The sequence below is a fragment of the Crinia signifera genome, chromosome 8, assembly GCF_055691185.1.
Source record: "Crinia signifera chromosome 8, ASM5569118v1, whole genome shotgun sequence".
Taxonomy (NCBI): Eukaryota; Metazoa; Chordata; class Amphibia; order Anura; family Myobatrachidae; genus Crinia; species Crinia signifera.
The window spans coordinates 56,641,456-56,785,634 of NC_139224.1; the positions used below are offsets into that span (position 1 = coordinate 56,641,456).

Below are 144,179 nucleotides of genomic sequence, written 5' to 3' on the forward strand. Positions count from 1 at the left end.
CCACAGGTAAAGAAACACATGCACCCCAATGTCAAAAGGTGTACCGTAATCAGTGGCCTTCCACCACTTTTTATGAGCGAATTCCCAGTTATTCCCACAGGGTACTTTCTCGCCTTCTCCAAATTCACTTTTCCTCTAATATTCTTCTCCCAAGTGACTCACACCGTAAACCCAATGCATAGATAATGGGAAGGAGAGAGATAGAGAAGCAGACTAGTGTAATATAGTTAACACTTTTAATAGTCACCGCAAATGACACAATAAAAACTCGTACAATAAAAAAGAATTATAAGGCTTATCTGATGCTGCTTTACACAATCATCCTCTCATGGTCTGGAACTGTGTCCCCTCAACGCGTTTCATCCCTTTAGGACTTCCTCAGGAGTGGCTTTAGGTTAGCTCCATACCCTCTATTTATAGTAAGGGGACTGATTCAATAATCAGCCTAATTTCCCGCCTTTTTTTCCAACTAACTTCCTGTTCCTGTATTTGGAACGCATATGACATCACTTGGAACGCATATTTCCTATATCCACATATCTGGCAACTTCCGTTTTTATAATGGCCTCTATAGACGTTTATAACGTCTACGGCTTCTATCTCTATGGAGCGCGTATGTACCTCCTCCTGGAGGTCCATATCATTACGCCCCCTGAAGCCCGAGCTGTTCCTTATGTCTTAGACAAATCACGCCGCACTTCATACGCGGCTTCCAGTCTTTTGGAACGCAGTTCCGCCCGCCGGTGGAACGCAGGTTCCTTCCGGATTCTCGCTTCTTACGTCCTGTCTGATGCTTGTGTTGTCATAGCGATATGACAGCACACTGGTCCCCGCATTACGCCAGGGTTTTCTAAGCCAAAATATGCCGCTTAGTATAACATAGGAGATTGCTCTCACCAGTCCCCATTATTAAGAATACACCGATCTCCGTTATTTTAGGTCCGGGATCATAGGCTCATGCGTTCCAGATTTAATGGTCACAGTGCCAATCTGAGATCGCATTCCCCCATATCCCTTTCCCTACACAGGTTTACTACCCTCATATTGCACTAGGATTTTTATAAATATGGGGCAAGGATATATAAATATTGTCACACCAGGGGGCTTAGTCGGCAAGACTGAGACCTCTGGTGGGGACCTGGACCGGTACCTGAACCGGGGAGGTTGGAGAGGACCCTTGCGCATGAACTGCGCGACAGTGCACCCAGAGCCAATAAGCAGTCAGAGGTAAAAGTACAACCAGATTTATTATGCAGAAGGTTGTAACGGTACAGGCAGTAAAGTATGGAGGAGTAATGACAGTTCATGCAGATTGCAATACTTTACAGATGTGATGGATGTGGTATCGATGGTGGAACATCGGATGGGTATCGGATATGGAAGATGACTGTGGGTCCGGAATGACGGACGGGAGATGACTGTGGGTCCGGAATGACGGACGGAAGCAGAAGATCCGGAATATCGGACTAGCGATGAAACATCGATGGTGGATGATGCTGGAGCATCGGAAGGACCAGAGTCCTGGAGCTAGGCTTGGTCGCTGGGCTGAGAGGCAGGATCACAGGCGGTGGAATAACCTGGACTTCACAGGAGATGGAACAACCTGGAACACACTGCAGCAATGGAAGACAACACCAGCAGATAAATACACTTGCACGGAGACAAGGACAGCTGACCATACACTGGAGACAACTGAAGCACTAGCAATGGTTCTGAGAGCTCTCAGCATACTTATCCCCACTGGGTGGCCAGGATTGGCCGAGGAAGTATGACAGGGAGATCAGAACCAACAGGATTGGACAGCACAGACATGTGACTGGAAAGAACATGGCAGCCCCCATGTCTGCTATGGCGGGATACTGGGAGCAATGGCGGCGGACAGGCGGATTGCCGTGCACTGGGGACTGTCACTGGGAGACAGGAGGCCGGCAGAGATGACGTCTGGACCGCAAGCTGAACCTGCGGAGGCACTTAGCCGGTAAGAAAGTCTGTCTGACAGCTCGGATCGTGACAGCACCCCCCCCTTTAAGGGTGGCCCCAGGACACCTTTTAGGCTTGCGGGGAAACTTGGAGTGGAACGCCCGGATGAGTCTGGGAGCATGGACATCGATGGCATTGGTCCATGATCGCTCTTCGGGGCCGTAGCCCTTCCAATCGATCAGATATTGCAGACGACCATATCGGATGCGAGAGTCCAAGATCTTACTGACCTCATATTCTGTTCCACGCTGGGTGCAAACCTTAGGAGCCTTGGGGAGCTTGGAATGAAAGCGATTCAGGACCAGCGGCTTGAGCAGCGAAATGTGGAATGTAGCTGGCACTTTCAAATAGGGCGGCAACTTGAGCTTGTAAGCTACTGGGTTGACGACTCGCTCAACTGGGAAAGGACCAATATATCGGGGAGCGAACTTCATCGATGGCACTCTCAATCGAAGATTCTTGGTTGACAACCAGACACGATCTCCTGGACGGAGGGCTGGCACAGCTCTGCGTTTCCTGTCGGCAAATTTTTTGTACCTGCTTGAAGCCTTCAGAAGCGAAGAACGAATGAGCTTCCAGGATCTGACGAATTGCCGGATGGTCGTGTCGACCGCTGGAACAGAGGACACAGGTTGCAGAGTGAAGTCAGGAACTCGAGGATGAAACCCATAGTTGGCAAGAAATGGAGTGACATTTGATGAAGAATGATATTGGTTATTATGGCAGAACTCTGCCCATGGAAGGAGTTGAGCCCAGTCATCTTGGGAAGAAGAGACATATGTGCGGAGAAATGCTTCAAGGTCCTGATTCACCCTCTCCGTTTGGCCATTTGTTTGAGGGTGATAGGCTGTGGAAAACTTTAACTTGATTTGAAGCAGGGAGAACAGGCTTCGCCAGAATTTGGCTACGAATTGGACTCCTCTATCGGAGATGATTTCAAGAGGCAGTCCATGAAGCTTGAATATCTCTTTGATGAAGAGCTGGGACAGTTTGGAAGCTGACGGAAGGCCGGTGAGGGGAACGAAGTGAGCCATCTTGGTGAACCGGTCAACAATCACCCAGATGGTGGTGAACTTGTCAGACTCTGGAAGATCAGTTACAAAGTCCATAGAAATATGCGTCCAAGGACGATGTGGCACTGACAGTGGCATCAATTGCCCAGTAGGAGACTGACGATTGGTCTTGTGCTGGGCACACTTAGCACAAGAGGATACAAAGTCCTGTACATCCTGTTTGAGGGACGGCCACCAGTAGGACCTGGTGATAAACTCGTAAGTTTTCTGAATGCCTGCATGGCCAGCGAATTTTGAAGAATGCGCCCAACAAAGCAACTTCTTTCTTAGAGCTGGCTTTACAAATCTTTTCCCTGGAGGGGGCGTGAGATTAGAAACTCCCGTTGCGGAGAAGGCCACTGGATCAATAATGAAGTGTTGATGTGTGGACTTAGACTCACTATCTTGCTCCCATGAGCGGGAAAGGGCATCAGCTTTTCGGTTTTGTGTCCCTGGACAGAATGACAGCTTGAAACGAAACCTGGAAAAGAAAAGTGTCCATCTGGCTTGACAGGGGTTTAAACATTGAGCAGACTTGAGATACAGAAGATTCTTGTGGTCTGTGATAATTGTGATCTCATGAACAGTGCCCTCTAGAAGATATCTCCATTCTTCTAATGCCAACTTGATGGCGAGAAGCTCTTGGTCACCGATGGCATAGTTACGCTCTGCAGGCAGGAACTTACGAGAGTAGAACCCACAGGGGTGAAGACGTCCATCGGGCGCTTTCTGCGAGAGGACTGCCCCAACACCCACGGAGGAGGCATCAACCTCGAGGATAAAGAGCAAGGTTGTATCAGGTTGTCGTAAAACAGGAGCTGAAGTGAACCTCTGCTTCAACAGATGGAAGGCTTCGATGGCTTCCGCCGGCCACTTCGCTGGATTAGACCCCTTTTTCGTTAAGGCAGTGATGGGAGCCACAATAGAAGAGAAGTTACGAATGAATTTTCTGTAATAATTGGCAAAACCCAGGAAACGTTGAATACCTTTCAGCGAAGAGGGAATTGGCCAATCTTGGATGGCCTGCAGTTTTCCTGGGTCCATTTGAAGACCAGAACCGGAGACAATGTACCCTAGGAAGGGTATAGACTTCACCTCGAAGACACACTTCTCCAGTTTACAGTAGAGATGATTTGCTCGCAGCCGGGACAGAACCTCTTTGACCCAATAACGATGTTCTGTGATGTTATTGGCGTAGATTAAAATGTCATCGAGATATACAACTACATATCGATACAGAATGTCCCGAAAAATCTCATTGACATAGTGCTGGAACACGGCTGGGGCATTGCTGAGCCCGAAGGGCATGACGAGGTACTCATAGTGGCCGTCTCTGGTATTAAACGCCGTCTTCCACTCGTCACCCTCTCGTATGCGGATGAGATTATATGCACCCCTCAGGTCGAGTTTCGTGAAGATGGTTGCACCGCTGACACGGTCAAACAGCTCGGTGATGAGGGGCAACGGATATCGGTTCTTTACTGTGATGTCATTGAGGCCGCGATAATCAATGCAGGGACGTAGGCCTCCATCCTTCTTCTTTACGAAGAAGAATCCTGCGCCAGCAGGAGAAGTTGAAGGACGGATGAATCCCTTTGCCAGATTTTCCTTGATGTAATCGGTCATGGCTTGAGTCTCTGGAAGAGAGAGAGGATAGGTTCTACCTCTGGGTGGTTCTTTGCCTGGGATAAGGTCGATAGGGCAATCCCACGGTCTGTGAGGAGGTAGGACATCAGCGCCAGACTTGCTGAATACATCTGAGTACTCTTGGTAGGGAAGAGGCGGAAGGTCTGCTGCATCGGCTGAAGAATGACGAGCTGGGAGTACCTTTTGGAGACAGGTACCGGAGCAGGAAGGATCCCAGGAAAGGATTTCAGATGTCTTCCAATCAAGGCGAGGATTGTGAAGACGGAGCCAGGGTAAACCCAGAACCAGAGCATGAGTGGCTCGGGGTAAAACCAGGAAGGACAAAAGTTCAGTGTGCAGGACTCCCACTTTCACTGTAAGTGGCAGAGTTCTGCGGGAGACTGTCGCATCAGGAATCCTACTGCCATCCACAGCAGTAAGGAAGACAGTCTTGGGAAGACTTTCAGTGGGCAACCCCCACTTGCGGACCAGTTCTGCAGTAACAAAGTTACCAGCGGCACCGGAATCAAGAAGTGCGGAGACAGTCTTGAAATGCTGACCAACTTGTAGGGAAACTGGAAGGATGCAATCGGTTGCTGATGGAGAGGACTTAATTACTCCTAGCCTACCCTCTCCTTGACGGGCTAGGAGGAGGAGTTTTCCTGACGCTTTGGGCATGCAGAAATTTGATGTGCAGGGTCGGCACAATACAGACAGAGCTGTGCCAACCGACGACGTCGACGTTCTCCGGGAGACAAACGGAAGCGGTTTATCTCCATTGGTTCTTCTTTGGAATGGACCGCAGGAGCAGTGGGTAAAGAAGGTGGAGGAGTTGGCACTTTAACTGGAGCGCTCTTGTGACGATCTACAGCCCTTTCTCGAAAGCGTAGGTCTACTTTGATACATAAAGAGATAAGGTCACTTAGACCTGAAGGTAAGTCTCTGGTAGCAAGTTCATCCTTGATACGGTCGGATAGACCATGCCAGAAGGCTGCGTATAAGGCCCCATCACACCAGGAGAGTTCAGACGCCAGAATCTGGAACTGGACCAGATATTGCCCGACGGAGCGGGATCCCTGTCTGAGACGGAGGATTTCAGTGGAGGCAGATGCTGATCGCCCAGGCTCATCGAAGATACGCCGGAATGTTGACACGAAGTCCTTGTAGTTGGACAGGATGGCATCAGATCTTTCCCATAAGGGAGACGCCCATTCTAACGCTGCTCCACACAGGAGGGAGATGATGTAGGCGATCTTGACCCTTTCAGTAGGGAAGTTGCTGGGTTGCAGCTCAAAGTGAATCTCACACTGATTGAGAAAACCTCGGCAGGTCTTGGGGTTCCCATCATACTTGGTGGGGACAGACAGATGAAGGCGAGGTGCAGCAGCCATTACAGGAGGATGAACTGGACTTGGAAGTTCTCTGACAGGCTCAGGGCCACTGAGAGTGGTCTGTAGCTTATCCAGCCGGGAAGACAGATCTTGCAGACAATGAATCACTTGGCTCTGCGCAGCCTCTTGCTGATCCAAGCGAACAGCCAGTTGCTGTACAGGGCTGGATGGTGATGCTTGGCTTGCGGCTGGATCCATTTGGCTAGTGCTTACTGTCACACCAGGGGGCTTAGTCGGCAAGACTGAGACCTCTGGTGGGGACCTGGACCGGTACCTGAACCGGGGAGGTTGGAGAGGACCCTTGCGCATGAACTGCACGACAGTGCACCCAGAGCCAATAAGCAGTCAGAGGTAAAAGTACAACCAGATTTATTATGCAGAAGGTTGTAACGGTACAGGCAGTAAAGTATGCAGGAGTAATGACAGTTCATGCAGATTGCAATACTTTACAGATGTGATGGATGTGGTATCGATGGTGGAACATCGGATGGGTATCGGATATGGAAGATGACTGTGGGTCCGGAATGACGGACGGGAGATGACTGTGGGTCCGGAATGACGGACGGAAGCAGAAGATCCGGAATATCGGACTAGCGATGAAACATCGATGGTGGATGATGCTGGAGCATCGGAAGGACCAGAGTCCTGGAGCTAGGCTTGGTCGCCTGGCTGAGAGGCAGGATCACAGGCGGTGGAATAACCTGGACTTCACAGGAGATGGAACAACCTGGAACACACTGCAGCAATGGAAGACAACACCAGCAGATAAATACACTTGCACAGAGACAAGGACAGCTGACCATACACTGGAGACAACTGAAGCACTAGCAATGGTTCTGAGAGCTCCCAGCATACTTATCCCCACTGGGTGGCCAGGATTGGCCGAGGAAGTATGACAGGGAGATCAGAACCAACAGGATTGGACAGCACAGACATGTGACTGGAAAGAACATGGCAGCCCCCATGTCTGCTATGGCGGGAAAGTGTGTTTGTGCACACCATGCTGGATACTGGGAGCAATGGCGGCGGACAGGCGGATTGCCGTGCACTGGGGACTGTCACTGGGAGACAGGAGGCCGGCAGAGATGACGTCTGGACCGCAAGCTGAACCTGCGGAGGCACTTAGCCGGTAAGAAAGTCTGTCTGACAGCTCGGATCGTGACAAATATATACCAACAATATACCATCATTAAAAATAATTTTCAAGGATCTGCCATCTTAGAATATAAAATGTAAAATATAAACATATAATTAAAAATATGATTAAAATTATCCCTAAAGGCAAACAGTTCTAAGCGAATAATTTAAAGGAGTAGTTTAAAAGAGTAATTTAAAGGAACGATTTAAAGGAAAGGGGCCAATTCATAGTTATCATTAAGTCCATACGGTGTGAGAGTGCCAAGTTCATAGATCCAGAACATTTCCCTTCTGGATAGGAGATTCTCCCTATCTCCTCCTCTGGGTCCCAGAGTCACGTGTTCTAGGACTTTAAATTTCAGGCCTTCTTCACATCCCCCATGATGTTGTCCAAAATGTCTGGGTATCATATGGCTTTCCACTCTATTTTTAATACCCCTCACATGCTCCTGAATCCTCATTTTCAGAACACGTTTGGTTTTGCCCACATACTTGAGGCCACACGGGCACTCAAGCATGGAAATCACCCATGACGTGTTACAATTTACCAGGCTTTTCAATTTAAAATCCTTAGTACCGTTAAAATTACTAAAATTACTATATTCGGAATGTGCAAATTTGCAAATATTGCACTTGTTGCACTTGAAAAAGCCTTTTGTTCTGTCCCATGGATTCTTCATCTGATTTTTCTTCTTTTGTGGGAGCATGCTCGGTGCTAGAGTGTCCTTCAGGTTCTTAGCCTTCTTGAACACTGCCCTTATTCTGGTTGGTGCGGTCAGAGCCGCACACGGGGCTCCGGCCGCACAAACCAAGGGCCGCCCACCAGACGGATCGCCACGGCCGTCCGTACACGGACGGCTGGCGATCCGCACAAAAATGGTGGAGGCGTACGCCTCCACCATGGTGGGAGCTGCCCCCTGCATTCGATGGTCGTCGACCATCGAAGGCAGGGCCGCACGCCGCGGCAGCTCCCGCAAGCTGAGACCACACGGACAATCGTCCGTGTGGTAGCTTGTATGGGGGCTGAAAGCTGACATCCGGCGACGTCAGCTTTCCGCCCCCATGTCATGGTAATGAGGGCGTCATGCCCTCATTACCATGCATACGCCCCGCGTTTGCATGGGAACGCCCATGAAACGCGGGGCGTACACATAGGGAAATGAGGGCATGAAGCCTCTCACGCCCCTATACGCCCCCTTTGCGGCGGACGAAATACGTCTGCGGCGAAGGGGGCTGCACATGCGCAGATTGACCTCTGCGCATGTGCAGAGTCCAAACATCGGCGGTACGGCCGCACGCGGGCCGTACCGACCGAATCAGAATAAGGGCCATATGTCTGGTCTCTCCGATAGAATTTTATTAAGAACAGGATCTGTGTGTAAAATACACCAGTGTTTATTTTGTGTATATATATATATATATATATATGTGTATACGGTGCGGGGGGGATGCAGCACTCGGGACTTCAGTAAACAAAATCAACACGTAGCCAGTTGCATTGGTTGACGTTTCAGTCTTTACTAAGACTTTTTTCAAAACAGCTTACATGAAGAAAACGTGTACACTCACCTCTATAAGTAGCGCTGGATCACTGTTCTGTGCGGGGACAGCGGCCATTGTGGGACGCCTACTGTGGGCGTGCTGTGATGACCTCACTGTCAGAGCTGGAGTTGCTGAGGCAACGTGTCTGTTGTTAATGGAAAAGTGGTTGTCAATAAAGTTTGACTCGTGCTTGGAAATAAAAACTATGCTAGTGTTCATTTAAAAAAACTCTCGTATTGGAATGTGCAATGCCGCTGTCACTGCAAGAATCGTGAAACAACTTACAACATGTAAAATATAAATGTGAATAAAAACATAAACTTTAGCGGATTGCTTCCTAAAAAACTTGATGGATATTGGTGATTATATGTTTTGCTATGTGGCTCTAAAAAGCATGGTTCCATTACTTTGCCTGCTTAGTCTATCCAAGTATGTGAAACTTAATTCATTACACTTACTGTTTACACTCTGTAGGGATGTCTCCCTTATATTAATATATACTAGGGATCAGTGCAAATCTCGCATCTAGCAGTTAGTTTAACACTTTAATTTAACTGTAACACTGGGGATATTGTGTCCACAATAACATAATTTTATAGGAAGCAGTGGAGTCCCAACTGCTCATTCAACCCTTTCGGGGATAATGTGTCTAATTCAAATATCCACCGTGTTTCTAGCTGTAACAGTTTCTTTCCACGATCCCCTCCTCTTGGGAGTGGGGGGACGTGGTCTATTACCATGTACTTTACCGAGGCTAGTGGATGTTTGGCTATGGCGAAATGTCGCGCTAGGGGTTGATCGCTCGTGCCCTTTTTAATTGCTGCTCGTATTGCAGAGCGATGGTTCGCCATTCACTCCTTGAATTGGGTCTCAGTCTTCCCCACGTATACCATTGAGCATGGGCAAAATATTGCATACACTACAAATTGTGATGTACATGTTAAGTAGTGTTTGATCGGGAATCTGGTTCTGGTATAGGGATGTGGTATGGTGCTTCCCACCTGCATTAAACTGCAGGTGGTACAGTTGGGGCATTTGAAGCAACCTTTTCTGGTTTTACTTAAAAAGGTTGTGACTTCAGGTCTTCCCAGCCCTGTGATGTCTCTTTTCACTAGGAAATCATTTAGATTCCTCCCCCTTTTGAAAGCTGGCATTAATGATGTCTCTTCTAGATTAAGGTCCGGATCGGACCTGACAATGGGCCACTGTTTCTTGACTTTTTTTATCCTGTCACCTGTCTCATTAGTGTATTTATTTACCCAGATTAATTTATCAGTTTGTCTACAAAAATTCACTGGAACCTGTCTAGAAAGGAAAGGCAAGCACTGAAGAACCTGGCTGCATATGAAGACATCATAATTCGTCAATCGGATAAGGGAAGGCTCAATTGTCATCCAGAACCTATCAGATTACAGAGAAGAAATTCACAGACAGCTGGCAGATACAAAAACGTATCTTAAACTGATGAGGGATCCCACAACACAATTCAAGAAACAATTGGATGAATCCCTAGCTAGGGGCGTCCAGGAGGGACTAATCTCAGAAAATTGCAGAAGATATCTCACAGTACCCTTTCCAATCAGGCCTATCCTATACACCATTCCAAAGGTGCACAAGCACCCGACAAAGCCACCAGGTAGACTGATAATATCGGCGAGAGGATCCATCTTTCAGCCGATATCGGTCTACCTGGATGGTTTCTTACAACCAATTATACAGGTGGCTCCAACCGTTCTCAAGGATACCACCACACTGATAGTAGCATTGGAGGAATTGGGACATCTTCCATCGACATGTCTACTCATCACGGTTGACGTATGCAGCCTGTACACCTGCATTCCCCACCAGGCAGGTCTACAGGCAGTAAGGAGATTGTTGACTAACCATGATAAGTACAGAGGCCCAGATCTGGACTTTTTCATGGAGCTATTGGAATTGGTGTTAAGTAACAATTATTTATTTTGTGATGGGGCTTATTACTTCCAAACGGAGGGCGTGGCGATGGGGTCGAATGTGGCCCCGTCGCTTGCCAACGCCTACATGATGGAGGTAGAGAGAGACATCTTTTTCAGTAATTTCCAGACAGAACAGAAAATTTTACGATATTTTAGATTTATCGATGATATTTTGATTTTTTGGACAGGAACGGAGCATGAATTTAGAAATCTCATTGACACACATAATAAAACAGAGAGTCCAATAAAATTCACTTATCAAATAGACCAGGAAACGATAAATTTTCTGGATGTCAAAATTACTAAACACCAAGATAGGATACAGACAGGCCTCATTAGAAAACCTACCAATCAAAATAACTTACTGACAGCCAGTAGTGCCCACCCCCCCACAGTAAATCTTCGCTACCCTACAGTCAATACCTAAGGGTACGACGAATAGTCAATGACCCTAAGGAAGAGAAAGAAGAACTGGGTCACATGACTAACAAATTTGTGGAAAGGGGATATAATAGGGCGGATCTTCAAAAACAATGCAGAAGAGCAGAATTAAAAAACAGAAAGGAACTGCTAAGCCTGAAGCAGCCCCTTAAAAAACAAACTGATAAATTAATCTGGGTATATAAATACACTAATGAGACAGGTGACAGGATAAAAAAAGTCAAGAAACAGTGGCCCATTGTCAGGTCCGATCCGGACCTTAATCTAGAAGAGACATCATTAATGCCAGCTTTCAAGAGGGGGAGGAATCTAAATGATTTCCTAGTGAAAAGAGACATCACAGGGCTGGGAAGACCTGAAGTCACAACCTTTTTAAGTAAAACCAGAAAAGGTTGCTTCAAATGCCCCAACTGTACCACCTGCGGTTTCATGCAGGTGGGAAGCACCATACCACATCCCTATACCGGAACCAGATTCCCGATCAAACACTACTTAACATGTACATCACAATTTGTAGTGTATGCAATATTTTGCCCATGCTCAATGGTATACGTGGGGAAGACTGAGACCCAATTCAAGGAGCGAATGGCGAACCATCGCTCTGCAATACGAACAGCAATTAAAAAGGGCACGAGCGATCAACCCCTAGTGCGACATTTCGCCATAGCCAAACATCCACTAGCCTCGGTAAAGTACATGGTAATAGACCACGTCCCCCCACTCCCAAGAGGAGGGGATCGTGGAAAGAAACTGTTACAGCTAGAAACACAGTGGATATTTAAATTAGACACATTATCCCCGAAAGGGTTGAATGAGCAGTTGGGAGTCCACTGCTTCCTATAAAATTATGTTATTGTGGACACAATATCCCCAGTGTTACAGTTAAATTAAAGTGTTAAACTAACTGCTAGATGCGAGATTTGCACTGATCCCTAGTATATATTAATATAAGGGAGACATCCCTACAGTGTGTAAACAATAAGTGTAATGAATTAAGTTTCACATACTTGGATAGACTAAGCAGGCAAAGTAATGGAACCATGCTTTTTAGAGCCACATAGCAAAAAATATAATCACCAATATCCATCAAGTTTTTTAGGAAGCAATCCGCTAAAGTTTATGTTTTTATTCACATTTATATTTTACATGTTGTAAGTTGTTTCACGATTCGGTACTTGTGTATTATAGCGGCGCCCATCGCATCGCATACCATAAGGCATGCGATGGTATGCGATGCGACGTGATATCGCGCGATATTGTACAATGTCATACAATTTTAAAATTGTATGACATTGTGTATGGCATACAATGCCATACAATGCGATGCGATTAAAAATTGTATAAGCACCCTAATGGGTGCTTACAATGTTAAATGCACCCCCACACCATCCCCCACTATAAACGTGAACCCGAAGCGTGGCGAGCGTAGCGAGCCCGCGAGGGGCGGCGGTACGCGTCCTCCGACCTTTTCATACCCCCACTATCCACATCGGCGTGGAGCTGAGAATAGAAAGTGTGGCGAGCGCAGCGAGCCACCGAGCCCGAAGCGTGGCGCGCGCAGCGCGCCCCGCGAGGGGACGCGGATACCTTCACAGGTATCGGCGTCCCCTCGCGGGCTTCACAGGTATCTGCGTCCCCTCGTGGGGCTCGCTGCGCTATGTATAAGTAAGTATAGGCAGGAGAAATCATTCGATGGTGAGCGACCATCGGCTGATTTCTCCTCTGTGCATCTGCACAATAGCGGATTTATAAGCGAACACATCCGCTTGCATGCGAGGGCGGTGATTCGCTTGGCGGGAGGGGTTGGTCGGAGTTTACCTGCAAATATCCACTGCTTAGCGAGCATGCATTAGGCACTAAGACCGCATCTCTTCCTCCATTTGCATTGCTAAGGATGGAATATGTGAGCAGCTTAGCATATACAATTATGATCGAACTTGAATCAAGCCCTTTGCTTGCCATGTGTGTTTTTTCATGTTGTTTAACAGACGCAGCTTTTCCTACATTAAACCAGCTGGTTTCCAATATAAGCACAGCTCCATTGCCTTCAATGCTACTGCAAAATTATAACAGTGGGGCTGACATTGCATTTTGCAGAACAAAATTGCATTATCCGTAATGTCCTTCTCCCAGGTGGGTAAACAATATTGGATGTTTAGAGCCAATGCAGAGAAGGGATCACACTGTGCAATTTAAAAACACATTTTTCAAGATTGGCCTTTTAGCTGTTAAATAATTTAGAACCATTTATAACTCATAGCATAAAAAAACAGCTGATCTGCTGCTTGTCAATATGTAGCAAACCTTGAAAGACATTGCTACTTGCTACTGCTTTGTAGTCTTTTTCTAGTCCAATTACAGCAAATAATTCCTCTGGCTTTCAAATAGATCCTCTAAGGAACAGCACAAGAATGGAGATGGAAGACATGAAAGTGCTTGAGCAAGAAGAAAATGAACGGTATTGCTTGAAGCAGACCACACATGGGGTCGTATACAGTATATTAACAATAATTTGCTACAAATCCTCCAAATGTAGCCATTTCCTAGGATTCACACAAAAAATGAAGTATCTCAAAGGGTAAACTGCAATTATCAGAGATAATTGCTGCAGTCACTCACTAACAGAAAAGCCACCCCATAAAGTTCTAGGGGGACTGCTAAATTTTGAAATGTGCTAAGCTTGGCCCGATAACTAAAACTAGCCATTGTAATCTATAGGTGCCCACAAATGGTACTTTTTGTCCTAGGATGATTGCTAGCCATATGTATGGTAATTGACAGAAGTACTGTAGGTGTCTGGCGGTGGTAACTGGCCATTCAGTTGGAGTGTTAAGAAAATCGCAGGCATGGCAGAAAAAAACGCTGGGAGTGCTTGGAGAATCGCTAGGCATGCCTCGGGAGATCTGAAGAATCTGAGAAGACAGTCCCAAAAAGATACAATGTAGGAATACAGACCTTCATAAAATAAGTATTCCTACATAATTTTCCTCTTTTTTTTCTCACAGATTACAAAAGTTTTACCAACACTATACCGCTCATTCTTCTGTAAGGAATCACTAAATAGAATCACTGAATAGATGTATAGGGAGTGATGGACATGCCCCCAAAATGACAACAACGTGGGGTCTTGGTGCAAGACCCACCGCCTTTGTCAATGCCCCACCTGCCTAACTCAAGGCCCACCCTCTTTTTTGCCTCCTGCACCTGTCCCAGGTCTCCAGTTACAAAGGTTGGGGGGTATGCATTTGGTGTTTTTTTTGTAACTGCTGATGGGTGATTTAACCATCTTTGTAACTTATTAAGGGTCATTAGTACATTCCATGACATGTTTCTTTGTTTTTTATTACATTGTCATTCCCATGTTTCATCTGATTTATTGGGAACCACTATAGCAAATTTTTTTCAATCAACAATACCAGGTTTTATTTTGTCTCCAATATCAGAAGGATTAGTGTTGGGAAGCTCTAATTGCTGGTGTGTTGAGGATACAGTTTCAATAAGAGGCTTTAAGAGCATCAGGATGATTTTTTATTTTTAATCCAACTTGGAATACTTGGTTTGTTGCAAGCATATCTGTAAAACAGTCATGTACATCTTATCTTTTCAGCATCTTTTAAATTGCTACTCTGAAGTAAGGTTGTGGTTTCGGCATTAAGTCTCTCAGCGACTGTCTGACATTATTGAGAAACATGTTACAAGTGATCGAGTCTAGTAGACCCAGTTTATGTAACTAAGTACATTAATTCAGCAGTAATTTCTCCAAAGAGCTTTTGGGTAACGAAGGCCAGGAGAGCTGTTAAAGGCATCTGTTTCACCGGATGTCCCCTTTTAAGTTATGGTTTCCTATTGTTCAAACTTTTCATTTCTTTGCACTTTGTAAAAAATAAAAAATAAATTATATTGGTACAATCATTTAGTTCTCTGCATCAGGACCTCATGCTTCAGAGTACCATCTAATACCACTTTCACACCGCACAAATAATCTGGGTACTACCAAGGTTGTGGCCGGGTTGACCCAGGTCACTGGATGTAAAAGGGCCTTTTGAACAATCCCGTGTGCAGCAACCTGGCAATTGGACTCGGGTTAAAAGAAGGGTTTTACCGGGCCAGACTACAGGGAGGAGGCAGCGGCAGCTCCAAGCACTGCCTCCTTCCCCACCTACCTGATGACGCACCACGGAACACAGTGCACTGTGTGATAAACACATACATTGAAATATATGTGTTTACCTTAAAATCCGGTCATCCTGCCATCCTGTCCAATCACAGCATGCTGCAGTAGGACCCGGTGGCTGTGAATGTGTGGGAGCCCGCATAGGAGGTTTTGTGCAGACTCGTTCCGGCCAAGCGAGTCCCAGTCTTAGTCAGTATCCGAAAACCATATTGTTCTGCTATATCCGCAAGTGACTTGATTATTGATTTCTCAGGATCTTGGCGATGAAAAGAGCTCTCTAGACTTGAGTGAAGAATTTAGAAAAAAAAAAAAAACACGAAGCTGAGTACCCCAAAGATGGATGTAGAAAAATAGATACATATTGAATGTCTCTCAGCATAGAAGAATTATTGGGTGACATTTAATAGGATGCAAGTTTAATTTCACCTTATCGCACAGTATCGCACTTTTTCTCCAAAACTCCAAAAATTATTCAATGGGATGCACTAATGTGCCCAAAATGTGCGGTGAAGTGCGAAGAGATGCAATGTGGTGAGAAATTATGACACAGTAATGTGCGATTTCTGGCGCAGGTCATGTGCGATTTTCTGACCATCCGGAATGCGAACAACAACACTGCCTCCGCATGCCAAACAACCCCCTAACCTATTGGCCCACCTAAGTCCCCTACAATATGCATCACACCCCCTATATAAAGGGGCACAGGCACCATTTTGACCTTTGAAAGATAGTAAGGTGATGAGGATGGACAGGAAAGGAGCAGTGAGAAGGAGTGCAGATGGCAGAGGCAGCAGTGGGACAGCCAGCAGCAGCGCCAGAGGAGCCAGGGGAGAGCCAGCAGAGGCACACTAAGAGCCAGCAGTGTGAGAGGGAGAGGCAGCATTTTGCCAGCCAGCATGGCCACAACAAGGCCTGAGCCAGGACGGGCCCCGGAGGAGCAGGCACAGCAGGAGGAGGTGGAGGACCCTCTTTCCTCCCCATCTCATACCCTCATACAGGAGGACCTGTTCAGCACACAGTCCAAGGAGGAACTGCAGGAGGGACACATCTCTGAGGTTGACTGGCCTGAGGTGGAGGAAGATGGAGGTGAGGAGAAGGGTGATGCTGCCCTGGAGGAGGAGGGGGACATGGCCGCAGAGGAGGTTGAGGAGCCAGAGAGTGCCCGCACCCAAAGTGGCTGTAAGGTGTGTTTCTCATATGAGTAAAATGTGGCCCATGTCCGCGCCATAGTGCCCGTATTTGAGAGGCTGCTGGGGAAGCACAACAACAGGACCACTGCGCAGTGGCAGAGTGCCATGTGGGAATCCATCACTGGGAATCCATCACATTTATCGATGATATTTTGATTTTTTGGACAGGAACGGAGCATGAATTTAGAAATCTCATTGACACACATAATAAAACAGAGAGTCCAATAAAATTCACTTATCAAATAGACCAGGAAACGATAAATTTTCTGGATGTCAAAATTACTAAACACCAAGATAGGATACAGACAGGCCTCATTAGAAAACCTACCAATCAAAATAACTTACTGACAGCCAGTAGTGCCCACCCCCCCCACAGTAAATCTTCGCTACCCTACAGTCAATACCTAAGGGTACGACGAATAGTCAATGACCCTAAGGAAGAGAAAGAAGAACTGGGTCACATGACTAACAAATTTGTGGAAAGGGGATATAATAGGGCGGATCTTCAAAAACAATGCAGAAGAGCAGAATTAAAAAACAGAAAGGAACTGCTAAGCCTGAAGCAGCCCCTTAAAAAACAAACTGATAAATTAATCTGGGGTCTTGGTGCAAGACCCACCGCCTTTGTCAATGCCCCACCTGCCTAACTCAAGGCCCACCCTCTTTTTTGCCTCCTGCACCTGTCCCAGGTCTCCAGTTACAAAGGTTGGGGGGTATGCATTTGGTGTTTTTTTTGTAACTGCTGATGGGTGATTTAACCATCTTTGTAACTTATTAAGGGTCATTAGTACATTCCATGACATGTTTCTTTGTTTTTTATTACATTGTCATTCCCATGTTTCATCTGATTTATTGGGAACCACTATAGCAAATTTTTTTCAATCAACAATACCAGGTTTTATTTTGTCTCCAATATCAGAAGGATTAGTGTTGGGAAGCTCTAATTGCTGGTGTGTTGAGGATACAGTTTCAATAAGAGGCTTTAAGAGCATCAGGATGATTTTTTATTTTTAATCCAACTTGGAATACTTGGTTTGTTGCAAGCATATCTGTAAAACAGTCATGTACATCTTATCTTTTCAGCATCTTTTAAATTGCTACTCTGAAGTAAGGTTGTGGTTTCGGCATTAAGTCTCTCAGCGACTGTCTGACATTATTGAGAAACATGTTACAAGTGATCGAGTCTAGTAGACCCAGTTTATGTAACTAAGTACATTAATTCAGCAGTAATTTCTCCAAAGAGCTTTTGGGTAACGAAGGCCAGGAGAGCTGTTAAAGGCATCTGTTTCACCGGATGTCCCCTTTTAAGTTATGGTTTCCTATTGTTCAAACTTTTCATTTCTTTGCACTTTGTAAAAAATAAAAAATAAATTATATTGGTACAATCATTTAGTTCTCTGCATCAGGACCTCATGCTTCAGAGTACCATCTAATACCACTTTCACACCGCACAAATAATCTGGGTACTACCAAGGTTGTTGCCGGGTTGACCCAGGTCACTGGATGTAAAAGGGCCTTTTGAACAATCCCGTGTGCAGCAACCTGGCAATTGGATTCGGGTTAAAAGAAGGGTTTTACCGGGCCAGACTACAGGGAGGAGGCAGCGGCAGCTCCAAGCACTGCCTCCTTCCCCACCTACCTGATGACGCACCACGGAACACAGTGCACTGTGTGATAAACACATACATTGAAATATATGTGTTTACCTTAAAATCCGGTCATCCTGCCATCCTGTCCAATCACAGCATGCTGCAGTAGGACCCGGTGGCTGTGAATGTGTGGGAGCCCGCATAGGAGGTTTTGTGCAGACTCGTTCCGGCCAAGCGAGTCCCAGTCTTAGTCAGTATCCGAAAACCATATTGTTCTGCTATATCCGCAAGTGACTTGATTATTGATTTCTCAGGATCTTGGCGATGAAAAGAGCTCTCTAGACTTGAGTGAAGAATTTAGAAAAAAAAAAAAAACACGAAGCTGAGTACCCCAAAGATGGATGTAGAAAAATAGATACATATTGAATGTCTCTCAGCATAGAAGAATTATTGGGTGACATTTAATAGGATGCAAGTTTAATTTCACCTTATCGCACAGTATCGCACTTTTTCTCCAAAACTCCAAAAATTATTCAATGGGATGCACTAATGTGCCCAAAATGTGCGGTGAAGTGCGAAGAGATGCAATGTGGTGAGAAATTATGACACAGTAATGTGCGATTTCTGGCGCAGGTCATGTGCGATTTTCTGACCATCCGGAATGCGAACAACAACACTGCCTCCGCATGCCAAACAACCCCCTAACCTATTGGCCCACCTAAGTCCCCTACAATATGCATCACACCCCCTATATAAAGGGGCACAGGCACCATTTTGACCTTTGAAAGATAGTAAGGTGATGAGGATGGACAGGAAAGGAGCAGTGAGAAGGAGTGCAGATGGCAGAGGCAGCAGTGGGACAGCCAGCAACAGTGCCAGAGGAGCCAGGGGAGAGCCAGCAGAGGCACACTAAGAGCCAGCAGTGTGAGAGGGAGAGGCAGCATTTTGCCAGCCAGCATGGCCACAACAAGGCCTGAGCCAGGACGGGCCCCGGAGGAGCAGGCACAGCAGGAGGAGGTGGAGGACCCTCTTTCCTCCCCATCTCATACCCTCATACAGGAGGACCTGTTCAGCACACAGTCCAAGGAGGAACTGCAGGAGGGACACATCTCTGAGGTTGACTGGCCTGAGGTGGAGGAAGATGGAGGTGAGGAGAAGGGTGATGCTGCCCTGGAGGAGGAGGGGGACATGGCCGCAGAGGAGGTTGAGGAGCCAGAGAGTGCCCGCACCCAAAGTGGCTGTAAGGTGTGTTTCTCATATGAGTAAAATGTGGCCCATGTCCGCGCCATAGTGCCCGTATTTGAGAGGCTGCTGGGGAAGCACAACAACAGGACCACTGCGCAGTGGCAGAGTGCCATGTGGGAATCCATCACTGGCGCAGTCAATGCCGTTAGCAGCCAAAAAAGAAGTGTCAGAAATTAAAGAGGCCAGCCGCACTGGAATCGGTCCCAGAGGGCTGAGTGACGCAGAATATAGGCATCATGGCAGTTCCCTGGGTAGCCTGCAACCACACTGAGTATTTTGAGGTGGGCATCACATACCACCTGCACGTTAAGAGAGTGACGGCCACGCTGATTGACGTAGAAGTGTCCCCTCACGTGCGGTGCCCGAAGCTCAATGTGGTTGCAATCTATGGCTCCCAGCACATTTGGGAATGCTGAGAGCAGATAGAAAGCCAACTTAAGGTCCTGCTACTCGGACTCACAACGTGGGAATCTGATAAATGTGAAAAAACGGGAGACAAGCACAAGGCAAGTCGAGCAGCACTATAAATAATTATACCAGATGATTGGAAAAATATGAAATGTTTTTACTCACATAAAAATCACAATAAAATACACAGTATTACAGTACAGTAAAACAGTATAGGGGGGCAAATAAAAGTAAATTGGAATGAAGGTATAAATGAATAACCAAGCCTCAATGGATTCGTGCAATAATCGGTGGAAAAAAACACTGTTTGTAGTAACTGGGTGTATATTACCACACATTGGACCAGGTCCCAGGTTTGTGGGGGATGAACTGAAGTCCTCACGATGTACGCGGTGTAGCTGTTTTTGCCGCTGGAGGATATGTCAGTCACTGGAGCTCACTGGTGTAGTATTACCCAAAATAGGGAAACGAGGAAGATCGTAAAAGTCACCACAGGAGCCCTTTTCGGCAAGCCACCACCTGGGGTATCACTGGTTGAGATGAAAGGAACGGCTTAGCCTGCAACCACACTGAGTATTTTGAGGTTGGCATCACATACCACCTGCACGTTAAGAGAGTGACGGCCACGCTGGTTGACGTAGAAGTGTCCCCTCACGTGCGGTGCCCGAAGCTCAATGTGGTTGCAATCTATGGCTCCCAGCACATTTGGGAATGCTGAGAGCAGATAGAAAGCCAACTTAAGGTCCTGCTACTCGGACTCACAACGTGGGAATCTGATAAATGTGTGCCACAACTTCTTGAAAGCAAGTAACACTTGAGTTAAATGCTTAGAGAAAGTGGCTTGTGAGACCTCCAACGACCATGAGGTCACAGCCTGAGTGGAGCCTGTGGCCAAGATGTAGAGGGCACACATTAATTTCTGAAGCCCAGACACTGCATAGTTGGCACCCCCATAAGGGTCCAAATCATCTCTCACCTGCTCATATAAGTTCAAGAGGTTAGTGTGGTTCAGCCGAAACATCCCCACAACCAGTTGATCAGAGAGGGAGTCCGGGCACAGCCTAGCACGACACGTACGTGAAGCACGCAGTACTCGGGGTACCTGGATCTGGTGCGTAGTAGCCTCCCTCCTCCTGTGCAGCTCCTCCAAACAAACAAAGTCACAAACAGCCAGCTCCACACCACTCTGCACAATGTCCATCTCTCAAACCCTCACAGGTGTCCTTAATGATGTTTGGGTATATGTAGGGGAGTTTATGAATACAATTCCGGACACCTGTGTGAAAATTAACCATTTCTGCATTTGTACAAAGTTGCTTTTGGGTCATATTGCTCATCAGGACCTGGTCTGCCTCAGTGGGGATTTTTAGACACTTTTGAAATGCGATTTGCGTTAGCGCAATCCATTCAATAAGCGATTTGTATACTTTTCAATGCGAAAACATCTGGATGCGAAAAAAATGCGAATTAAAACCGGCAAGTTAAAAAGTGTGATTTATCGCACAACATATGTGATTTACGTGACTTAGCGCACCCTATTAAGTAAGTGGTTTTGCCAAAATGTGCGAAAACGCCATTTTGTTGCCTAAATATCGCACAAATTCAACTAGTGCATCCTATTAAGTGTCACCCATTGTGATTTTTTTATAGAAGTTTTAGAATCTTGGGGCCTGATTCTGATCCTGTAATAGAAAAGTGTGTAAATTACTATTCCGTGATTTCCACACTTCTGCACATGCGCGAACCCTGGAACTGAAATCACAGGAGATTGCAGTTTCAGTGCTATCCTGGGGAGGTGATGACGCAATGGTGGGGGTGGTGAAGCAGCGTTTTCTAAGAGCAGTCCGAAAAATGCAGGCGTTCATCATAAACACCAGAAGAATAAGCATCATTACCCAGGAAACCTATTACAAGGTGTTTTAACAGCTCCACAAAACTGATTTCACATGTGACTCCCAACTGGTATACTAACAAACCTTTATGCCAACATTGGTAAGGGCTTCTATAAAATTGCCAATTAAAAGTCCGTGTGAATGCCCAATACATAAAAATCTATACTCTCCCGATGTTTTGTCAGACACAACTACTGTAATTTACCTTTATACTAACACAATTTATTGCATAATAGCCTTGACCGCATAACTCATCATGCAACATTTCCAGCACCTCTTCTTTCTTTTCATGTTATGTACAGTATGCTATGTATTAAAAATCACAGAAATTCAGTGATTTTTCCCAGTCCTTAATGTGTTGAACATTTTCATTTTATACTTAAATATGGCTATGTATTACAAGTAAGTTGCGGGAACAGTTGTTGCATACTGAAGGAGTTGTCATACACTGCCGTGGTGGTGCACGGCGGGCACAGTACTCACCCGTCTGTGCCCAATTTTGGTTGCCGTGTGTATCCTCCTGGCTACCAGGGCTGGCGGGCAGCAGGACTCGGTGGTCATGCGTGGCAGTGGGGGAAGAAAGAAGGCACATTACTGACTCTGTTTGATTGGCGGTGCTGGGAGGCCGGTGCCGCCATCTTGGGTAAGGGCAAGGGATTGTTTGGGCCAGGTTAGAGTCTTTCCTCCTCTTCTGCCCTGTTAACCAATGGCAGCCACTCTCTAGGTATATAGATGATCTTCCTAGGCTAATCAGGGTCAGTACAAAAAGTACTTTGAGCCGTGCAGTTCATGGGAAGACTTCTGACTGTTACTAGTGCCCGCTGCTAACCCAGTCCTTTCGTCAGTTTCTGCTCGCTGGCCTCTGACCCCGTCGCTGTAGTCTCAGTTCGGTCAGCTTCTCTCTACCAAGTTCATTGGTACCAATACCCTCCAGGTCCAGTTGTCAGACAGCGCCATAATTGTCTCATTCTTCATATTCACCTTTTTCTTTGGATACAATTATAATCCTCATCATCTCCTCCAAATTGTCCGCCTCCAGACTCTATATACCCTGCTCATTAGCTACCCACGTTTGTCCCAAGTTTCCATGCAAAGACTTGCTCTTTATGTTTTTCAGTGACTGTTTCTCAAATAAGTATTTAGGTCCTTTTTTGTTACCCCTAAATGAAATCCTTTATTAAACCTGCTCACTTTAATCCATCATCCTCTGGTCCGTCTTCAGTTCCTGAGCACCACACGACATCATCAAATCCCTCCTCCGTGACGGGAGTCTTTCACTTCTTCAATACCAGTTACCACAGCTGGCCAGAGAGCTAAAAAACAGTGTACACCATCTAATGATATTGTTTACCAGTGGGGTCAAAATACGAAAAAATGCGGTGTTTGGAGTTTGGGACTTAGGGGCCAGACCATAGTTCCCGTTGAAACAAATGTGGTCTGTTGTACACTAAACAAAATTGTCTGCATGCTGCAGATGGCTGATCCATGGGAGGCTAACCCTGAATCTCCTGCAAATTCATTGTGTATTCTGTTACCTGTAGACCTGTTGAGAGGGCTATCTTTCCCCTTTTTTTAAGGGCGGAGCCACAGTCCAACTTGCCTTCTGGCAACTGGGATGTACTTATGTCTCTGGCTTGAAAGATGTATTCCTTAGTGGTGGGTGCTCATTTCAGTACTTAATAGTAGCCTGAAATAATCATGTTTATCAGGTTTATGGAGGATTTAAAATCTTGTCATATTTAATTATTGTGCAAGTGATGAATAACATGCTGTTTATGGCCTGTAATGCTCATTGCTACCTGCTTTATAGAACTAAATTGATGATGTCTCTGAAATAGGGGCTAATAATGGATATACACAGCCACAGGCTTTTTTTTCTAGTGCTTTTTGTCTAAATTGAAATAATGCAGGAAAGTGGCACCTTCGTCAAACTCATTGGGAGGGATTATCATTACCAATATCATTATATGAAAATGCATTCATAAAAGATGTTAATAATGTATATTTATAACATGATTCTCTTCTTTTTGGCTTTAGAAACAGCTGTTTAAAGAAGTAGTACTACTTACCAGAAATATGAGTGCTTTTTGTTCTGGTTACATATCAGCTGATTACCTTATCTAATCTGGAAACCTATTTGGTACATTCAAACACTTTATTCAAGATTTCTTATGAAACACAACTGACAGCATCATAATGCCGTGTGCAATTGCTTACATGTGTGGCTTTGCCATTTCAAAAGTGATTTAATGAACACTCTATGCAAGACGATGTCTATTCAAGTGTGTCCTTGACCTCATACATTAGGATTGTGTAGCAATGTATAGATTAGAAATGACAGAATGTATAAAATGTATATTAATGGAAATTATTGGCTACATAAAGTATGAAAAAATTATAAATAAAATATGGTAATTAAATCTACGGTACTTATGTAGTAAGCAATTTGCTTAGTGGGCTATTCTGCATATGGAGATCGCATCACATCACATGACCCATTTTAGTGCCATATGATGCATGCGGTGTGATGCGATTTTATTCATTTATTCACTGCTCTTTTGCCGCAGGCTTATCGCATCGCATGCCATTGTATCTCATGTAAAATCGCATGCGATTGCATGCGATTTTTTTAGGGTTCGATGGCATTAACTGTACTACCATTTTTAGCCACCTCCCCACTATCCACGCCACCCCAAAGCGTGGCGAGCGCAGCGGAACGCGTCCTCCCGACCTTTTCATACCCCCACTATCCCTGTCGGCGTGGAGTTGATTTTATATAGTGTACCAAGCCACCAAGCCCGAAGCGTGGCGAGCGTCGCAAGGGGACGCGGATTACTTACTCGCCACACTATATAAAATCAACTACACACGGAAGTGGATAGTGGGGGTATGAAAAGGTCAGGAGGACGCGTTCCGCTGCGCTCGCCACACTTAACGTGGATAGTGGGGGGTTTTTAGGAACAGATTTACACTAGCCATACAATACATATGACACAGTAATGAGGACCTGTGTGTACGGTAAACTGTAAATTTACTTAGTAATGATTAATCAATGAAAGACAATAATTCATTACATATATAAACAATAATCAAGATGAGTAACAATAATAATTATAATGAAAGAAAAAAGAACACAAAAAATCAGTCACTGTGAAGGCAGTGAATTTGCCTTTGGCAGGAGTGTCAGAGCGTAAAGAAAACGGCCAAAGGGATTGGCAGCGCCCAAACTCTTCCTCCACATAAATTCTTGGAGCTATGATTGCAAATGTTGCCTGGAGATTCCTCTGTGGCGTTTGTTCCTCCATTTGCAGGCCCTCCACAGCCGCTCAATGCTTTGGGTGTGGACCCCTGAGTCTGGGTCAACAAAGTTGTATCGATGATTGACCCTTGCATGTTCATAATCTGCCTGCTGGAGTTGGTCTGTACGGTATGCCCTCCAGAAATCAGAGTATATGATAGATCCGGGAGCGACATGTGAGTTAATGGCAGCCATCAGCGTAGTGGCGTCTCTCCTTTCCACTGCAGTTAGAAAGCAGGCACCTGTCTCCCTGCAGATACCGCTGAAAACCCATTGCTGAGGCAGCATCCTCCCCACATGGTTATTTCTTTTGAAGTAGAGGCTTTCGTCAACCTCTACCACCATGCCAGGGCCGTCAATTTGCCTCTGTGGCTGGGACAGCAGATCCATTGCACATGCCTCCCTCATCAAACTGTTCTACTGCACAGTTGTTTTTATGGACATGTGCAGCTCCCTTTCGCAGTACAGAACACTGGTCATCTCCTCTGCCCAGGAGTATATGATTGATTCTCTAGAATGATTCTGACAGTGACCGGGAACACTTACGCAAGTTCTGACTGACTACGCTGTTTCCATAGCTTAAGCTTATTCTAAAAGCATCGCTACGGTAACTGACAAACGTCCATCCATTCTCAATCCATATAAACTACTGAGATCGCATCGCATGGATCGCACGGCACTAAAACGGGACATGCGATGCTATGCGATTTCCTTGCGCAAGTATACGTATGTAAATTGGGCGCCCGGGTACTACATAAGTACCAAATCTACATATAAAAAAACTTTAATGGAGTATTGTTATACATACATTTGTTTACCCCATACAGTAGAATTGTGTGCCAGTGTGTGGTAAGTGTAGTTTCTAGATAATCATGGCAAGAGGCATGGCCTTGCAGGAAAACTGTTTGAATCATCCTAGGGAAGCTCCAGAGGCAGCAGGACACCTGCAAAGGCAGCTCCACAGTAGTGCAGTAGTGCTACTAGCTGCAGGGTGCTGTTTTAATCACCCAAGGGGTATGGGTCATGGGATCGACATTAATAAGTTCTACAGTCAATAGGTTGACCACTAGTGATCAATAGGCCATAGGTGGACACATGGAAAATGTCGACATACCTTAGGTCAACATGGTCAAAAGGTCGACACAAGCAATAGGACAACTTGAGAAAGGTCACATTTTTAGAGTCTATGGACACCGTATAAGTGGTAGATATGGACACCATATAAGTGTACCGCGTCCTCTCGCATGGCTCGCTTCGTTCGTCATGCTTCGGCACTATTTTATTCTCCCTCTATGTCCAGTTGGATGGTAAAGTATGAAAAAACATATTTTTTAGCCATTTTCATGTCAACCTTTTCCATTTCGACATATTGCTTGTGTCAACTCTTTGACCATGTTGACATGAGTTATATTGACCTTTTTCATGTGTCAACCTATGGCCTGTCGACCAACAGTGGTCGACCTATTCTGGCCATTATTGCCGCTCAAGTGCCCTGTGGGGCAGCCACTGTGCTGCACCCAAATTCCCCCGCTCTTTCCGACAGAAATGCTAACACACACCGACTTATGATATTATGGTATTCAATTGTATTTCACCAGCATTTCAGCTCGCTATCCCTTGGGGTGGTGAGCTGAAATGCGCAAATGTGTAGCTAAACCTGACCATAATGAGCGCAATATGCACATTCAATTGTATATTGCCCTATGATTTCCATCGTTTTAAATGGGAGATCGACCACAATATAACAAATGAATACCACCCTATGAGTAAGAAAGACAGAAACATAAAAAAATGTATATTCGGTTTGAATTTATTTTATCATATTATTGGTTTACACATTGATAATTATTGTAAAATAAATAATCTAATCAACCTGCTTTTTTTTCTAATGAATGTACCATTGGCATATCTACAAGGCCAGAGGCTACTGTGCTGCCAGAGACTAGGTTGTCCACGCGGAGCCGGCACACAGACCTTCTTCTCTCCTAACCTGACCATGGAATGTTCCATACAAGAAGTTCTAAATTATTTTACTTTTCAATAGTCATGAATTGTACTTATGTTAATGATCTCTTCACAAAATCCTATTGTCATCTCTAGGATTCAGAATGGATTTGGGCTCTATTTGAGAACGCCAACCGATCATTAGTGTCCTTTGAAAACACCAATTAAACATTAACAGATAAAATGTTCTGGAAATCTGTAATATTAATGTTCTCTTCACCAAATCATTTTGTTTTTCTCTGTGAGAATGACTTTGTGTAGGTTAATTAAAAATGGAATGAAGCCATATGCTAGTATAGCACAGTTATTAGCCGTTTCTTGGAGACATTTAATCAGCAAGAGCTGCTAGGTCATCTATAACATGTACTGTATTGTGAGATATATTTATTAGATTTTAGAATGACAGGAGTGGTCATTTGAAGCAATTATTTTTTAGAGTAAAACGTTTCCTTTAATATTTTTCTGCTATTTCTAGTTGTTTGTTAACTTGTTAGTTGCCCATTATTGCATCTGAGTTTTCAATTATTTTAGCTATGGATTTTTAACTAAATGAATAATACTAAGGAGGTTTATTGACTATTTTCCCAATGTTCATTTTAGGGCAATTCAATTATTATTATTAAATTACTGTGAATTGAAGAAACCTCTCTCCACCGCCATTACATGGTGTGCCCTGCAGCTGTGCACGTGTGACCTCCAAGCTCAGGTTTGCGGAGTTGGCCAGATGGGCACCAGTAAGTATCATTACTACTTCTGTAGCAGTGTTACTGATTGCAGGGACAGCTGCGTTTAGGAACAGGTATTTCTGCTCCAAGCAATACTGATCTGCTCTGGAAATTCCGTATCCACGGTAGAGCGTTTTATACTTAATCACCGGTCAGCCCTTAGAGTTAGACAAGCAGACACATCAGAGGTGGTGAATCTGTGTGTCTGCTCCACGCGGGCCTCCTTCTTTCTGGCATCTGGCTTTGTATCAGAGTCTACTGTGAATGTGCAGGTTTCGAAAACATTGCACCTGTGCCTTGTTTACAACGGGGATATCTTTATTGTGCATACACAAAACACTGAGAAAATAGCCACTGCGCCATTTTCCTAGTGATTTCTGTCTGCAGCTCTGGTTGCTGCCGGAGTCTGGAGAGTATAATTATACTTCCCAACATTATGGATATCACAATGGGGCTCACTTACAAAAATGAGTGTTGCTTCATGAGAATGACGTCCTTGTCAGCCTCTCTTCCCATTTGGGGAAGAAGGTGTACATCTCAATTAAAAATCACAAATTTGTTGGATTGACTTTACATAATTTTATAATAATAAAATCAATAACAATTTAATAAACCATTAGGCTAGACATAATGACATATACATTAATAAAATTGGATTAAAATTAAATTACTGCGATCAGATATGGCAGGGTATTTGACTTTGTAACTCTGTCCTCACTGTCCGTTCCTATTGACACCTGGATAAATTATGGACCAACTCTATATTGTTAGAGTGGGTATAGTTACCGTCCACCTGATGGATTTATAGGGTCATGGATCCTGGATGTAATATGAAATTTCCTTTTGTGGTCCAGAGTCCCTTTTGTACATCCAAAATAGGCGTGTGAAGCACCACTGATGTTGGTGGGTGTATTGGAGATTTTGGTCCATCCAGGCTGGTTCGGGCAGATGATGATGGGTCAGAGTGCCGTTGGGACTTGTAGTCCACCTCCGCTGAGGATTGTATTCCATATAATGCATTTCGCTGTAAAGTTTTGTCAAAGGTAGACATCCAGGACACCCTTCTATTTTCTCTTACCATTTGCCAACACTGTGAGGGCATGCTCAGCACTCATTCCCTCTCTCCCTTGAATAGACTCTGGAGATACGAGGGTGAATGAATAAGTACCTGTGTTTGAAGACAAGTGGCGTTGCTGAGGAAAGTTGGTATCACTATCAATGTGGCAACAATTCATAGAGCAATTCATGCAATTTGGCTGCAACAATTCCCTAGTCAAGGGTTATATGTAACATTTTTATGCAATATATATTAAAAATACAGATTTGGAAGTAAGGGCTGGATACTGGAGAACATTCTGGCCAACAATGACTCTGCTGTACTTGAGAATATAAAATATCATTAATCTGTTCATATTCACTTACAGGACTTACATAGAAAAATAATACTGCCCATGTCTCAAAAAAAATGCTTACAGACCCCCCAGGGAGTATGAAATGGTTTTATTTCCTAATTATATTAGAGGGAAATATTGTATTGATCTCAAATATATCCAGCTGAGCAAACCTCGTCACACAAAAGTATAGTTCAATTGTTTACTATTGATTTAGGTTCTTATTACTTTGTTCATCACGTGGTCTAAGATGTAATGCTTTCCCGGGAAGTTTGTGAGATTCTCAGTATTGTAACATTGTTTTGATTTACTGTAGTGTCAAGTGTATGCAGGGCCGGTGTATGCAGGGCCGGTGTAAGGCTTTTCAGCACCCTAGGCAAAACTTCAGCCTACTGCGCCCCCCCCCCCCCCTTACTGCCACCGATACCAACTCCTAAAGGCGTACTTGCTTACATTCCAGAATGGCGGGGAGGCACCCCAAAAATGGGTGGTCCACCCAGGACCCTGGGAAAGTGGGCAAGTCCCCTGGAGGCCTCTCTTTGCCATCCACAAAAGAGTACAAGGAGGAGGGGGCAGCAAAGTAGGGACTTATGCCTCAAGGGAAAGTATGGACACCTGCATTAAGTACAACAAAGATCCTCATAGACATCCATCCAATTTGGTGGCGCCCCCCCCCCCCCCCCCCCTCCCAGACCCTGGCTGCCTTAAGCTGCCTAATGGTATAGCTGCTTTATTTAAACATCTCTAATATATTTATATATATATATATATATATATATATATATATATATGTATATAGAGGTATGCTGCAGTGGTGGCAGGAGACTAGTAAATGCATTGAACAAGCTTGTTTATTTAAATATCCGTCATCTCATACAGGCTGATGTTTCGGGGACCCACTGTACATGCCCTGTTTTCAAAGTGAGAGAACAGAGTAGCGTGTGTGAGCTTACCTTATATCCCAGTTGTCAGAAAAGACCATCACCCAACATGCTGTTCCGACCAGGGGGGTGGGGGTGGGGGTGGGGGTAGGGACGGCTTCCGGAGTGTCACTTCCGGATTCAGTCCGGCCACTCTCTCCAAGTGCATCGTCAGTTTGCCGCGGCAACCCGGCGTGCATTCGGCGCTGTCACCAGTAGAGTGCTAGAAAAAAGGAGAGCAGTACAGAGTATACTAAAAATCATACCAGTAATATATATAGTGTATAATAGACACTCTCAGCATAGCAGACTCTTGAAAGGCTCCATTGGTCCCTATGAACCCCCCCCCCCCCCCCCCCCAGCCTATCACTTGGGTAGCTATTCCACCATCAAGGCCAAGGTGACTCTGCCCTGCAAACCAGTGGGGTAACTATAGTCCCGCAGCCCCCGTGGTGGCGGGGAGGTGCTGAGAAGGTGTGGGTGCCAGGGAGGTCTGCGGGGCAATAGTTACCCACTGCCATTTGCCCCTGCCACAGGGCAGTACCTCCTGCCGCCAGCGCTTCTGTCGGGTCCCGGCTCCTGCAGCTAATAAAAAGTGACAATTATAAAATGGCTACCCCCATACAGCAGACCGTTTTTAAGGTTGCTAGAGGAGGCTGCCGCCTCCTCTAGCATCCTCAAAAACTGTCTGCATTATGGGGGCAGACATTTTTGGAGTGTCACATTTTATATGCTGCTGCAGGAGCCGGGAGACTGAGAGCCGGGACCTGACAGAAGCACCGGCGGCAGGAGGTACCGGCTGCAAGGGGAGGGGAATTTGGTAACCCTAAAGGGAGGGCGCCACCCGAATTGCGGCAGGGGGGCATAAATTGAATAGTTACGCCACTGCTGCAAACCCTTATATTAGGAAATCCAGGTGCTGCTGATTACACACCTGGGATTCTGCTATTGCTGCCAAAACCTGGTCTGGATCCTCCACATTACTTCCATATGAGGGAATGCGGCCCCACTTCTCCCCCTTAGCTTTAACCATCCTGGTGAAGCTATACCATTACTTGTGTCATCCACCTGGGTACACAGCCTTCCACCACTTTCCAGAGGTCATACACCTCGCCTTCATTTTCCTTTCCTAACTTAACCATAGGGTTGCTTTGAAGATCAGGATCTACTAGCTTCTGGAAAGGGCATCGGCATTGAGATGCTTTTTTCCCTGACGATGCCTCACCTGAAACTTAAATGGCTGCAAGGTCAAAAAGCAATGGGGGCAAGAGAATTCACCTCTATATTTGTATACATCCACTGTTAGGGTGCATGGTCTGTGACCAACAAAAACTCTCGTCCCAGTAAATAATACCTTAATGAATCAACTGCCCACTCAATGGCTAAGCACTCCTGCTAAACAGTTGAGTACTTCCACTCTCTGGACAATAATTTGTGGCTAAGGTTGGCTTCTCCTCTCCATCTCCATCTTGAGAGAGAACTGCTCCTAACCCTGTCCCAGAGGCATCTGTCTGCAACACAAATTGTTTTCTAAAGTCAGGAGCTTGCAAGGCAGGCTCGGTACACAAAGCTCGTCTTAGATCCTGGAGCTGCTCTAGACCAAGAAATGTCCTAAATTTTGACTTACATTTATGTTTAGACCAGGTGAGGACTGCTTCTAAATTACTAAACTGAGGTTCAACCTGTCCTCTGCCCACAATGCACCCCAAATATTTGGCCTCAACGGCACATTTCTCAGGGTTGGCAGTCAATACGTGTGCCCTTAGAGACTGTAAATTGGCTAAATATAACAATTTCATCTAAATATGCAGCTGCATATTCCCTGTGGGGCCATAGCAACTTATTTATAGCTCTCTGGAAAGTTGCTGGGGCACCATTTAAACCAAATGGGAGTACTTTATACTGGAATAAGCAGTCTGGGGTAGAGAAGTTTTTGCCTTAGCAGCTTCTGTTAATAGAATCTGCCAATAACTTTTTTCACGTGTAGTGAGATACTGACTATTGGCTAAATTTTCTACCAACTCATCAACCCAGGGCATAGAGTTGTCAAAGCCCTCTTCTCTTCACATTTCACTCACAGCTCTCCTATACTCTAACACTCAGTGACCATCTTTGTCCGCATACTCATCTCTATCATTGGCCTCAAGCCTCTTATAGTATGTTGATTGAGTCCTCACTACTTATATTTAAGCTGTAATGTGTATTGAACTGTGGTGCTCTTTATTTGTACTCTATTTTTGTTATTTAGTTTTGTCTCCCTGTACTGTTCCTTTGTACGGCGCTGCGAAACACTTGTGGCGCCTTATAAATAAAATTATAATAATAATAATAATAATAATAATAATAATAATAGGGTAACAATAACAATAAAACTGGGATACTTGATTTAGAACCTTAAAGCACTTGAAGGCTTAGGTACTAAGACAATTGGATTATTAAACTCACCGGAGGATTCCTCTATAACCCCTAGGCATAACATCTCTTCCACCTCTTGCTTTACTGTTGCCCGCTTTGCTTCGGGTATGCAATATGGCCTTTGTTTAATGACCACCCCAGGTGGAGTCACAACGTCATGTTGGATGATCGGTGTCTTTCACCACTTCCTGTTTCCGTCCAGGAGTAAGTGTGACTTCAATGGGTACATGGTCTTCTGGAAACTTTTTAGTTACCAAACAGGGCTGACTAGCAGTTTCCTTCCAGGGTTTTAACAGGTTTACATGGTAGATTTATAACTCCTTCCTTCTACCCTGCTGTCAGACCCTGTAATTGACCGGTCCCACCACCTCTATGATCTCATAAGGGCCCCTCCATTTTGCATACATCTTGCTTTCTGTGGTGGGTATCAGCACTAACACTTTGTCTCCCGGGTTAAAGGACCGGTTGACTGAGGTAACATCATACCTTTCTTTCTGACATTGTTAGGCCCCTTTTTATGTGTTCTTTCATGAGTGGCACGATCTGCCTTAGACAGCCGTATAACTGGGCCACAAACTGAACAATTTTAGTGTCCTGGCATGGTGGTTCTTTCAACCTTTCTTTTAAGAGATCTAGAATTCCTCTGGGCTCAAAGGGACTAATCCCAGTGTAGGATTGGGGTACCTCTCTGACTGCAAACATCAAGTAAGGTTTTCACTGTTTTTTTTTGTTATCCGAATGTCGACACAGTCGACATGGACACAGTTGGCAATGAGAATCGGACCCTCGCATCGCTCGCGATGCTTCGGGCACGGTGGCTCGCTTCGCTCGCCACAGCTTTAATAACCTCCTCCACGCCCTAGTGGAAGGTAGGGCATGAAATACCTCCTGTCGGCACATGTCGGCTCAAAAAACAGTGAAAAACCCCATGTCGACCTTATGACCAGTCGACCTTATGACCAGTCGACCTTCCTCATGTCGACCTTTATGCAAATGCGACCTTAATATGTCGATATTGGCCCATGTCGACCTTAAGTCAGGTCGACCTTCCTGCCAGTCGACCTAGTGGAGTTGACCTAATGACTGTAGACCTAAGTTCATTCTAATAGATGACCGCATCCCTATTCTGCAGGGGTATAGCCTCTGGGTACCTGTGGCATAATCAACTACTACTAATTTATATTGGTGCCTTCGAGATGATTTTTCCACTGGCCCTATCAGATCCATAGTCAAAAGTCACAGAAATACCAACTGCTCCAGTTTTCAAAGGAACTACGGGCTGATCTAACCTTTTCCTTTGTAAAGTAGCAACACAATATAGCAAATCATTTTTCAAAACAAAATATGTCACACACTATGATGGTAAAGCATCAATTACCCTGCCATAACCACTGTAAGAGTCTCAAAGCTATGAATCAAATTGCTGTCATTGCGTTGATCTCTCCCAAAGTCCTGCAGTGATATCTTCTCACCAACTGGGTTCCATTGGGCCTCAGTCTCTTGGGATGGTTCGGGAACAGCAGCATTTCTCCCGGATGCTAAACTTTGGTAGTCTCTAGTGTCTTGCCCCTGAGTTGCTTCAGTGGCTGGCAGTTTGTTGATGTCATGCCAGGTAACCAGCACGGCCCAGGATCAGCGGATAAGGTGGTCTAGAGGTCACCGCTGTTACCACCTTTAATGCCCGATCTTGAATGGTCAGAGGTAAGAAGACGCGTGAACACTCCTCCACATAACCATGGATGCACAACACCCTGACAGGAAGCTGAACCTTGCTAGCTCCTGGAGGAACCACCGACAATGGTGATCTCACTGCTGGTATCCACCAGGGCCCAGACCTCCCGGCCTTCCAACTGTATCAGCACCCGGAACAGGGAGGACTCTGCTTGGGATAAACCCGCAGCCGCCATGCTGAACAACAGCTGATCTGTTTTCCCCGCACTGCACTCAGAGACGAAGATAACATGTAAACAGTGACATGTTTATTAGCAACATTTAGGGTATGTGCCCCTTTCTCAAGTCTCACGACAAGTGACGATATGGTGCAAACAAACTGAATAAATACCTTAACAAAGAATACAGCTCCTCCTCCTTCCCCCTGCATTCATGCTCACTCCTGGCATCCTGCTCCCGGTGTTTGTACTCTTCTGCATTCGCTAACGGAAGTTCACCTCACTGAAAGCTCACACATCAGCAGCACAGCTCTGAAGGTAGCCGGGTTACCTGAGTGTTCGGTTGTCATAGAAACCCGCTCAAGGAGGCACTGCTCAAAACCATGATTATACTGAAAAAAAACTTATCACAAAGTGTTACAAACATGAAAACAACCTATTTGTGAATAATAAGACCCTGCATATCAGGGAAAACAGTAATATTAAGTGCAGTCGTCACTTGTCATGAGGCTTAAGAAAGGAGCACATACCTCGAAAGTTTGCTAATAAACACGTCACTGGTTACATGTTAACTTTGTCTCTAAGTGCCGCCATCCACTGGATCGTTAACTACAGGATCTTGGTCCCATCAAGGAAGGCACCTGAGCAAGTAATTTACTGGTTAAACCCCGTGAGTGCTGGTTAATTTTGTGTATATATATAGATTTTTTTTTACTTTATCTATGCTAAGCAACTGAAAACGAATACACCAAACAACATTTTTCACAGAGGGTAAGAGAAGAAAGTTTTGACTAGCAGGTCTTTCCCATATTAACCACATCTGATGATAAAAATGAAGAGTATCGATTGGTAAAATCATAATGAAGTCTTGAAGAGGGGAAAGGGTTGTCTAAATCCAGATATTATCTGGTTTTAGTAATTAAAGACCTCATTAAATCTAAAATTAAGGGTCTGTTGTTGGAAAATAGTCTAATACATTTCTGAGTAATTTCTAATTACAGTGGCAATTGGAGTAATCTCACTTTATAGAGGTCCACAACAATTCTAAACTTTCAATACCAGACGCTAAAGTGTTATTATGTGGTTAGGCATCAATTGATCTATAGCAGTGGTAGCCAACCCTAGCCCTCGAGAGCTACCAACAGTTCACATTTTCCAGACAACCTAGCTGCTGCACAGCTGCACTCATTAATCACTGACACATTTTAAAAGATACACAGATGGAGCTAATTAGCTCACTTGTGATTCTGTGAGGAGACCTGCAAAACATGCACTGTTGGTAGCTCTCGAGGACTAGGGTTGGCTACCACAAATCTATAGTAATACAGATTGGGAATCCCTTACCCGGATATCCCAAAACCGAAATATTCTGAAAAAAGTAGGTTGGGTCCGGGGATGCCACTGAAGAGGTATCCGATGGCCGGCATGGACACCAGGGAACACTAAAGACTTCGGGGGACCATTGAAGGACCACCAGGGAACCAGGTGAGTATGTTTTAAAAATATATATATATCCCGAAATCTGGAATAATTCCTTCTTCAAAATGCTCATGGTCCCGAGCATTTTGGATAAGGGATACTCATCCTGTATTTGTTTTTGATAAAACCGACTGTTGCTGGTGTTGGATCTGTGTTTTTGTTTTTTTTAATGACCTGGCTCAAGCTGGCAATGTCTGAACTGACTTCACATGTGACAATTTCAATAGGTTTAAGAACCTTTCACAACAGGGAAATCATTCTCCAATGTGCTTTTTCTAAGGTGCATTTCCCCTCCTTACCCTATATCATTGGTCCTTTTGTAGATTTGGATGGCCTTTTGCTTCAGCTAATGGCAGGACAGATTCAATATTACGTGCAGGTGCTGCAATCTTCTATATGAACTTGCTGAATGTCGAAAATGCCTCAAAATTTTCCAAGCCACAGAGTGCATCTCCACTGTCACTTTTGAAAATAATTTGAACCACCAGGTTAATTGTGTGAGCAACACAGGGGATGTGTTGGAATTCACCTAGCTGGAATGCTCTCACAATATTGTTGGCATTGTCAGCAATCACAATTTACCAAGGAGAGTCCAAGCGAAGTAAGCCATTTTGAAAAAATCTCCCTGAGTTTCTTTAAGAGGTTGTCAGCGGTATGCTTCTAGTGAATCCAGCGATAAACAGAGAAGCCTGTCTCTGAATGAGCTGCAATTTGTTGAGATGCTGCTGTTGCTACTGCTCAATGCAATAAACCTATCCAGTCATGTTGTCTTTAGTTTGCCCTTTACCGCTTGTCCACATATCTGTGGTTGAGTGGACAGTGGGTACAATGGCATTTCGGCGGACACTTATTAGGTTTTTCTTAACGTCCTTGTACAATGTAGGAATTGTTTTTCTAGTGAAGTGGAATCTAAATGTTATTTGGTAGCAGGGACACAGCACCTCAACTAAAACCTAGGTTCGAAGGAATCCGAACCACTCATTATATATATCCGGGATATCCGAAGGTAGCACCTCTGGTGCCTCTCAGCGTGTGCGGGCACACGGAGTATACGAGGGAGCAATTGATGGCACTCAGAGGATTTGTCACAGGATACACGGGACACACAAAGTGTAGCAACGTTTCGGTTTTAATAACCTTTTTCAAGCTCAAAGAAAACAAGTAACAATCTTACCTATATAGCCGACAACACCACAAGTGAGAGGGAGCCCGCTCACCCTCGTCGGGCCGGATCCAATGACGTCACCCTCCGGTGGCGCACACCATTCGGTGCGTCACGGCCGTCAGAGGGGTTGCTAGGCGACCCTGTGAAACAATTTTTTTTTACATATATACATGAATAATAGTGCAGGTGATATGTGTAGAGAACCAACTACTGGAGCATAAGAACCAAAAGAGATACATATGAAATACATGGCATGAAACAAACATGTTCATTACCTTGATGTGCTCATTGCAATTAACAACAATTCCATCTCCACAAGTATTTATAAAAAAGAAACTGACAGGAACACCCTGTTGCATTATTCGAGTGCACACCCCACTTCCACCAAAAAGGGACTCCCCTTTTCCCAATTCCTCAGGGTTCGACACATCTGTGATGATGAGGTGACCGCTGAGAAAGAAATTGATCTAATGATTGATCGCTTCCTGTGTAAGGGCTACAAACCTGAAGAGTTGCGCCTAGCCAAACTCAAGGCACTGCGCACACCCAGAATAGACACACTGAAACCCAAAAACACCCCGGTGACTCAGGACCAGATGGTGTTAGTGCAAACCTACAGCCCAGTGGCCCCTGCCATTACCAAAATAGCACGCCAACTATGGCCCTTGGTGACCTCAGATCCCGACCTCAAAACTGTCACGCTCCAAAATTCTGCCCAGCTATAAACGCCAGCGCAACCTTAAAGATTATCTTGTCCATAATGACATCTCCAGTTTTACCCAGAACAAGCCCAGTCTATTTACCACAAGGAAACCTGGTTGCTACAAATGCGTAAATTGCACTACTTGCAATTATTTGGAAACCGGTGACAGTTTCCTACACCCCCAATCTGGTGAACGGATCAGCATCAAACATGTGTTAACATGTAGCACCACACATATCATCTATTTTATCCGCTGTCCCTGTGGGCTCATGTATATAGGGAAGACTAAATGCCCCTTTAAAACCAGAATGGCAGGGCACAGATCTGCCATTAAAGCCTCCCTCGAAGGTAAATTTGGACAAATAGAACAGCCGGTTCCCAGACATTTCAGGGAAAATAGGCATAATCTTGCCACCCTGAGATATAAAATGATTGATCATATTCCCAAAAAAGTTAGAGGGGGTGACAGGGACAAGTTGCTGCTACAGCGTGAGACATGGTGGATCAATAAATTGAAAACGATCCATCCTGCAGGGCTTAATGAAGCCTGCAGTTTCCACTGTTTTCTATGAACGTTTTTCCTCACCCGCTGCCTATGACGCTTGTCAGCCTGTCTTTTGCTTCCATACGCAGTATATTACATTGTTTCATGTTTGTTTCATGCCATGTATTTCATATGTATCTCTTTAGGTTCTTATGCTCCAGTAGTTGGTTCTCTACACATATCACTTGCACTATTATTCATGTATATATGTAAAAAAAAATTTGTTTCACAGGGTCGCCTAGCAACCCCTCTGACGGCCGTGACGCACCGAATGGTGTGCGCCACCGGAGGGTGACGTCATTGGATCCGGCCCGGCGAGGGTGAGCGGGCTCCCTCTCACTTGTGGTGTTGTTGGCTATATAGGTAAGATTGTTACTTGTTTTCTTTGAGCTTGAAAAAGGTTATTAAAACCGAAACGTTGCTACACTTTGTGTGTCCCGTGTATCCTGTGACAAATCCTCCGAGTGCCATCAATTGCTCCCTCGTATACTCCGTGTGCCCGCACACGCTGAGAGGCACCAGAGGTGCTACCTTCGGATATCCCAAAGAGTGCCGACCCTTACACCCCGATATATATATACATATACATATACAGATGGGGCAGGCCTCTTCCTTGCTGGCAAATCGCCAGAACGTCAGCACTGGCGATCCGCCAGCAGCCTGCCTCACCATCTGACTGAGATCACGCGCACGCGCGTCTCAATCTCCGTCGGCGGGGCGATGGGAACCCAGTCCGTCTCCGCCTCAGGGAGACGGACAGGGTTAGGGGGGGGGGGGTGCGGGCAGGCGGCGGGGACCCCGGGTTACCGCCGACAAGCCGGTGGTGACCCGGGGGAGCGGCTGGAAGCGCCGTCAGAAGGAGACGGACGCGCCTCTCGTGCACGTGCGTCCCCTTCTCGCTATGCAGATGGCGGGGGATGGCGGCTGGCATCGCCATCGCCATCCCCTGCCAAGATGGGACCTGCCCCATCTGTATATAGACCAGTTCTCGGGTAGAGATATGAGCACTCGCCACTTTATCAAAGAAGAATCAATTTGATAAAATCAAAAGGTATTTATTTCCAACAATGTCATCTGAGTAAATCTACAGTAATCACATTGCTCCGATGTTTAGGTCCTTGAACAGTAGACCTTTATCAAGGAGCATGCGTGATGATAATCAGACCTTGAAAAAGCATCTTGGTGGATGTGAAACGCGTTGGACCAAGAGAGGGACATCCCGACAGCAAGGGGACACACTGCCACCCGCTCCAGCTACTACCGCAAGCCACGAACAGAAGCCGGAGAATCGGGTGACGTCACCCCAAGCCGCCCGCAGCACACGGAAGACGCTGAACAGCAAAGCGCTGCCGTCTTCTCCTGCAAAACAGGTTAGCAAGCTAGGGCAAGCTAGAGCTATTACAAACTGGACTGTTGCTCCCTCCAACATTACAAAAGAGTGTAAACAATTTATGCACGTTTTTATTTTATTTTATTATTTTTTATTTTTTTATTTTTATTTTTATATTTATTTTTATTTTATTTTATTTTTATATTTATTTTTATTTTATTTTATTTTTTTTACCTTTATTCTCCATTTACGCTCTCTTTTTCTTGATTAACCCTATCTCTCCAACCCCCACCCTCCACTGTCCCTCCCGACAAGCGCCTAATAATCCTTTTTACTTTTAGCAAAAAACACCCCTCACTGCTTAGGGAGTGGAGATGGGGTGGTCAGGTGTTGACGGGATTAAGGAGAAAGTTGCAAGTGAGATTGATGAAATCATGAAATTGACGTGCTGCAGAACATCACCCTCGGCCTTCTGAAGCTCTGTGTGGGGGCACATGTCGCACCACCCTAGTTAAAGCCATAGCTGTGCCAAACATACCTTTCATCTTTTAATCAGCAAGCCCTTTTAAAACTTTGCTATTTAGAAGATAAAAGGTGTTATAGAGAGTTCACTACTTGGGCGCTTAATCATTAAATAAAGGTTTTTCAAAGACATCAATTATCTGTGTTTTCCTGAAAAATGTACAGTACTGTACCTTATTTTACACTTCAAAGTGTTGCTATTTTAAACCCCTTGTACTCTATAACTACCTTGGCTTTTCCCTACTGCTACAAATTGTTCATCAACAAGGAAGAGTACAAGGAGCATTGAGTTCCTGAAGACCAAGGCAGGCTGGGATTTAAAAACAGCCGGTAAATTTCTTGAAGCAGCTGAAGTGGGGGGCGGGAACTCATGGGGGTGTGGTCAGCCGGGGGGGGGTCTCGTGCGCGCACTCCCCCTGGCGGAAACTGCCCGCTGGCGGGGGCTGGCGAAAGTATCTACAAAGACTCCATCTGTATGACTAGAATTAGTGAGGGTGTGTATAGTTTAGATCCAAGGTACAGTATGTATGGTTGAGATTCCGGAGGTGTGTATATTTAAAGTTAGGTTGTGGGATCTGTGTATAATTAGAATTAGGCTGTGTGGAAGACGAAATTGCACCTCTATGCTATTAATGTATTGCGAACGACCTCTACGCCATTTAATTACGTTATTTGTGTAGTTCTAGTTTAAACCAATCGATCGAGGACGGACGTAATACATTAATGTCTAATCGTAGGGGTACATTATGTATTCCCCAAAAGTTTTGGAATATGGTCGTCCATACTTTATTGTCTAATATTGTATAGACTACCGTCACAGACATAAGCTCAGTGAACCAACATCAATGCGTTTAATTACATAACCCCACACCCTGCGTGGACAGGAAGACACTCCAGGTGGAATGAAGAACCAATGAGAAGACACCTGGTCGCTTTGCCTTACCCAATGACCATCAAGTCTGACCTTCCAGCCCCTTTGCTTTAAAAGGAGCAACACTGGGATCCTGGGCACAAAATGTGATCTTACAGAGCACATTCCCGGGATCCTGGGGAGAGAGTTTATTCAATCGCACCTAAGCGTCTGTGACGGTAATTGATATATTTATATGTGTGTTTGTTGTACTGTGTCAGCTGTACTTGCGTTCCATAGTCACTGCGTTTGTTTAAACCATTTATGTAGTACCTATTTATTGTATCTTTGTATTGTAGAATTGTTCCTGTATATTGATTGTTACCCTCTTATCACCTTTGTCCATTAAGGACTACAATATACTAGGAGACAGGGTTAGATCCATGATCCAATCATAACTGATTGTTTGTGCGTATCAATTCCTTTATAAGTACATAGCGTATAAGAACCTTTAAAAGGTTTTCTTATTCTCAGTGAGGATAAGAGTAAATGTACAGTATATGAGACAACATAGAGACAATGGTTTGTGGTTGCACCAATTCATATGTAAATGTATTTTACAACCTTTCACAGTGCCTAAAGGCCCCCATACACTATGCGATTTTGGGACGATTTCATCCGATTTCGGCACTTTGTGCCGATAATCGGATGAAATCGGCCCAAAATCGTAGGTATGTGACATTTGATCCGATCCGATGCGCGGTCCCGTGCGCATCGGACCGGATCAGGGAGGTCGGACGGTCTGTACATACGATCACGTCCGACCTCCCTGTATGCATATGCCTGCCACCTGACAGGCATATGCATACAGACACCGGGGGAGTAGTGGGGGCGGCCAGCGGCAGCGGTGGTGGGGGCGGCCAGCGGCGGTAGTGGGGGCGGGCAGCGGCGGCGGGCGGCGTTTGCGGTGAGCGCAGTGTACTTACACATAGCAGCAGCGGCGGGGACGGGACGCGCAGTGGCGGCTATTATATTTTTAAAATACTTGTCAAATGACCGGCCGCTCTCTGATTGGCTGAGAGCTCTCCGGCCAATCAGAGAGCGGCCGGTCATTTGACAAGTATTTTAAAAATATAATAGCCGCCACTGCGCGTCCCGTCCCCGCCGCTGCTGCTATGTGTAAGTACACTGCGCTCACCGCAAACGCCGCCCGTCGCCGCTGCCCGCCCCCACTACCGCCGCTGGCCGCCCCCACCACCGCTGCCCGTCCCCACTACTGCCGCTGCCCGCCCCCACTACTGCTCACCGCCCTGCAGCTCCCCAGGGTTTTTTTTACATGGGATAAATCGCATGCGATTTATCCCATGTAAAAATGGCACATCAAGTGCCAAATTGTATGTGAGCCTCCCTGGGAGCTGCCGGGCGGCTCGCAGGTAAATTGGGTCCGACTTGTCCCTAGGACAAGTCGGCCTAATGTATGGGGGCCTTTAGACACAGCTCCACTGCTGTAGATGAAATGATGGCATGGTGGTTGCTAGGGGTAACGTGAAAAGGTAACAAATGAGTAAGGTTAAGGAAACAGCATAACTATTATATTGTCCACTGGTTTATTAAATAATTGACTTTCATAGCTGCAAGGCATTCTGTATGGTAGGGCGTTGGGGGGAGGGGGGTTTGGTTAAGCTGGTTAGGCATAGGCTGCAGGGGGATTACAGTTAGAGTTAGGCTGCAAACATGTGTCTTTGGCTAGGGTTATGGTGCTAGGGATTGACTGCTGGGTGTGGTTAGGATAGGCTGTGCGGGGGGATGGAAGGTAAGGGTTAGGTTAGGGTTAGGTTGCAGGGGTTGTATAGTTAGGGTTAAGCCATGACAAACCAAGGCTTATTATCATTTACCGTTCTCAGCTACAAAGCATTAGAACAATACAGTAGGGGATTAGCAGAGGATAAAGTCTGACAGCTCTGGCTCACTTAATCTTATTAAAGGGCTAGGGGCCTTATTTTGGTTCACTCTTTCTGACAAAATCCTTCTTAGATGGACAAAACCATGTGCACTGCAGGTGGGGCAGATGTTACTTGTGCAGAGAGAATTAGATTTGGGTGGGGTTTTACTTCAAAGTGAGATCTATATTGCAGTATAAAAATAAAGCAGTCTGTATTTAGCCTGCACAGAAACAAAATAACTCACCCAAATATAATTCTCTCTGCACATTTTACATATGCCCCCCTGCAGTGCACATGGTTTTGTCCATCTAAGAAGGATTTTGTCAGAAAGAGTAAACCAAAATAAGGCCCTAGATGAGGATGGCTCTATCTGTAAGGGTCCCCTGTATTTTTAAAATTAGTATTTTTAAAAGAGATAATGCCAAAGCCAGGGGCCACTTTATATTGGCCGCTGTGGCATTTTATAAATAACTAGTCAGCCCAGGCTGGAATTCCTGGTGGAGTGGGCCACCCCCCCCCCCCTCCAAAAAAAATGGTCATCCCCCCAGGGCACCCTTGGATGGTGGGTATTACGAGCTGCCTCTGGCAGGTCTGTGTGAATGCAGCCTGACTGTTCTGTGTTCAGTTTCACCTGTCAAATAATTAGGCAATTAGCACTGTGCTTTGTGTGTCAGGCAGTTCACCACCAGTGACTTTCCTCATTAAGGGGGCTGTCTATTCTAGCTGTTCTGATCGGACATTGCTCCCTTTATTACCCAGTTTGCCTTAAAGCTGTGTACACATGTGGGCGATTTCAGTACATACTGTTTGTATTCTGCTTCTGTTTGTATTCTGGGATTATTCCTGTGTCCTGTTTGAAACTAGCACTGCCCTACAGTCTGCTCTCACTGTATGTCCATCTGTGTCACTGCAAGCGTCTATTCCGCTATTACAGGTTCCCTAACTAGTCTGTTTGTCTGCCAGTGTGTTGTTTCTTATGAGCCCCATACATCAACAATCACAATTAATGGTTTTCCAGATCCAGTGATTTTTTGGCCAGATAAATGGTTTCTACAATCTATTTGACTTGCCCACACATTACAGATTTATTCCAGTGATCAGCAGATTTTTCCCATCTAAAGATTGCATCTTCATATCTGGAAAGTGCCCATACATCACCTCAATCGAATGTCATTTCAGATGTTACTTCTTATCATAATTTAAATAAAAGAAGAAGACGAGACGGGAATGTCCGCACATATAAAAAAACAACCGCAGATATTACCAGATTATTAAACATGTTTAAAAATCTGATTCAGCAATCGATTGGTGATCCCGATCAATTTTTGATCGGGATCGCCAAAAGGGGGAGCCCACACATTAAAGATTAATTGTGACAATCATCTCCTCTCCCTCTGTAAGACCTGGCAGCACCGGAGTGGGGGGCGGACCTACTTTGCCCTCACAAATGTGGCTGTTATAGCTGAGGCCTTAGCATACTAAAGGCTTTAAGGTCTGCTGGGCAAATGCAACAGGGCCACCTATACCACCTTGGTGGCATCCCTAACAGTGGGTGCCTGGATGATAGCAATTGAGGGTAATAATTTGAATATAGTGTTTTGCTGTGGAACTATAAATCTCAGCAAGCTTCAGCAGCATGCTGGTACTTGGATTACCACAAGAACCAGAATGTGTTACATTAAAGGATCTGCTGGTTGTTGTTGTTCTGCATCAAAACAAATATTCAAATAAAAACACATGCACCATGACAGTATAACTTTAATAAACATACATGCACACACATATACTTACCTATGTTGACACATGGCCCTTCGATCCACTTTAGGGGACCTGTTAAAAAAAACAAAACGGCTCACATAAATACCTGTTCGGTCCATGTAGACATCCAGGGGTTAAAATCAGGGAGAACCACGTAAGCAGAGCTTCTCTGATTGGCTGAGCTCCACTGAGCTGTCAGTCAAAGCGGAGCTCATGTACAGTTACAAGGGGAAGAAATCACCATTGTATGTATACATGAGAACTGTGGTTAGCTAAACCACAAAGTTTAATTAGGTCAAGTGTGCAGTGCCAGATTAAGGTCTAAATGGGCCTGGAGCTGAAAATTATCAATGGCCTATTATGCGCAATAATAGGGGTAGTGGCCAGCACATTATAATGTGTTGGGAGTGACCAGTGTTCTGGTTGGGTGGTCTGCTCATGGGTGTGTCTCTATTTGTGTAAATACTTTCAACTAATTATATACAGATGGAGCGGGCCTCGCTCTTGCAGGGGATGGCGGAAGATTCGCCATCTGCCATTGCCTCCATCTGTTCTGCGAATGGGGATGCGCGTGTTCCCTTCCGACGGCACCTCCCTGCTTTCCCACCTAACCCTGGAGCGGAGACGGACAAGGTTCCCGCTGCCCGGAAACTGAGACGCGCCTCTCAGTCAGATAGTCAGATGGAGCGGAGATTGACCCCTAGAGGGCAAACCAGACCCCCAGTGTGAGCTGCTGCAACAATGCAGAGATGGTACAGTACAATTTCAATAAAAGAAAAGCTGCAGGCAGAACCCCTGACTTATCTGGGATGATGCTATCACAGCAGAAGGAACTCAGGGGACTGCAGCACAGGAATAGGCAGGAAGGAGCACTGATTGGGACCAGGAACACAGACCCTGTAGCACAAGCAAGGCTGGGCACAGGACGCTGGATACAAGGGCTGGGACCGGGCACGCTCTGGAGCAGGAACCAAGACAAACAGAACTGCACTGGGAACTATAACCGGCAGCGTCTGCATGCTGAGAACCTAACTATATAGCCTTGCATGCAGCCACACTCAAGAAGCAGGATATGCATGAAACCCAGGGAGCTGGATCAGCAAAACCCTGATCCAGGGGAAAACATACAAACTGCAAACAGAATATATTAACTGCACATTTACACCGATCCACTAGAGGTAGATCGTAAAAGCTCATTGCCAGGGGTTCCATGCTCATTGCCATGTGGGTTTACATGCTCATTGCCAAGGAGGAATACATGTTCATTGCCCATTGGCAAAAAAAAAAAATGGAAGAGTCGCTGTAACAGCTGTTTGGTATTACTATAGAGGTGTCAAGGTTATTTTTTGCTAAGCAAAGTAATATTCGTAATGCATACCTCCCAACTTTTTGGATGAGGAAAATGGGGCAGCTGCGTGTGCCCAAAATTAGGAGTGTGGCTTCTCGACATGGCCATGTCTGTTTTCGCCGCTGTGGAGGCCTGACCAGCGGCGCTGTAAGCTGCTGGCCAGCCCCCAGCCTCTCTGCTGCCAGAATAGATTCACCAGATGAGAGAGGGCCTCCCAACTGCCCGCTCCCCCCCCCCCCACCGCTGGATAATGTCGACGCCGGGTGGGATGCAGGAACATCCCCAAAAACCAGTTGGGAGGTATGGTTAATGTATAAAGCCTTCAAAGATGCTTATAGCTTCCAATGAGCTTCTATCATTTTATAGAATGTACTTGATAAATGATATATAAACTCTAATGGGTAGGTATAGTCAACTTTTCCATCTGTTCGCTTAAGGCACAGGTTCTCAAAGTAGGTCCTCGGGACCCAACACAGTGCCTGTTTTGCAGGTCTCCTCACAGAATAAGTGAAATAATTAGTTCCACCTGTGGATCTTTTCAAATGTGTCAGTCAGTAAAGAGTGCACCTGGCTTAAAAATATAGTGTTGATTATTGATAGCTCCAACATTGATGCGATAAGTCAGGCATTGATGGAGAACCATGGGTGGATTTTGTTTTGCAGATGAGCAGTCAGCTAATGCTATTACACCAACTAAACTAATGATAATCAATGGCAACCGTAATCTGCTGTCACTGCTGTGACTATTTACAGCATGGGTCCTCAAACTGCGGCCCTCCAGATGTTGTGAAACTACAAATCCCAGCATGCCTTGCCACAGATTTAACACTGCCTTGTAGCAAAAGTGTGGCAAGGCATGCTGGGATTTGTATAGAGAACGAGGGGTTTGTACCTACGCACTGAATCTATCTATTTGGTAATCCTTAACTAGCAGCTGCACCTAAACGGGTGACTAGTCCCGTTTGAAGAAATGGGCAAGATATGAGAATAGTTTTGTGGTGCTGCGCTCCGTTAATGAAAATTCTACAGGCTGTTTTTTATAAAATAAATAGTTGTTCTTTATTTGTGTATAATAATAATGGGTATACGGCAATCAACCTTTTCAATACAAACGCCTGCCGCTAAGGACAAGAATATTATATTCCTTCAAGGTTATTACAATTGCTCGTGGTGGATGAACATGCGACACATGCACGATGTGTCTGGACCATGTGTGTTAGTTTACAAAACAAGTAAATGGTATATGACAAAAAATGTAGAAAAAGAACAAAACATAATGATAATGAACAAAGAGAAAAATGAAAAAAAAAATGAAAAAAATGAAAAAAATGAAAAAAATGAAAAAAATGAAAAAAATGAGAATGAAAAAAATGTAGAAAAAGTCAACACATGTGTGTCGTCAGTTATCTGTCCAATAAATTGGACGGTGTGTACACAATTGTCGCAATATTTAGCAATAATTGCAGTAAACTTGGGGTTCCTTGGTAGGAGAAAGATGTGTTTAAACTTAGTCTGTGGCTTGGCACAATGTCAAGCGGCGTCCCGCTATTTCTAATCCTCCTGTCAGTTAGTTACCGGTTATTGCTGGTACCTGTAGGTTGGTGTTCGTGTTCGGTCGCGGTTTTCTCGTTGGGAGGTGGCTTGGGATCACTGACCCGAGCTGACCCGATGTGTGCTTTGAGGTGCACGCTCCCGCGCACCTCATCGCACAGTACAAAAAGTATGTGCTTGCACATACGTTTTGTACCTAGTTCTCATCAAATCGCATCGCATTGCATGCACAACGTGTGCACATGCAATGCAATGCAATTTGATCCGTGCTACTACAGCAAGGAAAGCACGCCCATAAAGCAGCGTGTATGGGCAGCTTAAGTTTAAACACATCTTTCTCCTACCAAGGAACCCCAAGTTTACTGCAATTATTGCTAAATATTGCGACAATTGTGTACACACCGTCCAATTTATTGGACAGATAACTGACGACACACATGTGTTGACTTTTTCTACATTTTTTTCATTCTCATTTTTTTCATTTTCTCTTTGTTCATTATCATTATGTTTTGTTCTTTTTCTACATTTTTTGTCATATACCATTTACTTGTTTTGTAAACTAACACACATGGTCCAGACACATCGTGCATGTGTCGCATGTTCATCCACCACGAGCAATTGTAATAACCTTGAAGGAATATAATATTCTTGTCCTTAGCGGCAGGCGGTTGTATTGAAAAGGTTGATTGCCGTATACCCATTATTATTATACACAAATAAAGAACAACTATTTATTTTATAAAAAACAGACTGTAGAATTTTCATTAACGGAGCGCAGCACCACAAAACTATTCTCATATCATGCTGGGATTTGTAGTTTCACAACATCTGGAGGACCGCAGTTTGAGGACCCATGATTTACAGTGTTGTAGAGAGCTGGCTGTGGCCTCAATAATTTTTTCGGGGACGTGCCGGTTATCATAGGAGGTTTGGCCAAGCCCAGGCTTGCCTACCCTCCCAGAATTGCCGGGAGGCTCCCAAAAATGCAGTGAATTGCGTTGTTTGACTGCTATGTGGGTGGGACTTGATGACGCCTGCCCTGCCCCGCCCCCTGGCTTCTCCCAGGGGGCGAGGAGAAAACAGAAGTCGGCAAGTATGGCAAAGCCCCTTTAGGAAAAAAATTCGCAAAAAAAAAAATATGGCTCACCACAATGAAAAAGTCAGCATTGGGGGAGGAGCGATCAGTGTTATAGATTCCACCCTTTCACAAGTGGGCAGCAGACCCAGACTCCTCTAATACCACTTTTACACTAGGATCCCGGATCGAACCCTGTATTTTGACCACAGGAATTTTCCAGGTCAGACCCTGCTTCAGACACCATTTACACTGCACTTCAACCACGTTATTCCCAGGTCAGTGCTCTTTTATACTTAAAACGGGTCAGCCCTGCTTTTCCCTGTTGATGTACTTTAATATTGCCTTTTTGGGCTGTTTAAGATGAGGTCACAGGTCACAGCAGCAAAATATTAGGTATCCATCTGTTCTTCAGTGATCCACTCACTAACACTAACTAGTCCCTATACATGCACAGAGAGACTCCTAGGTCTCAGAAACTAGAATATATATAGTAATTGCATGGTAATAAGAAAAACATATATATAGAGAGAGAGAGAGATTGTCAAAGATACACCTTCTTAAAGATACATAGGGCCTGATTCAGGTGGGGGTCTGTGAATGCGCATGCGTGGATCTGCGCATGTACAGACTCCCTGTGCAAATGCCTTTGGTAAGTATCACACTCTCCAAGGCGTTCGCATGGGCAGAGGAGGGCGGGGGAGGCAGCAGGGGAACACCCAGTGTCCCCATGAACTGACATTCCCATGGGATGCAGGTGATGTCACATGACGTCAGTGTCTGCCCCCAATTCAGTCATCAGCAGCCATCTGACAGGTAAGTATTGACTTACTTTTGTGACTGAAAGCTGCAGAAAGTTGACGCTTGGTCTTTCCGATATATATCTTTTTCCACATTTACAGTATATAGATCAGGTGTGTAGTGAGACGTCATGCAGCTTTTAATAACCCATGATTTTTTATGTCCCAAAATCTGTGCCATAATCTTCATCTACATATTGGCACGTTTTGCACTTATTGCATGGGAAAACACCTTCGCTGTTTGTAACCAGAGCCGGCCTTAGGCATAGGCAAACTAGGCAATTGCCTAGGGCATTTGGAATGCCTAGGGGCATCAGCAGCTTCTGCTGATTAAAATGATATGCAGCATGCCTATATTCTGTGTGTGAGTGAGGCTGTATCTGCATATGAAATAGTGTATTCATGGAAATCACTGTAACATAGCATTCTGTATGCAGGTACAGCCACAGTCGCACACAGAATATAGGCATGCCGCATATCATTTTAATCATCGGAAGCTCCTTGTGTGTGCTGGTCATAACAATGCAAATAAGATGAATTTTCAGCAAAAAGGGCACCCAACGTTAGCAGAACTGGCCAGGAGCTGCATGGCCTATTGAGGCAAGATGTATGAGGAATCATCTGTATCCAAGCAGAGGCAGAAGTCACAGTGTTAGTGGCTGTGCGAGTGCTGTCTGCGGGTGGGTTGGTTGTGCAATAGTGTTCGGCATATGTGTAAGGGGCATTATGTGTGTCATGTGTTTAAGTGCATTAATAATGTGCAACACAAGTGTAATGGGCATTATGTGTGTCATGTGTATAAGGGCATTAATAATGTGCAACATATGTGTAAGGGGCATTATGTGTGTCATGTGTATGAAGGGCATTAATAAAGGTTGGCATAAGGTGTAGGGGGCATTATGGTTATAAGGACATTCATAATGTGTGTCATGTGTAAGGGGCATTACTGTGTGGTATTATCAGGGGTGCCAAGAGAAAGGGGTAGGGGTACAAATTACCCAGGCCAAAGTCTGATGGAAGGGCCCAGTGGGGTCACCAGGCCCCCTCCCCTTAAGTGACAGGGGCAGCTGCAGCTCTTCTCCTCTGCCCATCACACACTGCTTTGTGCTGGGTTGCAGTGTGGCCATGGAGGGTGCTTAAAATACAATATTTTCTCAGGATTTTTTTCTAAGGTTATAATGTGAATAATGTGAGGAGTAATGTATATAAGGTAAAGTGGTACTACTGTGTGATGTAACGTGAATAAGGGACACCATCACATGATATAATGTGAATAAAGTTGCACTACTGTGTGGCATAATTTGAATTGGGGGTACTATTGTGTGGCCAAGCCCCTTCCCAGCAAGAACACACACTTGTTTGGGCTGCGCACCGAATGTGTGCACTGTTTCTATTTAAAATATTGCGGGTAGGAGCACCAAAATGATGACTGCTATGATAAAGATTGATGGTGCTGGGAAAGGGGAGCAGGGTCAGAGGCGGAACTAGTGGCGGTGCTAGGGGCACCAGCCAAAATCTTGCCTAGGGCGTCATGTAGGCTAGGGCCGGCTCTGTTTGTAACCAATTTTTTTTAACAGTTGACTTAAGGTGATGACAGATTTCAGAATGGCAGCTCACCTAAACACTTATTGAGGCTTGGGAGGAAGAAAGGTTTGTAGCAGGGGGTGGACAGTTAGTACATCCCAATGTTTAGTTAACATTTCTCTTATATTAGAAAGTAGTAATGTAAGAGACATTTTAACTAAACATTGGGATGTACGTGGACCCCCTTCTACAATGTGGCTCTGTCCAGTATATTGCTGGCAGCAGAGGATGATGTGGGGTATACTGTACATGTGAGTGCTGCATGGCCATAACCAACTGCCACCACCAACTGCCGCCCGCATGCCACATTGCAATCCTCAGTGCACAGCAATATCACTGGCATTTCCTGAGCAGCAGCTGATGTGGACACAAGAGAAAAGGCCTCTCAGGTGAGATCAATTTGCAAGCTATTCATCGCTGACAGAGATTCTCCGAGTGAATTATCAGTGAGTGGAGCTCAGCGCACAATTACATCTGTGCTTTTTCTTTCTTTTTTCCCCCCATTTTTTTTTTTTTTAACTTGATCACCTTCTGCCTCCGGTTACAATGAGCCGTCGTGAGTTATCCCAGCTGATTGGAAATGAAGGTCAGTAAATGTTTAGTAAATTAAATCTTAGACCAATGTCTCTTCTCTAGCAGTTGTCCTTTGTAGTGGGAGGGATTATTGCAGTGGTGGCTGGCCAGTGTCCCTGTGTTACTGGCTGGCACCTCCCATGCTGTCAGTTACAGACCAGGAACCGCTAAGCATTGGGGCCTGCATCCATACACTCATACTGTTACAGCTCTGTTTTTCAGTTGTATAGTAATATAATATATAAATCATGTTACTGCTGGAAGTCTTATTGTACACCAGCAATATCTTATCTTTACATGTCACATATGGCTATTTGTTATATCTACAATATATGAAATATCATTTTAGATGGACCCAGCCAGAACACCAGAGAGCCATGGCTGAGGTCAGGACGCCGCAGACCATCCCGTGGGAGTCAGTCAGCAAGAAGATCTGGACCAACATCGGGAAGAGGAAGGTCTGGACGAAGAGGAAGAGACCATCAGGCAGTTGCAGAGAGAGTAGATCACCTCCTGCTGGACAGCATCATGCGGCTCGTCCTGTCCCGTCTCCCCACCTACAGCAGGCGCACCATTGCAGACGGAGATGAACCAGAGTACTGTTCCATCTGCATCTCGGACATTGGGGTAGGTACAGAAATAGCTGTATCGTACTGTCACCACACCTTCCATGTTCCCTGTCTGACAGAATGGCTGCAGGTAAACAACATCTGCCCTCTGTGCCGCGTGAGACTCTTGAACCCGGATCATTTCTCCCACCTTTACTGACGGCTCCCCAGCAAAGCAGAACAACCAAACATAAGATCATGGTCTAAAGCGGTAAGTTCATGTTCTAAAGTTCAAAAGTTTTTACACTTTTACAGTGTTTTTTTCAATTTACAGTTTTTGTATTTTTCTAATTATTAATAAGACTTGTCACTGATCCCTCCAGTTACAACAATTGTTGTTACACGTTTACAGTGTTTTTCTCTATTTAAATTTTCTGTTTTGAAACTGGAGGGAATTGACGTGAACAAGCTGGGGATTAGGGCTACTGGCGACACCCCAAAAACAAAAACGACATTGAGCAGCCACCTCATGGGTGTGTTGGAAGAGCTGCTAAGCTGCTAATTATTTTTGAAATGGACAATTATATCCAACTCATTGATTACTTAATACTTGAACATTTAACATTTAAACCATCGCCGGTACTTCAGCTAGAAAACCTGATCCTTTTCATTGCCAATAAGTCTCCAAGTCACTATTTAAAATGTGTTTATTATTTATTTATTACCAGATTCTTATATAGCACATACATATTCCGCAGCGCTTTACATAGAATATTTGAATATTCACATCAGTCCCTGCCTCAGTGGAGCTTACATTCTATATGATATATCTTACATCTATATTCCCTACCACATGTAAATGCACACACGGATATTGTAGGGTTAATTTTTAGCCTAAAAGAAAAAAGGGGGTATAATTGAGCACTTGGGTGGGCTCAAGAATGGAACAGGCGCCTAGTGGGGTGATGTGTCGAGCTGCTCCCACATAGGCGGCACTTGTACTTTTAAAACCAGCTCTGGATTCTAAAGGTTGTACTGTTTTTTCCTACTACAATTTATCTCCGTATCTCATCCCTGGGTTTAACTTTGGAACGTTCTCAGCAATATACCAACATATGGGACACCACCACCGGCATACTGTGGATTACAAATACTGCATACATCGTGAGGACACTCCCTTGACTCAAGGATTGCATTCACCCTCCAGCGATATTTCAAGATCCTGCATGGTTTATGGACTCCCTTAATTCGATCATGGCCAAATCACCCAGTGGGAAAATGAGTTATTAATCTATATAGGAGATACACAAGAACAAGCAGGACTCCAGTACTACTAAGTTACATAGTTACATAGTAGGTGAGGCTGAATAAAGACTTGCATCCATCTAGTTCAACCTATGTTTATAATAGTTTATCCCTTGTTGTCAGAGCCAGATTAAGGTCTAAATGGGCCTAGAGCTGAAAATGATCAAGGGCCTATTATGCGCAATAATAGGGGTTGCGGACAGCACCTAATAATGTGGGGGCGTGACCAGTGTTCTGGTTGGGTGGTCTGCTCATGGGTATGTCTCTATTTGTGTAAATACTTTCAACTAATTATATATACCTGGAAAATGCAGGGGACTGGCATAAGAAAAATGCAGGGAGATATATTGGCGGGTGCACTCCAAAGGTGCACCCGCAGGACGCCGATGTCCTAAGATACTTGCGGGGTGAGGCAGCACTGCAGTCATAAAAAAATACTGAAAACCGAAACTTGGTAGACAGTATGTCAGCACCTTTTATGTGGTAACCTAAGTTTACCACACCATATACCCCTTATACAAATCATGCAACACAATAGTAACCCCTTATACTGTACTTGCTTCTTACACATTATGCCACATTGAATGAGACAAAATTCACACAGATTGAGCAAAAATTCACACTATGGCACACAGATTGAGTCGAAATTCACGTTATGCCACACAGATTAAGGCAAAATTCACATTTTGCCGCATGGGTTTAGCCAAAATACACATTATACCAGGCATGTCAAAACAGTGGCCCTCCATTCCCTAATTGCAAAACTGTGGCAATGTATTATGGGACTTGTAGTTTCACAGCTTGAGGGCCATAGTTTGGACATGCCTGCACTATAACAAACAGATTGAGCAATAATGCACAATATGCAATATTGGGGCATTGGCGCACATAAAAAATTTACACCATAATGCCCATTACATGTTAAGCCTCACACCATAATCTCCATTACGTATTATGCCAAACACCATAATGCCTATTAAAAATGATACTACATAAGTGTTGCTTACCTACATGTTCATTGCCAGGGGTTCCATGCTCATTGCCAGGGGTTCCATGCTCGTTGCCATGTGGGATCACATGCTCATTGCCAAGAGGGAATACATGCTCGCGATAACTGGAAGACAGTCGCCACCGGGCAGAAATGACAGCCATTAACAGCCGGGCAGAGAGCAGGGGGCTGCCCGGCTGTATTCAGAGCACTGCATGTCCCGGCTATTTTAAATAATATACCTTTCATACCAGAAAATGCAGGGAATATGGTCCCAGGATCATGCAGGGACATTCTCGGACTGGCACCTTTTACACCAGCCTAGTCCCTGCATTTTCTGGTGTGAGGGGGAGAGAAAACCACCCCCGCCCCCCTTTAAACAACCAGCTATAGCCTTCGAATGATTTTGGTCCCGTGAAACTGGGCCATTTGGTTCGAGAGAAATCTGTCCTCAAACAACATGAACAGCCATGAAATTACATTTCAGAAATGAAAAAATAAAATAAAATTTACCTTCAATATCTCTAGAACCAATGAACCCATATGGACCAGGTATCAAATTGAAGGCCCAGCGATTTGGGTTTGACTAAGATCAACCTCGAGTTTCTGTGAGGGGGAACTGGCAGCCATTGGAACTGGGAGGAGGTCGGAATTAGCGTGTCCCATGTCATCCTATGGGGAAAACGTTCCGGGTTTGCCTGGCAGTATCTCCGACTCCCGGGGGGCTAGCGACGCGGGGCTGATCTCGTTGGAAAGCCCTGACCCTCAGCTACAAAATGGGCCTATTTGGAGAGTGGGCCTGGAGCTATAGCTCCATCAGGCCCATTGTTAATCCGGCTCTGCAAGTGTGTGGTCTGACTACAGGGTGAATTAGGACCTGCTGTCCATAACACCTGTGCTGTGTGCACAGTGTCTATTTACTGCACTCTGCTAAGCAGAGCAGCAAGTAACAGAGAGTCTCCCAACAGGACAGTGATTGTTCTGTGAAAATAGGGACATTTGGGTGGTATGATGTTATGCACAGCTGATTTCCTGGTCTCAGTTTATAGCATGAGTGGATGTGTTTGGTGCAGCTATCTTGCTTTGGTGATTTGTACTGTATGTAATGGAGGGTATTAGGGGCAGACATTTTGTGAGGGTCAATTTTCAATAGCAGGAGTTTGAGGAGCGCTGGGACCGCAGACAAGATGCTAAATTTACTTGGGGGGGGGGGGGGGCTTTGCCAAAATTTTCAGCCAAAGGGCGGCGCAATTTTAGAAGTTACACCACTGGGAGGAACGATTCAGCACAGAAAAACTGACTGGCACAAATTATAGTTACGGTCCAGCCTAGAACCTTTGTGTTTTCTTTCAGTTTGACAAAAAACAATATAATCTCTATTCCAAAAATCATTTTTTTTTACAGTATGTCAATCTTCTTTCACAATTCAAAGCCTGATTCATACATCCTCAGATAGGATGTTTGTGTTGTGAAGGTATTTCCCCTCTGGTGACTAAACGTAACAATGATCTGTCCCCAGCCAGGAAAATGCTTTCGAGAATTCCCAGAGTAAGCGTGGGCACATTGCTGTGTTCTGTCTTGTCATATATACTGTACCATTTAGAAAACTTCTTTCCACATATTTTTTAAATCTGTTTGACTGAAACACATACAAGATAAGAAACAACACACAAAACTAGTGCAATATTCCCAGGTGGATTATATCGAGAGGTGGGACAAATGACCTGAGAAAAGCGGCGCTAGCGGTGTTTATGTCCCAATGTGCATCTTATTTATAATGTGATTTGACAAAGCCACTTCACGAGACTGCAATGAATAATTTGATATGTGACACTTGTATATTTGGAATATTTGGCTCCAATGCAGCAATAGTGTACGAGGATACAGCTTTATTAGACTTAAACAATAAAAAAGAAAACACATGCCATATATAAAGAAGACAGATTTAGGAACACTAATGCAAGATAACAGCATAAATTGTCAGGAGAAATGGCATGCAACTGCCTCTCACATTTCTCAGATTCCTTTAGAATCAGATTCTGCAAAACAAAATGTAAAAATAACAAAAACTATCAATGCGCATAACAAAAAAGTGCAATAATGTAGAGTGACAGAAGCATACAGTGATAAAAAAACACATATACAGATGCCAAACAATCAAGACTCAGACTGTATTGAGATGTCCAAATGCACCAAGCTAGCTCTTTTAAAAATGAAGAAAGGGGGGAAAGGGACTGTAGAAAAGGGAGGGATAGAGTGAGTGTGAGAGGAGGAGGAATCAGAGGAGAGAGCTGAATAGAGAGAGGGGAGATGAAACAAGTACAGCAGCTTAGACAGGAGGTAAGGAGAAAATATCCTTTATATATGCATTGTAGACAATAAAACACTGTATAGAAACATTACCTGCACACCCCATACCTTTATATACACAAATACTTCCATACACACTGTGTTACATGTATACTGTGAGTGCAGTCATGTACGTAGCCAGAAATCTAATTAACCAGGGAGAAATCTAAGGGCACACATCTGTGCATCAAGCTGAACCTCAGTCACACTGTATCTATTGATATTCACATTTACTACTGACATTTTCTGTGGGAAACAGAAGAGCAAACTCCTGGAGATAAGACCTGCATTATTCAAAGTACAAGACCTTACCTTTCTATAGCAGTGTACCTTCATGGACACTGAATCTGCACCTGTTGTGGTTCATATGTACAGTATACAGTATACAGTACAGATATTTTGTATACATGGCATGTGTATGACTACTTTGTAAAGATTCCTGTTTGTATATAGGAATGTATATTAAGTGGAGTTTTAAATGAGTGTGTTATGGGGATAATTGTGTTACAACTGTATAGAGGTGTAAAGGTATGTGCGCACAGTTGTGTTTGCTTCTACTGCCTAGTTACAGTGGGCTCCGTCATATTGGTATTTAAAAAAATGTGGCACTTGGTATGACACAGATGGTAAATTGTACACGTGTGTTGCAATAATTACTTATGCTATATTGAAGGCAAAGATGCCTGAATGGAGCTGAATGTATTCATATATAATTTATTTATGGACGACAAACATTTTATCTATGGGTGCTTAATTGTGTGTTTTTATGACTACAGTATGTGTTAACACATGCAAGGATCAGCTGCAGTACTTTACTGCAGTAATAAATATTTAAGGGGTTTTGCGAATGTGTGCATGTAAATACAGTACAGTACATCTATATTTGTTTGTAATACAGATGAATGGTTTCCAGATTTTGTTTCTTAACTATTTTATATGACTGAAATACAATTTTCAATTCATTGACATGACAAACACATTTTGCTAATCTGTCTTATATAGTTTATGTATTATTTTATTATGTGTTTTCTCTTATATCAGTTTTTTTGTGGATGATCATGTGTAAATCATACTTGTCAGCTCTCCCTGATTGTTGGGGAGAGTCCTTGAAATAGTAGAAATCTCCCTGACTCCCGGAAGAGTCTGGCAGCCTCTGATTGCACCTTACCCCCATTACATAGGTGTTTCTATAATAGGTGCAGTGTGCAGGGTTCACACGGGCCCCTGGGTTCAGGGGGAGCCACACCACACACACTGCACCCAGGGGAGCCAATTTATGATTTATCCGGTGGGTGCTCCCACAGACTATCATCCCCAACACCCAACCCCCTCCACGGGACGCACCCGCTGCTTGCCGTCGGGGGGATCCTAGCAGCAGCGGGGTCCCAGCAGCGGATATGCCGTCAACAGCAGGGTCCCTTCGGAAGATGGGAACTAGCAGCGGTATTAATACTGCTACTAGTTCCCATCCGCCGCAGGGACGCTGCGGCGTGGCTCGTGCCGTGGGTGCTCCTCACTTTCTGTGGGTGCTCGGACCCCGGAGCACCCACGGTTTCGGCGCAGGACACAGGTCTACTGCAGCAGGAAGCGGCTGCTTGTATAGAACCACATGTAAAACACAATATATGAGGAATGCCTAAAAGTATCAGTGTTTTTCATCGATAAGCAGATCTTACTAACTGCTTTGTGGCTCATTTTCACTCTGATGTATATCTCTTTTTCAAAAGTAGTAAGGAATAATTAGTTGTTTATAATTAGTTTTGTTGTTGTTTATGAAATCAATTGAAACCATAAAGGGTTACCTTCTATGGTAGATATATATATTGATGTATGTGGTTTGGGAACTAGAAGGCAGCAGCAGGCCTTGCCATCCTAGTGTAGGATGTGTGCTAACTGCATCCAGTCTCAGTAGGAACTAATAAGTCAGTAATGTCCTGCTGCAGTCCACTGTTCAGGTCCCTGCATCATTATACTGTATGTAGTTAAGTGTCCATTAAACAGATTTTGGCTTTACTCGTGTATCACAGAATGACCTGTAGACATTATAGTCTAGGCATGTGCAAACTGTGGCCCTCCAGCTGTTGTGAAACTGCACATCCCAGACAGTGGCCATGCTAAGTTTTTGGCCCCCCCCCGCCATTAGGGGGGGGACCCCCCGCCGCCGCCCCGCCAAGCACCCCCTCCCCCCGCCGCCCATGAAACCCCCCCCAATCCCCCACAGCCTTACCTATCTCGCTGGTTACGGCGGCTCTGTTCTTCTGCTGAGGACCACCACAAAATGGCCGCCCCCATACAGCAGACAGTTTCAGAGAACAGTGTGCTATATGGGGGCGGCCATTTTGTGGTGGTCCTCAGCAGATGAACGGAGCCGCCGGGACCAGCGAGATAGGTGAGTCTGTGGGGGATTGGGGGGGGGGGGGGGTGTAACTATAGCACCGGAGCCCCCGGCGCCCCCACATGCACAGGCCCCCCCCCCCCACGGTGGTGGGGGCTGCGGTGCTATAGTTACGCCGCTGATCCCAGCATTGCCTTGCCATGGTTTTAGCATTCCCTAATAGCAAAACTGTGGCAAGGCATGATGGGACTTGTAGTATCACAACAGCTGGAGGGCCATAGTTTGGACATGCCTGGTAGGCAGTAGTGACTTTAAATGTACAGCTTACACATAAGGACATATTTATGTAACTAAAACCCCTAATATTCTGTCCCATGCTCTTCTATTCCCTGCAGGGCTGGTGAATGTGGAAGAGCAATGTCTCAGGCATGGAATGGCTCAATGTCATCAGAGCTGCCACCTGGGGGAATCATAGTGCCTGTGGTCTTCTCCTTGATATTTGCTCTTGGCACAGTTGGCAATGGTTTAGTCTTGGTTGTGCTTCTCAGGAACGGGCAAACCAAATACAACACTACCAATCTATTTATTCTGAACCTGGGGGTGGCTGACTTGTGCTTCATACTACTATGTGTCCCCTTCCAGGCAACCATATACACCCTGGATGGCTGGCTATTTGGAGCTTTCCTCTGCAAAGCCGTGCACTTCTCCATCTACCTGTCCATGTATGCCAGCAGCTTCACGCTGGCTGCAGTCTCGGTTGACAGGTAAATTGATCCTTTTCTTTTAACATTTATCCAGTTGTCCAACATTTCCCTGCAACCGCATCATCCGGAAAGTCTCATGTGGACTGTTTCTTTCTTGTCAGCATCTGTCTCATATTCTGTTCCCATGATCTTTCTAACTGCATCACTGCTTTCAGCATCTATCCAACTGCATCACTGCTTTCAGCATCTTATTTTTTCCTCCTTTAATTCCATCTTTCTGCAATATTTAATCATCTGCGGACACCTCTCCAGTCTTGTGCATGTCAGGAATATCTTGTGCATGTCAGGAATATTTTGTGCATGTCAGGACTATCTTGTAGGCTACCCGTGTCTGTTAAAGGTGGCTCAATCAATTTAGCATGCCTGTCTTCCTTGACACCTACAATAAATGAACAGAGCTCTCTCGCTCTCCCAGCCCCTCCTGCTCCACCATCCATTCTTTTGCTACTGCTTGTCTTTTCCTTAAATAGTTCATTCTCTTTTTTCTGTTCTTTATTCTCCTGTGCGTGCTCCCAGAGGTGATGTACAACCACGAATACATTAAGCAATCACGTACTATTGTGCTAGTTGAGTTTCAGCAGAATTATTTTAAATATATATTCTGTGCTGAGCTCTTTCCCCCAATCTCTCGCCTCTCCTAGCTGTCTGCTGCAATTGTATGCCTTAATACTTCTATAGAAATGCTTTTGGTGTGAGAATGTAATACTTAGGGACTCATTTATCAACGAGTGATACAAATGTTATCACTTGATAAATGATAAAACTCATTCTATATGATAAATGGTTCTCCAGACCATCAGCCCCTAACTGTCTAAAATTAAAGTTAGGTGCTAATTGGTTGGAGCACTATTTATCTTATGTGCTGAATTTTATCATACACATTGAGTTTAATAACTTATTGATAAATGGGACGCTTAATGTTTGGGATACCAGGATAGATGTATGAAGCAGTGATAAGAGGGGAGAAGTGATAAAGTGCCTGGTACTTTGGGCGAGATTTATTAAGCCCGGTGAAATGATAAAGTGGCTGGTACTTTATTACAGGCAAATAAGCTCTTACCTGTCATTTTTTAAACCCAGTCTGCAACTTCTCAGTTAGGATCTGATTGGCTGGTGATAAAGTACCCCCCACTTTATCACTTTACCGAGCTTGATAAATCCCTATAGATTGTAAGCTTGCAGCAGGGCCCTCCTACCTCCAAGTCTGTCGATTACAAATAAAGCAACACATCATTATGCCAATTACACATAAGACCACACACCATAATGCCCATAACACATTGTGCCACACATCATGATGCCCATTACATACTATATAACAAACCGAAACGCCCATTACATATTAGACACATAAGTGCTGCTTACCTACTGTACATGCTCAGTTCTAGGGGGTTCTTGCTTAATGCAAGGGGCTTCATGCTCGATGCCAAGGGGGCTTCATGCTAGTTGCCAAGGGGGAATACATTCTTGTTGCCAAGAGGGAGTTGTTAAATTCTCATTGCAAAGAGGGAGTGAAAATGCTTGTTGCCAGGGGAGGGGGAATTACTCGTTGCTAAGGGGGAATACATGTTTGTTGCTAAGAGGGAGTGAATTGTTCGTAGCCAAGGGGGAGTGAATTTGCTCGATGCGGGGGGGGGGGGGATTTGCTCATTGACAGGGGGATTGCTCGTTGCCAGAGGGGAGGGAAAATTATCGTTGCCAAGGGGGGGAGGGAATTGCTTGTTGCAAAGGGGGAGTAAAACTGGGCGCATACAATTTAAAGAGATGACAGCTGGGCAGAGAGTGCTGTGCGCTGCCCGGCTGTATAGACTAAGCAAAGCAGCAGGTCCATTGATATCTTAAATGCTCCCGGAGCCTGGAGTTTGCGGCCAGCAGCCAATCAGGAGCGGCATTGGTGGTATTGGTGGCCGCTCCTGATTGGCTGCTGGACCGCAAGCTCCTAATGGCTGGCAGTCCATTGAAGACGGAGCTGCTGCTTTGCTTAGACAGTGACTATACAGCCGGGCAGCACACAGCTCATTCTGCCCGGCTGTCATTTCTTTAAATTGGGTGTGTTGTGGCAGCCGGCGGTCTAATGGGTGGTCTGGTACACCCGCGGACCACCCCTTAGATTCGCCTATGGTCAGGAGCTGATTGGCCGGTCATAAAGTACCAGGGACTTAATCACTTCTCCCTTATGACTGCTTCATACATCTACCCCTCACTCACTACAGGCAGTGAGTAAATTACTGAAGGGCAACAGGGCTTAGGTCGACACCTGAAATAGGTTGACAGGACTAACAGGGTTGAAAGTGATACAAACATTAGGGCCACAATGGTAATGGTAATGTCGACAGTCAAAAGGTGAGCATTTTTTCAAGTTTTTTTATTTTTTTTTAAGCCGACTGGCGTGGTGGGGGAATAAAATAGTGTACCAAGCATAGCGAGGGGACCCGGTACACTTAGACAGTGTCAATGTCAACTATATCAACATTCGGTACAAAAACTTTTTGGCTGTCGACCTTGCCATTGCTGATCTAATGCTTGTGTCATCAGTCCAACCATGTCGACCTTAGCCATGTCAACCTATTTCAGGTGTCGACATAAGCCCTGTCAGCCATCACTGTCAGCCGTCAGTGTTTGACCCAATGACCCATACCTTTAATGTTTGAGGTTATGAAAAATGAAAGTACACCTGAAAAACATCAAGTTCAAATATATAACACCAACATATGCAAACAAATGACATGCAATGACACAAAGGAGGAAGGATTACTCTGGTCTAACAAGCTTACAATCTACAATGAAAATAACAACAATATACTGTCATATAATGTAACAACATACTGTACATGTCATACATATAATGTAACAACATATATGTCATTATAATGTAGCTAGTATTTGAGGGACAATCAATTATTCTATTGTTTACCTGACATTCCTGCTTTCAGATTGAGTACATGTAATAGTTTGTTTATTTCTCTCTTCTAAATTATAATAATCATATAAATTTTCTGACTGGGTACAAGCAGCTTTTACCAAATCATTTTTTCTATTTAAATTCATTTTTGTAAATGAATCTGTTCGCTTGTCACAGCAGTCCCAGAGGTGTCAGTCTCTTCACATTCTCATCACACTGAAAAGTTCATTTCCAGCAGACAAAGTTTTATCTCAATAATGTATTTAGCATTCCGATCACCAGTGACAGAATTCCTTTTTTTTTAATCAAATACAGTATAAGAATCAGCCATGACATTAAAACCACTGACGTGAAGTGAATAACAGTGATTAGACTGTTACAATTTCACTTGGCAAGGGGTTGGATATACTGTATTAAGGAGCAAGTGAAACCTCTTGATGTGTTGGAAGTAGGGAAATGGGCAAATGTTATCATCTGAGTGACTTTGACAAAGGCCAAACTATGTTCTGGCAAATAATTCCTAGTGGGCATTCATGCCAGCCATTTTCCTTGTGATTTTTGTTGTAGCTGACACAGGACTCCGAAAGGGTAAATAATTATATATGTGTGCATTACGTGAAGTGATGGCACCTTGGACTCAAGGGCCCTTGTGCAACATACACATTATAGATACAATATTGAAGTGGGTCCTTACACAATGGCTAAATCATGTACTTTAATAATCTACCCGAGTGTGAGAGGAGCAGTATGATGTGTGTGTGTGTGTGTGTGTGTGTGTGGGGGAGAACTCTGGGTTGAGGTGTGGTAGGGCAGTGTGAGTTTAAAGGCGGAACAAGCAGAGTATCAAGAAATAAGGAGTCACATCCCCGAACCACAGGTCTCATTAATCTCCTGCAGTGACACACTATTGGTCCTTCATAAATTTCAGCTCCAGGCCCTTAATATGGCACTGAACCAGGGTGCACTATGGGAAGAAGGCAAGCCAGTGGAGGCATTGTGGTGCTCTGGACAATGTTCTGTTGGGAATATCCTTGTGGATATTACTACGATATGTACCTCTTACCTAAACATTGTTGCCAACCAAGTAACCAACCAAATACACCTCTTCATGGCAACAGTATTCAATGATGGTAATAACCACACTCCACACTGCAAAAATTGGAGTGTGCATACACACTTGCTGATGCTGGTAGTGAGGGGGCCAAGAGCGAGGGGAAAAACGGTCTTGCTACAGCCAAAGCATGGCCATCGTTAACAAGGACCTCCCTCATGGGGATCATTAACGAAGCGTGGTAGCACTCATCGTAAAACTACATTGAGTTTGAGTTGAGTGACACACTAAGCAACACACTAGGCTTTTTGAGCGATATTGTGTACAATATCACATAGTGTGTATGGGGCTTTACCTAGTAGATCACAGGACTTAAAGGATCTGCAGCTAACCTCTTGGTGCGAGGATACCAAAGGACACCTTCAGAGGTCTTGTGAAGACCATTCCTAAATGGGCCAGAGCTGTTTTGGTGGCATGAGGGGGGCCGTCACAATTTTGTTGTTTTAATGTTATGTCTGATCTGTGTATTTTCTTGAAACAAATTGTAGTATTAGTAAATATAATTTACAGTTACAGTGCTGTAAATTCTAGCTAATCTGGTTTCATGCTGTTGTTGGGACATTACCATCTTCTGTACTCAAGAACTTTTTGTATTAAACTTGGAATGTGCTCAAAGCAGCTATGCCAGTGAATGATTAGAATCCAAACCAGGGCCGTAACTAGGGGGGGGGGGGGGGGGCTGGGGGGTCACGCGCACCGGGCGCTGAAGGGGGGGGGGCGCTGTCAGGTCCGGGGCGCTGTCAGGTCCGGGGCGCCGGAAACCCTAGTTTCGGCCCTGCCCAAACCTTCACCAAAAAGCACAAATACAAGAAAATAAATCCAAACCTTCACTTAGCTAGCGCTGAATATATTCATGGGTGATGGAAAATGTTTCAAGTGTTCTGTGGTAATCCAAAATACAAATAAAAGATGATGTAGTGAAGTACAGTTTAATACAACATTAAAATTACAAACACAAATCCTAAAATATCCAGCTAAAAATCATCACATCCACAAAACTGTGGTAGTAGATAGATAGCAGCAAATTACCAGGGGGCGTGTGAACTGGTAGATTCACACAGTTCAAAAGAAGCATGGGATTTAATGATTCCCCCGGTGATATTCACTTGTCCCGGCTCCTGGTGGTGAATGCCCGTGCTGTGCAAGGTTCTGTCAGTCTTTCTGTCCACAGCTCCACTGACCCCGATGTCAGTGGAGCTGTGGACAGAAAGACTGACAGCACCTTGCACAGCACGGGCATTCACCACCAGGAGCCGGGACAAGTGAATATCACCCGGGGTATCATTAATCCCATGCTCCTTTTCAACTGTGTGAATCTACCAATTCACACGCCCCCTGGTAATTTTCCATTACCATCTTCTGTCTACATACGCAGCAACTGTATATGTTTGAAATTCTAACAAATACTCTAATGCCGGGTACACACCAGCACAATGCTGTTCATGAGCGGGTCGTCACAGGAACGTACGACCCGCTCACGAGCTGAGGGAGCCGCCGACCCGTTGCCGTCAGGCACAGAAAATGCCCCTGATGTGATCGCACCCACTACACTGGTCATTTCTGAGATCCTACCTGCAGCAGGTAGGATCTCAGAAAGATCTAATGACCAGCGGGCCCCGCACATCGGATCGGGATCGCATCAAAAGTGCAGTGAAATGGCCCAAAACACGGCCGATTTACATACAAGTAATTACCCCACATAATACCGCTTTCACACTGCAGCTCTTAACCGATATATTGCCGTCCTAGTGACCTGTGCTAGCCCGCTGCCTACTGCGCTGCCCGGATCCGCAGCCAGGTACCAGGGGAGGGAGGGTGTGTTACCAGGTGCTGGCTGTGTGGGGGGCTGCTGCTTTACCGACACCTGTGGCTGGTCACCCCCTGAACCCGCTCTGTCTACTGTATGGTATATTACTGGTTAATTAACGTGTACCTTTCACAACGGGTTCAATGTGAAAGGTACAAAAACAGTAATTAACCAGTAATATACCGTTTACAACATGCAGTGTGAATGGGGTTCAACTTGCTCTGACCCGGTTAAAGAAACGTGAAAGCAGCGTAACAGTCACTGAAGAATATATATGATGACCATTTCTAAATAAAAATAATAATAATACAATTATTAATAATAATAAAACACTTCAGTCATCATTCACACAAAACATACTAATCATGGCAAGTCACATTACTGTATGTAGAATACAATAGATAACATTTTACAAAACCCTTTTCGGCTACAATAGAGGCTCTCCCAGCAATACAGAGCTATGATTTCTCAGTCCTAACATAATAGATGTGATATGATCTCAATAGTAACGTGGTCCAGCTTGATAAAGAAGGAGATACATTTAAGAACATCTTTTAGAATAAAATAAAAATATACAAATGTATGCTGAGGAAATCCTAAACAATAAAAATCATACTGTTCCAAAACAATTTTGCATTTGATTTGATCCGGTAGGATTGAAAACCAGGTACTGTAGATCTATGACTTCCACAGCTACGTGAGCCAGTCACCATCCCTGACAGCAGCAGTGTTCATCAAATTGCAATCATATTGGATTACTGCCGTATAATCAGACTCATGTAATGCACAGATTGTAGATGGCTACATTGCCATATATATTATCATATTGTAACAGTTTGAAGCCACAATAATGAAAAAACATATACTTTAGACCATTTTACCCAAACTTTTTTTAAATCACAATGCCCTGGATGACTTTTTTCAAGGCATCCCTAATACCGTGTTCTCACTGCGAATGAGAAATACGCTGCTTTTTCCCGGCATTAAAATACCAGGGAGTGCAGGGACGGACCTCCGTCCTCACTGCAAGGCAAATTCCCGGGTGAAGAAGTTCTTCCCGGAAATTTGCCTTTTAACACAGGTTTTTATGCAGTGAGAACGGGTCAACCCATGTCTGCATACCCGGATCTCAAACACGGGTAAAAAGAAGGGTTTTACCTGTGTATGAGATCCGGGTATGTGACCCGTTCACACTGCAAAAAAAAAAACATGTTAAAAGGCAAATTTCCGGGTCGACATGCTAGACCTGGGAATTTGCCTGCAGTGAGAACAGGGTACAAGCCAAAGGTTTCTTAATTGAGAAATTTAGTAAAAAAAATGTAAAAATAAGTAAACTATGTTTATACATCATAGGACAAGAAAAAGAAAAGTTGGTGGTGGAGCGCTTAGTTATGCTGTGAATCAGCAATAATAAAAGGTTATGATCAATTGGGTATCACATAAAACAATTTATTCTAAATAATGACATAAACATATAAGAGAAATAAATAACAATTGCGCATAAAACGTATAATATATAAAATGCACTCAATTGAATTGTAAAGGACAATGGAATATTAGGCTTATACTCAATCTCACTTTTTCCTATTGAACTCTCCTCTGGTTGTTTAGATGGAATCTCCCTTAGTGTCCATGTTTGAACTGGTATGGTGGGTATCCATATACCTGACTGGATTCCGTTTATCTTGTATCCACTTGTGAGAGACAGTTTTGTTATGTCTCCTAGTCGGTATAGGCTTCCAATATTAGCAGGTGGTGGTGTCCCAATATAGATTGTCCAGTTGATTCTCACATTTTTTGGACTTCCTATTTGCTATCAATTGGGAGTGGGGGAATCCAATGTCCAACAACAGAGTGCAGCATGGACTGGCGCGTTTCGTTGTACTCTGACAACTTTTTCAAAGGTATGCCAGTATGGAGTTAGTCAGGGTTTATATACTGTTAAACAGGAAGTACAACATTTGACCTTCTGTCAATTAACCAATTGATCAAACATTTAATAAACACTTATAATTATCCACCACAGTCTGTAACAGGTTGTGTAGATGTTTAAATAATATGAGGCAGTCGGAATTTCATGAAAGAATATATAAAAAAACATATACAATATCAAAAAAACCTCATATACAGTATAGAGCTTCTGTGTCTCACTTCCGGTCGTTTGGAACTCATGCCGCATCCAACTTCCGGTTTTTTGAACGCAGATTGCGTCCAACTTCCGGTTTTGGCGAGGCACAAATAGCCCATAACTATAAACCATTTGGTAAAAGACTTGTAAATATAAGGTGCTCATAGTGGTGGCATAAAAGTATATTTAACATATTAGCTGCGGGGAGAATAGTGATGTTTAGATGCAGTGCTAGTATGTTGCGCCGCCGTCATCTCCGGCTCCGTCACTTCTGGACAGTTGGAACGCAAGATCCGGAAGTGAGGAGCTTTCCGTTTTTTTTTGGTTTGCGGATTAGTGTAAAGCTGAATATTTCACACAAATATATAAGGCTAAATAAGATTAAATAAGATCATCATTATTACTATAGACAAAAAATATATAGTATTATAGGTGGTCAGATAGGAACCTTTATTATTTCATATTAACTGAGTCACTCAGATTAATATCAGTTGTCATGGTAACTTGTAGTAACGATTGTCATATTGACATAAAAACAATCTAGGGGGCATTAAACTAGACCGGTAGTATCCCATTGTAATATGTATGTAAGAATTAAATATTATAATGATAATTGGAATTTTTTTACTTAAAGAGATATTAGTTAGACACAAACATCCAAATACATCCTCAATGTAGCAAAAAAATTATTAAAAGTTAAATTCCTTGAAGGGATCTACGTTAATACAAAAATTAATAAGATGTCATTATTTTGTGTATTAAAAGGGGGGATGAGATCATATGTTTCATGTGGGGAGAATCCAATTTATAGCCAGGGAAGTGAGGTATTAGTAAAGTATGTTTAAAGACATACATCCAGTTCAACTTGGTCATTCAGACCTTCGTAGTGTATTGAATTCATCATATGCAGTAAATCTTTTGTAGTGCAAGGGTGTTTAAAAGGTCACCGCCTCTTTTTGTATTTTTTATATGTTCCAATCCTATGATTTTCAGACATTTTGGATCTCTATTGTGATGGATAGAATAATGTCTGGATACACTATGATTCGTTATTTTATTTATAACATTTCTTCTATATTCAAGGAAACAGATTTTTTTAATGTTCTGGTTGTCCGTCTGATGTAGTTAATATTACATGAACAGGTCAGCATATATATTACAAAAGATGTTTTGCAATTAATAAAGGTCTTAATCTTATTTGGTTTATTTTCAGATGTCATAATCCACTGTTTCTTGTTATCAATATGTTGACAGGTTATACATCGGTACTCTTTACTTAGAAGGGCGCCCACGATTTTGATTGTGGGCATCGTTAGTAAAAAATCTCGGGCATCTCGGGCATTGAATGCACTAAAAAATCGGGTGCGATCAACCGACGAGATGCCCGAGATTTCCCATAGGGAACAATGTTAAATGTCTCAATTTACCCAATTTTCCTGTTCAATGCCTCAATTGACCCGATTTTTCCATAGGAAACAATGTTAAATGGGCCACAGAGGCCAAATAGGCACCCTGAAGTGCAGGGGCGTAGCTAAGGGTTCATGGGCCCGGGTGCGAAAGGTCAGCTTGGGGCCCCCCATGTTAATAATATAACTAACATTTAAACATATGGGACACGTTATTTGGTGCATGTAGTTCTGTAACAAAACACAGAGAATCACAAATTACAGACTACAGTACCTACTGCATATTGTACTTCTCCATTGCCCCCTCTAGCAGTGTAAAAGTAATATACTCACATGCAATGAATCACACACAGATTGCAGCACACACCCCAGTGAGCACAGCACCGAGCAGCACTCCTCCCTGCAGCTGCTTATGTGTACTGTCCGCCCGGGTGTCCACCTAACGCTGCTCAACAGCCCATAGCAAAAACTAGCATCGATATGCGTGCGTCGCGCTGACGTCACGCGGCAAGGGGTCCCCTTCCTATTGGCTGCCTGCGGCTGGGGACGCTGCAGCCAATCACAGCTGAGATACGGCCACCGTGTCCCGTCCCCAGCCGCAGGCAGCCAATAGGAAGGGGACCCCTTGCCGCGTGACGTCAGCGCGACGCACGCGGGCCCGCAAAGCAGCACTGGGAACGGGTGCGTCCTGTTCGCATCCCTCTCCCAGGCCAGTGGCGGGGGTTGGGCCCCCTGGCTCAGGGGCCCGGTCGCATCTGCGACCGCTGCGACCCCTGAAGCTACGCCACTGCTGAAGTGTATAATGGCCACCCGAATTGTTAACGCCACCCCACGATCAACGTCAACCCGATGCGTGGCGAGTGCAGCGAGCCCGCGAGGGGCGGCGGTACGCGTCCTACGACCTTTTCATACCCCCACTATCCACGTCGGCGTGGAGTTTAGAATAGAAAGTGTGGCGAGCGCAGCGAGCCACCTAGCCCGAAGCGTGGCGAGCGCAGCGAGCCCCGCGAGGGTACGCGGACAGCTGTGAAGCCCGCGAGGGGACGCGGATACCTGTGAAGGTATCCGCGTCCCCTCGCGGGGCTCGCTGCGCTCGCCACGCTTCGGGCTCGGTGGCTCGCTGCGCTCGCCACACTTTCTATTCTCAACTCCACGCCGACGTGGATAGTGGGGGTATGAAAAGGTCGTAGGACACATACCGCCGCCCCTCGCGGGCTCGCTGCGCTCGCCACGCTTCGGGTTGACGTTGATCGTGGGGTGGCGTTAACAATTCGGGTGGCCATTATTCACTTCAGGGTGCCTATTTGGCCTCTGTGGCCCATTTAACATTGTTTCCTATGGAAAAATTGGGTCAATTGAGGCATTGAACAGGAAAATCGGGTCAATTGAGACATTTAACATTGTTCCCTATGGGAAATCTCGGGCATCTCGTCTGTCGCATCGCACCTGATTTTTTAATGCATTCAATGCCCGAGATGGCCGAGATGGGCGCCCTTCTAAGTAAAGAGTACCTATACATCTTGTTTTATTGCATTTATAGCAATCGGAAATGGAATTTGATATAGAATTTAGCCAATTTGGGTTTTCTAATTCCTTACTTTTACAAAAGCTGGGTGCTAATATATTTTTTATTATTTTATTTTCTTAAAGATGAATTTAGGTTTCTTCAATAGTCGATCTATCAATATAGGATCACATTTTAATAAATTGTAATTTTTATTAATAATATGTTTAATTTGAACAGATTCATTATTAATATAGGCGGAAATGATGGGTACTACTATGTTCTCTTCCTCCTCTTGTAGATAGTATAGTTTATTTTTATTTTTTTAGAGATCAATAATTCAGCTCTGTCAATTAGTTCTGCGTCGTGATGTGCTTTTTCAACTAAATGTTTCGGATATCCCCTCTCCAGAAAGGAAGTTGTCATATCTGCAATTTGGGTCTTAAAAGAAGCCGAATCCGAACAATTCCTGCGAAGTCGCAGGAATTGTCCTCGGGGGATGTTTTGTACCCGGGGGGGGGGGGGGGTAGTGTGCACTTCGATAATGCAAATATGAGTTGTTATTGACCTCCTTATTGTAATTTGAGGTGTGTATTTGGTTACCAATGTTGAGGGTTATGTCCAGATAATTAATCTGAGTGGGGTGGTAAGTGTGGGTAAAGTGTAAATGATATGTGTTGGTGTTCAAAAAAGTGACAAAGGAAAGTTTATCCAGTTTATATACAAACATTCCACATAATTTGGGCCTGGATGCCATATCAAATCGGCTAAATTTAGATGGAGACCTCAGTGATTCACACATCACTTTTTTACTTGACTCCACATAATTCATTTTACAACACAATTACTTTATTCAACAACACTTTGCCCTGAGTTACGCCAACCTCTACATGGGTATGGTATAGGACCAACTCGTGAGGGGGGGTGGACACAGGGCAAGCACTGGTCCTTTATGGCCGTTACATAGACGATTTGTTTCTAATTTGGGATGGGGATGCACAATCAAAACTTTCCTTTGTCACTTTTTTGAACACCAACACGTATAATTTACACTTTACCCACACTTACCACCCCACGTACCACCCCACCCCAAAATGATGTAATCTATTTATCGCCGCCATAGGATCAAATTGGCAATTTGATCCTATGGCGGAGATACATAGATGACATAATTTTCATTTGGAAAGGCACACAAAATTCATTAACTCACTTCACCCAATACCTTAACAAAAATGTCAGGAACCTCACTGTTATGACAAACACAAGCAAAGATTCAGTCCAATTCATAGACTTAGACATATACATAGACAACAACACAAGACACACAAAGACATACAGAAAGAATGTTGATGTGAATAGTTACATTCTCTACAACAGTGCACCTCACAGACCATGGCTCCAGAATGTCCCAAAAGGTCAGTTCCGCCGCATAAGACGCAACTGCTCTAAGATAGATGATTACAAACTACAAGGTACCGAACTGATGAAACAATTTCACGACAAACTTTATGACAAACATATAGTCGAAGCAGCTTACAACGACACCATAACACTAGACAGAGCTCAAATACTACAGACCAAACCCAAACAAAACAAATCAAACGACAATGAGGTCACTTTTATCACTACATATAACCAATCAGCCAAACATTTTAACAACATTCTGAAACAGCACTGGTATATTCTACAACAAGATCATGACCTGCACCAGATACTACCTGATAAACCAACCATCATATACAGAAAAGCACCAGATATCAGAAAGAAGCTTGTACACAACCACATTAAACCCAAGACACTCATACAAACCACACTGGGTTCAAACAAAGGATTCCACTACTGCGGGAGATGTACAAGTTGTCACAACATCAGTAACAGAACCACAAAAGCCACACAATCATGGACATCTACCACCATAGGAAAAACATTTAAAATCTCACAACAGACTTCTTGTGAACATCTAGGTGTAATTTACCTCTTGAGATGCCCATGTGGGCTGGAATAAATGGGTAGGACCACACGCCCCCTCAAAAAGAGAATCTACGAGCATATCAGAAACATACGCATAGGCTATGAAAACAACAGCGTCTCTCTACACTATAAAAACAAGCATAACAGCAATCCTAAGGACCTATTTTTTATAGCCATAGAAACACCCAAAAAAAATTGGGGGGGGGGGGGGGGGGGGTGATCACATAGACACACTTAACAAAAGGGAACTCTTCTGGATATAGACATTAAAAACACTGACCCCCAGAGGTCTCAACATCGATTTCCATAACAGTAATTTAGGGTGAAACATTCCGGTTAGCAATTACTGCATCATATATGCCATCCATATAATGTATCCACCCTGCTAGATGAATAGACAAGTGACATGACAGGTGTGCATAAACACCACAACCCATATCACTATACAATAACCATCTTAACCCCATCACACACACACAAACTAAATTAAACACCGAAAAATCCAGCACAGGATTATCACTGCTATTATATATACCGTAATCTTTTGCATACCCCCTCATTCCTTCTTCTACTTCCACTAACCACAGATCTTCTCTAAAACTTATATATCTCTATCATTATCATCTCCATTTATATTATATTTATTTACTTTTATTTATTGATTTATTTACAGATTTTATATTATATTTTCTTCTTCATACTCATATTCATTTTTATTTTTATACTCATCCTTATTACTACTCCCATTACTATTTCTATCATTTCCACTATTTCCTTATCATCATTCCACTATCATCCACAATTTATTTTTATTTAGATTTTTATTTATTTTCTTCTTATTTTATTTTTAATTATTTATTTGACAATGTCCATCATCACCAGATTATCACCTCATCAGGACCCCCAAGACATTCCCCCTGACTGCTTTCCAATACAGAACTAATATTTTTTCACCATGACATATAAACCTGTCCACAATACCCGTGATCTGATTGACTTGATTGACAACCCCCAACCCCAGTGACAACACGCCTCTCTGACCAATCAAACACACCATAATCAGACAGGACCCGCCTCCAGGATATATAACCAGTCTCAGCACAGACACCCTCATCCTTGATAAAGGCCCTTTGAGGCTGAAATGCGTTGGTAAAATTCTAACTACAACCCTCCACTGCATCGAATCAACACAAGTCTCCTCAGTCAAACGAGTCGATCGCACGTACACTCTGCTGACATCACTCCGGCTCCATTAAATGTCTAGCGAGACCCGCCACCTGGAAGTAACCTCCGGCACACAGTGAATGTGGAGCCGGGAAGTGGCAACACGGCAGACGGGCGAACCCCGCAGCCACGAGGTTAACACCGGCAACACCACCAGCCCTCCTAGGACACAACAGGGGCACCAGAGTCTCCCCAGACCGGTGCACCCGCATACTACACAGATCAAAGACCTAGTGGATAAAGTGAGGGAGCAAGCTCGGGCACACCGCAGAGCATCATCTGGACTCAAAGCGTAAGAGGCAAGGTAGTGGGACGCCGCTCCTTGTCCACTTACCCTACTCCTCACACTCAGTACGCCACAGGAGCTATAAGTCCCCCAGGGAGTCTATGGTAAAAAGGTGTCCGATGACACCCTCATTCCCACATTGGGCTCTCAGGGATACTGCAGGGACATAACCATTCACCACAAACCCAAAAGGGTACAACTACTACAAGAGACTCTGATTATACATGTTTTTTCACATTTGTAGTAGGTTAATAAACATCATTAATTTTCAATATACTTTTCTCACTTCCTTCTTCCTATATATTTCACTTCGCATATTCTTCTTCACCAACAATTAACCAATTAGGTAAGCACTATATATTTTTTGTCTATAGTAATAATGATGATCTTATTTAATCTTATTTAGCCTTATATATTTGTTTGAAAATATTCAGCTTTACACTGAGACACAAACCGACAGTCCCCCACTTCCGGGTCTTTCGTTCCACGGGACCAGAAGTGATGGGTCCTGCATATACATTGATTGGCCAGCCGGAAAGCTCCTGACTTCCGGATCTTGTGTTCCAACTGGCCGGAAGTGACGGAGCCGGAGATGGCAGCTCAACATACTAACGCTGCATATAAACATCGCTATCCTCCCCCGCTGCTAATATGTTAAAAATACTTTTATGCCACCATTATGAGCACCTTATATTTACAAGTCTTTTACCAAATGGTTTATAGATATGAGCTATTTTTGCCTCACCAAAACCAGAAGTTGGACGCAATCTGCATTCCAACAACTGGAAGTTGGACGCGGCGTGCATTCCAAATGACCGGAAGTGAGACACAGAAGCTCTATATATGTGTTTTTTTTATATTGTATATGTTTTTAAATATATTCTTTCATGAAATTCTGACTGCCTCCTATTATTTAAACATCCACACAACCTGTTACAGACTGTGGTGGATAATTATAAGTGTTTATTAAATATTTGATCAATTGGGTAATTGACAGAAGGTCAAATGTTGTACTTCCTGTTTAACAGTATAGAAATCCTGACTAACTCCATACTGGCATACCTTTGAAAAAGTTGTCAGAGTACAACGAAACGCGTCAGTCCAGGCTGCACTCTGTTGTTGGACATTGGACTACAATTGATCTCTCACTTGGACCAGCTCCCCCACTTGATTCTCCCATTTTTTGTACTTCCTATTTACTATCAACTGGACAATCTATATTGAGACACCACCACCTGCTAACATTGGAAGCCTATCCCGACTAGGAGACCATAACAAAACTGTCTCTCACAAGTGGATACAAGATAAACGGCATCCAGTCAGGTATATGGATACCCACCATACCAGTGCAAACATGGACACTAAGGGAGATTCCATCTAAACAACCAGAGGAGAGTGCAATAGGAACAAGTGAGATTGAGTATAAGCCTGATATTCCATTGTCCTTTACAATTCAATTGAGTGCATTTTATATATTATACGTTTTATGCGCAATTTTTATTTATTTCTCTTATATGTTTATGTCATTATTTAGAATACATTGTTTTATGTGATACCCAATTGATCATAACCTTTTATTATTGCTGATTCACAGCATAACTAAGCGCTCCACCACCAACTTTTCTTTTTCTTGTCCTATGATGTATAAACATAGTTTACTTAGTTTTATATATATGTCTATTATATATATTATGATTGTGTATTTATTCTGATATGTTTAACCTTTTCCTGACCACTTTTCTTCTTTAAATGTCTGAAACAAACAATCTATATTATAGACCATCTGTAATGTTAAATATTAATACTGCATTTCATACAGTATCCAGTTTATAAAAAGATATAGAGTTGTTACCACTCCCCCAGACTCCTACATAGGTACCAATTTATTTTTTGCTGGTGGGTGCTCAAGCCAAATATATAGGGGAGTGGCTTCATGGGGAAGGGGCGTGGCCACAAAATACCACCAATTTATATTACGCAGCACAGTTGTCTGCAATATTCAAATTACGGCAACAGAGTTTCCCTTTTTACACATAACTTGTGGATCTGCAGCTGTTACACTATGATAACCGTACATAACCCCATGTACAGGAATGCCGAGCAGAGGCTGCTGCCAGCTCATATAATAGAACCGAGCGGCATCTTATATGCGTGAATGTACATGTGGCAGCCGCCAGGTCACTAAAGAGCAGGCCTGCGTCTGCGATGTATTACTCCGCGTACAGAATACACTCTTCCCGGCATACTGTTTCCCAGGCGGCGGGTCCAGCAATGTGGGTGCTGTAGCCGCAAATTAGCAAATTAATACGGCATCCCAGCAGCGGGACTCCGGCCTGTGGGTGCTCATTAATTTCCATGGGTGCTCGGGCCCTTTAGCACCCACAGAATCAGCACCTACGGATTCCTTTACTTACTCCCATGCACTGCAGATTGGGAGATTTTGGATTACATTTGAAAACCTCCTCTAAAAATCCTGCATTTGCCACTGGTATGGGAACCTCTGATACAGGCAAAATGCATGTTACAACTATTTATGCGGCTTTAATATAGTTGAACTAATAAAATGCAACCTGCTAATGAGACTCAGCACAATCTGCATGAGCAGCTGTAAAAAAAAAATCCTGTGTTCAGTCAATAACCTCAAATCCCTTAATGAGCTTGACATTTGCATACATATATTTGCATCAGTTGAACATTAGATTAGGAAACTTTAAATAACCTCAATTCTTATTTTCTAAACATTGATAAATAAGATCATTTATTGGGGGAATAGAAATGAGGACGGCAAGGTTATTATTGCTGCCATACAGCACTGGGCTTGTAGGTTCAATTCCCACGAGGCATGTTTGTATATTCTACCTGTGCTTGCAGGAGCTTCCGCCAGCTGCTTCATTCCTTCCCAGTGCTGCAGAGAGTTGGACCGAGTCCAGGTAGCATTTAGGACATGACCTACAGTACTCATTGATTCACATCAAAGTTGAAAAATCGGTTAAAAATACTTTTTAACAGGGGGGCACCGTGTCAGTGTGATGCCTTCCCTCCCAAAACAGTAGAGGGTATGCGGTCGATAGTAATAAGGGCAACAGTCAATAGGTCGACCACTATTGGTCCACAGGCAAATTGTCGACATGGTCAAAATGTCAACACAAGCAATAGGTCGACATGATTTTTCATGGGTTTTTATCAGGGTCGGCACTTCCATTAGGCAGCTGCCTATGGGCGCCGGAACCTGAGGGGCGGTCAGCGGTCACTGCATAGTGGGAAAAGGACAGCCACTCTGCCCGCCGCCCTCAATCCATCCCCCCCGTCTGGTACCCTGCATCCATCAACTCGCCCGCTATCCTGCATCCATCCACCCGCCCACACGCTACCCTGCATCTGTCCAGCCGCTAACCCACATATGCCCGCCCGTCCACTCGCTAGGCTCCGGCCACCCACTCGGCTACCAGCGGCACCCACTTCCCGGATCCACAGAGTCAGCAGGCAGGGGGGTGAGTCTCCCAAATGTCTCCCCCACCCACTGCTGCCCGTGGTGGGACACAGGACAGTCACAAAAAATTGGGACAGTTGGAAGGTATGCAATAGTGTATCTCAATACTCACCTGGACAGCTGTGACAACTGGATATTGTCACATAGCCGCTGCATACAAATGCATATGTGTGATAGAATTAGCGTAAATCACTGTACCCGGCCCTGAGTTGTTTTCAACAATGCATCAGCCGCTTTATCTCAAATATCTAGCAATACGCTTATCTTATGCAACTGTTCATTTATACTTGTGAATGTTGTTGTAAATAATTTTTTAATGTCTTTTATATTCAATGGACCTTTTACATTCTGCATCTTGTTGGATGAATGACCTTTGTTCTGTATCTAACCCGCTTAGTCCCAGGCAGTGTCAGGTTATAGGATCAAGAGTGGATTATGCCTTCGGAAGCTGATCTGCAGCAGGTCTTATAGATTGTGGATTTATATACAATCAGCAAGTTTTGGCTTCTGTGAAAGTACTGCATGTGCCAGGATGTGGCTGACCTTACAGAACCTGCAAGGGGTTAGGAGTGCTAGAAATAGAAATTCCTTTTTAAGACAATTGGTCATTAAAAAAGTTTAAAAGAAAGAGGTAATAATAGTTTTCAACTGTACTCTAATGGTTTACTGCAAATCCTACAGTGAGGCAGATGTATTAAGCCTTAACAAGAGATAAATGCAAGGGTGATCAGGTAGATAAACGTCCAGCCAATCAGCTCCTACCTGACTTTTTTCAAACACAGCCTGTAACATGGCAGTTAGGAGGTGATTGGCTGGATGTTTATCTCTTTATCACCCTTGCATTTATCTCTTGTTAAGGCTTAATACATCTGCCCCACTGTATTAGAAAAAACTATAAACTACAAAAGGTGTTTGACCTGCAGTAAAATACCATGCGTTCAAGAGAAAGCCGTGTGTTCTGTGCCAAGTTTGATGCATCTCAAACTATTGTAGGTAAAATTCAAAAACAGTAGAATGTCGTGTAGACATACATCAAGAACACAAGTACAGTATATGTACTTATGTCCCATGGTTGTACAGAGATGTGGCTTACAACTAGTAGTAGCAGATATGGTGGAAATATGTAGTGCGTTACTGCTTTAGGGAGGTTTTAGTTCTTTACCAAGATAGCCACCATTTGGTGCCATCTTGTCACTGTGCGTCAGAGTGGGATTGCTGTAAGAAAGGCACACCGCTACACACAGACATCTCTGACTGGTGTTCTGTATGTTCAACTTAAAACCTGCTACGTTCTTACACTGAGTGTATGTAACTATGCACAACTGTGCAAACATACAAATGCTCAATAAACTAAGCTTAGTTAAGTCTTCGACTGATTGGTGGATTGGCTTGTGTATACTATTATTCTGCTTATAGCATCATCAAGTATACACATATTGACAAGGTGTGACAAGACATACAAATTCTAGATAAATAAGTTCAAAGCACACAGATGCCATAGACACATGAGTGTTTTCAGCACCGTCTATCAGTACAGAGTGGTAACCAGGGAAATAAAGCAGTGAAGCTGCATAGCTATCTCAGTATGCAGCATACATACATTAGCTAAAAAGTTCCAAAAAAGTTCCATAAACTAAAAAGTTCCAAAAATTATTTAATTAAAGCACAAAAGCTTGTGGAAAGTTAAAATCTACCCAGATGGCAAAACACAGATGATGTAGAAATAACCAATGGCACAAGTGTTGAACTTGTGTATTCACATGGGAAACTGTCAGCTAAATATGCGTAGACAGCCCTGCAGGCAGAGGATGCGGGTCCCATGAGAAGAATTAGGGCCAGATGCTTCAAAGGTGATCATTTTATCACTTTTGAAGCTTAGTGCATCTGGCACCTAATCTGGGGCATGTATTGTGTGATATCAAATAATGTGAATTTACAAGTATGAGTGACTACAATGACAAAATTATGTTCATATACCAGCAGATAACGTCTGAAGGAGTAGCCATTGAAATGCTACTGATGTTAAAGCAGAAGTTTAACTTTCTGTAGTGGTATTAGCAGGAAAACAAATCCAAGCTAACTATGGAAATTTTCAGTACAAAAATGTTACCGTGCCAAGAATGTGTGCCCATTGAGAGAGGAGGAGGCTGGTGTGCAGACTCTGGGCCCCCTTCTCTCTAGCCAGCAGTGCAGTAGACCTTGGGCACTAGGATCCCAGAGTCTACTGCGCAGGTATCTGGGAAAATGGAGGCCATTACCCAACCAATTTTCTAACTGTGAATGTGCGAAACACTTTAAAAATGACTTCCACACCATCTTCCTGTTAATTTCTGAAGTACTACTGCTGCTGCTGACGTGGGATTCCAGTTTGGAAGTATTGAAAAAAATGGGTTCCGGGTGTGCGGTGTGGGCCCCCTGGACCCTGGGTGTCCACATGCACTGCATATACTGCAACCATTATAAATATGCCAGTGCAAGTTAAGTTATATGAAAATACTACATTATACACTAAGGGGGTTATTCTGGTTGATTTGCAAGGCTGCCGAATTCGTAGCCTTGCAAGTCCGCCAAATGCCGGGCCGTCTGCCCACCCCTCGCAGCGTGTGTTCCCACGCACAGGCTGCGAATGGATGTTTAACATAAATATTGATTTGCATGCTGCGGGGAACACCTACATCTTTCTATGGTTGCCGACCATCAAAAGATGTGGAAGGTGCACACATATAAAAGTGACTTTCAAGTCTCTTACATATGCGTGCACACTGGGATGGAAACGGGCAGGCAGCTGACATCCGGTGATGTCAGACACCTGCCCCCCGCACCCGCATCATGGCCTCATTAGCATGAGAATGCCCAGCAATCTCATGGGAACGCCCGTGAAATGCTGGCCATTCCCATATGCTAATGGGGCTGCCAGACACCTCTCTCCGCCCTCCACCCGCTGTCCTGGGTGCGTGCACCCGGCAAACAGCCTGTTCGCTGTGGTTGCACGCACCTTGCGTCTGCACATGCGCAGAATCACACCATCGGTCTCCCGTGCAAACGGATGAGAATAACCCCCTAAAGCTAATTGAAGCAGCTAATTATTCAATTAGTCCAGTCCGCTTGCAAACTGCAGTTAATTGAGATTACCGGATAGAAATGCTGGTACTTATATGTTAGTTGGGCGCCCGTTACGTAGTTTGCGTAGTGGTGTATTGAGAAAACCAATACACCACTATGCTGGCTACGTAACTTATGCAAATGACATAAATTAAGCAAATGACGTAACTGGAGCCCTGCTAACACATAAAGGATCATATGCCCACTATCCACGTCATAACCCCAGTGTCCACGTGGGCATGGAGCTAATTTTATAAAGTGTGGCGAGCGCAGCGAGCCACCGTGCCTGAAGCGTGACGAGGGGATGCATGATGTGTGTCCGGTCGCCACGCTTCGGGCTCGGTGGCTCGCTGTGCTCACCACACTTTAAAAAAATGAACTCCACACCCATGTGGACACTGGAGTTATGATGTGGATAGTGGGCATATGCTTGTGTAAGTGCGTGTTGTGTGTGTGTGTGTTGTGTGTGTGTGTAGTGTGCATGATATACTTACCATCCCGGCGTCTCTGGCACTCGGCTCCCCGCAGTCCCGGGCGCCATGACAGTCCGGCATCTCCGCTAGGTATGCTATTAGCCAGGGCTATTTTTCTGCAGGCTCTAGCAGGAACTGTGGCCCTTATTCTAGTTCACTCTTTCTGACAAAATATTTCTTAGATGGACAAAACCATGTGCACTGCAGGTGAGGCAGGTGTAAAACCCCACCCAAATCTAATTATCTCTGCACAAGTAACACCTGCCTCACCTGCAGTTCACATGGTTTTGTCCATCTAAGAAATATTTTGTCAGAAAGAGTGAACTAGAATACGGGCCACAGTTCCTGCTGGAGCCTGCAGAAAAATAGCCTTGCTATTAGCGTAGTGCCGCTGGGAGAGCTGGGAAACCATGTGATGCTCCCCCAGCGGTGACTATGCTAATTCACCATAATTGTTCCCCGCCGCATAGACGCTTCGCCCCCGCCCGCCCGACCGCCGTCCGCGCCGCCGCCAGTAATATGTAAATTGACCCCCCCCCCTTGCTGCTCGGCCACCCCCGCCCACCGCACAATCCCTGCCCAAGGCCACAGATTAGCCGGCCGCCCGACAATGGCTACACTGATAACGTAGCCAAAGCTATATTGTCAGTGTAGCGTAGCCGGGCGCCCGGCTAACTTTTAAGTACCGAAATGCTTGACCCGGTAAAATGACCCAGCATAAATATATAAAACAGGGATTTACGGATAATTCTGTCTAAAAAGGGTCTTAAATAACCTGTTTGCAGGTGCCACAACTTTGTTAACCTATAGGCACGTAAACTTATACCGGATTGTATGGGTTCACTTGCGTTAACACAAAATTTTACAAAGGGTCTCTAAATAAATAACCCCAAGTGTTAAAGCACAATTTATGCAGGTGTTGTACTGTACAGTATGTCACAAAGCATTTGAATGTAAATTGAATGTAAATTGTATGCAGAGTAGGAAGTGCAAAAGCAAATATAACTCAACTTTGAGTATCACATACAGTTGCAGAAAAGATTTTTCTTACATAGTCTCAGGTGCTGCCAGACATTTCAGCCGCAATGAAGAATGGCATAATCTCAGTTGCCCGGGGGAAAGCTAGATGATGCGACAATAGAGAACATTTTCTCCGGCAGTTCTGCCACTAGTTATAGGAATATATGTCAAATACAGGAAAGAGCATGTGTTGAAGCTGTATAACAGGAAAGTAAATCTGTTAAACATCCTAGCAACTGATGTATGACCTTGTGCTTGCATGATACTTAACACTTAACTTATCATAAAATAAAGACTCGGAGACTTAGGTTTGGCAGAAAATGTTTGCTGTAATTTATTTAAACAACTCTAAACTTGAATGCTTGTTTAAAATTAATCAAATAATGGTGGCCAAGAAAAAACGACTATCATCTAACCCCACCCATAACTATGCTACCTAAACAACAGCCTATCAAAAAGCGGTATCAACTCGACCTACTAACTTGACTATCCACCCGTCCGAGTGGTGTCGCTGTCCCAGACCTGGTGATCCAGCAGAGGCCTATAGTCAACGAAGGTGAGCGCCCTTAAAAATAACCATAAACAATCAATCAACCCTTAAATATGACTGAAAACCAGTTAACCTGCCGTTCTTTCCAGCCAAACAGCTAATGCAAAGCACCACCCATCACCACTAAAAAAGGGGATGGAGGGCGGGAAGATCAGGAACAAGAGACTGACTCCTCCTATTACCAAATCCCCTATCCCAGCTAACTCTGCCAACCCTGCATCTTTATTGGATGCCGAATCACATGAACTTCTCAAGGCCCACCCCAGCCTCGGATGTTTAACCCGCTCCTCTGCTAGCTGAGTCATTCTTCTGTCCACTTAATAAATCAGCTAGCAGAGATGAGGCACAACTGGAATTGGTGCAAACAAATGTGTTGGTCCAATAGCAAGTTAAATCGATGCATGGATAAAGATCTCCAATTTCACAAGAATGACACATACTTATTTCATCAAAGAAAAGAGTGAAGTGATTGGAAAATTGCAGACTAGAAGAAATGAGTAGAAAATCAAACTGGTTACAAACAGAAATCTCTGACAATGTAGGAGAATCTCTAAACAAGGAAGAGGAAATCTTCCCGAAGAAGCATATGACTGAACAGCCTCAGGGGGAGATTAATTATTGCATATGCTGTAACATATGCGATAATTAAGGCAAAGGACAGCTCTTGCGTTAAGAGCTGTCCTTTGCGGTGAGAGTCGCCGGGTCCCAGCAGGTCCCGGCGGCTCCCCCCTCCCTCACACACCCGGCGCTGCTGCTGCTGCGCCGGGCTCTCCTCCTCCCTGCACCCGGAAGAGGATCAGTGCAGGGAGGAGGTCACAGGTCCGGGCAGCACTGCGCTGTGCTGCCCGGACACAGGTGAGGGGGCAATGCGGGGCGGCGGTGGGTCGGCGCGGGGCGGCGGAGGGTTGCGGTAGAAGCCCATTGGCTTCTATGGGGCATCGCCAGATTTTTCTGGCGATGCCCCCCGCCAAGGTAACCCGGCGGGGGGCATTACAGCATCCCAAAATGCGGTAAAAACCCCGATAACAGGGTTTTTACCGCATTTTTAGCTTAGAGAATCTCCCCCTCAGTCTCTCAAAGACACAGGCCTGTATAAGAGTTTTTGGATAGGAGCACTGCAGTTTACCTGAAGAACTGTGCAAACAAAATAAACTTTCTATTGGTAGATATGTACTGTGTGACATCATTGCATAATAATCTTATCACAAATTAACTAACAATAACTAGAAATAACCACATGGACAAATGAAATGCCGGTACTTGTTTCCTAGCACGGCGCCCATCTCGTTGATTGTATGCCTTAAGTTTAAGTGATCAATGGCAGGGGCGGATTGGACCACCGGGAAACCGGGCCATTTCCCGGTGGGCCGGCCCCTAATAGTCACTAAAAGGCCGCTCACCCCATTGGCGGGGCCGCAGACCGCCATCTCTGCGGTTAACGGGCGGCCGTGGCCGCAGCACTGTGCCCCAAACAAATATGGCTGCGGGCAGCCTCGGCTATTCCAGAAATAAAAATGGCCGCGGGAGTGCTGGTGCGCATGTGCGACCGCACGCAGCTGCTCCCGCGGTTCTGTGTGTGGCAAGCACTCACTGTGAGGATGGCTGCGCAGGGAGGCTCTCTCCCTGCTGTACATCCCCGGCCGCTTCTGTCCTCAGACTCTGTAGCTGCCGGCTGCCAGTACACTGTCACACTACATTAGAGGCAGCAGCGCCGGCAGCACAGAGCTCTCTCCCTGGCTTCCAACCCACTTTCATGTGTCATCATCAGTCATGACAGCAGGGACTGGAAAGGGGGCGGAGCAACACGGAGTTGAGGGGCGGGGCTACACGAGTGGAAGGGGGCGGAGCTACACGGGAGCACACATCTAATGAAAGGAAGAAGTAGATGAAGTGCCAGCCAGCTTGATTTTAAGGTAACTAAAGTGTGAGAGAGAGGTTCATACTGTGAGGCATATGTATAATGGACATCACGGTGTGGGGCATATGTATAATGGACATCACGGTGTGGGCATATGTATAATGGGCATCAGGGTGTGCGGCATATGTATAATGGGCATCACGGTGTGGGCATATGTATAATGGGCATCAGGGTGTGGCATATGTATAATGGGCATCACAGTGTGCGGCATATGTATAATGGGCATCACGGTGTGGGGCATATGTATAATGGACATCACGGTGTGGGCATATGTATAATGGACATCACGGTGTGGGGCATATGTATAATGGACATCACGGTGTGTGGCATATGTATAATGGACATCACGGTGTGGGGCATATGTATAATGGACATCACGGTGTGGGCATATGTATAATGGGCATCAGGGTGTGCGGCATATGTATAATGGGCATCACGTGTGGGCATATGTATAATGGGCATCAGGGTGTGCGGCATATGTATAATGGACATCACGGTGTGGGCATATGTATAATGGGCATCAGGGTGTGCGGCATATGTATAATGGGCATCACGGCGTGTGGCATATGTATAATGGAGCATCACGGTGTGGCATATGTATAATGGGCATCACAGTGTGCGGCATATGTATAATGGGCATCACGGCGTGTGGCATATGTATAATGGAGTATCACGGTGTGTGGCATATGTATAATGGACATCTCTGTGTGGGGCATATGTATAATGGACATCACGGTGTGGGGCATATGTATAATGGACATCACGGTGTGGGCATATGTATAATGGGCATCAGGGTGTGCGGCATATGTATAATGGGCATCACAGCGTGTGGCATATGTATAATGGAGCATCACGGTGTGGCATATGTATAATGGGCATCACAGTGTGCGGCATATGTATAATGGGCATCACGGCGTGTGGCATATGTATAATGGAGTATCACGGTGTGTGGCATATGTATAATGAACATCACGGTGTGAGGCATATGTATAATGGGCATCACGTGTGTGTGGCATATGTATAATGGGCATCACGGTGTGCGGCACAAGTATAATGGGCATCACGGTGTGCGGCATATGTATAATGGCATCAGGGTGTGCGGCATATGTATAATGGGCATCACGGTGTGCGACATATGTATAATGGCATCAGGGTGTGCGGCTTATGTATAATGGGCATCACGGTGTGCGACATATGTATAATGGCATCTGGGTGTGCGGCATATGTATAATGGACATCACGGTGTGGGGCATATGTATAATGGACATCACGGTGTGGGCATATGTATAATGGGCATCAGGGTGTGCGGCATATGTATAATGGGCATCACGGCGTGTGGCATATGTATAATGGAGCATCACGGTGTGGCATATGTATAATGGGCATCACGGTGTGCGGCATATGTATAATGGCATCAGGATGTGTGGCATATGTATAATGGGCATCACGGTGTATGGCATATCTATAATGGGCATCACTGTCTCCTCCACCACTTTGTGACTCCCCTCCCTGCATCCCCTGCCACTCTGCATCCCCCCTCCTACCCTGCATCCTGTGCCACCATGCCCCCTCACACTCTGCGTCCTGTGCCACCCTGTGTAAGTCCTCACTCCCTTCGTTCTCAACCACTCTGCATCTCCCCTCCCAGCATTCTACGGCACCCTCCATCCCCCCCTCCCTCCCTGCATCCTCTTCCACCCTGCCACTCTACTGTGTTGGGAGACCCCCTGTCACCCCCCCCCATCTCTATCTCCCCAGCCCCACAGGCTGTAGAATAAACGCTGTACGCATGCGCCTATTCTGCAGCCTGAGGGGCTGGGGACATAGCCAGCAGCTAAGAGAGCCACTAGCCATGCCCTCACAGCGGCAAAAATTGGGCGTGGCCTTGTTGGAATAGGCCACACCCCCATATTGATAGGCCACACCCCCTAAAAATTCGGGCGCGCCTCCGGCGCGCAACAACACTCCCCCCCCCCCCCCCCCCCCTCATAGGGCTGCTTCAAGATTTTTCCCGGGCTGGTTTTAATTCCCAATCCGCCCCTGATCAATGGTGATGGTTACAGCGCTTTAAACCTTTTGTATGTGGGGGCAGCTTAACTGAGTGGTCCGTGCTCAATAATAGTGTTAATCAAAAGTATTTGTTAAGCACTCTCCCTTGGTATATTAAGTATGCGAAATGAGTGACAAGATGCTTGCGGTGTGAAATCAAATATATGTTTATTGTCTCAAAACAGTGCATACAAATGTACATATGAAAAAACGTAAATGGTGAAAGTAGGTAAGTGAGAAAACCTTGGATGAGCCCCATGGGGGAATTAGGGTGCCAGCAGGCTCCTTTTTACCATAAGCCTAGGAGGCTTATGTCTCATGCAGGTTGGGGTGGTGTAGATGCAACCAGTGATAAGCCCTTTCGGGTATAAGGGGTCAGCAGAACCCTTTAACCATAAGCCTGATGGCTTATGTCTTATGGAGGCAGATGAGCGTGTGGGTGGGGGAAGGGGTATGCCTGTGAGGCGGGTGGGTGGTGTGCGGCAGTCCAGAAAGCACAGGGGGCTGGTGGCAAATGGATGGCTGAGTGGGCTGTGCTGGGTGGCGGCGTCCCGCTAAGACATAAGCCATCAGGCTTATGGTTAAAGGGTTCTGCTGACCCCTTATACCTGAAAGGGCTTATCACTGGCTGCATCTACACCACCCCAACCTGCATGAGACATAAGCCTCCTAGGCCAGTGGCGTAACTATAGCTCCGCAGCCCCCGCGGTGGCGGGGGGGCGCAGAGAAATTGTGGGGGGCTGCGGGGCTATAGTTACCCGTGGTCTGCATCTCGCCCGGCTCTCTGCCGGGACCTGCCTGATGTCACGGTCCCGGCCAGCTCCTTCTGCAATGAAAACTGACAATTAGAAAATGGCTGCCCCCATACTGCAGACAGTTTTCTGTCTGCAGTATGGGGCAGCCATTTTCTAAGAGTCAGTTTTCATTGTAGCAGCAGGAGCCGGCCGGGACCGTGACGGTCAGGCAGGTCCCGGCAGAGAGCCGGGTGAGACGCAGACAGCGGGTGCAGGACAGGTACGGGTAAGAAGGGGGAGGCAGGTTAGGTGTGTGCGGGGGGGGCGCCGAAAAAAACGTGCGGCGGGGGGGCGCAAAATAGTTGGTTACGCCCCTGTCCTAGGCTTATGGTAAAAAGGAGCCTGCTGGCACCCTAATTCCCCCACTAGGCTCATCCAAGGTTTTCTCACTTACCTGCTTTCACCATTTACGTTTTTTCATATGTACATTTGTATGCACTGTTTTGAGACAATAAACATATATTTGATTTCACACCGCAAGCATCTTGCCACTCATTTTGCATACTTAATACACCAAGGGAGAGCGCTTAACAAATCCTTAATTTTAAGGCACTTAAGGCATACAATCAACGCGATGGACCCGATTTTTTGTCAATCACCAGCTAATTTGCCGGTGAAAGACAAAATCGGGTTGATCGCGTCCATCGCGGCCCCTAATAAGGGGCCGCGATGCGACCGAAGCGATCAACGCGATTTTCCCATAGGGAACAATGTTACATTATTTTTAAAGTGAAAATCGGATTGATCGCATCGGTCGCGGGCCATTCTAATGGCCTGCTATGCGATCAACGCGATCAACCCGATTTTACTTAGGTGACAATGTGAAATGGGCCAATATGGCCCATTTCACATTGAATATGGTTAAAAAGTATGTAAATGTAAAAAAAAATTGGGTCGATCGCATCGCATGCGATTTGGTTGGCATGCGATGCGATTAACGTGATTTTTCCGACCCGATGGATACAATCAAAATCGGTGGCGCCGTGCTAGGAAACAAGTACCGAAATGCCTTTTAAAATTGGTCAACCAAAATGTATTAAATTCTTTAAACAAAGTATGGTGGCAACAAGAAAGAACGGCCAGACCCACAGTGACCTTATGACTTAACGCCGACACTCATTTCAACGACATGGTATTCTTTCATTTGTTGGCAACGCCAACAATTGCCGGGTCTCCAACTCTCTCCCCAGTACACCATAATAGAGCCGGCCAGACAGCCAAACCCCAATGACCCCCGTTAGGAAAGTCACTGTATACAATGTATTGGGCAAAGAGCGCACCCTTAAAACAGCAGCGCAATAGCCACTGTAACTGCCATTCTTTCCCGCCACAAATATAGGTTGACAAACCCCAACCGGCAAAGAAAAAGAAAAAAACAGGTTGGGACAAAAAGGTAACTTGGGGAGGGAGGGCGGGAAAAAATTCCAGAGAAATGTAAGGAATATTCTAGTGCATCATACAAACCCCTCCCTAACACTCCCCTTATTTAAATTACCTAACATGCCTAGCCTGTTAACTGTTTCCTTACCAGAACAAACTATGCAAAGCTCACACAATCCCTCAACCTAGAAGTTTATAAACCCTTGTGCTATTTGCATTCGCTTTTCATTACCTTAAGAGAAAAAACACCAGTGTACAGTAAGTGGGGTATGGAGAAAGTGTAAATCATTCATCGTTTTTGGGTGTACTACTCATGTACAGTACATACAGATGGAGCCGGCCTTAACTTTGCAGGGCTGGCGTTTCTGTCGCCGGCCCGCCAGTGGCCGGCTCCCACCAGGGGCGCGCGCACGCACGAGACGCTCGCACCCCACTGTGGCAACGGACCTTGTCCCCGGTCCCCGCCACCTCTCCCAGATTGCAAACAAGTGGAATACATTAAAATATAATTTGCATCTATCTCTACTTCCAATTCAATTTCATCCTCATTTCCTTTTTCTATTGATGTTGCCCAAGTCTGAGTCCTTGGTCCACTTTTTTCTGTACTCCTTTCTTGGTGAACACATATGCTCCGTTGCTGCTGCTTAGTTGCACAGATAAAGGTGGTTATTCCGGGTTATCCACCAAATCCCACCTTGCGAATGGGTGGCTGGCGCCACCCATTCGCAAGGGCTATTCGCTCGCAGGGGTTTGCGAATGGATGTTACACAGTCCTCCCTGTTGCCGCTTGGGGGGGGGGATCAGGCCACTTGGGGAGGTTCGGCTGTGCTCGTTTGTTTGGGCGTCCAAACACAGGAATGCCTGAACAGATGAACAGCTGACCGACCGAACCCCAGAGCGCTCCTGAAACACCCCCCTCCCCAAGTGGCCCGAATTTCTCCTATTGGTCGCAAACAGCCGAAGCCAGCAGCAGCTCCAGGGAATCCGGGGCTGCCCCTTCTGTGGTGAGTATTTCTGGGCCAGGACAAACCTGCGCTGGTAGGTTTGTCCTGCCCCGGGAAAACTCACCACTCAAGGGATGAAGGTCCACTTAAGGGAGTCTGTTTATTGTGTTGTATTCAGTGCCATCGAAAGGGGGGGTGGGTACTTTTTACCGTGTCCCCTCCCCAGCTGCAGAAAGCTGGCAGTGGGAGTAGAGAGCAGAGGCTGCCGCAGCAGCACATCCTCTCTTCCCGCTCAGCACACACTGCTCAGTGCCATGTGCTGAGCGGGGGAGAGAGGCAGCAGCCTTTGCTTCGGCACACAGCCCGCACCCACTGCAATTTTTTTATAGGCCTGTGGCCACGCCCCTCCTGTTGACCAAGCCCCTTTTTTTCCAGGGCCTGGCAGCGCTTTCAGTGTCCCTGGTTGTATTCAGAAAGTCATAAGCTTTCCAACAACATATCACCATGCATGAAAACAACAAAAAAAGCATGGACCCTTAACACGGCACCCTTAAGGATCATCTGAATAAACCCATCTTCAAACTTATATTCTCCCTTAAGATGATATGGTAGTGTGCAAAGTTTGAAAACGATTAGTTAAAGAGTTTGCGCAGATGGACTCCCGGGTCACAGACCCGGAAGTCCAGTGCCGACACCGCATCGCAAGGGACAGCTCTTACCGCAAGAGCTGTCCCTTGCGTTAATAACAGCATATGTTACAGCATATGCTGTTATTAATAATATTGCCCGGTGAAGGGGGGCTGCGGATGTTACAACATCCCGCACCTTGAATGTTATTGTGGAACATCCATACACACATACAACATCATAAACATCGTTCAATTATAGTTATGAAGATTTTGACCCAGACTGCAGCTTTATAGATAACCAAGATGCTGAAATGGTATAAATTCAAAAAAACAAATCACAAAGAATAGATCGCTGTCCGTGCAAAAAAGATTTATTAATCCTATTAATATTTTAATAAGGCAATATTTTAGCCCAATTCAACAATAAAAACACACAATAAAACTTATTTCTCATTAAAAAAGAAAAAAAAACAGGCCAGAACAACCAGGCATATAAATGTGTTTGCTCTCAATTATATCTCTGACAAGCAATTAAGTAGTAATGTTTACTTTCTTATTCTGCAACATATAAAATCAGCAGTATTCTTAGGGGATCTTCAATCCCCGGCGAGCACCTCCCGTCGGGTAGATGCTCGCCGGGCCCTATTCAATGCTGTCTTCCCCGACAGCATTGAGCAGGGTTTTTGGGCAGAACGAGCCTAGCATCACTAGCTGTCGGGCTCGTTCTGCCGAGAACGGCCGGGAAGTGACGAGCTGCCGGCCACAGCTCGCGGCCACGCCCCCTTCTCGGTCCCCGGCAGGCGGGACATTGAATCCCGCCTGCATATTCTCGGTCGTGCTGACCGAGAAAGGGACTGGGTCACGGCAGTCGAGCGAGCTCGACTGCCGTGACCCTCAGATTGAATACCCCCCTTAGTATGATCATACGTTTGTACTCAGTTGTTTGAACTCAGTTGTTGTAAATAAAATAATAAACAGTTCCTCATGGAATTTTGCAGGAAATAAGATTGTTAATAAAGAAGTTAATTTGCATCATCCGTTTTTTTATTAATTATATCCCTTTCTTTAGGAACAGGAGTGTAGCTGTTACAGAGTTCCCAATAAATAAATTTAAATTGCACTAAATAATCATAAAAATCAGCATCAATAGTTACCCAGCAGTGGGCCACGGAATGCCAGATCTTGGTGTTTTAAGCAGCAGGTATCTCCGTACAGTTAAAGGGACAAAACTGGGACAAAACTGCACAGAGTTGGAATACTAGTAAAGCAATATACAGTAGGTTTATTACCAACAATATAAAAGCAATTAGTAGAATAAGCTGTACAGCTAATAGGTGGCCACACTATTATAAAAACATAAATCAAGACAACAAAGTATTAAACGACATTTGCAGTATATATAATTGTTTGGTAAAGAGCACTTAGAGCAGGTGGTTAGTAGCGTTCTTGGATGGAAGTTGGTGCCATAAAGATATCCTTTGGTTTAGTAACTTAAATTAGCTGGTTAGTTACTTTTGGTTTACCAGGAATAATTCTAGGCAGTTCTGTAAAACCCAGGGGTATAGTACTTATCCTTACATAGCTTGTTAGGATTAATACGGTTACGGCATATGAAATTTTAGTAATAAGCCATATGGTTACCTTGCTGTGAGTTCATTTTAAATTCATGTCTGGCCAGACAAAAAAAACATGGTACCTGGCAGCATTAAACGATGCAGATGTTCTCTTGTGCCTCCCAGTTGCTGACGCTGAATGTTCTTTGTGGCACCTTTATCCGGCGTATAACATCAATAAAATTTCTGAAATTCTGCACGGTTAGCAAAAATTTCTCTCTGAGGAAGCTGCTGAGGCTAACAGCAGGCGGGAAAACGCGTAAGGGACATACCCATTCTTCTCCTATATGCATTATAGGATGGGTCCGGACGAGGTCCCGACAGTCCGGATCCCGACAGTCATTTACCCGACGTCCACGACCTCCATAGAGGGAGAATAGAATAGGTGGCGAGCGTAGTGAGCCACCGTGCCCGCAGCGAGCCCGCAAGAGGCTTTGTTGCGCTCACCATGCTGTCTGGGTCCGGCCAGTCGGGATCCCAACGTCGGGATAATGACTGTCAGGATCCCGACTGTCGGAACCCTATACCACACCCAATAGGATATCCATCTTGTATCCTGCAGAAATTCTGAAATTTTGTAAGTTGCCACAAAGGACATTCAACGTCTGGCTTCTATGGATTGAAATGACTATAGCCCTTAAACCAGATTTATCTGCACAATAAGGCAGGGAGTGGCTTTCTGCAGTAAGCCAGCTCTCTGCTTATCACATTCCGGACTGGCAGTCCCGGAGGGAGGTAAACACCTGGGACTGTCTTGTGCATCTGTGATGGGCAGGTACAACTTCCAATAGGAAGTCACTACCACTCACAGGGAAGCCAGTGCAGTCTCAGGGATTATGCCTGGCTTCACTAACACTAAAAACTGGAAGAGTAAAATTCACCACCCAGCTTAAGGTTTCTGCACCAAGTTATTCTAGTCATATTCTACAGAATCATCCAAAATCTAGATTGTCTGCTCCCTGGACCAATTCAAGCATATTATCTTTTAACAAAGCAATCATTCTATGTACAGTAGCATATACATGCTTTTTTAACAGACTGTTGCTTTTCTTTGTTCACACTTTTAAGAACATACTGCGCTTAAGCCAGACTAGGTTACTATCTAGGTACTAAATACGGTACTTGTGTAATTTCACTACTTCCATCGCATGCCATCGCATGCCATATGTAGTGGCATGCGATGCGATGCGATTTTCCCGTGGTTTTGTGCATTTTTGATAAAATCGCATGCGATCACATCGCATGCGATCGCATGCGATCTGATGCGATGCGATGTCATTTTTTACAGAAATTATGGACATGAGTTGACATCATGTAAAATGCACCCCAAATGTCATTTTTCACACTGTACCACCCCCACTATCAACGCCAACCCGAAGCATGGCGAGCGCAGCGAGCCCGCGAGGGGCGGCGGTACGCGTCCTACGACCTTTTCATACCACTACTATCCACGTTGGCGTGGAGTTGAGAATAGAAAGTGTGGCGAGTGCAGCGAGCCACCGAGCCCGAAGCGTGCCTTCACAGGTATCCGTGTCCCCTTGCGGGCTTCACAGGTATCCGTGTCCGCTCGCCACGCTTCGGGCTCGGTGGCTCGCTGCGCTCGCCACACTTTCTATTCTCAACTCCACGCCGACGTGGATAGTGGGGTTATGAAAAGGTTGTAGGACGCGTACCACCGCCCCTCGCGGGCTTGCTGCGCTCGCCACGCTTCGGGTTGGCGTTGATAGTGGGGGTGGTACAGTGTGAAAAATGACATTTGGGGTGCATTTTACATGATGTCAACTAATGTCCATAATTTCTGTGAAAAATTACATTGTATAGCATCAGATCGCATGTGATCTCATGCGATCGCATGCGATGCGATTTTTCCCTGTACGATGCACATCGTGGGAGCCGTGAAAGTACGCAAGTACCCTAAATACTATAAATGACATCAATCTTCATACTGTATATTGTGTTCCTTTTTAAAGAAATGTACTTTTTCCTGACCTTGTCATTCCTCTCCCTGTGTCTGCAGATATCTTGCCATCCGCTATCCACTTAAATCAAGAGATCTTCGTACATCTAGAAATGCCTTTGCAGCTATTGCAGTTATATGGGCTCTTTCTATTCTGTTTGCTGGCCCTTACTTGAGTTACTATCATATAATCCTCTACAATCAAGTGCCCATCTGTATTCCCAATTGGGAGGATCGTAGGAGGAAAATCATGGATGTCTCGACCTTTGTTTTTGGTTACCTTCTGCCCGTGCTTATTCTGGGGCTTTCCTATGCTAGGACCATCTGCTTTCTGTGGACTTCAGTGGATCCTGTAAAAACAGTGTCCGAATCCCGAAAAGCTAAACATAAAGTGACCAAAATGATAGTCATAGTAGCTGTGCTCTTTTGTATTTGTTGGCTGCCTCACCATCTGGTGATTCTGTGCTTCTGGTTTGGCCACTTTCCCTTCAACAGAGCCACTTATGCCTTCCGCTTGGTCTCCCATTGTATGTCCTATGCTAACTCTTGCCTCAATCCCATTGTTTATGCTCTCATCTCCAAGCACTTTCGGAAGAGATTCAAGCAAGTCTTCACGTGTATGCTGACCCAGAAGCGGGCACGCAACAAGGTTCATGCAGTGCAGGCTGCAAACACAGTAGCTGGCTTTTATGCTGGACACACAGAGGTCACCCAACTCCAAGAAGAGACTGCTCGTGGGGGAAGAACAGCTAGAGAAGAAGCTATTGAGGATGCCAGTCCAGAGGATTCATTAAATCCTAGGATGGTTGGTGGAAGTTGGGGGACTCGTTTGCCCAAGCCCATTGGTTTCACCACACAAACGACATAACACGGCATGCCAAATGAAAAAAAAACAGTACATATTGGAAAACTTACAAATTCACCACAGAAGGTATAAGAACGACTTGGTAGTTGGTTCACATCCATTTTGTAAGATCTCCTGGTGATTTTAAACAACTGAAACCTTCATATACCTCAGCTCCATCAGTTACGTTGTATTTTCTCTGGAAGAAGGATTTGCTTTGCCTGCACAAGGAAAGTGCCTAACTGTGATAATACCTTAGCAATGAATGGAAAGTATTTATAAATGAAGATAACAATACATGTAATCTTTTTTTCAGCTTTAGATTTCATTGTCCCTATTACAGTGTAACTGTTTATGAGGGCATGGTATGATTACTACGGCATTTTAGTCCTACGTTGTATAGTAATAATGGCTAAAGGCAATTTACATATAGCTCTTATATAAATTATAAAATATTTGCTCTAGAAGCTGGTTCATATATGAGCACAGCCCTGTAAATGCTTTGCAACGTTTGTGCTGTACTGAAATGAAATAAGGAACTTTGTGTGTTAATGTGACACACAGTACAAAGAACTCACAATTCATCTTTTTAATAACTTGAGTAAGGGTTCTGGATACACTATTACTCTTGTAGCGCCCCCTGTAATGATGCTAAATACAGCATAGTGCGTTTGCCTGCTCAGAAAATCACCATTTATATTGCTATTGGAGGACTAGGGGGGCATGTGCCATCTGCTCCCCGGGTTAGTATACTTTACAGCCATACTTTACATACAGTAGATGTGGCTGGCTGTAAGACTCATGCAGAATGCGACTGCAGGCAGAAGTTGGCGGCTGCAGGAAAATGGTAGAACAGCGGCAATGAGGGAAAGGCAGAATGGTAGTGGCTGCAGGGGACTGTGTTACAGTATTCAGGGGTAGATGTAAGAAGCAGTGATAAGGGAGGAGAAGTGAGTAAAAGAAGTGGCCATGTCAACCAATCAGCACTGAAGTAACATTTCTAATTTGCATAATATAAATGATATGGAGCATCTGATTGGTCACCATGGGCCCTTGTGAGAAGAGTCATGCTGCTCTCTACTGTGGGGTAGAAAGCCATTGTGGAGCCAATAGAAGTACATGAGATCACAACAAAATAAAGCAGGTCATTTTTCAGCTGCTGGGGAGAGTACTGCAGGATGGACATTGAAGGTTATGTGGGGTGTATATTAAAAATGCTGTAAGGTTGAGTCTTTTAAATGGTGATTGAGGTCTGTGAACGGGTCAATGGGAGTGCTGTGAAATGGACATTTAAGGTGTTGGGTAAAGGGGGGATAATGCTGTAAATGTGGTTTTGAACAGGTGACAGTGTATGAGCTGTGAGGGAAGGGGTTCATAGGTGCTATAGTGAGAGCACTGAGGTAAACAGTCAGCACTTGTTAGGGTGCAGTGAGTAAGATGTGAGGGGGTCAGTGTGTGCTGCGATGGGCTAGTGTTAAATAGAAGGAACTAGCAGTGAGAGGGCTATAGAGGGGATAAAGGGAGACAGCTATGGAGTGGGCGATCAGGGTATATGCAGGTAGGACTCAAGACAGCTGGGTGGCCTGGTAGAAGCCAAGGACTCTTTATTACACCTGCTCCCCAGGAAAAAAGTTGTCAGCCAGCCCCTGCATATTGCATATGTGTAGGTAATGAAGGATATACAACTGACACCTTTTTTTAGCTGACATGTGCCGACCATCCACTACGGCGTGATGGGAGAATATAATAATGTGCCCGAATCATGTCGAGCGCAGTGGTACAATTAGCCTATGTCGACATTCGGGACAATTTTTTTTAAAAAACTCATGTCGACCTGTTGATTGTCAACCTTGCTATTGCCGACATCATGCTTGTGTCGACCTTCCAACCCTGCGGACCTTAGCCGTCTAAAAGCCTTAGCCTACAGTAAATAGGGTTGACCCAATTATTTATTTATTACCAGTTATTTTTATAGCGCACACATATTCCGCAGCGCTGTACAGAGAATATGTGAACATTCACATCAGTCCCTGCCCCAGTGGCGCTTACAATCTATATTCCCTACCACATGTACACGCACACACAGACATTCTAGGGTTAATTTTTGTTAGGAGCCAAATAACCTACCAGTATATTTTTGGATTGTGGGAGGAAACCAGAGTACCCAGAGGAAACCCACACAAGCACGGAAAGAATATACAAACTCTGCACAGAATATACAAACTCGGCCATGGTGATGACCTCAGTGCTGTGAGGCAGTAATGCTAACCATTACACCATCTGTACAGACCCAATGACTTATACCCACTCTAATAATGTAAGGATGTTTGTGGTATATAAGGCAGACCTGAGCTTCTGGGAAATGCGAGGAAGACTCTAAAGATAATGACATGCTGCTCTTTGGGCTATGCAAACAGCACTGTAGCACAATCAAAAATACATAACGTACAGGTTTTAGCAGTAAGTTGCTTGGTTTACATTGCCACAGCTACTGTATATTGTAGTCACATTAAAAATGTCACTGAAAACTACTATGGTATGATTAGATAACAAAGCTTCTGTAACTCTTTGATTGCCAAGGGAATTTGTCAAAATAGGTGTGAAAATTGCCAAGAAAACCTTTTTATTAACCTTTTTGAGTGCCAACGTTGCTGTAAGATATCCTCAAAATATCCATTAAAAATGCCATCGCCGCTTACAGCAACTGTTCTTATTTTGGGTGCATTATTTAACTTAACTACAATTAGTTGACTTGGCTGTATTTGTATTTATTTACACTAAAACAACAGTCGCTGTGAGCAACGCTGGCATTTTTAGCTGATATTTTGAGGATGGCTCACAGGAACGTTGGTACTCAAAGGAATAAATAATGTCTTCATTTTTCTCCCCAGTTGCCAATTGTATGGCATCCCCAAGTCCTAGAGCCCTAGGCTGCAGTCTAATCTGTCTAATGGCCAATCAGGTACTGATTTCACCAGCGAGACAGGGTAAAAACGCAGCGTTTTGTTTATATACTGTCGATCCTCCTGGCTACAATTTTATCAATGGAAAGGATGCGGATTATCCATCATGTAAACTATTTGGTATTTCTTAGCCTGATTCCCAAAGTAAAAGTGTATTGTAAATAAGATATATTTTTTAGCACATTTAGTAGACACTATTAGAATAAATGCTATTTTTAATTTATGATTGAGCTATATAGAATTGGTTCAGATCTATTTTCTCAACTGAGATGCTGCCTATGGTAAACTATTGTTTAATGATTTTTAGCACTGAATTTTTATTCTGCCAAAAAATGACCAAACAAATCTCAGCAGCTATAATGAGATTCCCCATTGTTTACATGAGTATAGCTATTAAACTGAGGTCTTCAATTGCTGACCTCTACGTGTGTCATACTTCCCCAAATACTCCATTCCATGTCCTTTTTACAACATACTTTTCGGTACTTATATGTTAGTTGGGCGCCCACTAAGGTAGTTGCTTAGTTTTCTGTATCCCCTCACGGGACTCGCTACGCTCGCCGCGCATCGGGCACGCTGCGCTCGCCACACTATATAAGGTCAATTCCATGCCGACATGGATGGTGGGGGTATGAGTGTAGTATTTATAGTGGGAGCCCAACTAACATATAAGTACCTACTTTTCTTATCTGGAGATCATATTGCCGATATATTGCAAATTAAACTTAAGATAAATGACTATGTCTGTTTCAATAAAAGATTCAGCATAAGAAACTAAGGAGTATATTTATTAAAACATAATTTTTCTATGTGCGTTGTTCTTTATGTGTTGTGTTTACATGAGTAAGGTCACACATGTGCACTAAGCAATTGAGATTTTTGGGGCTGCTCATGCCCCCACACAGGATTAAAGCTGGTGGGGGCCATGGGTAACAAAGTTGTTGGGTTCACTACTACTGAAATTGGCAAACACCCCATAGGATACACACACACACCTGGACCATCACAGTGAGCATCAGCCTCTGACAGGCAGCAGCCAAGTATAGGACAGAAGGCAGCACCCAATTACATGGCAGACAGGGAAACACCCAATTATTTTGCAGACAGATAGTACCCAATTATTTGACAGACAGGGCAGCACCCAATTATATGACAAACAGCCAGTACCCAATTATTTGACAGACAGGGAAGCACCCAATTATATGGCAGACAGACAGCACCCATATTTTTGGCAGAAAGGCAGCAACCAATTATAGTTCAGGCAGGCAGTACCCAATATTTTAGGCAGGCAGACAGACAGCTACCAATTATAGGGCTGCTCCCAATTATAGGGCAGACAGGGCAGCATCCAATTATATGGCAGAAAGGGCAGCATCCAATTACTTGGCAGACAGGGCAGCACCCCATTATATGGCAGACAGGCAGCACCCACTTATATGGCAGGCAGGGCACCCCTGGACTGATAAAGCAGAACAGACTGGGCATCCTGAAGTAAAACAGCAGACACAGCAAGGCCGCAAGTACCCACCAGATGCCACCAACCACAGTCAGGCAGTCAGTCCAACCTACACAATCTCCTATGCTGAAGTGAAGATATCGCCAATCGGTGGGGACTTGTACAACATCCAAAACTTGTGAGAATCTGATAGCAGGATGATGACGTTTTGCCTCGCTCTGTGATGAGTCTAGCAGGAGAACCCGAGCCAGACTGGAATCCCAGCACGAAACGGGAAGTTCACAGGGATTTGGATCCACTCTAACTGTAACATAGTGTATCACCATGTTTTTGGGTAAGTACTCCTGCTGCGCACCCAGCTGATTCCGTACCGTACAATTCAAAGGGTTTCCCTTAATCTGGCATTCCCAGTGCTGGGGCCTTTGTTAGGCTCACCTTTAATTCCTCAAAAGCCAGCTCGGATTCCTCAGTATGAGAGACCCGATCCGGCTTAGTGGAGGAAACCATTTCTTGTAGTGGTAATGCCAGAATAGAGAATCCTGGGATCCAATTGCGACAATAACCACACATGCCTAGGAACGTACGGATCTGATGCTGGGTCTGAGGTACTGTAGTACCATATTTTGAATCACTTGGATTCAGTCGTCAGTGAGGTGCCTCAACCCTTGGGTAAGACAGTGGCCCAGATACTTAACCCTGGTCTGGCATAGTTGTAATTTATCCGTTGATACTTTATGTCCTGTCCCTGAGAGATGCATCAGCAGCTGTCGAGTGTCATCCTCTGATGACTCCAGTGACTAAGAACACAACAATAGGTCATCAACCTATTGTATCAGTATCGAACCACTCAAGGGTTGGAAGGATTGTAAACAATCATGCAAGGCCTGGGAGAAGATGCTAGGGCTATCTATGAATCCCTGAGGGAGTCGGGTCCAGGTATACTGTACTCCTCTGTAGGTGAAAGCAAAGAGGTATTGGCTGTCAGGGTGTAAAGGGACAGAGAAGAAAGCAGAACATAAGTCAATGACAGTGAAATGCGTACAGTGAGGTGGGATTTGCATCAGGATGACAGCTGGGTTTGGCACTACGGGGAATTGGCTCTCAACTACTTTGTTTACCCCTCTTAGGTCCTGTACTAGGAGTACTGCGCTTAGTACAGTGTTTTAAAGAATGTAACGCTCAGACGCAGCCCCCAATTATCAATACCGATATAAATATAACCTGATGGACAATAAGTGAAGTGCGCAGTTTACGTACTATGTCCGTAAACTAATACCTTTTACTCCTAGCTACGTGCGAACAAAATGTAGCACAGCGTAGCGAACCTTTCTCGTGTATTATACACGCTAGACCGATACTTATAATTTAGTATCCCTTCGCAGTACTTAGTACCTAAACCGTGTACACCTTTTAAGGACAATGTCCATATTACACCATAGTCGCTAAATGCGAATAACAGTCAAGGCAAGGGTTTAACTCAAAAGTAAGGAGATAGAGTCTCCAAATAATGTATTTAGTCCCTAGCGGACAACAGGGGGTTACAGAAAGAAGAACACAGTATAACACACGATAACAGTTGAATTAACAATACTAAATATGTTTACACTACTAGGGAAAAAAGAAACAGATACAAAATACAATCAGCCATAACTATAGAAATAAAGCAAAAGGAATGCAACCGTTTACCGTCTCATCTAAATGCGCAGCGCAGTCCGGTCGAGCTAGCTAGGTTCAAATAGAACTTAGCCCGGTCAGGATGAAGGGGTAGAAGCAGTGTCGAAGTGACCGATACAGCCCAGGTATCGCTACTTTTATAGTGTTCACACAAAGAGGGGTCAAAGGGGATTTCCATTAGTCAAGAGTTCAAACGTTAGGTCCTCGTGGATTGGAGCAAAGGGAATGCACTTAAAGTGGATTGGTGCAGGGGGAGTGTACTTTGGTGTCGTTCGTCTGTTGGCATCGATCCTTTGTCTTCCTCAGTTCATATGGAAAAAGTACATGGTTTATGGATTTTGTCCGTAATTATCAGACATTAGGACTTGCGAACTTTTCGCTACGACTGGAGTACCATTCTAAAAATGGCATGTATGCAACTCGACTTTAACAATACGCTCCTCTCTCCGTGCTAACATGCAAATGCGCTCCTCTCTCAGGCCCTTATTCTAATCGGATCGGTACGGCCCGCGTGCGGCCGTACCGCCGATGTTTTTACTCTGCACATGCGCAGAGGTCAATCTGCGCATGTGCAGCCCCCTTCGCCGCAGACGGATTTCGTCCGCCGCAAAGGGGGCGTATAGGGGCGTGAGAGGCTTCATGCCCTCATTTCCCTATGTGTACGCCCCGCGTTTCATGGGCGTTCCCATGCAAACGCGGGGCGTATGCATGGTAATGAGGGCATGACGCAACTCATGGGGGCGGAAAGCTGACGTCGCCGGATGTCAGCTTTCAGCCCCCATACAAGCTACCACACGGACGATTGTCTGTGTGGTCTCAGCTTGCGGGAGCTGCCGGGGCGTGCGGACCTGCCTTCGATGGTCGACGACCATCGAATGCAGGGGGCAGCTCCCACCATGGTGGAGGCGTACGCCTCCACCATTTTTATGCGGATCGCCAGCCGTCCGTGTACGGACGGCCGTGGCGATCCGTAGGGTGGGCGGGGATTGGTTTGTGCGGCCGGAGCCCCGTGTGCGGCTCTGGCCGCACCAACCAGAATAAGGGCCTCAGTTCTAACATGCAAATGCGCTCCTCTCTCCGTGCTAACATGCAAATACGCTCCTCTTTCCGTGCTAACATGCAAAGACGCTCCTCTCTCCGTGCTAACATGCAAATACGCTCCTCTCTCCGTGCTAACATGCAAATACGCTCCTCTCTCCGTTGCTAACATGCAAATACGCTCCTCTCTCTGTGCTACCATGCAAATACGCTCCTCTCTCCGTACTACCATGCAAATACGCTCCTCCCTCCGTGCTACCACGCAAATAGGCTCCTCCCTCCGTGCTACCATGCAAATATGCTCCTCTCTCCGTGCTACCATGCAAATACGCTCTTCCCTCCGTGCTACCATGCAAATATGCTCCTCTCTCCGTGCTACCATGCAAATACGCTCCTCCCTCCGGGCTACCATGCAAATACGCTCCTCTCTCCGTGCTAACATTCAAATACGCTCCTCCCTCCGTGCTAACATGCAAATACGCTTCTCTCTCCGTGTTACCATGCAAATACGCTCCTCTCTCCGTGCTACCATGAAAATACGCTCCTCTCTCCGTGCTAACATGCAAATACGCTCCTCTCTCCGTGCTAACATGCAAATACGCTCCTCTCTCCGTGCTAACATGCAAATACACTCCTCTCTCCGTGTTACCATGCAAATACGCTCCTCTCTCTGTGCTACTAAGCAAATACGCTCCTCTCTCCGTGCTAACATGCAAATACGCTCCTCTCTCCGTGCTAACATGCAAATATGCTCCTCTCTCCGTGCTACCATGCAAATACGCTCCTCTCTCCGTGGTACCCCCCCCCCCCCCTGCTGCTCCCCGGGTTTTTTCGCATCCGATTTATCACATCTAAAAAATGGCACATCAAGTGCCAAATCTAATCAAGCTCCCCCGGGGAGCTGCCGGGGAAGCTCAGGGGAAATCGGGGCTGACTTGTCCTTAGGACAAGTTGCCCTAGTGCAGTGGTTCCCAAACTGTGTGCCATGGCTCCCTGGGGTGCCTCGGAACACTTGCAGGGGTGCCCCGGGTTGGTGATCCAGGACCAATTCAAATTATTTATGGTTAATGATTAATGGGCAAAACCAGTGCTGGTGGCTGCCAATGGTAAAATGTGTACAAACAGAAGCAAATCCTGCCCTTTACCACATAACTGAACCTAAGAATTGCATATAAACCCAATCTAATAATTTTTGGGGGGCCTAGGGGTGCCGTGAAAAAATTCCGATACTCTAGGGTGCCGGGATTCAAAAAAGATTGGGAACCCCTGCCCTAGTGTATGGGGGCCTTAAGGCTGGGTACACACTAGTAGATATATGTGCAGATAAATTTATCTGGATTGAGGCTATTCGTATTTAGCTCCATGGTTACTTATCTGCTGAAAGATCCACATCTGCCGGTTTCCAACATCAGCTACAATGTGAAGTATCTGCAGTCCAGTCCAGGATTCTACAGCGCAGACTATCCGGCATCATTGGTTCCCAGACCAACCATCATTAACCAATCCGATATCCAGCATCAATGGTTCCCAGACTGATCACCAGTAACCAGTCCGATATCCAGCATCATCGGTTCTCAGACCGACCATCGGTAACCAGCCTGATATCCAGCATCATTACCAGACTGACCATTGGTAACCAGCCCGATACCCAGAACAGTTGATTCCCAGTATTCTCCTACCCTCAGTTCCACTGACTCTTCCAGAATCCTCATTACCATTATCCCTGCACCCACAGTCCCAAATAAGGGAGACACTGGCAGAGAGCCATGGCCTGCCCTCGGGTGCAACAAAATCGAAAGCTCCTTGCGAGGCTCCCTGGTGAAGACCACCGGTGGCTTTAGGTTCCGCGCCTCTGTAAGAGTATTTGTTAATTCCCTTTTCAGCTGTTCCCTCCGTGTATCTGTTATCATCACAAATATGTGCACCATTGTTAATCAAGCCTCTCAAAATCTCTCACTTTTTGATTCTCACACCCTATTACATTCGGCCCCAAAAGTACAATAAATTGTAATAAGCAAAGCTCAATAAAAATATTATAAACCACAAGTGAGGTTAGGAAAGCTGCCAGGCCATAGCAGTGAAACGCATTAGGGTACCCCAGGAACTATTCACAAAGACCTTCCCCTATAACAGTAATTGCTACATTCTCTGGACAACTATACAGCACCATACTTACTGCTTACGGTATACTCGGGCAGATGTATCAACCAGTGTTAAGTGCAAAAATGCACTTAACGCTGGTTAACTGGGGGGATTACGTTTATCCTAATGTATTACTAGCGCACCTAATGTGCGCTAGTGACAGCCCGCCGAGTTAGGCTCGGCGGGGCTGTCCCTGCAATCCCCCCCAGGGATTAACGGCCGGGGCGATGTATTAACAGCCTTCAAGGCGTTAATTCGCCCCGGCCGCTTCGCCAGCAATGGGCTAGCGTTGTCCTATCCCCCACTATGGGGACAACGCTAGCCCTGCGTCTGGCTTGGGCTGCGCTGGAGATCTCACGGTTTTAGCGAGATCTCACGCATGCCCAGAAAGCCGGCCAGGGGGGGGGGGGAGACGGCGAGTGCGCATGTGCGGGGCGGCGAGGGAGACGATAAGGAGAGCCGTTCACGCTGGGGATAACGGCTCTCCTTATCAGCTGGGATGGGGTTAATACATCTGCCTATAACGTTTGCCCGCTTATTAGCGGGAATCGTTATTCGCCAAACGTTATAGGCAGATTAATACATCTGCCCCACTATATCTACAATGTTTAGGTCTACAGTCAAAAGGTCGACAGGGTCCAAAGTTTGACAGTCATTAGGTCAACATGGTCAAAAGGTTGACATTCAAAAGGTGGAAAGGGTCACAAAGTCGACATGGAAAAGGTCGACATTCATTTTTCATGTTTTTTTTGTGTCCATGTCAACATAGGTCAGTTAAGTCCCCAACGCGTTTCGCAGTACTACTGACTGTTGGACAAAGTGACAGTTAAGTCACCAACTCGTTTCGCAGTACTACTGACTGCTTTGTCAAGCAGTCAGTAGTACTGCGAAACGCGTTGGTGACTTAACTGTCTGGACCCCCATTGCTTCAAGGACTCTCACTTCTCTTCTAAAAGACTGTCCTACCTGCCCAATTTTCTGATCGGATACCTACCATCTTGGAAGTCCCAAGCCACAAAAACATCGTTGGACACCTGACTACTCGCAGCAGTGGGACTACCGATCAGGCTAATTCCATCTATGCCATCGGTTGTAGTCCATAATAACATCTTCAGGATACCACCAAGTGGCAAATAAGGACTATCCCATACCCCCCAGGATCAGAGCAGGTCTCAAACACCATCCAATACCGGTGACTATTTTGGGTCCATTCAGTATTCTTTTATACCATATGGTTCATTTTAATGTCTTATTATTGTTTTTATTATTGTGTGTAATAAATATTGTTACATTGTAATTCAGCGCTGCTTACTCTTATTTATTCATTTTTTTCTCTTATTTGGGAGCTGACTACTCCCTAAAGCAGCTGCTGTTCTGATTAAACAACTCCGGGCAGGCGCTCCATACCAACCTTGGTTGGTTCTCTTCCTCCTTACTGTAGATCTAATGACTGCATACCATCTTTACTTGAGCTCACCCACTTCTACACCTGGATGTCCTTCTTCCAGCAGTGACCAGTATGGTAATTTGTACAAACAGGCCTGGAGATCTGTCAGCATTTGTTTGTACAAATTACCACACTGGTCACTGCTGGAAGAAGGAACCAGGAGCACTTTAAGGAATCAACCCAAGTAGGTACAGCCCTTACTGATTTATCCAAGATGGATAAATCAGTCTGATTTGTTCTCCTTCTCAATTCTGTTCCTGACTGACACATTGAACACAAGAGAGAAGAGAACCCCAGTGGTGTGGTACTTTGAGCAATTCTATTGTACAGAGAGACTACTGTATATATAAATAAATATATCTATCTATATCTATCTATCTATCTATCTATGTACATGTACACTAAGATGAGGTCTACTTAGAAAAAGCAGACATTCCTCGCATTATATGAGCGAGGATTTGGCGTCCAAATGGAAGGTATCGTCAGTGGCGTAAGTTCGTCCCAGTTGCCCGGAGGCAAGGTGCCCCCTCTACCACACACACACACAACCTTACATAAAAATGTAAATCTGTATAGAGAGAGAGAGAGAGAAATAGAGAGAACACATATATATCTCAGCCACAGAAGCGGTATCAATAACTTTCTGCATCTGGGTATCATTTTTCTCATGGTAAATCACTGCTCCACTCCTAAAAAAGAGAAGAAAACTGCAATAGTTATGTGGTAGTAAGGTGCGCTTGCTAACAGCAGCTAGTAAGGGGGTAGTCAATACCCAGAAAATATACCAGATATAAGAAAAAATATATACCAGAGCTGGCTTGTTTCTCAAATAATTCAGAAATTGAGGGTTTCTTAGAAATATAAAAATGTAATGAACATTAGACACATATATTAAAAATAGACACATACATATAATTAAGTATGTAAAACAGACACTCTAAAAAGTTAAATGGACATTGATTGAATGGTGAGCCCTATGGACACTTTTTAGACTCCTATATCCAGGATTAAAGATATCTGGAAGGGTTGTCTCTAATTAAGCAGCAATATATTACCAGGTGGCTGGTTCCAGATGTATGCTGAGATAGCAAGTTTGCAATTCTGGTAGCTTGTCCTGTAGACCTGGGTGGAGTATTGGGGTCGCTGCAGGTCCAATCTTTAGATTGTAACAGAAGACCAGGTAGAGAAACTAGTCCCGTATCCAGTGCTTGTATATAAATATTTGTAATCCTCAGGAGTCTTGGCAGTGTCAGGGTACTGAAGTTTGGAGAAGTTCTACGCGTTTCTCTGGGACAGGTCTCCCAGCTTCCTCAGGAGCAAGAAAACTGCAATAGTTTGAAAACGTCAACACCTTACGATAAAATATTTATACATATGTTGGGGAATCGTACCCTGTAATGTGGTCAACCATTTTTAAGCAGACATGATATTCTTTAACTGGCCGGAGATTCCCTCCAGTTAAATCCAATCCCAGCAAGCCTCCCCCACAAGCTGGGACTTAGAGAACCACAAGTCCCAGCATGTGGGGCATTAAAGTTGTAGTTGGCAGTTGTAGTTCCACAGTATGAAAAATAGTCAAATAAACACACACAGACACAAGAAAAATAAAACTTTAATACATCCAAAGCCCACACATACTGATACTTACCTATCTTGATCCCGTCGGTAGGTCCCTGGGTCCGGTGCTCCTGGGTCCGGGCCTCCATGGTCCAGGGTCCGTGGGTCCGGGGTCCAGGATTCCATGGTCCAGGAACCAGGGGGAGCAAAGCCAAATAAATTGGTACATTCGGTACAATCTTTATTTGCCGGTACAGACCATTAAAAAATGGTACTGTACCTGCAAATTCGGTACAGTTGGAGGGTATGTTACTGGGGCAGCAGGCTGGGCACACTGGGACTGGCTGGACATGGACCGGCAGCAGCCAGCGCAGCCACATGTCGGCCAGCCTTGTAAATTTAAATGGCACCGGTTGCAGCTCCATTGTCCTTCAGTAGCTTCTGCGCATGTGCCGGACACACAGCGGATGGGGACAGAGGGGGAGATTCTCTAAGAATCTCCGCCCCCCTTCGCATTTATAATTATCGCATATGTTCTAACATATGCAACAATTATAGCAAAGGACAGCTCTTGCGTTAAGAGCTGTCCTTTGCGGTGAGAGTCGCCGGGTCCCAGCAGGTCCCGGCGGCTCCCCCCTCCCTCACACACCCGGCGCTGCTGCTGCTGCTGCGCCGGGCTCTCCTCCTCCCTGCACCCGGAAGAGGATCAGTGCAGGGAGGAGGTCACAGGCCCTGGCAGCACAGCTCTGTGCTGCCCGGACACAGGTGAGGGGGCGATGCGGGGTGGCGGGGGGTCGTTGCGGGGCGGCGGTGGGATGCGGTAGAAGCCCATTGGGTTCTATGGGGCATCGCCAGATTTTTCTGGCGATGCCCCCCACTGCAGTAACCCGGCGGGGGATGCTTACAGCATCCCAAAATGCGGTAAAAACCCTTAGCTTAGAGAATCTCCCCCAGAGTGCCATCGAGAGGGGGCAGAATGCCATGGAGAGTTGGGACAGAAAGTCAGGTAGAGAGGAAGGACAGAGTGTCAGAGAGAGATGGGGCAGTGTCAGAGAGAGGAGGGGAAAGAGTGTCAGAGAGAGGCGGGTAGAGTGTCATAGGGAGTGGGCAGAGTGTCAGGGAGAGAGGGTGGAACAGAGTGTCAGGGAGAGAGGGAGAGTGTCATGGAGAGAGGGGGGACAGAGTGGGCCAGATGCACTAAGCTTCAAAAGTGATACAATGGAGAGTGATAAACAGCCAGCCAATCAGCTCCTACCTGTCATGTCACAGACTGTGTTTGAAAACTGTCAGACAGGAGCTGATTGGTTGGCTGTTTATCACCCTCCATTTTATCACTATTTGAAACTTAGTGCATTTGGCTCTGTGTCAGAGAGAGAGGGGGGTATTGTCAGGGAGAGGGGGGGGGCCGTGTCAGAGAGAGAGGGGGGCATAGTGTCATAGGGAGTGGGCAGAGTGTCATGGAGAGTGGGCAGAGTGTCATAGGGAGTGGGCAGAGTGTCATGGAGAGTGGGCAGAGTGTCAAAGGGAGTGGGCAGAGTGTCATGGAGAGTGGGCAAGGGTACAGGGGGGTGAGCACACTTCCTGATCCAGCCAAGGTTGGGGGATGGAATTTCGGGGCATTAAGAGGGGTCCCCTATCTCAGTGGCTGTAGCCTTGTGAGGACTGGGGACTTCCTCCCAGACCAGCGGCCACTAGGAGGTGCCGAAATTGTGCGGGCGTCATTAGGAGGTGTGTTTGTGTCTCCCCCCCCCCCCCTTCCCCCCCGTGTGCACGCCTATGTGGTGCACTCAAAGGTCCTACCAAGGCACATTGAGATGTTGGGAGGTATGTCAAAAGTGTAAATCATTAATTTATACAGAACCACAACATTACAAAAGAAGCAAAGTATTATTATTATTATAATTTATTTATATAGCGCCACAAGGGTTCCACAGTGCCTGACAATACATACTGTAGTTGAGCACAAAAAATAACAAGAAAATAAGGATTTACAGTACAAGGCAAATTAGGACAAGTGCATGGTAAATAAAGAGAGTTGTGGCAGGGGACAGGACACTGATGCAATTATTAGGGTGGTAGAGATATATTTTAAGAAGAGCACATGAGGAGAGAGGGTCCTGCTCTATAAGAGAATACCAACTAATCAGCCCTGACAGACCATAGGAGAAGCGGAGGAGTCATCCGCTGCAGTTGCAGCCTACTTTCGGAGAAAGAAAGCCGTATCCTCCGGAGATGAAAAGCCAACAAAAAATTTCCTTTGAATATACGTAATTGTGCTGGAAATATCAGATGAAAAAGCCCAGCACAGCACACACCAGGTTAAAATCTTTATGGTAACTTTGTGGAATAATGGAAAATAAAGAGTTTATGACCATCTCATGTTATAGAGCGGTGCTGGCTGGAAGTTTACCAAATTGCCTCTCGATCTAGACAGGTTAGGCGATGAAAAATTGTCAAACTGGGGTGGGCGTCCTTTGTCACATGGTGGACCAAGTCGCTGCACTCGTTCTATAACAATATCTGCACAAGAGCTGCATATATCCAGTAACTCCAACAACGAGGTAGTGATAAAGCAAGAAAAGGCATAATCCTAAATAGATTCAGGCAGTCCAACTATGCGGAGGTTATTGTTTTTTATTATGGCCCTGTAAATGTTACTGTTATATTACAGCTTTAAAGTGAACACATCCTGAAACACCTCCTCCACCTTAGCTTCAGTAGATTGACCCTCTGTGTAAGCTGCACTATATTATGAATAGATTCTGGAAGTGCATGCTTAAATGAATCAACCCACTCTTTTATCAAAGGAGTAGTCTACTTAATGCCTGCACAATGTCTGCATAAGTGGCTAATCCATTTGGAGGGGTATCAACAGTTTTGGAAGCAGCCTGGGGAGGAGAAGGGTGGGTGGATGTCATTGGCACTCACCCTTTCAAGCCTCTGGCACTGTTGTCTGGTGAGCATGTGGTCCAAGGACAAACAAATAGCTGCAGCTACTGGGGAGCCAGCTGAAACTGCAGCCATCTCCAGAGTGTGATGCAGGAAGTCAGTGTAGCATAAAGAAAGATCACAAAGCATGGCTAAGTCGCAGATTACATTTCGCAGCTAAATTGGGGAAAGGTGTATGTGGACGCATCTGTACAGTATATATGTTTTAATCACACCAGGCGATATAATCCAATATCCACCCCTGCTACAGTTCCCGTTAACAAATAATCCATCAACCTTGTTAATAAGATTAGATTCTGAAATGATCTAACATTCCTGGGATACTTGGCAGATTTCCACAAGCGTCAATATATGCTCCAATACATCATTAGAAGCTTTTCCAGTTCTTCCAAATCCAGCAGGTTTATTGCTCTAAGCGGATAAGTATCCCATACACAAAGTGGACAGATTGCCCATAACAACCAATCAGCTCCTATTATTCCTCTATCAAGCACAGTCTATGAAATTACAGAATGACTAGTCGCTAGGGGCAATTTCTCCACTCTATTGTGACGTACACACCGTTCAATTTCATCTATTTTTCTATTCAATTTTAAAATGGAATGGAAATTGAACGTATTTGATTTCGATTCAATCCCCATGCATGGCCCAGCGGCATAGAAATCTAATAGAGAAATAGATTGTGCAGGTAAGACTATATAGTAAAGATCTGTACACCACGCCGTGCCATTCATTACCAATCAAATCTGGATCGAATAGAAAGTAATGCCCGGTACACACCAGAGCGATGCACATCATGAGCGGGTCGTAAGGCGATCATACGACCCGCTCACAATCTGGTGGAGCTTACAACCCGCTCACGTACTGCATCCAATCCGATCCGATCGCGACCCGTACCCATTTGAATGGTCATTTGTCAGATCCCACCTGCTGCAGGTAGGATCTGAAAAACAACCTAACGACCCGCGAGGTCGCGCATCGGATTGAGATCGGATCTGAAATGCTCTGAAAAACAGAACCCAGAACACAAAACATGCCCAATTTACATACAATCGTCGAGGTTGTATCTAAATTGGGTAATTTGGGCCAAATTGTTTTCAGGTGCACCCTACATCGTACCGTGTGTACACCACTTATCTCTCTCAAAGATTTGATACATCTCCCACTGAATTTTTCCCACTTGCACATAAATCACTCTTTCACTTCTCCTCCAAAGCTGATTACACAATATAATATTATCTGTCTAATCTTTCTGGTTGGAAGGAAAATCTGGTAATTATGGGAGAAAATGACCATTTGCTCCCAAACACTGGAAAACAAGCAAAGGGCGCAATGTAATAGGGTGCTATTTTAGACAGCTAAAAATTGCACCATACCGCACATGTCACATTTGCGATTTCCGGGCAAAAATTGCAAATATAATAGGATACAATGGCCCTTATTCTGATCTGTGCGGATATTCCCGCATTCTTACGGAGCGGTCCGCACGCCACGGTGTTTTGCCGCATGCGGCCGTCGTCCGTAGAAACGCCCACGTGTCCTCCGCATTCGGACGGACTCACTCTTTAAGAACAGGGCGTGTTTACGGACGACATACAAAGCATGCGTGTGCGGGAGAAACACTCCGATTCGGCACGGTATTACAGAGTATTACAGAGTATGCTCGGGAATACCGCATCCGAACGGGAGCCAAGCGGTGCTACCGCACGTAAGCGGAGTATTTACGCCAAACAACCCACTATGAAGTAACTTCTGCAATACATCACATGACCCACTTATTCAATTACCTATCCTCATAAAAAACTGCTTATTTGGAATTGGAATCAATTAGATTCCAATATATCCTTACAAGCATGCCTAACACATGCATTGCACACATTAACCCTTACAGCAATGTAAGTGCAATGGTTTGTATTACACCCTGTGTAAAAGATTATAACCAATCTACACATATACTATTTAAAGTGCAAATAAAACCAACAACTGTGAACTTGCATAAAGAATTTATTTAACCAGACAATTAACATAAATAAAAAAATATAAAATTATAAATTAAATAAGCAGGTCTTTGAGGTCCTGCAGGTCTGCTTGAAGGAGCAATGGTTTCAATTAAAGCACTGACAAGCGGCCTATTAGTCAGTAATGAGTAAAGGAGTAGATTCTATTGGGTTCAGGTGTTAATGGTTGTAGTCATTAGGCGTACGTTCGCCTACCGCATGAACGAGTGGTGTCCGCAAAGCAATAGTACACTTGTGGACACCGCACATTTCTGCCCTTTTTAATCGCGTGCATTCGGAGTGGTTTCCGAATGTACGCCCCCCAACATAAGTGTACTCCCCCGTGTCCGCCCATGTTTCCGCCCCGTTATGCCCACTTTGAAACTACGCCCATGGGTCATTCCGCATGACGCCCATAATACGCCCCTATTTCCCGAATGATAGCGGTGAACAGTTCTGGACGGGATTTGGCCGAACTGGTACCGAGTCAATGCGTGGAACATGCGCGTTGCGTTCTCCACGCATGCGCAGACGCCGTAAAGACGCGATCCGAAAGTATGCGGTAAAGTCCGCGTCAATCAGAATAAGGGCCAATGTTTTTTTAGACAAAGTCAGAATTCGCTGTGTGTTTTTTTTTGGGTGCCAGACAGCTCCCCGACAGTCGAGATTCCGACAGTCATTACTCCGACTTCGGAATCCCGACTGCTCCCTCGTGGGGGTCCACGACCCCCATAGCTGTTGGTGATTTATACCACACCCGTTTTTTGTAGACATGCGCTTTTTTATAGTAAACTGAATATGCAATTTTTTTTTTTAGTAAAAACGGATTTGTGTTAAAGAATTTTTTACAAACACGGCCATTTTACGCCAATTAGCGGCCGTATTTTCAATACTGCCACTTAGTAAATCAGGAATCACCATTCTTTTGAATGGTGATTTCTGTCGTATTCTATCGATGGTGTAATCATTCGTATGTGTAAATACAAATACGAATGTCCTATCAATACGAATACGAAAATTCGTATTTTTGACATACAGTAGTAAATGCCAAAAATACAGATACGCCCCCCAAAAATCGTATTTTGTATGAAAATACAAATTTTTTTCCCACTAATTTTTCTTAGTAAATTTCCCCCATTATATCACGCATTGATTATTGCAATAGCCTCCTTACCAGTCTTTCTAAGAAAAGACTCTCATCACTACAATCCATTTTGATTGCAGCTGCTTGGCTGATCTTCCTGGCTAGACATTCATTGTCTGCTAATCTGCTCTGCCAGTCCTTCCATTGGTTGCCTGTATATTACCGCATTCAATATAAAATACTTCTACTTACATACAAAGCCATCACTCTGACTACACCGACTTATATCTGTTTGCATATCTCAAAATATATCCACCCGACCTCTCCGCTCTGGATTTTTGTCGGGCAGTACCCACCTTATGGAATGCCATTCCACGCACACAGACTCTCCTCTAGCCTCCAAAATTTCTTGCGTTCCCTGAAAACTCACCTCTTCAGGCTAGCTTATCATATTCAGGACCCCCACACAACCTCCAGTAGTATTCGGATCTAATTGCATCCCATCAGGACCATCTAGTAATCTGGGACTGCCATGCTATGGAATTCTATCCTTATGTATCCCTACTATTTTCCCTATAGATTGTAAGCTTGTGAGCAGGGCCCTCCTACCTCCATGTCGGTTTGTATCTACCCAGTTTGTTTAATCACTGTTGTTTCCAATTGTAAAGTGCAACAGAATATGCTGCACTATATAAGAAACTGTAAATAAATAAATAAATAAATAAATGATACACTGAGTAATTAGAAGTCTAAAACTGAAATAGGCAGGAGATTATGGTGTGGCTGAGAGACGTTATATATTGTAGTGAGTGCTAATAGATGATGTTAGACACGCCTTGTTGGAGGTATTATACACACCCAATGGGCATTGTTAGACATGCTCAATAGGTGGTGCTAGACACATTCCTTTGACGGTGCACCCCCTAATAATATGTGCTGCGCACCCCTATGTGTGAGGTTCTTTAGTGTGAGGACATTGTTATATGTTTGGATGAGACCTTGTAAATGCTTGTTATCCCACACATTAGATTATTGTTTTTCATTGAGAAAAGACAAAATATTCTCATGATAAGTAATAGAAACATCTACCCATATGAATTCATAGTATCTTCATAATTACCCTGTTTGTAAATCAGTATAACTGATTTATACACACTTAACTGTGTGAGAAAAACATCATTTCAATGCAATAGTATCTGGGATACTAATGCTGCTTTCAGACCGCATAACTGGCTTCGACCCTGTATTTGGAAACGTTTCCAAAAACGGGTCTGCCAGATAAAACCCCTTTCACACCGCAGCACTTAAACGGTATATTACCGTTTAAGTGCCGATTTTTTGACACTGGCAGACCCGTTTTTGGAAACTTTCCAAATACAGGGTCAAAGCCAGTGCAGCCTTCAGCCCTCCCCTCCGTGCAGCTCCCCCCCCCCCCTCGCGTGTCGACCGAGAGCATGTCGACGCCCCCCCCGCGCATGTCGACGCCCCCCGCGCGTGTCGACGCCCCCCCACCCCACCCCGCGTGTCGGCGCCCCCCCCCCCCCCCCCCGTGTCGACTTACCCCGTGCCGGTACCTCCGTTGTGGACTGCAGCTCAGTATGCTCGGAAAGCACTTATGAAAAAAGTGTCTTCCAGAAAATGGCTGCCCCATAGGAAACCCTGTTTAAAAAAACTGTCTTCCGTATGGGGGGCAGCCATTTTCTGAAAGACACTTTTTTCATAAGTGCTTTCCGAGCATACTGAGCTGCAGTGCCGGGAACCACAACGGAGATACCGGCACGGGGTAAGTCGACACGGGGGGGCGCCGACACGCGCGGGGGGGGGGTCCGACACGCGGGGGGCGTCGACACGCGCGGGGGGCGTCGACACGCGCGCGGGGGGTGTCGACACGCGCGGGGGGGGCTCCAGTGCTGTGAATACTTAATGAGCGCTCATTAAGTATTCACTGTGCTGAATTTAGGACCCAGCTCATTGGCTGGGTCCTAAATACCGTTTCTGAGCCGATTTTTGCGCTAAAATACCGGTTCAGAAACGGGTAGGACCCTGCATTTTAACCGGTTAGAAAAAACGGCATTTTCTAACCGGTTAAGTGGGACTGGACCTTTCAGACCGCACACATTACCGTTTTAAAACGGTAAAAAAACGGCAATTTACCGTTTTAAAAGTGCGGTCTGAAAGGGGCATAAGTGATAACTGTGATGCAGGCTGTCTCAGCCTTGTTTCAAAAATTACTTGTTGTCAAGGATGCAGACAGCCTGCTGTGTCTGTTGTGAAACTGAGAACGATAAAAGGCTGTAAAACAGGAGTGAGAAGAATTCCCATGGAGACGAATAGAAGTGTTAGCATTTATGGGTGGTTTCAATTAACCACAATGGAAAAGATATCAAAAGACATCTTTGCTTTCTGATCAGGTTTCCTACTTTTCCTAAAACACCATTCATCTGAGTGAGGAGAAATTGTATCAAACCTTTCAGAGAGAATAGAGAAGTTGCTCATAGAAACCGCAAACTGTGGACAATGTATTATCATTGCGAAATACATCCTGCCAAGCATTGCAACAAAACTAATTCATACCTCCCAACAGTCCCGATTACAGCGGGACAGTCCCGATTATCAGGGCCTGTCCCGCTGTCCCTCCCGCGGCCGGCAGTGTCCCGTGGTGAGGGGGGGCTGTTGGGAGTCCCCCCTGTCGGCTGCATGCGCACAGCGTCTATTCCCGCAGCCAGGGGGCTGGGGGCATGGCTAGAGGCTCACAGAGCCTCTGGGTCATGCCCCCATAGCGGCAAAATGGGGGCGTGGCCTCGCGGGGAGATGCGAGTATAGGCCATGCCCCCTAAATTAGGCCACTCCCCTCGAAATTTCCAACGCACCTGCGGCGCGCACAGCTACGTCCCGCCTCCGGCTCAGGCAAAGTTGGGAGGTATGCTAGTTGCATATATATATATTAACATATGTGATTATTATCGCCACGGACAGCTCTTGCGAAAAGAGCTGCCCTTTGTGGAGCCTCTGGAACCTGGTGAGAGGGACCCTGCAGGTCTTTCTCACCTCCTACGCCCGGTAGCCTCCTTCTGCTGATGGCTGCAGTGACTCCCAGGTTACAACATAATAAAATGTAGCAAAAACCTAGAGAGGGGAGTTTTTACTGCAGTTATCATTTGATGCATCCCGCCCTGTGTGAGAAAAATGACAGAAGCTGATTGGTTGCTGTGGACAATTCCACAATTTATCTCTCGGAAAGGCTTGATAGATTTCCCCTTCAATTAGAAAATTCTCATGGATGAAAAATGAAGCATGCTGTCAGTGTCCTGATGGGAAACGTCATACAGTATGTCATTCTCTTTCTAACTCAGGTTTCTTTTTACCCCATGGATCACATAAAAACTAAATGGCTATATAACACACTTGCACTAAGACCTGTGACATACAGCAGACTCTGAACAGAGAATTCCTACATTGCCGTGCATTTCGGAGTGATATCTATTTATAAGCTGAATACTCTTAAAACCTCTGTTTTCTGTATACCCCGTGAACTTGGTGGTTAAAAACATCCATTTTACTTCAGTTCACCACTGCTAATATTGAAGATTTGCTCTATATACAAACTTACAGGATTTATATTGCCCCTGATGAAGTCCTAAAAGGATGAAACGCGTAGAGTTACTAAGCTTTTTATATGTGGCACATCTTGAACTAAACAGTTGGATGTTGGTGTCATTAATGGAAATACTTATTTGAAGAACTGGTACTTATGTATTATCTGGGCTCCCATGTTAAATGCACCCCTTTTTTTCATACCCCTACTATCCAACTACGCATGGAGTTGATTTTATATAGTGTGGCGAGCGCAGCGAGCCACCGTGCCCGAAGCGTGGCGAGCGCAGCGAGCCCCGCAAGGGGACGCGGTCTCATAAGAAAAACGGGAGCCCAGATATTACATAAGTACCGAAGAACGGTACTTATGTATTATCTGGGCTCCCATGTTAAATGCACCCCTTTTTTTCATACCCCTACTATCCAACTACGCATGGAGTTGATTTTATATAGTGTGGCGAGCGCAGCGAGCCACCGTGCCCGAAGCGTGGTGAGCGCAGCGAGCCCCGCAAGGGGACGCGGTCTCATAAGAAAAACGGGAGCCCAGATATTACATAAGTACCGAAGAACTCAATGCAATATTATCATTTTTAGAATAAATGTATTTGATTTTATTATTGTTTTTCTATAGGTTATTTTATATATTTTATAATAAGCCACAAAATAATTGGATATTGGTGAATTAATTTACAGTGCACTTCTATCCTTTATATATCTTTTTCTTTCCTGTTCCTTAGTTAACAGCGAGGTTCTGTAGAGGTGCTGCTCGTTCTGAAGCGCTATATAAGGGCCACACAATCTACATGGATATATACCTGCTCATAATACTGTAAATTGCTTTCACTAGAAAATTGCAAAACAATTGCACTGCATTGTACAGTCGGGAGATACCATCGTAAAACAACCAATTCAATTTGAGACTGGATGACTGAAAACAAGATCAGTTATATTTGATCCCATCTGTGTGGGTGCGTGGTCAGCAATACACCCTGAAGTAGTTGGAAATATGGGAAACACATGGCCATAACAGTGTGAGATTCCATCATGTGCCAGCCCAACACCACAACTTGTGACATCATGATGCCACGATGAGGAGCAGAGTGCAACAGAACATCATATGTATGGCCAGGGTGCTGTGCAGTGGGGACCAGAGCATCTTTGTGGACTCTGGGTGCAATTCCAGGCACAGTGCTAAACACATGCTGGTGCCACAGGGGAGAAACTGTGACAAAGAGGCACCAGAGACAATGGAGTTTCCCAGATCAAGTCTTTAAGTTATTTACCAGAATCCCTGTATCAAGTCTTCAATTTATTTACTGGAATCCCCGGATCAAATCTTCATCTTATATTCCAGAATCCCCAGTTCAAGTCTTCAGTTTATTAACCAGAATCTATGGATCAAGACTTCAGCTTATTTACCAGAATCCCTGGTTCAAGACTTCAGCTTATTTACCAGAATCCCTGGTTCAAGACTTCAGTTTATTTACGGATTTCTAAAATTAAGTCTTCAAATTTTTTACTGGATTCTTCTTTTCATTCATTGGAACCCCCAGTTCAAGTATTCAGTTTATTAGCATTATCTCTGGTTCCAGTCTCCAGTATAATCACCATAATTCCTGTACTCAGTATGCAGTTTCACCCCATTTTTTTGGTGCACATCTTTTCTTCCAGTGCTTTTTGTCCGAGTCATCTATTCTTCCATAGTCCACCATCAGTTTCCATGCAACTCTCGTGCCACTCATTCACTGAGCTAGTTGTTGGTATCCCAGGCAAGGGTCAGCAACCTGCTCACCAGACGCAGCAAAATCTATACCTCCGTGCTGGGGTCCTTTGGAGAAGACCGGTGCCCCTGCTTAGGGATTCTTACCAAATATCCACTCTAACTTGATTTATGGAAAGACAGTAAATTCAACCAGCTACTTTTCTAACTACATCCATTAAAGCAGCTTCAAATTGTAGCCCAGAGTCAGATTCACAAACCTCAACCAGTGCGACACAAGCATACAGTATTTGAAACTTTGACTAAAGGTTAATATGCATAATTTCCATGGAAGCACAATTAATAACAGATTGTTTATTATATAAAACATATCTTTTATATATTTGTAGTCTGTTATTTGTCTGTCTGTCTGTCTGTCTGTTTGTTTGATCACTATGCATTTGGACACTGTTGGACCGTTTTGGAGGAAAGCCACAAAAGGTGGCTTGATTGGGTGCATAAATTCACGGCCACTAACACTTCCAATCCTGACGCCATGGGGGCCTTAGGGTCCAAAAAGGGGTCCAGCTACTATATAAAGTGGGTCGGGGAAGTAAGATATGGCAAAGTTGCATAACAGAGGGGGGAGAGGACATGGGGATTAAGAAAATAAATGTGGTCAGATCTGGGAGCCGACCACAGAGAGGTGTATGGTGGACACACCATAAGTACAGGGAGCATGTTCAGGGCCTTCCACTAGATAGATTGCTTCCCAAATAGCATTGAAAATAAATATTGCTGCTCAGAGAGTCGGGAGATTATGGCTACAGGCGAAACCCCATCAACAGAAATTACATTAGGCAGCCACTTCTTGGGTCTGTTAGAAGAGCTGTCAAGCTTAAAAGAAGAGAAAGATAATGTTCAAGTAATGCTAATTGCACAACCAAACCCGAGTACTTCAGCTAGTATAAAAAATATAGAAAACATTAATTTTGATAAAAATGAATAACATATAAATAATTAGGCCAGTGGTTCCCAAACTGTGTGCAGTGGCTCCCTGAGGTTCCTCGGGACACTTGCAGGGGGGCCCCAGGTTGGTGGTCCAGGACCAATTCAAATTATTTATGGTTATTATTTATGGGCAAAACCAGTGCTAGTGGCTGCCAATCATAAAATGTGTACAAATGGAAGCAAATCCTGCCCTTTACCACATAACTGACCATAAGGATCACATATAAGCCTAATTTACTAAATGTTATAATTACAGTATTATGCTTTTTTTTTGGTCTAGGGGTGCAGTGAAAAAATTCTGATAGAGTGCTGTGATTAAAAAAAGATTGGGAACCCCTGACTTAGGCAATCCAGTTGTACGGTCCGGCACTCACTCTGTGGTGTCATCCGCCCCGGTGCCTGTCCTGTTAGGCTGTTTAGGTAAGGAATGGAGACTGGCACTCGTAGGTCTTGTAAAACTTGTATTGAAAAAACAGTGGAAAGACAACCAACGTTTCGGGGCAGCGCCCCTTTGTCAAGGTGTACAGTATGTGTGAATGTTACACATACACTGCCCCGAAATGTTGGTTGTCTTTCCACTGTTTTTTCAATACAAGTTTTACAAGACCTACGAGTGCCAGTCTCCATTCCTTACCTCTATATATATATATATATATATATATATATATATATATATATATATATATATATATATATATACCACTGAGTGGCCAATTTATTATGACTACCCCCTCAATACAATGTTGGACAACCTGTTGCCCTTAACACTGCATGAATTCTTCTTGGCATGGACTCTATGAGATGTTGGTAGGTAGTATGAGGAATTTGAGACCATATCTGATGAACTGCACTTTCCAATTCCTTAAGATTTGATGGTACTGGATCCAGCTGCCTGATGGTCCGTTCGATTTCATCCCACAGCTTCTCAATTGGATTGAGACCTGGTGATTGTGCAGGCCAACTAAGCAAGGTAAAGTCTCTGTCATGCTCTTCGAACCATCTGTGGACAATGCCAACTTTATGACAGGGAGCATTGTCCTGCTGGAAGTATTCATCCCCAGCAGGGTACACCATTAACATAAAAGGATGTACTTGATCTGCGATAACACTCAAATACCCTTGGCCATTCAGACGTTGTTCCACAGGAATCAAAGGACCCATACAATGCCAAAAAAACATACAGTATCCCCCAAACCATAATATTGCCTCCACCAGCTTGAAGTGTTGTGGCAATGCAGTTGGGGTCCATGCTTTCCTGCTGTTTTCTCCATATTTGCACCCTGCCATCTGCATGGTGTAATTGAAAACGTGGTTCATCTGACCACATGACCCTTTTCCAGTCATCTACTGTCCAATCCTTGTGCTCCTTTGCAAACTGGAGACATCTGCTCTTGTTCAAGGCAGAAAGTAGAGGCTTTCAAACAGGTCGTCGGCTTCCATAGCCTATACGGTGTAATGTTCATTCAGAGACCTTCAAAGTTGCTTCTTGATTAAGATTCCCCGCAGTTTGACATACTATTGCTCTTTTGTTGGACTGGACAACTCTGGCAAATCTCCTTTCAGATCAAGCATTCAGTAGTCTGTGACGACCACAAGCCTGACGTTGAGACCCGGTTTTCTGCTTGGTAGTCCACTCTCTGTAAACATTAATAACTGTTGCTCTCTAACACCTCATAAGTGCAACTATTTTGCTGATACTGGTTCTGACAGTTTGATCCCGCGTTCAAACTCAGTTAAATCACGTTTTTTTGCTCATTTCTTCACAAGCAACACAGTGCAATTGATGCTTCACTTGTCCTGCATTACCTTTTTATAGCTATCTTGCCCTCTAGCAGCAACAATGTGAAGTTATGAGAGTCAAGTGGTCATAATAATTTGGCCACACAGTGAATACTGTATACAGTAACAGTCTCTGTAACAGGGAAGCTTCCTGCATACCTCCCAACTGACCTGATTTTCGTGGGACCATTCTGTTTTTTAGGGACGGTCTCGCATCCCGCCCGGGGCAGTGTCCCACAGTGGGGGCATTTGGGAGACCCCCTGCCCGATGTTGTTCTGCAGTGAATAGACACACAGCATATATTCCTGGAGACAGAGGGGTTGGAGGCATGGCTAGCAACTCACAGAGTCGCTGGCCATGTCCCCACGGCGCCGAAAATGGGGATGTGGCCTCGCGGGAGCATAGGCCATTCCCCTTGTCACTAGGCCACACCCCTTGTTACAGGCCATGCCTTAGGCACGCCCAGAGTCCTGCATCGACTTCATCAAATGTTGAGAGGTATGTTCCTGTGTTTATCATAGCTCCAAAACAAATCTCACCGCGCTACGCTTGACCCCCATAATGATGGATGTATGTCGCATTTCATGCGGAATGCGGTCATTAGGTCGACAGCACTAATGTCGACATGCATTGGGTTGACCACTGAAGGTCAACACATGGGAAGATCGACTTTTCATAAGGTCGACACAATCATTAGGTCGACATGGGCTAGGTCGACAGTCAAAAGGTCGACATGGGGGTTTTCACTTTTTTTATCCAACATGTGCCGACAGGCTGTATTTCATGCCCTACCACCCACTAGGGCATGGGGGGGGAGAATAAAATAGTGTGCCCGAAGCATGGCGAGTGCAGCAAGTTTTTTAGTTATCGCTGTAGCAGTCTGTAAGCGTACCGCAGGGAGCAACTTATACTGTTTCTGCGCCACAGGGAGAGATATTTGAAGCTTTGCAGAGCCACAAATTGATAAAGATATTATGTTATGTACATATACATCAATTATGGATATATAAATGGAGATGAATGGATTTACAAAGCAAGAGAGGTAGGAGAAGCCAGGTAAAAGTGATACATGTGACTGGAAGTAATGAGATAGCAGCTCTTGAACAGCACAGTGTAGATAGAAAGAGAGCAGGTAGATGTTAGAGAAGACATGCAGGGAGCCTGTGAGGAAGAATAAATACAAGATAAAATAGACAGGGAACACAACACTAAGCAAACCGATAATGAGCAGGATAGCGAGATATGGAAATGACAGGTTGCTCTTTGTGTAATTGCCTGTTACTAATTGGAATTTAACACATAACATATTTGCACAGTAACAGGGACTTTACAACCTTCAAGGTAATGGATATTAGACTCATTGGGAGGGCATAATAATAATTCCTCCTGATGACTGGATCAGAGGTCTGAGTCTCCTTACTGACATCAGTAAGAAAGGTTCTGTAATTTGGGGTTTTGTAGACATTATAATTAATGTTGTTCAGAAAATGTAAACAAGCCCTGTAGTTGCACTTTAGATGGGGTGTTGTATGTATTAACTCTTTGAGTGCCAGCATTTCTGTGAGAGATGTCCAATATATCCACAAAAAATGCCATCATCGCTCACATTTGTTATATAAATTCAAATAAAAAAATGTTATGTCAAAACAGATTCTATTTCCTGGTCATTATGTTCAATAAAATGTTTACTTGCCAATTTCCACACCTGTTTTGACAAAATCACTTGGCACTCAAAGGGTTACTTGGTGCTTAAAGGGTTAAAGGATATTACAATGTGGTGTGTGTTTCCTATCTCATGTGCATGCTGGTACTTGTGATTCTCCAAGTGCCAGTATGCCCTGACAGTCATTTGGGCATGACAGAGCTAGCTGAGGATTGTAGAACACCAGCAAATATTTCTTATTAAACCAATTATTGTAAACTCCACACCCTGTGCACCAGGGATGTGGGCAGTCCAGTTTCATTTGGGCAGTACGGATGGTGTAATGGTTAGCATTACTGCCTCACAGCACTGAGGTCATGGGTTCGATTCCCACCATGACCCCAACTGTGCGGAGTTTGTATATTCTCCCCATGCTTGCATGGGTTTGCTCCGGGTGCTCCGGTTTCCTCCCACAACCCAAAAATAGACAGGTAGGTTAATTGGCTCCCAACAACATTAACCCTAGAATGAATGTGTGTGCGTGTACATGTGGTAGGGAATATAGATTGTAAGCTCCACTGGGGCAGGGACTGATGTGAATGTTCAAATATTCTCTTTAAAGCGCTGTGGAATATGTGTGCGCTATATAAATAACTGGTAATAAATAAATAAATAATAGGGGCAGACAAGACATGCAATCGCATGAGGCGCTCCGACCAGAGGCGGATTTTCTGAAATGCAACCTAGGCATCTGCCTAATGTTCCGCAGGTCCCAAAGGGCCCCATAAAGATATCCTGGCCATCCAAAACAATACCAGAGGAGCACTGCGTGACTACTGCATGATGTAATGACATCACATGGACCTGCCCAAACTCCTAAGTCCCTTTGATGTTCTTTAATAGGATATTTAAAGACACACAAAATGGTTTTATTCACGGTATGTGGGCAGTCAGTTTACTTTAGATGTGACACAGATAGGAAGCCTACTTCCAAAAGATCTAGAACCGGATTCAGATTTCTACACAATGCTGATGTTAACGTAGCAGAGCATTTACCATTAGATTGTACACGTGCCAAGGTACTCTGTTGATGGCGCCTGCAAGCCAACCCCGGTATCGGGATCGGCGGGGTCCCGGGATTTAGGGTATTTTTGGCCAGGGGGAGGGATAGCAAGCTATAGATTGGGTGCTGCATTATGAGCTGTTGGGCCAAGCTGCAGCAAATATTATGTACAAAGCAAAGGAGGTGTTGCTGCGCTAATAAACAGTGTGCAGTGTTAAGATTTAAATATATTGATTTATTATAAAAATAAACAGTGTATCATGACATAAAGTCCAATATTAAAAAAAATGTGATAAAAAGGTTGTGCATGTATCTGCTTTGATATTCACCGAATATCCACTGTTGAGGAATGAAATTGTGGCCGTCTCAATGAGCACCTTGGGGGGTAAAGGTTTTTTTTTAATTCCACAGGCAATGGGGTACCTGAATAGGTTCTGATTGTTTAGAGAGGTGGCGTTCCTCCCCGAGTTCTTTGTTCTCCGGTTAGGGTCCCCAGGGTTCAATGTGGTTATAGAAGTCCTCCTCCAATAGGCTTTATAGGGAACTGGTCCGGCACAGTAGATGGTAGGCTTTGCAAGATGATAAAGCTGAGATTCAGCGAAACGCGTTGGATACCTACCAGTGCTACATCTCACCCACTACCACCTTGCAAAGCCTACCATCTACTGTGCCGCACCAGCTCCATATTAATCCTATTGGAGGAGTACTTCTATAACCACATTGCACCCTGGGGACCCTAGCTTGCAAATGCATCTTAGCTGTCAGGCACTGCAATAGCGGCTAAACCCCATACTGTCTAAAGAGATCGTTGTGTAAACACAGCATTAATCAAGCACTAAAGAAGGTGGGGGATGGGGAATGAGGAAGGGTTGAGAGTAAAGTAGAAATAGTGGTAAAAAGAAGTAGTAGAAAAAAATCTAAAAAAGTGAATTAAAAAATATATATTATATAGCAAAATTAAATAAAATAAATAAATATAAAAATAATATAATACAAATTGGATCAATACAATGTTTACACTCCTTATTGGAGGTTTAGGAGCAGGCCAGATGGTTAGGGGAGACTTTCCTAGCTTACCCTGCACTGAAGTGCCGCTGACCGCGGCTTTGTATGCTTGCGGCGGGACTCCGGAGGTTTCAGCGGTGACGTCACCTGCCGGCTTCTGCTTTAGCTTGTAGCAGCGGTAGTTGGGCTTGCTTTGTCTCTCCATCTGGGGGCTCCTTTGTTCAACCAACACGTTTCACACGCTAAGCTGCTTTTTTTTTTTGCCCTTGTCCTCTCTCACAGCAGGAGAGACAAACTGCCTGGGTTATTACGTGTATATTATACAAGAAACAACACTGGACAGCCTGCGTAACATTAAACCCCTCTACAAGTCTTATCTAACACAACCTGCCTTATCAGCACACAGTAACCTCAGCCACGTGCAAACGGAACTGCCTGCACCATATTGAGATTCAGTATCTCTGGAGTCTAGTAAAAAAACACCTGTGCACAGGTTAGGACTGTAATTCTTGAGTACTCAAGTAGGTAACAACCAAGTGAATGGCATTGGGGATTGTTATACAAGTAACTGTGAAGTGTGGTCTGAGTATCATTATAGAAAACCGCAGTGATTTTAATAAGTGTCTTAATGTAATCTTTTCTCATTACTAAGTGTTGGCGAGCCTGGGGTGATATATTATCTTGAGACGCTCTTTTTCGTACATTCTCCTTGAAGCCACAGTGTGATACAGGTGTAGCCAATATCAGCTTACTTAATATAGAATAACCGAGTGGTACCTAAAGTTATTTGAGGTGATTTATACACCTTCTTCTTTTATATTTTCTTATGTAGTCTTTATAGGGTGTGAACTAATCACATAGGCCGCACCATCATAGTGCCCAATGTGGCTCATCTCTTTCTTATACCTCTTAGTGGAGGAAGTTATTATCATATTTTTAGAAGATTCTCTTTATTAGTATTAAAGTATTTACGGCCTAGAGCGTGACCTTCATTACATGCAAACTGTGACATGGTGATGTTTGAGAATAGTTGACAAACTCTGAATCTTTGGTGCAAAACAGCACGAAGTCTATTACTTTTACTTGAAGTTAGATTGCATGCAACTTTAGTGTCATAAATAAATCTTTAAACGTGAAGAATTTGTTGTCATTTATCAATCACGTCTTACCAACGCTGGTGTAACTTTCCTCGCCGCGAAGGTCTCAGAAACGACTACAGACATTCCTCACTTAAAAACCGGGTTCCATTCCTACGACTCGGTCGTTAAACTATATGGGGGGAGATTCTCTAAGAATCTCCGCCCCCCTTCGCCGCCCATCGCATATTTAATTATCGCATATGCTGTAACATATGCGATAATTAAGGCAAAGGACAGCTCTTGCGTTAAGAGCTGTCCTTTGCGGTGAGAGTCGCCGGGTACCAGCAGGTCCCGGCGGCTCTCCCCTCCCTCCCACACCCGGCGCTGCTGCTGCTGCGCCGGGCTCTCCTCCTCCCTGCACCTGGAAGAGGATCAGTGCAGGGAGGAGGTCACAGGTCCGGGCAGCACTGCACTGTGCTGCCCGGACACAGGTGAGGGGGAGATGCGGGGCGGCGGGGGGTCGGCGCGGGGCGGCGGAGGGTTGCGATAGAAGCCCATTGGCTTCTATGGGGCATCGCCAGATTTTTCTGGCGATGCCCCCCGCCGCGGTAACCCGGCGGGGGATGTTTACAGCATCCCAAAATGCGGTAAAACCCCGATAACTGGGTTTTTACCGCATTTTTAGCTTAGAGAATCCCGCCCATGGTCTTTAAACGAACATGTATAAAAATACATAATACAAGTACAGTACACGTCTATATAAAGGAAAGTCAAACTCCTCTACTCCTTTCTATGACATGTCGCGGAGATGCTGAAAAACATGCGTGGCACTAGTCTGGGCAAGTGCGGGTCATAAGTCCGAGCAGGCGGGGTTGTAAGTCTGAGCAGTGCAGTCGATAAAAGAAGGCCGGGTTGTAAGTCTGTGTGGTCGATAAACAGGTAGGTTGTTAAGTGAGGAATGTCTGTACTGAAGAACCACATTCACTGAACCCAAACTCTTCCCAATATATTTCTCAGTATATGGTAACTTATATAAGGTAATCGTGTTATCTTTCATTTTTTGCAGGAGACCAACTTATGCTAAGTAGTGTCACTGAATGCGTCAGCTGTAATACACTCACAGGTTTTTTGCAGACTAAAAAAAGGTTCAGTACCAGGCATTTTTATTGACGGAAAGGCTTATCAGATACATAATGTAATATGTTCATATTCACAAGCTTACTGCAGAGGCACGTAATGCTTTCTATGCAGTACTGCTGTGCACAAATCTCCGCACACATATAATTACACACCTGTGCAACCATGACTGTGTAAATTGCTTTTTGTCCTTGGACTGAATTATTGTACCCCTTAGGAGAGGACGATGGGCTGAACTAGATTTTCTTTGTAAGAGAATGAATCTAAATAATCAATGTAAACATCTATGATATAAATACATTGTAAATATGTTAGCTATAAATCTCAGTAGTACAGAATTTTATAAGGGTTATAACACGCATAGTATCAGCTATTTTGCCCAGTTACGTTAACTATAAAAATATTTATAGAGGACCATTGAGAGTCATCTCAGTTTAATTTATCTTTCAGAATAAAAGTTAGACATTTCAGTGTTAATATTTCGTAACTCGATGCTGTCGTTTAAAGGGAGAGAGGTGAGGGTATTCAGTAAATTACAATAGATGTCTCTGCAGTGAAAGCTGAAGGGATAGTGATGCGTGGGTGGTGATGTTGGAAGCAGAACATTATCAGAGTCCGTATACTGAGCTGTTATATACCAGTTATTCCTGCAGCAATGTCAGTATTGCAATTTTTCCTAAACTCACATTATGTTTTTATCACAACTGGGAATAACAGCAACATAAGCTTCATAATCATTGATTAGCTACACTTTGTTCTTACATACTACAAAATACAATACAGCTATAGGGAGAGGAGTGTAGTATGCTGAATATTAAGTGGTTTATTTGAAAACCTGGTACTTGTTTCCTAGCATGGCGCCCACTACGGCATTTGCGTAGTGGGCTATTCAGGGTAGTGAAATTGCATCGCATCGCATGCCATTATTGTATGGCATGCGATGCGATGCAATGCGATTTTTCTATGTAATGTATTCACTGCTCTCTGTCAGTGAATACATTACAAAAATCGGGTCCGATAAAAAATCGCAACGCATGCCATTATTGTATGGCATGCGATGCGATCAGATATTGGATCCGATTTTACATGTAATAATGGCATTTAGGGGGAAATTTACCAAAGTGGATTCGTAAAAAATAGGTGTATTTGTAGGCAGAAATACACCTATTTTTTACACATTTGTATTTTCGGGATTTACAATCCCGAAAATACAACAATTCGTATTCCTAAAGATGGAACATTCGTATTTGTATTTACAAATACGAATGTCTACACCATCGATAGAATACGACAGAAATCACCATTGAAAAGAATGGTGGTTCCTGATTTACTAAGCAGCCGTACTGATAATACGGCTGCTAATTGGTGTAAAACACCCACGCAAATACGACAGGAAAATACACCTTGCTTTCCCTGTCGTATTTGCCTTTAGCCTGCACGGATCAGTCAAATCCGTGCAGGCTTTAGTGTAAAAAAATAAAAAATAAAAATATGGAAAAAAAATCGGCGTGGGGTCCCCCCCACAGCTGTAACCAGCACCAGGCTGACAGAGCCGGGGCCGGTAATTAAAAATCAGGGAACGCGACAAATAGGGGTTCCCCGATTTTTAACAACCAGCCCCAGGCTCCAGGTCCGGGACTGGTTCCCAAAATACGGGGGACAAAATGACTAGGGGTCCCCCGTATTTTAAGAACCAGCCCCAGGCCAAACCAGCCAGCAGAGTAATGTCACAGCCGGGGGACACTTATGATATAAAGTCCCGCGGCAAAAACATTAACCCTACCGACCAGTCAGCCTGGCCAGGGGCCCTGGGGGAGTGGGGACCCCCCCCCCAATAAAGGGCCCCCCCCTCCAGGACTTACCTGACCAGGCTGAAGCCTGGTGCTGTCCTCGATGCCCCTGGGCGGTGGGCATCGAGCTGATAGTGGTGTAAAAAATAGAATAATCTATTGTCTAATACTGGGGCACTATGGAGGTTATTCTGATCGTAGCGGCCAAACGTGCGTACATTCCAAAACAACGTACGCTATCCGTACGCGGCCGTTGGGGTTAAGTCCACCCACAACTCAGCCGCATACGTACGGCCAGAAACAACTCAAAGGGGAGTGGCGTACAATTGAGCGTACGCCAACGTACACGGACGGGCCAGCCCTTACACTCCGACAACTGGCGTACAACTGAGCGTACGCCACCGTTTACGGACGTCTCTCGTCCGTCTTCCCGCCGACTTCTTGCGGAAATCTGAGCGTACGCCAGCTTGCACGGACGGGTCGCTATTGTTTTCAATGGAAAACTCAGCTTATGTCACCGCTCGTGAGAGTGAGCGTACGTCCGTGTACGCTGGCATACCCTTCACATATATGGACCTGCAAATCTTGCCTTTCAACTAGAATTCTGACAATTAATTAATTATTCTATTTGTTATTCAATTATTGTTTTCTATTAACTCAATTGTCTACCTTAATAATGACCCTAATAAAACAACATTTTAACCCTCATTACATGTATATTTGTTATGTTCTAATGTGGCATTTTAATCACTATCTATGTGTCCCCATATTGCTGTTACTTTTAAATCAAGTTATGTTGGTGTTTCTGTATATGTACTAAATTATGTCCATAATTACTTTGTCCAAAATGTGTAACATGTATACCTACCCTGATGTTATGTGTGATGTTTTAATCGAACAACATTAAACATTCATGCATTTTCACTATGTGTTATTTTACTCAAAAACACACACATTCACACATCAATCATTACCCCTCACCTCAAATTACTAATATAACTTACATTACACATCTGTATGTACCTACCCTTACAAGCCCTCTAACATATTTATTATTAAAAACACAGGCAATTTATAACACAATATAAACTTTTATTTATAACAAACATAATAAGGGGGGGGGGGATAAAAATAAATTAAATGCGGGCCTCCAGTAGGCCAAAAAGAATTTGCAAATAAAAAAGGGTCAGGAAGATCTCCCGAATAAGGGCTGCCACCTCCTCCTGCTGCTGTTCAGTGTCTGTAGTGAAGGGATAAAAAAAAAAATTAATATATAACATACACAAATGTTTGTTGTATTTGTACATAATAAAAAGTTGTGAGTTATGTGTGAAGGCCACATACATTTTTAAACTACATTGAAGATGGGTCTGCTGTAAACACAGTACTAAAAAATAATATGTTAACACACACATACTGTACATAGTAAATAACATTAATTCAATTACTCCTTCTTGGATGAATGTATGCTGTATCCCAATTGCTAGTTTGGTTTTGGGGGACTCTCCTCTAACGTCACAATTCGGCTATGCTATTTAAGGGTTATGACATTGTGGCGGCTTTAGCACTCCTTACTATTTTAAATTTAGTTTGTCACGACCCTAGTCGGCGATTCCCCAGATACGACAATCTGAGTATCCCGGCCACGTGACACTTTCACTGGGTACCCCAAGCGTGTGCGTATTTCACCACGATTCCGCTTGCCACCAATCAAAGTAAACTTTTGGACTTAGTCCGCGACAGCTTTGATTCTGCCGACACACCAGATTATGAGTTACAGGGTAGCGCCCTGGCAAATTCGTCAGAGGCTTGGGCTGGAAAACAGCAGATACCAGAACTAATTATGACTTTTTAATTAAGTGAAAACACTACAAGGCTTACAGTATATTACAGAAAACATAAGTTACAAGATATATGATTAATAGGTAAGTCAAACGTAAAAACAGTTTCAAAATAAAACAAAATGGGAATAAAGAAACAAACCACTTCAAGGACACACAGCATGAAGCGGGGTTTGGAGTGGAAATCTCTCCGGATATTGGATCATTTCAGAGACAGGTATCGGACCCGTATCATCCCAAGGAAAATGAACCGAAATGTCTTGTGAGACACACACTTTTAAGATTTTCAAAACACACACAATCACAGCCCCCACCTCAGGAATTTCCCTGTCCAGGGGTTTCCCTAGGATATAACCAGGGGCTGGCTAATTGACTTCCCTTTTGAAGATGAGCAATGTAGCCATTCAATCACCCCCCTGGGCCTCCTAATTCTTATCTCAAATAAGGTGTCCTTCTAGAGTTATAAGGGAATTGCTTTCCTGACATCTCTCTGGTCTGGGAAGACATTTGCCAGAGACCCTGGACTTCAATACAAGATTTATAGATGCAGGGGGGGAGGAGATAACCTTTGCTTTCCTGTTGAGGTTTCAAACAGATGAGCAAGGGTTGTTGGAATAACCTTTTTACCCACATAAAAATACAGGATGAGTAGATTGCACACCATATCAGAAACAGTATTGTAAACAGAGCATGGACTTCAAAGGAAAGAGATCCCATCTGCCTTCCTGCTTCACCCCCCAGTCCTCCCAACCATCCAGGGCAAAGGCAGGTCACTTTCTCCATTACATTTACAATTAGGGCAGAATGGCGTGGTACAATTACGCTCCTTCTGGCGTAAAAATGGCGGTCGCTCATGACAAGATGGCATCCAATCATGACACCTCCCCCTTTAAAGATCAGCATGGGAGCAGTAGCCAAACCGGCCACAGTATCCCATGCTGAGCCCTGACACTTGTCAGTGCCCTGCCCGACAGTCTGCTGCAGTTTCCAGGTTAGGACCAGCGCTACGGGCGAAGTCCCCGAACTACAGAATTCTTGTATCACCCCTAGGCTCTGCATCTCACCCACCTCCCACCTTATTATCTGTAACAACTCCAGGGGTGTTCGGTGACCTGAGTCTACCCGGTGGGTGCCTAGGTGCCTTTTCCCTGGTCTCCCTGCGAAGCAGGTTTGGTACGGGTGCAGAGGGTCTGACCACTGACGCTGCTGCATTCCTACTAACCCATTACGATAATTGGCATCTGTCAGGATGACACCTGACACCTCAGCCATGGCTAGGGCGGGCCAGGGGCCTGATTCCAGCTCCTCTTCCAGGAGACAGCAAGCTGTGAGCAAACAGGTGTCCCTGCCCAAGTCATCTGTGGGCACACTGATACAGTGGAAGCTGTGTCCCCTTGTGCCACCCTTGCTGGCGAGGACACAGCCCACCCCAGCTGTGCGTTGGACCCCCGGGCATAGCTTTTCACCTGCCGCCGGCAGTTCCGTTTGCCATCCTTGGGTCAGAACCAACCTCTTCTGCCACACCCCACACGGGCATTCCCCTGAGGTGTAGGCATTCCAGAGCCTCTGCTTGGCTTGGGCAGCCTTAAGGGGATTGTGGGACAATGCTATCAGGTGTTGTAAAGTACCTTTACACGACATGAGGTTAACAACAATAAATATGATACAAATCATATTGGCTATGGCCTTTCCTGTGTTTACCTCAGCACTACATACAGTGGGACAGGTAATCCTGTCACCTTCCAAGAATCTCTTGTCCTGCTCTCTTGCCTGAGCTGATTGACACCCCCTCCCTTTCACTGGGAAAAAGGTACACTCCCTCAAAGCCTTTGTGTGTGTGAATTGTGAAGGGGGGCAGGTTTCTGCAGGGGGGAAAACCAACAGGTCATTGTCCCCTGTGTTGGAAACATCCAAGTCCAGCCCTTCAGAGGTTAATGGAGCTGAGTTTATCTGTGCTCCGTGGGCCCTCAGACCCTTCTGGTTACACACAACACTTGCCACTGGCTCTATTACTGAAGCAACCCTCTCACTATACCCATGTGTATCTTTCACACTTCCCAGGTACGGGGCAGCCGCAGTGGGAGGCGGCTCACCTGGCATCTGCAGGCTTGCAGCCTCCGTGACGGTTTGGTCACGGAATCTCTCCGTGTTTGGAGGGGACCCCTGCTGGGTTCCGGTGTTCATCAATATCTCCTTGGGGAACCACACCAGGGAGAATATGGGGACAAGGGCATCGGCCACTGCTTCTGGGTAACGGATGGCGTAGTCTACCCCTAGTGAAATGTACTCTGTTCTGGAGCTACTGGGCACTGCAAGGGGCCCTACAACATCTACAGCCACCTGCTCAAAGGGCTCTGATACCACAGGGAAGGAAATAAGGGGGATTTCATGAGCTACCTTAAGCAGACCCTCCCCATACCTTTGGGGTATGACCAGCTGACGTTCCGTAACTTGCCCTGGTGGGGTGTTGGGGACTCCATACTCTCTATGCAAACAACAATTCTCCCAGTACAGCCTGGGAGTACCCTGGGAGCCATCTGACACCTCAGCTGCTGCTGCAGCCCTGAGACTCGCCGTTATCAATTCCACTTTGAAAGATCCACTTTCTATTGAGCCCTCAGGGTGTGCAGGGACCTCCTGCTGTGTGACTGTGTCCTGACAAGAAGAAGGGGGGTCTGTGGGGGAAGCTGCAGTAAGGGACACTCTCTCCCTATCTGACAGGTCTGCAGTGCACACAGGACCCACCAGGTCACTTATTATACCTGGTACCACATTTCCCACATTAGAGCAAGACATCACATTATCAACAGTAACATCAATGTCATAACCTGGGGAGGCATCTTGCACTACCTGAAAATTAGCCTGTGCATCTTCCACAACACATGGGACCCATCCTGCTGGCTTACAATTGAACCATGGCAAAACCACTATATCTGGATCCCATTGTCTCTGAGCAGGAATGGGGTTATCTGAGCATGTTGTCACCATTAACTGATTGGCAGGTACATGCGCTGCCTGCAACCAACTCAGATCGGTCCCATTTGTGCAGTTAGCGTCCCCTGGCCCCATATCACAACCAGACATCACTGGAAGAACAGGGTTAACTTCTAGCACAGCAACCTGAATGACATCACCAGCAGCACTCCTACCATTGGTGAGTGAGGGTGTCTCATTCCCAACTAGATTAGGGCATTCGTTTAACCCCACAAACTGGCAAGGATTACCCACTATGCCTGTCTCTAACTCGCCCTCCTCTACCTCTACAGAAGGTACGGCACTATCACAGATCATCCCAGGAGTTTCACAAGAAATCACAACATTGCAATGTTCAGCATGGTTACATACTACCTGAGATGCATCATATGGTTCAGAAGGGTTAGCGACAGTGGGGAAAACATTCACAGATATGTGTGGAGTGAATAAAAGTCCCACATCAGTAGTCCCACACACATTTGTGTGCATACAGTCAGAAAGTCCCATTCCTCTTTCCGACATTGTCCCTTCCCTGCATACTTTCACTATGCAGGCAGCCTCATCTGGCAACAAATCTGGAGCAACGGATGGGAACATGCTGCTCACATCTTCCAGCAGTTTAAACGGGGCCTTGTGATGTGAGGTCTCCTGAGCAGGTTCCATGACGACTGTAGTAGGCAGAGTTACCTTGTCCTGGTAGGGCATTCCTGGTGAGAGCAAGCTGCTGACATCCTCAGCTTCTGCTTCTCCCAGCAGTTTAAACTGGGACTTTGCTTCCAGAGCTGGTAACAGCAGCTGTTCTAGGCGATGCCACTCCGCATCTACCCGGCGGCACTGATCTCTCCAAAATGGGGTATCCAGCTTTCTCCAAGCAGCGACCTCCTGCTGCGCGAATTGGTAACATTCTCCCAGCTCTCTCAGCAGCACCTCAGGAGACGCAGATGGACCCCAGACACGAAATGCTGCCCGATACTGGCTGAAGGCATTGCACTCATCGTCCCTTGCCTTGGTGAGCTGCGTGATCATCTCCCCACGAGTATGGTTGTGGCAGGAGATACCTTGCAGCTGGCATTCTTCCGTTAGTTCCTCTGTGCTCATTAGGGTAAACACATCATCATCCTCCTCTGGGTCAATATACCCACTGGACTCCTCCGGTGCCGTAGGGGATTGGTACTCCGCAGCCTCCGTGACTGCCATGCACCCTCCAGTCTCCCTGGTACTAGCAGAAATGCCAGTCCCCTGAGTAAAGTCCAGGTCCAGCTGGTTATCCACAACCAAGCCGGCATTTACTTTGCTCTCCCTGTGTGTTTCAAAGACAGGGAGATCCTGGTGACGCAGTCCATTGAAATTTGCATCCACTGCCACAGGCTGCCAGCTGAGCTTTGCTAGTTCCAGCTGAAGCTTGCGATCTGCTGCTTCCTTTGCAGCAGTGGACTCCCTTTTATTAAACTGCATTATCAGTTTCAGCACCACGGCATTATCTGGCTCTTTTACATACTTCAGAGCCTCTTGCATATACAGATCCAAGGCAGAGCAGTAATTGGAGGCATCCAATCCACGGTGTGTGGGGCCTGCAATCTTCATTGTCCGCTTCTCCTCTTCCTCTGTTCTGGAACCAGAATGATTCCCAACCTCAGACCTGGAATTCGCTTGATTCCCCCCAGCTACCTGCTGGTCCGCATCTCTGAGGACTTGGATCATCTGTTCCCTGGTCTGCCCCTTGGCAGGCTCCACTCGGTTGATACCAGAGACCACATCACGATCCAGCTTCACACTATTAATTTCCGCAGAAAGTAAAAGTTCTGTACGAAGTCCACCTCTTGCTACCTCAGTAGCCCTGGCTGGTGAACTCTCACGCACAAGTCCGCCATCGTGATGCTCTGTATCTTCCTCCATAGAGTCACAGGTCAATCTCCACTTAATCTGTGCCTCCTTATAAGTAGCTGCCATTCTGCTGCAGTTACTTCTCCAAAATAATAAAACAGGGATGGGGAACAGAAAATGCTTTTACAGTGACTTACACTACTACATAAGCCTTGAGTTTTGGTATCTGGTGAAATGTATTCACTTAAGTTATCCAAATAAAAAACAAAAATTGCTTTTTGAAATATCCCCACCGCTGGCCACCAGTTTGTCACGACCCTAGTCGGCGATTCCCCAGATACGACAATCTGAGTATCCCGGCCACGTGACACTTTCACTGGGTACCCCAAGCGTGTGCGTATTTCACCACGATTCCGCTTGCCACCAATCAAAGTAAACTTTTGGACTTAGTCCGCGACAGCTTTGATTCTGCCGACACACCAGATTATGAGTTACAGGGTAGCGCCCTGGCAAATTCGTCAGAGGCTTGGGCTGGAAAACAGCAGATACCAGAACTAATTATGACTTTTTAATTAAGTGAAAACACTACAAGGCTTACAGTATATTACAGAAAACATAAGTTACAAGATATATGATTAATAGGTAAGTCAAACGTAAAAACAGTTTCAAAATAAAACAAAATGGGAATAAAGAAACAAACCACTTCAAGGACACACAGCATGAAGCGGGGTTTGGAGTGGAAATCTCTCCGGATATTGGATCATTTCAGAGACAGGTATCGGACCCGTATCATCCCAAGGAAAATGAACCAAAATGTCTTGTGAGACACACACTTTTAAGATTTTCAAAACACACACAATCACAGCCCCCACCTCAGGAATTTCCCTGTCCAGGGGTTTCCCTAGGATATAACCAGGGGCTGGCTAATTGACTTCCCTTTTGAAGATGAGCAATGTAGCCATTCAATCACCCCCCTGGGCCTCCTAATTCTTATCTCAAATAAGGTGTCCTTCTAGAGTTATAAGGGAATTGCTTTCCTGACATCTCTCTGGTCTGGGAAGACATTTGCCAGAGACCCTGGACTTCAATACAAGATTTATAGATGCAGGGGGGGAGGAGATAACCTTTGCTTTCCTGTTGAGGTTTCAAACAGATGAGCAAGGGTTGTTGGAATAACCTTTTTACCCACATAAAAATACAGGATGAGTAGATTGCACACCATATCAGAAACAGTATTGTAAACAGAGCATGGACTTCAAAGGAAAGAGATCCCATCTGCCTTCCTGCTTCACCCCCCAGTCCTCCTAACCATCCAGGGCAAAGGCAGGTCACTTTCTCCATTACATTTACAATTAGGGCAGAATGGCGTGGTACAATTACGCTCCTTCTGGCGTAAAAATGGCGGTCGCTCATGACAAGATGGCATCCAATCATGACATAGGACATTGCTGTACAAATTATAGGCCTAGAGCTATGTTTGTAAAGCATGCATCCGCATGGCCTCACACACTATTAACAAAACAATCTCTACATTTATGTTGCACATCATGCTGGGAACTGGAGTTACCCAACACCTGGAGCCACATAACTACAACACCACTAATGTCGGATATCTCATTGGATGTACTGTTATGTCAATTATTCAAGGGGTGAGGCATGGCCACACTCCAAAAAACCACCAAGGGGACCCTTGTTCCTGGAGAAGGACAGGCCACACCTCATGGTCGCCCTGCAGTGATATGTTGCAACTAATGTTGATGTTGGATACACATATGTGGTTGTTGTGATTGTTTATGTGTAGAAATGTGTAGGTAAACATTAGACACATTATTTACTTACGGCTACTTGAGCCATCCTGGTCGCCGCTGGTTGGCTGTGCGGTGGTTGGGGGGGTCAGGAGCAAGGGGGATGGGATTGGAGTTTGGATGCTGGTAGTGGGTGTGAGTGGGGATTGGAGAGGTTTGGGGGTGGGTGGTGGAGAGGTGTAGGGGGGTTGGAAATGGGGTGGGGAGGGGGTGGGGGTAGGGGTGTGGGTGGGGGTGGGGGTAGGGGTGTGGGTGGGGGTAGGGGAGGGGGTTAGGGAGGGGGTGGGGGTGGGTGTTGGGGTGGGGGTTGGGGAGGGGGTGGGGGAAGGGGATGGCGAAATTGTGTGGGCCCCAGCTTGAGCCATTGTCTCCTCCTCTTCCTCCTCCTCTTCTTCCTCCTCTTCTTCCTCCTCCTCTTCTTCCTCCTCCTCTTCTTCCTCCTCCTCCTCTTCCTCCTCCTCTTCCTCCTCCTCTTCCGGCTGCTCCTGGGCTGCCTGGTCCCGGGCTGCCTGCTCCCGGGCTTCTATGCAGGCTCTTGCCCGTGCTGAAATGTTCATGTTGATGGCATAGAAATCGAAGATTGGGTTTCATAAAAAAGTGGGAAAGAAAAATTCACATTAGTCATGCTCATAACCTTCCAAATTATCATTGCTGTTATATTTCAGACATTTATCATGCAAACTTATTGATATGCTACACCCAAAAACTGAGCAACTACTTAAACCCCCCCCCTATACACCCCCTATATACCCCCTATACACCCCCTATACACCCCGTATACACCCCATATACACCCCATATACACCCCCTATACACCCCATATACACCCCATATACACCCCATATACACCCCCTATACACCCATATACACCCCCTATACACCCCCTATACACCCCATATACACCCCCTATACACCCATATACACCCCCTATACACCCCATATACACCCATATACACCCCATATACACCCCCTATACACCCCATATACACCCCCTATACACCCCCATACTCAGGAACATATTTATAAAAAGTACAGAAAACATTGCAAAAAAACGCAGGCATACTAGTAAATAAAAACTTACATCGGGCAATATGGCGGCGAAGTGATGATAGCAACACTGGCTGCCGCCGGCGCAGGTCAGACCAGCGCCGCTCAACTTGGCCCAGGCTCCTGTGAACGCCGGTCCGGGCGAAGATTAGCCGGCGGGCAGCATTATATGCCCGCCGCTTGTCATTATTCGAGACATAAGGGCCCCTGGGCCCCAGGCGCCGGTCCATGACCTCAACCAAGGCCAATAGCTCCTGGGTAGAAAACGCCCTAGCCCTGGTTGAAGTCATAGTGGCAATGGCGCAGTTATTAATTGCAGGTACATATATCACTTTTGGTGCTTGCTGATTGGTGTAAAAAATTGTTTGTTTAGTATTAACTTTATTAATCCTTCTTACATGAACAAACTGGATGCGAATAGAAACTTACGCGGACCGTTCCGATATACACACCATAACCAACAGCATGCATTCAATGTATAGAGAGGAACTGTATATACAGTGTGCGTAAAAGAATACACGCAAGCGTCTACTAATAAATACGCTGCTAAAAGGGGCACAATGCAACATGTTGGTGTATGACAATTTCAGACTCATTACATATGTAAGGAAAGCATTATAACGTGATGTTTTGAAATGTGACTCACAAAGCATACACGAACTCCAACAGATACCAGCTGACAACACTCATCATTGGAATGACAGGTGCACACATTTCACGATGCAGAACACAATGCTCCACAACCTGTGTATGTGCATATACAGGTGATTGATCAGGTGCGTGGAGACCTGCGTAATTTAAGCGGAAATTATCGGCGGGAAATATTGGCGTAAATTAGCAAGTACATTGCGGGGAAAAATATACGCCCCCTTGTTCATGGCGGGAGATTAACATATAAATATTCAGTCAGATGCAGGCCAGAATTGCTGCAAACATGTCTAACTCAGACGATTCCGCAGCTGAGGACGCTCTGCAGAGAGCACAAGCAGAATCCCTGCTTGAAGCATTACAGAAGAGGGAACAGAAGCGGAGAAGGAGGGCTCAAGAGAGAGGTAGCCTGCAAGACCAAGCGGGCCACTCACTAACAGGCCCTGTTCAACCTCCACCAGCTCCACAAGGGCCAAGCAACCAGCCAGAACAAGAGGTTGCATCTCTCCAAACAGGTGTGACCCAGCAGGTGCATGTTGAGAGAACTGGGGCCACCAGAAAACGAGCTGCAACATCTAGGGTGAGGACTGAGCAGGATACCACCTCCAAAAAGAGAAACCCTGCATTTGTAGAGGCAGAATTAAGAATTTTAGTGCCCAGAGCACGTGAATGGATAGAATTGCCAATCAGGAAGCCGGGTGCCAGTGCAAGGAGAAACCTTTGGGACAAGATAACAGAGGAAGTGAACCAGGTGTCACCAGTGGTCAGAGATTGGCTATCGGTGAAGAAAAGGCAAGTGTGTTTGTCCCCCTGATAATGTCATATGTGTGTACATATGTTACATGTATGTTTTGAGAATAATAGAAAGGTGTGTTTGTAGATAGTGCTACACTTCAATGTCACATGTGAACACAACCATGTCTAATAACCCACATTGATATATGAAACATGCACCATTGGTGTGATGTGAGGTTATGGGCACAGTTCTGCTCATGTGAAGTATGTGAAGTATGTGATGGGACAAGAGAAAGTGTGTTTTGGAAAGAGTTGTTGTAAAGGTGCCCATACACGTTACAATTATTGTATACAATATTGTATACAATATCGCATCTCATAGCATATCGGTTTAGCGATGAGTACAAAAAGTATGTGCAGCACATACTTTTTGTACTAGATCTCATCTAATCTGATCTCATCGCAAAACCGATATGCTATGAGATGCAATAGTGTATACAATAATTGTAACGTGTATGGCCACCTTTACATGTTCCATATGATGCAACTGAAACAAGAATGAGCAAACTGTGCACATGTAGCTGGTGAGAAACTACACATCCCAGTATGCCATCCCATAGTTAAATGACTCCATAATAACCACACTGTCAAGCTATGGTGGAATGTGTAGTTTCACAACAGGTGGAGGTGCCTAATTTGGCCAGGGATGATGTCATTTCTGCATAGTGATCTATGTATGTGCATTTAGTGGCCTAATGAATGAGATGAGACACTGAAATGCCTCCTAATGGAGACATTAATGTGTGTGTGGGACACATATGGATAAAAAACATAAGATCACCCACACTAGGAAATGTAACTTAGTCATGATGTTCACTAGCACAGTGGTGCACATATCTCATGGTGATATTTGTATTTTTAAACTTGTAGGTGGACCGAATTCAAAAGTACACTGAAGAGGAAGATGACTGACCGGTACAACCACAGCATGTCCACCGGGAGAGGTCCTATGCCCGATACTTTGGAGTATACCCCCCTGGAGCAGGACGCCTTGGACGTCATTGATGTGGCCGAGGTCAGGGGGATCTCCAATATGGACAGTGAGCTCCCGGCGGAGGTCTTTGATGCTGCTTTTGATGGTAAGTCACAGTAATGCATTGTATTTTGAAAGAGATTTTTTAGTGCGTATGTGATGGTGACATTGTTTTCAATTATTATCCTAGCAGAAGCAGAAACCCAGGATGTACCGGCAGCATCTTCCTCTGCAGAGCCACAGGTGGAGCAAGTGGTCCAGCCTCCACCAAGAAGACACCCCCAGCCCCAGCCACAGGAGACATGGGATGAGAGCATGATGGTGACGCTGGAGAGGATCGAGCAGCAAGGGGTGGATGCTGCGCTCCGTCAGCAGCAGATTGGGGAATTTTTGGAGGATTGGAAGGCCACAAACAGGCAGCAGTGTGAGGCCTTCAACCGCATTAATGACACTCTGGCGGCTGGCATGCAAAACATTGGCCAACACCTCAGCCGCCTGAATGACATTCTTGCGGAGCTGCTGCCCACCGCCAGGTCCCTAAGGGACAATCCCCCATCTGCTGGCCCACCCCAAGCTGCTCCCCAACCTTCCACCTCTGCTGACCCTCCTGTGTCCACTAGGGGAAGACGCCGCAAGCCATCTGACCCAAAGGCCCCTGTCCCCAAGGCCCCATCTAAAAGGGGGAGAAAAGGGCCCAAATAATGAGACCTGGTTCACTTCCTCTGTGGTTGGACCCCAAATGTTTAAATTGCACTGGACATCCACTTCCTGAGTTGGCCATCTATCCATTTTCGTGCCATGGGCATTAAAGTTCTTATTTTGACCTCTACAAATGCAGGATAAATTTTTGGTGGTGTGTATCTTGCTTAGTATTCACCCTGGTTGTTGCAGTACGTATTCTGGTGTCCCCATTTCTTTCACCATTGCATTTGCAGGGTAACACATGTTTGGAGATATGCAACCTCTTGTTCTGGCTGTTTTTTTTATTTTTGTGTCTATTTTATTTGTTTATTTGATTTATGACATGAAAGTGTCTACTAAGCTGTGATGCTGTACAGCAAATAAATTTATTTTACCAATTAAAACAAAATTGTTATATGTGTAATTTCTTGTGTGAAACAAATACTAGATTTATGTGTACTTACTGACCAGGGTATTTTTGAACATTTGTTGAAGTGTGGTCGAAGTTTCCCATGTGTAACCCTCTCCATGGTCATTCCCATGTTCCTATCCAACTTTTCCCTGCTAATTAGTTTGTGTCAGCACATGTGCAGAGCAACTTAATAGGTGAGAAAGCAGTTTGTGTGCAGGTGAGGTAGCTCCTACAGTAGTAGGTAAAAGCAGGTCCAGAACAATGCTTTCCTCATGGAGTGGGTGAGGCAGACAAACAAGGGTCAAAAGGTACATTTGTGTAGGAATGCATATGTGTCCTCCCTAAAAAAAGATGTGTGAATCGGCCAAACATGATAAAATTGCTTGTGAAGAAACATGTATAAGTTTTTAAATATATATGATTTTACAGTGTCATAAGCAGATGTAGGAATCCTTTGTTAGAGAGATGTGAGTGCAATAATGTGATTGGTGGCATCTTACATCCAGAGTGTAGTCAAATCCAATTCATAGCAGATCAGATAGTGGTACAGTTCTGTATTTTGGGTACTATACAAAGATTGTGTGCAAAATAGTGGGCATGGGCTTAAAACATTGCTGAAACATCCTTTGTAGGTGTTAGATGTGGTTTATGTTATTGTATCATAAATACAAAACCTATGTTTGTATTAGAGTGAACACGTTGACACATGTCGACTTGTGTAGATTGAGTGTGCTACTGTGTAAAGTCTATGAAAGCACGTAGTGAATGTGTGTAACTGTTTAGCAAATAGCTACCTTAGCATATATAAGCAGGTCTTAAAAAGATTCTTACCTTAAATTAAACAAACCTTTAAATGTAGAGAAGTATAGAAAGATAAGCTTCCAATGTGTTTGAGTGCTGTGTGTGGCTTGCAGGTAGTGAAATCATGGTTTGGACTTAATAGACTGCAGCATTGCTTATTACATTCAGGTGTATGTGTTTGAGTAGTAATCAGCGTAAATTAGCAAACCCAGGCGCACGCTGGCATGCGGTATCTGTAGGGGTGGTTTGAGATGGCGGTTGGCGGCCGCCTGTTTTGTGTCCGAAATGAACGGTGCCTTAGTCGATCGTGCGGTAGTAGCACCGCTCATTTTTGGTGCACACCGCCGTGTACGCCCATATTTACGCCCTTTTTCCCTCATTATTTCGGCCGCTCCCCTCTTCACGCCCCTATGCCGCCCCCAATGCCCGTACACTCGCGTATAGGTTTTTTCGCACGTAGAAGCCCGTCCGTAAGCGTTGTGGAGTGTTCGCGCCTGCGCATTAGCGAATGTACGCATGCGCAGATCATAAAAAAATCCCGGGACGTACGCGTACGGCCCGGCCGCTCCAACCAGAATAAGGCCCTATGAGTCCCAGCAAGCCTCCCCGGCAAGCTGGGACTTGGAGAACCACAAGTCCCAGCCTGCGAGGCATTAAAGGGCCCGCTGGGTCTTGTAGTTCCACAGTATTAAAAATAGTACAATAAAACACACTGACACACACTTAAAATAAAACTTTAATACATACAAAGCCCATACATACTGATACTTACCTATCTTCTTCCCGTAGGTAGCCCTGGTCCTGATGTCCTGGTCCTGTGTCGGCGTTCTGCTCCTTGCAAGGCGGCCAATAGCGGCATTCGGGAGGCGGAGCCGCACGATGTACACAAACACCGTGCGGCTCATCTGTCCGGTCTGGTTTCGCGTTGTCGGTTTGTTTTTTTGCAAAGACCCCTTACCTGGACTACGTCGCCCTGGGACAGGTGAGTATGGTTTCCTTCCACAGCTTCCTCCATGGATTTCGTCGGACTCCGGACGCCGACGCCATCGCCAACAGCGACGTCGACATGGAGCAGAACGCCGACACAGGACCAGGGCTACCTACGGGAAGAAGATAGGTACGTATTAGTATGTATGGGCTTTGGATGTATTAAAGTTTTATTTTAAGTGTGTGTCAGTGTTTTTTATTTTACTATTTTTAATACTGTGGAACTGCAAGACCCAGCGGGCCCTTTAATGCCCCGCAGGCTGGGACTTGTGGTTCTCCAAGTCCCAGCTTGCGGGGGAGGCTTGCTGGGACTCATAGTGCCCCAGTATTAGACAATAGATTATTCTATTTTTTACACCACTATCAGCTCGATACCCACCGCCCAGGGGCATCGAGGACAGCACC

At 45.0% G+C, this 144,179-nt stretch overlaps 1 protein-coding gene across 2 annotated transcripts; it reads left to right on the forward strand.

Moving 5' to 3' along the window:
• Positions 1 to 39,273: 39,273 nt before the first annotated feature.
• GALR3 (galanin receptor 3) lies at positions 39,274 to 98,652 on the forward strand. Of its 2 annotated transcripts, none has more exons than XM_083156446.1 (3): positions 39,274 to 39,525; positions 59,410 to 59,778; positions 94,097 to 98,652. In XM_083156446.1, exons 2-3 carry the CDS (start codon positions 59,432 to 59,434, stop codon positions 94,902 to 94,904), a joined length of 1,155 nt encoding a protein of 384 aa, XP_083012572.1. In that variant the 5' UTR covers positions 39,274 to 39,525; positions 59,410 to 59,431; the 3' UTR covers positions 94,905 to 98,652. The 2 variants fall into 2 exon arrangements, with proteins under 2 accessions (XP_083012572.1, XP_083012571.1); XM_083156445.1 differs by lacking the exon at positions 39,274 to 39,525 and adding an exon at positions 56,568 to 56,670.
• Positions 98,653 to 144,179: the final 45,527 nt, after the last annotated feature.

Excerpts from the sequence above, each read along its gene's own strand:
- GALR3 (XM_083156446.1), top strand. The coding sequence starts at position 59,432 with ATGTCTCAGGCATGGAATGGCTCAATGTCATCAGAGCTGCCACCTGGG. Across the intron at positions 59,779-94,096 it reads GCTGCAGTCTCGGTTGACAG|ATATCTTGCCATCCGCTATC; the intron begins GTAAATTGATCC and ends CTGTGTCTGCAG.